Genomic DNA, 101,614 nt, shown 5'->3' with positions numbered 1-101,614 from the left:
CAAGATGTGCTCTCCAAGGATTTTTCCTATTATTCCTTACGTGGATGAGTGAGGCAAAACAGATTGGATATAATCAAATAAACAAATCCAGACAGTGTGACTATGTGCCACTGAAAGCTAGAAGACACTGTAACAGCTCTGTGATTTCAGATGAAACAACTCCAGAGCTTAAAAGACTATTTTCCATTTGTATTAGTTTTGAAATAAAAAGAATATTATCAGCTCAGGAGTTACTGGCTTGTAGGGTCTGGAGATGGTCACTGGAGGTTATAGAATCATAAAACCATTTAATCATTAAGGTGGAGAAGACCTCAAGATCCCCAAGCTCAATACCAACCCACCCACTGACCATGCCCACTGACCATGTCCCCATGTGGCACATCTCCACGGCTCTGGAGCACCTCCAGGGATGGTGAGTCCACCACCTCCAAGGGCAACCTGTGCCACTGCATCACTGCTCTCTTGGAGAATAAATTTTTGATGGCCGCTTACACAGTATGTTGTCTTGCAGGGATAGTGGCAGCCCTGTGCAACTGAGTGGAAAATAAATCCCTGGCAGTGGTTGATTTTCATGTGCATCATCATGCAAAGAACCACCCTGATCAGTTTTCCAAATGGTCTGATACTGAAATCCATCACTGCTGCACAACTGTTTCAAAATGTTCTCATGAGAAACAAAGCTTTCAAGAGATTTATTAAAGGGGTGATTGAGAAGACACTTCTGAAATTAAAATAAAACAAAACAAAACCACACGTTTGCAATACAGACCACTTCATGAAACACCTGCCTGGGAACTCAAAAATTCAACCTAAATCCTTTTTGGATTTCAGAAAAGAAATGCATAGTCCATATTTATCATCTCGTACCACTTGTCCACAGAAACACCCAAGCAGAAAAGCATCAGGGAGACAAATATTTTTGTTTTCTGAGCAATAAAGAATGCAAAATATTAGCAAAATGATCAGTTTTCCTCAATGCCTCAATAATTCTCAGTGGAAATAACATGCTCAGGAACATAGATATTCCCAAGATCAACTTCCACGGCCCAAAAGGCAGGGATGTCTCTGCTGGATCCACAGCGCTGGAGCTGAAATATTTGCTCAATATTTTCTACATCAGGGTGTCAATATGGTCCCAAAAGAAACGATTAATTCAGTAGCTCTCAGGTGTGGAAAAACACCATCAAGGGCTGTTTCTTTGCCATGGAAGCTTTGACATTGACATCCTCGTCAGCAGGGCACCTTCTGTACCTGGAATCATGCCCATGGCAGCAGTTACAGGATGCGTGATTCCAGAGGAGGTTTAGGTTGGATATTAGGAATAATTTCTTCTCCCAAGAGTGGTGCTGCACTGACACAGGTTGCCCAAGGGGTGGTGGAGTTCACATCCCCTGTAGGTGTTCAGGAACCATGGAGATGTGGCACTTGGGGACATGGTCAGTGGGCATGGTGGGGTTGGTTGTTGGGCTTGGGGATCTTGGAGGTCTTCTCCAACCTTTGTGATTCTCTCATTCCACGATTTTCCCTCTCTGTGATGGACAATAGCTCCTTTGTGGATTTAAATGTTTTGTTCCCCCGCCCAGCCCATGTGAATGACTTGGAGATGGCCAAAGCCTTAGGGAAGGAGAACAAATAAGTGAAATCCCAACTGCCTTCACTTCATCACCCAAGAATAGATCCTCTGGAGCTGGTGGGCAAAACCAAACAAAAGCTTAAATAAAGGTTCATGCAAAGGTTATATTTCAGGAGGCAATGCTGGCAGGGGAAGAAGGGAGATCAGGATCTAGCAAGTCCCACACCATGGAGACAAGCAGCAGTTCCCAAAGTCCATAGGACTCATTTATCACCCGAGCACAGAGCTAAAGTCTGACACTCGGCACCACGCAGTTATTAACAAGGCCAGAAATAAAAACTGGCAACTGCAGTTGGAGAGAATGCCAGCAGAAGGGCCGCTTATTATTTTTCCTTCTTTCTTCTGCTCTTTCCCCAAGAACCTGCTGGTGGGCACTGTCAGATGCAGGCTGTGGTGAACCATCTCCCTAATTCTCTGTGTTCTTCTGCTTATCCCTTTTCAGAAGAAAGGCTGCAAATGCCACTAAGGAACATGACGGATGCTGCGATCTCAAGGAAATGAACCACTCCTTGATTGCTTCCTTAGCTGAGCAATTTGCAAAATGATAGACAGCAATGACACCACACAGTGTCAATTTGTCTCTTCATTTTTCCCTCTCTACGTTTCCTCTTCTTGATTGAATAATCACTGACAATAATCACAAGCAGCTGTGGGAAGGAAGTGCATCCATCAGCCTTAATGTCAGCAGGAACAAGAACAGATTCCTCCGTATTCACCACAACTCTGCATCTTCCGAGTAATTTACATTTACCTTAGAACAGTGCCAATATTCTATTTCCATTACCCACTCCTATTCCAGTTTATAATCTGAAAAAACAGGTAGTCAGAGGAAAACACACAATTAAAAAAAAAAAAAACCCACAAAGAAAAAAAAAAAAGGTTGTTCTATCTGTATGAATAATTGTGAAATTATGTTTTAATTCTCCTGATACTGTTTAAACTGAAAGAAGTTAAGGCTACAGAAGATCAGCCCCAGGAGGAGGGTTTACTCATCATGTAAAGGTGAGGACAGAGCAGTCAGGAAGGTGTTAAGCAGGTGAATCCTATGGATTGCAGAGGCTTTTCAGTACCTGTCTGTGTACAGCTTGCTACTTCTAGTAATAACTTATCTGTGTCCATGTGTATTGTTAAGATACCAAAATACTAAATTACATCTCTAATAGCATTTATATCATACGACCCTGCACATGCTTTTGTATGTCTGTAGATACACATGATGCTAGGACTGTAGTCTGCAGGGCTAATTGCCAGTTATGTGAACTGATTTCTCCCAGCTGAGCTTCCATCCCACTCTGTTCAGAGACACAGAACAGCAAAACACGAGCCTGAAGGCACAAAAAGTGGCTCAGACTTTCCCATAAAACTGTTAAAGTGGTTTATTCAATAGAATCAAATCATCTTTCAAACACAGTGATACAGACAAAAGAAAGTACCCTGATTACTGCTTTAGTTATGGCTTACATCAATTGATAGGCTTCCTATTACAACCATATTACAGCTACAGAAAGAAGCAAAAATTACAGGGTGGCAGAGGAAAAAAAAGAAAGGTGAGTCAATGGGCACAATGGCATTAACATCAGCATGAAATTACCACTGCTCCACTGGGGTTTGTCCAGTTTGTCATCACCGTACAGAAATGACAATTATGGAACAAGCTTTGTTTTTCCATGAGCCTGAGCTCCCTTAGCATGAAGATGCCATTTTTGATCCAGCATTTCTGGGCAACAGTGAGCATCTCCATAAGCTGTAGGGAGCACGGAGTGTCCTGGTCCATCTTAACACGTACAGTTTTAGGTAGAATGCTTCGAGAACCAGCCAACGCTTCGATTTTGTTGGCTTATTTTGTTGCCATTTTACATGCTAACACATTGTACGGTGGTTAGTACAGTTAAAAACACGCAGCAACTCACCCAAAGGTCAAACACCGAGAACATTTATGGCTTCTAAAGGGAAAGTCATAGAATCATAGAATCTTTATAATTCAAAAAGACCTCTAAGATCATCTAATCCAACGGTAAGTCGGACATATCAGCAACATATTTACAGCTTTCAATCCTTGAAATGCTGAGGCATATTAATCTTTCTTTAGGCTTCCCACTATGGCCTAGACCCACACTGCTGATGTTTCTCGTGCTCAGGCTTTAGGGAACATGAGAGATGCTCAAGCCTGGGATTCAGGCTCCCTCACTCCAAGGCGTACGTTTGGATTTTCCTTAAGATTCATTACAAAAGCACTCGTGTACAATTGCCTACGATTTGGGATACCATGCAAATAACACAGCAGCCTCACCCACATTAGATGGGATGACAGCAAGACATAAAACTGTAATAGCGCATGGGGGCAGGTTGGAGGTGAGGGCTGTGGGCTTGACTGACAAGCATTGGACCCATTGTTTTCCTGCTGAAGCCAAATGCACACTTTGTACTGGCCTCACTGGGAATCCTGCCTCCAATATGTCTGTATTACTGGAGAATGACATGCTGGCATTTCAAAGAAAGCAGAACAACCCCCCTTCTCTCACGGCATGTGATACGCATACACACAGCAGGGTGCAGGGGCTCACTGTGGTTTGGTGCATTTACACAACCGTGATGAAATGTTTTGCATAGATGAACTGGAAAGGATGGAAAGTGCAGGAATCTGGAAGGACGAGTGACATTCATGGCACTTCAGCTTCCAGACTGAGTTTGTTCTTTACACAAACCATTAAAAACACAGTGTTGCTACTGCGCTGTATCTACAATACATTAAAAACGTATTTGAAAACAAGTGAGTAAGAAACAAGGGCTGCTCCTCCTGCCCACAGCCTGCAGGCTGGCTCTGATGTACTCCAAATTTCCCATGAATTTCACTGGATTTTGGAAAAGACCCTCAGCATAAGTCCTGACTCTTTTATTCCTTGGCTCACTTCAGAATTTCCCAGGGACTTCGGCCTTTAGAGACTGCTGAATTTTGACAGGATTTCCTGTATGTGTGAAAGCTCCAAAGCTCACTGCATGCTTGGGTACAAACCAGACAGGAAGATCCCTTCCAAACTCACTTCTCACTGTCCAACCTTCTGCTCTGTAAAATTACAGCTTTGCTGACCAACAACCAGGGCCCAAAAGATTTAAAAGGATGGATTCTCTGTCATTTCACATCTCGGTGCTTTATCACCAATCTGAGACTGCTCTCTCCTGCTACACCAAAATGCAGAGGCCGCCTGCCCACGGAGCTCCATCACCACAAAAATTTCTGCATTCAGCAACATCTCCATTGCCCCGCAGAAAATAATTATATTCTCGGAAAAGTATCTCTTTTCTTAGAGTTATTTGTCCCCATCCAACCATCTGGAGTTGTGGTTGCAATCTCCCAGATTCCTTCTCTAAGGCTTTTCCTGGTGACAATGGACCTGCTGGAGCCAAAGAAGCCACCATGCCATGGCTCCCCACTCACAACACATGAGCTGGCTTTGAGCATTTTGTCTCTACCACAGGAGATATGCTAAAACATTGTAATAAATCTATCACTATTTCATCCATTCTGTCCACAAATCGAGAGCGAGCAGGTAAAGTATTTTGATTAAGTCTTTTTTTCACTTGATGACGGCACTGGTGGCCCATAAGCTCCTCTGTTGACCTGTCAAAGAGGAGCAGGCCTAGCCACGTTTTTCTGACTGAATTTGCATTGCCAATGTATGAAGATCTCAGGAACGTTTTAAGAGATTCCCATAAATAATACTAGAAGTTGGTGATTAATCCCCAGTATTGTAATTTTCTCTCTCCCTGCCTCAGAACTTCATATTCTCAGCAAGACAGCTGGGCTTACCATCTGAGCTCAGGATGAGAGCTGACAGCTTTTATTCATGGACCTCTGCATGGCTGAGACCTCCAGGCACCATCCCCATCCTCAGACCTCACTCCTGCAGGACAGCAGCAGGGATGTGGTTTTCCAGTGCCCAATGCAAAGTAAGGAAGCCAAGAACAATCTGAAAGCTTCCAAATTTCTGACAAAAATGCTATCACTTTTCAATTATTTTTTGAGCAACACCTGAAAAACAGATCAGAAAGCAAACGTTGCAGTATGCACTTCCTCTCAAGGACTTTTATATATACATTTCTTTAAGAATCTTTCTAGCTTGCGAATCACTCCCTGAATCTCATCTAATAAAGAATCATAGAATCACAAAGACCTTCAAGATCATCTAGACCAACATCCACCTACTACCAATACCACCAACATTTCCACACTAGACCATGTACTTTAGTACCACATCCAAACAACTTCAGGGACAGTGACTCCATCACCTCCCTGGGCAGCCTATTCCAGAACGTGACAACTCTTAAGGAGAGGAAATTTTTCTTAATATCCAAACCTGAACATCTCTTAGCACAACTGGAGGCCATTCCCTCTAGTCCTACCACTAAACATTGCCAGTATATACCTATGTACATCTCCACACAGACTGCTGAGATTGTTTCTGCAGTACGTATACAAATAAAATACCTATCAGCTGGAATGGGAGTTCTTTGCAGATGAAAGTTGCAGGACTGGGCCTTTGGTGCATATGTGCAAGTACCCTGCACGTGCATTTTAAAGTCATTAAAAAAATATAGTAGTTACAGATCTATAATCCATCAAAATCTAAACACAGTAAAACTGCACTTATACAGTGTAGCCTCGGTGAATTTACATTGCTAATTTATATGAAGCAAACAAAGGGAAGAAAATGTCTGTGTCCCTGCAATTAGAGGTTACTGTAATTACAGCTTCATTTATCCTTTTGCCTGACCAAAAAGTCCAGAAGAAATTTTGCAACCAAACAGGGGGATTTGCTCCATTTCTTTCCAAAACGTACCTCTTGCAATAGATCAGACTCCTTTTGTTCACTTCAATCAATATAGTGAAGAAAAACTCTTACCAAAGAGCGTATCCCCAGCCAAGCAGCAGCAGCAAAGCAAACCAAGTCACCACCAGACTCTCACTCAGGCAGAAGTGAGGTCCACAGGTGATGGCTTCATTATGATAAAGCTCAATAAACAGCAAGATGCCCAGCCCATGGGTCATGTTGCTCTCTACATAGCACTTCTGTTACAGCATTTCATTATCAAAGCCCTTTGCACATTAATTTACAAAACACAGCCAGGACAAAAATCTCTTTTGCTTATTAAATCAAGGAAACCATTTCACCTGCAGGTTCATTCTGGGTGCATTGTGACACAGTTCACCAACACACAGCTCTAGGACCAAAAGCACAAGACAAACACACAAAGCTGAAGCACAGGTCCTTTGCCTACCCCTGGCAGGTATTTACCAAGTTCTGACAATTAACAGAGTGCAAAAGAAATTCAGATTCCTGCACACCGTCCCGTGTCACTGCTGTATGGTCAGCAGGGACTTCTGGAATGGCAACTGCTGTGCTTCACTTCCTTTACACCGTTTCAAATGTAATGCGAGCAACTTTCAGAGCTGTCAGCACAGCACAGAGGCTTTAAAATAGCTTTGTGTGCTCATGCATTACAAAATCAAAATCCAATTCTGATTTGAACACAACCCTCAGAGAGGACAGGCAGTTCAAATTCCAAGTCTCTACAACCTGAAAAAGGACAAGACAAGAAAACAAGGAAAAGCACTGCACAACAGACCAAGTGCTTCACACTAATAACATACTTGAGGAAACTCTGTTCATCTTAACCATGCCGGCACAGCTGGACTGCAAACCTCACCCTCCTGTGCATGCAATCATACAGTAAGAGAGGGCATACATCTGCACCACGGTTCAGCAGTCAAAATAAATTCTGGCAGCACGTGGCATCTGTCCTCCACCAGGATTTTGCCAAGGTATCTGCATCAGGTGGAAAACCAAGCTTGGCATGACTAAGTTACACTGGTAACATTTCAAAGAATAAATCAGCCCTTTTATTTCTTCTAGTAACATTCTCAACACAAACAAATGCCACATTCAGACATCGTACTTCAAACCATTAATATCTTCACTATCTTTTAACTTCATTTCCTGCAAGTATTTATCACAGACATCTGAAAATATTTAAATCAACCTGTACAATAGTGGATCAGCACTCGATTACTCCTACAAAAGTCTTTTTTAAACTGAGAAGAATTTTTTTCCATCTAATGTTGCAATAATTGAATCAAAAATGAACTCAGAAAATCTAACTAGGCTAGCCTTCTCAATATTGAGTCCATGGAAAGCTTAAACAAGTGGGAAGGTCTCCAATCTGAAGCTGAGATGGTCACTGTAGAAGAAAGCACAGACGCTGCACATGTGTTAGCAAAAACGGAAAGAGTGTAGTGGGATAGAAACTGTTAACAGAGAAGGCCAGGCATGATATGAAGGAAGAAGAAAGAAGCTCTAGAGCAACCATACAACATGGCTGACACAGTGACCTGTATCTGCAAATGGCAGTTGAACATTCTCTTCTATCCCAGCTGAAAGGTTTCATAAGGTGACATTGTTTATTCCTATCACACCTATCTGCTATTTTTCACCAATACTTTGTGACGTTACAGAACAATGACTTCAAGTTGTACAGTTGCCCTTAAAACTACAATGCAAAGAGTATTTTCAAAAACTTAAATGCCAGAGAAGAGTGCTTTCAGTAAAACCTGACAGTGCCCCGCAGCACTCAACTCAGAAGCCTATGTAAAGTCGTGCAGTCTATGCTGAGATTCTCCATCCCCAATTCTCCTTAAAAGCTTGGTGATCTACTCCATGGTGAAATTACAGTTATATTTACGCGCTCTGTATATCTCTAAATCTATTGGAGATATGCTTCTCATCCAACCTGCTTCCCAAGGCAGTGCACATCCCAGGACAGAGGAGTTTTGCTTCACCCACACTGCTATGGACCCGACTCTGCTAGCAGGAAGGATGCTGGTCACATAGATCCTATGGGATGAATGCCTCAAGGAAATTTATATCAACTATTGCATAATCTCAGGGTGTACACAGGCCTCGAGTTCCTGGTGCACTTTTGGGAAGAAGGGAAGAAATGCCCTTGTCAACAGCAGCCGCAGGTTCCCGTGTGAACCCGCAGGATCCCCTTGCTGTGCATGTGCAGAAAGTTGAAGATTTCCGAGGGCATCGCATGAAAACCAGGGCGAGGCTTCACGTTGTCATAGTAGTGGTGAGTTATAAAAATCCCTGAGGGGTTCATGGGGAAGGCCCAGAAGCCAAAGAGGTGGACCTCTTCGCAGAGCTCCAGGGCAGCAGTCACCAGGATGAGTCCTGTGCTGATCCGCTTGGCCCGCACCCCTTGGCCCAGCCAGTAGCGCGAGACATTGATGAGATACTGGGGGTGAAAGTAGTACACAGCTTGCTGAGACTCAAAGTCATCCAGGACATACTTGACCCTGATGGAGACATCCGTGTTGCGTGTGTTATAGAAGGCCGGCAGCAGCACGGAGGCATTCTCATAAACCTGGAGCACGTCATAGAAAGGCTTCCTCCACTTCTCCAGCTTGTGAAACCTAAAGGGAAAAGGATGCAAGTGATATTCAGATCAGTACAGATCAGTTTGGACACATCAGGCTTTTATGAAAAAAATTCTGACGCAGAGGTAACTGAGATATGGCTCAATTAATGAGGAGGATATATTTAGATCTGTAGTCAAATCGTCAGTATGGAATGTAGGGCAAAGACATGGGGGACATTAAAAAAACACATTCTCCCCTCCTTTTCACAATGCATTTTGACAATGCTGTCATTGAACAATGCACGGACTTTGTTAATGTCTCACGTCTCCTCTTGTGAGTAATTTTTTCAGCTGTGTAACTCAATATGCAGAACAGGACATTACAGAAAAATGGCAAATGCCACAGAATCACAGAATGGCCAGGGCTGGAAGGGACCTCGAGGATCACAAATCTCCAAGCCCCTGCCACAGGCAGGACCTCCAACCTCCACATTCAATACCAGCCCAGGCTGCCCAAGGCCCCATCCAACCTGGCCTTGAACACCTCCAGGGATGGACGGGGCATCCACAGCCTCTCTGGGCAGCTGTTCCAGCGCCTCACCACTCTCTCTGTAAAGAACTTCCCCCTGACATCCAACCTTAATCTTCCCTCCTTCAACTTCAAACCGTTTCTCCTTGTCCTCCCCCTACCAAAGCAGAGCAAAAACATTTCCAGAATGCCTAACTGTGATATTTGAAAGAAAACCCCAAGGCAAGAATATGGTTTTATGTTGCTCAATAAATGAAACACATGTGCAAGGAAGGACAACAGAAATCAGTCCCATGGTCCCAAACCTGTCAGCAAGGTGGTACTAAACTATTAACAAATTAAGAATTGAAATCACTTGGTCAAACCTCGTATTTAAATGTTTTTGGTTTCGTTTTTGTTTTTTAAATATGGTGATGTGTATTACTTTACTTAAGCACTCAGGGTGGAATCCAGTCACTTCCAACCTAATGAGCCCCACCTGGGGCTTGCAGCACAATGTGGGATGGCTCTACTGTTATGTTTAGCCTTCAGCTTCCCACTCCCAACTATCAGTGTACAGGTTTAAATGTTCAGCACATTTCTTTAAGTTATTACTGTTTCCATGTACTGAATCATTTAAATTCAGAATGAAACCGAGGTTTTCAAGAACTGTGGAGATGTATCACCGGGGGCACGATGAAGATGGGTTGATGGTTGGACTCAATGATTTTAGTGGCCTTTTTGAAACTTAATGATTCTGTGATTCAGTAAGTTTCATAGTCTCAGTTCCAAGTAATACAGGGATAAAAATTCCCTTTAATAGTTGGGACTTAGTGAAAGATAGATTTGAAAACTGATAGGAGATGGAAACACGAAGAGCAGAGATGACCTCTCAGTAATGATGCTAGGATTGACAGTCACGACGTCCGTCTTCACCCCAACATCCGTTAAGTACTTCTCAGATATGGGAGGCAAATTGCATCTGTAAGGGAAAGAAATCAGTAAGAAATTCAAAAAAATTCCTTCTACCTCTTCAGCACTAGAAAGTAGACTTTATTCAGGTTCTTCCTCTAGTCTGCTGCAGCTGTCTCTTTTTCACAGAGGTAGCCAATGCTCATCCATTTTCATCTCTAACAGCAGTTTGGCTATTTACTTTGGCAATTAAGGAGCAGAACTGGGGCAAAGCCCCCAAGACAATCACCCTCTACAACCACAGATTTCTTCAGTAACAGCTGTGTTGTATTCCATAATTAATATAGATTTATTTTATACCCTAGAGAATTTAGGGGAAATGTTCCACAAGAAAGACATTGGGCCAATTTCTAATTAACCCAAAACAACCTGCTTCCCTCCCTTTTCCCTTTCACGTAGCTTCCAGCACTGTTTAAGAGCAGCAATTCTGTCTGTACAGATTTGACAAAGGACGTAAAAGCTATTAGGAGATGCGGCATGTGGGGACAGGGTTAGTGGGCATGGTGGGAATGGGCCACAATTGGACTTGGTGATCTTAGAGATCTTTTCCAACCTTAATGATTCTGTGATTCTAAGATCTGAAGACCTTCACCCTGTTCAGCCTCCACACATTCTGGCCTTGACCCAGATTCATCATCTTGCAAAATTTAGAGCATCCCTCAAGAGATGCTGAAGTTATAAAGCACACTCACACAAGCTCCACTTCCATTGGAAACTCCACTTAAAAAATAAAACAAACACCATCATGCTTTATCAGCGACAACATACTCATTCTTTCAGCTGTCTTACACTCAATTACATTCAATACCTCTGACAGTCTGGACTGAATAGCAGGAAACCATGAAAGAATTCAGCAGAAGCAATCTTAAGAATTTTCACAACATTACAGTGCAGTTGCCAGCTCTAAAAACATATTTTCTTCTTCACTTGCTAGCAGAGAAATGGACAAAAATCCTTCAAAGTCCTTCTCATATTCAGGAAACTCACATCTACTTCTCAGAGAGTCCTCCTTTATCAGGTCAGGCAGCTTTTTACACCACCTTCTCATGGGAGATGTTATTTCCAGCAGTTTTCTCTAAGAAGTCATACAACACCCTTCTGGAGCCCTCTGCCATCCTCAGCTCCACCCAGTACTGTACTCATTAGATTATATTTGAAAAACATTTTAAATATTCAGCTCCAATATTTTTAAACAGTCAACTCAAAGCAGGATTAAGAAAGTTCAGTTTTTTGACAGTGATAATTCCTTACAAAAGCTATACAGTGGGCTGTGGTTGGATCTGGGGATCTTGGAGGTCTTCTTAGCTTAATGCTTAGCTTCTTAGCTTAATGATTCTCTGATATTATATTTTGTAAAACTTCATCTTGCCCAACTCATCTTACAAAATTCAGAGCATCCCTCAAGACATGCTGAAGTTACTGAAACACACTCACACCAGCTTCACTTCCATAGGAAACTCTACTTAAAAAATAAATTCTACAACTCCAAAAACTCACCCCTGCAAAGGGAACAGTCACATCCCAGCACGCACTCAGAATCACTCCACTTGTTATCAGAGATCTCTGCTCTTGCCAGTAGATGGAGACAGACCATAACAACTGGTGAATGCAACTGCTGTGCATGCATTTTGTGCATTCCACTGCACTGTAGCTCACTGCTGTCAAAATCCATTCTGAAGAAAAATATTGGTTGCATCCCACTGACCACAAGGTCCTTGACAGTACAATGACTTTCCCAGGTGTCTTGGAGGTTCTGTGAAATGCTAGCAGTGCTCCATAGGCAGTTTTTGACATTTTGCTAGTGACAAAGACGGTGATTCCTAGCAGTCTCGTAAACTGGTGCAAGATTGATCTGTTCACACTTCTCTATAAACATAATTTTATTTTAAAATCGATGTCAGCAGACCGTAAGCTCCTTAATATGGCTTTAAGTGTAATTCTGGTCACAGATATTTTCAAGATGGCAAACCAGTTGGGGTTTTTTGCATAAGTAGCGATATGCTTACTCTTATATACTTCATTTCTACTCAAGTCTCTATTTAACAAATACCAAACACCAAAAGAAATCCAATTCCAACTCCTACGCTGTGCACTGCTGTGTTCTTTTTGTGTGGGTGTGATCCAGGAAAGAGTCACAGTGGTAAGAAGGGACCTCCACTGAAAGTTCTTGTGCACAAGGGATGACATTTGCTGCCCACATTTCCACTTCCATTCAACAGTTTGTCACTTTTAGGCATAACATGTACCTTCAAATCAATCATATGGCGATACAACACAGAAGAAAGAAACCTGCTATACTTATTCAATGTATGCACTGTACAAGAGTCCTTTAAACTGAAGGAAATTATGTGAAGCCTAGATTATTTCACAGATTAAAATTAGGACAACAGATTAATGTAGAGTGGGCACAAGACATAAGGGTCTGAAAATAATGGATAGTGAATGTAGGACTTCTACATCGTCACTTTTCATTTGATGTCAAGTTTAGAATGCAATGACTTGCATTTAAACTAATTTTTGATGGTATAAAGCTGGAGAAATTCATTGATTTAAGAACACTTATTTTAAGCTTAGAAAAATGTACCTGAAGTCAGAAAATGGGCCAAGAGAAGTCAAATGATATTCTTTTCTATAAAGCAGGTCATGGATCTGTGAACTAGCTGTCATGTGCCACGACCCAGACAGAGAGCTTAGCAGGATGCAGAGAAGGATTAGACGTGCTTAAGAATAATAAAAGTAACTCTCCTTCATATTAAGGATGATGAAAATACACAAGACTTTGTGCCTGGGCAAATGTCTGTGCAAGGATAAATCTACAACTTGGGTAAGGGGGCAAGAGGAACAAGAACATCAAATGCTGTCAATAAGTCAGTTAGTGTCCACATGGAGTTAGAAAGAAATAACACCTTGAATCTTAAGTTTAAAACAAATATTATACAGGGAAGTTTTTCTTTGAAATATCATCATGTTGTGCAAGAAGCAGACTTGACTTGGTCAGTTTGTAAACGCAGAGTTTCCACTTGAGAGGGAATAGCTCTGCAGTCCTTCATATGCTAGTAGAACAGGAACCAAATGAACAAACACACAAAGTCTGTACCGAAACACGAAGTCTGCACTGTCAATCTCTCGGCCACATCTGCTGTTCTTCAGGATCCCCCCATTCCCAACCACTGCACATTTCTTGAACTGGGAGCGGTGGTATGGCATATCCTGCAACATTAGAGAATGTAGGTTAATCACCTCCTGAAGCACAGAGCAAGAAGACTTTCTATTATTCCTCTTTTTTTTCCTTTTTCTCTTTAGTTTCTCTTTTTTGTTGTTGTTTTTTTGTTGTTGTTTTGGTTTGGTTTTTTTGGGTGCAGCCGCATCTTGATGCAAATGCACTCATCATAGGAAGCTGACAACATTCCCTTGGTGCACATAAACAGATGGAAACGTTATCTGTGCAATTAGAAGTGCTGTGAGAAACTAACTCTGAATGAAACACACAAAACTCTCTTTGCTCAGACTTAATAACGGAAGAAGTCATTTTAGCAACACACTTTCCCTTCCGATTTACACACAGGGGCATGAACCATAAACCTACAGCACACAAGATGCTGATGCCCTTTGGAGAAGTCTGCAGATCCCAGAGCAGATGGTGAAGCCCAGGAGGTCTCTCTAAACCTGCACATTACAGCTATTTATCAAAACTGAGCCTAAATGTTAGTGCTTGCTGCCACTAACTGTACCAACAGCATTAATTAATAATAATTAGCTTTTTTACCACTGCTGCTGCCAGAAGCCAGAATGAGTGACAACCCCATCTCAGAAAGCAGAACAGGGCCATTAGGGTACTGCACCCAACAAGTATGTACAGACGTGTTTATGTAAGCACAAGAGTGCTCTTTTTTGTACATACATATTTTATCAGTAATTTCATGCTGCAAACTACGGAGAGATGTGATAATGGCATAACATTTCTAGGTGATTATCTCCAGGATTTTTCCATACCATTCAGTGCGCTACCTTAGGCAGTATTCAGAAAACCAACACACTAAAAGTGGTTAGACCTTCAAAGTCAACATTAGTAACAGAATCGTATGTACTTAAATTCAGTATTTTCCTCCCTTTCTGAAAGGGACAAATTGCAGTTATCCCTTCCAAATATCCCACGTTAAATTCAGGATCAATCAGTAGTCACATAAGATGACTTCTGCACATCAGTACAAGTGCAGAGGGACTGCCCACCAGTTACGTTTGCACTTTGGCCCTCAGCTCATGGGTTATTTGTTAGAAAGGTTTTGAATAATCTTTATGATGAATATGTTTAAAAATATTACAACCTACTGACAGATAAGCTACAACAGGGATAAAAAATAGTCATTGTGAATCTGAGTTATAAAGTAAACAAGCCCATTAAAAAGCAAACCGATGGCAAATGCTGGATTTATTACATGTGAATATTGTACTTTAAAAGTAAGTTGGGTTTATGTTCTGAAGGAAAATGCTTATACATTGCATGCTAGCCCAGATGAAAACAGGATAATCAATTGAAATGTTGTATCACAAATAAACAAAGTATTGAAAAGTATAAGCAATGATGTCTGGACAAATGCTAAGCAGCTATTTGCTTAGACTGGATATAAGGAAGAAGTTTTTTGGATAAGGGTGATGATTCAACAGAACTGACTGCTCCTGGAGATGCTGGACAGGGGCTTTGAGCACCTGATAGAGCTGTGGGTGTTCCTGTTCACTGCATGGAGTTGGACCTGATGGCCCTTAAGGGCTCCTTCCAACTCAAACGATTCTGTGATTCTAAATGTGTCCTCAGCATAATATGCAATTAAGCAAGCAGAGTGAAGTTAGTTTAGTAGATGAACAGAGGCACCTTTGGAAACATTTTGAAGATTTCTTGGTTGATGTGGAAGATCCCACTGGTATCCACTTCGTACTTCAGCTTAGTTCCCAACGGAGTGTTTTTCTGAGTGGTGAACAAGAAGGCAGGGGCATTGCAACACCTCGACAGTGAAGATCTGGAACATGAAAAAGAGAGAAATGAGATCTAGGAGGCGATAGTGTGTTTTAAGATTTGCAGTTACTATTATTGCTAACAAGGCATTTTTTGAGGAAAAAAAACACCTCCTTTTAACAATATGGGGGATAAAATGGTGGTTTTTCCTTTAGAAAATCAAAGGTTCAGAGAAATCCACAAGTGATCTGATCTGCTCTACATCCCCAAGCTGAGCTTATGCCACCTATATCCCATGGAAAACATCTTCATTAATTAGCCCCTTTCTGTGTCAGAGGGCTACCATCTTTTGCAAATTATTCACTCATCACTGAACAGGAAATACAGGGGTTCAAGTCTTCATCTGGGGATGAATCTCAGACAAATGTCCAATATTTTCTTTGTCACTGGTACAAAAGAGCAGATATTCCAAAGTAAACAAAAACAGCTTTGAAATCTCAAAAATGGGATTCATGTCATGGGAGAAAACCCAAGTTTAATATACGAAATATACATAGGAAAAGCAGTTGTCCAAATAAGGTTCCATTCCCTGATGCTCTTCTCTTTTTCCTTGGAACTGAAAGCCCTGACTGGATAATCTCACTCCAGTGCCAGTTTGTTTCAGTCGATGCACCTTGTCCTTTTAATGAAAAATACATGTTATGGTCCACACATAAACATGAACTCAAGGCCAAATGCCCACATTAGGTACCTTGCCTCCAGGGTATGTGACCTCAGTAGGAGCTGAAAGGCAAAGTCATTTTGCTCTGTGGGTTTTATTATAAGAATTGGAAAAGAAACACAGAATAATGCAAACATTTCAGTGATGTTCAGTTACTGTTATATACTTGGCTGAAGCAGAATAACATCATATGACAATCAGAACAAGGCAGCAACTGAGACTGTATGAATCAGTGAGTAATTCCAAATAATGAAATCACTAAGTAAATGCAGGTAGTCATATTAAACTGTGATATCTGAGATATGAAAATGTTCTTCATTAGTTCTGCATTTCTTAAGGTCAATGTCTGACAGCTGACTGAGAATGACCATCCAGAAATTGCTTTCTTCAGTCTAGATTTTCATGCTTTCCCCTTTTGAACTGCTAAGTATCTCCAAGGGATCTGTGAGATAAAAGGCTCTAATTGTGCTTAGCTCTTTTCTTGGTCATAATGGGCTTCGAGAACTGCCTATCAGATATTTTATAGAAAAAATATACATTAAAAACATGTATGTGGAGCTCACATCAGAAAAAAATGCTAGAAGTCTGTGGCTAACAATTAGTTATTTTAAAAGATGTTAGTGACCTACTCAGCACATTCTCTCACTAATTCATATCAGCTTTTTCCTGTAATCATGAAAGAGAATTTGGGAGAAATCTGCAGGTCCTCATTCTAAATAAGAGCTTTGAACCACACCAGTGACTTACAGAACTCTAGTCTATATTCTGCTTCGAAATCATAGAATCATAGAATCATAGAATCATAGAATGGCTGTGGTCAAAAGGGACTCCAAGGATCAAGTTCCAACCCCCTGCCACAGGTAGGGCCACCAGCCTCAAGATCTGGTACTAGACCTGGTTGTACAGGGCCCCATCCAACCTGGCACTGAACACCTCCAGTGATGGGGCATCCACAGCCTCTGTGGGCAGCTGTTCCAGCACCTCACTACTCTTACTGTGAAGAAGTTCCCTCTGACATCTAACCTAAACCTTGCCGCCTTGAACTAAATCATGTGTTTCTCTAGATGCACTCAAACACAGCCCTTGAACATTCAAGTGTTTTGGGGCTTAATTCTACTGCTGCCTTCACGAGATCAGTTTCACAAACTGTGTCTTGAAATGCAATCCATATTGAATGTCTGGCATCTCCATAGGAAGCTAAATTCAGACTGAAGTAAATCTTGCACAGCCCCATCACTGTGGAGCATTCTTACTTGAATATGTTGGCTTCTGTGACATTCATCTCCCATTTGCACATCTGTAGGCTCTTCCACCTGTCAAATAATTCGGTTTGTTTCACCCTAAAAGATAAAAAGAAAGAAAAACAGAATTCACTTTATGACATGGAATTCGCTTCCTTCAATAGGGCAAACAAGTCAGTCTATTCAGTACAAAACTTATCTTTTAAATTATCTTTTCCTCCTTAGACATAGCAACACTAAGCCTTGTATATACAGGTATTGGTGGAGCACACCAGAGGTCTGAGAATTCTTCAAGGCTCATAGGCCTTAATGAGTTCTCTTCAGGTTTGAGGGCTTTGAATGTTCTAATAAAATGAAGGCTTTTAAGATAATTATATATTTAAAATGAGTAGCACTTAGGATTTCCCAGGCTGTGGAAGCTACAGGAAGGAACTAGGTCATATTGTACTTTCCATAGCCCCCCAGAGCATATTAACTTGGAAATCTTCCATTACCATATGGGCTGACTTAGGAAGCACCGCAGAAAGAAACACATCAGAAGAACTGAGCATAACGAAAGAGGTCAGTGTCAAATGGCTGTCACAGAGTAAGGCTAACTTGATCCCACTGAGCAGGAGTCCGCTATCTTTTGTGTACCATTGGAAAAGATGAAAAGTCTCTGTGCCATCTGATAAGTATGCAGAAAAGCGATTCAAAACTCACCATCTTCAGCAGAACACTGGCAGAAGTATCACATTCTCACCCCTTCCATTTATTTTTAAGCACTGCATGTCAGCAGGCAGTGCAAAGTTGCTACCCTTGTATCCTTCATCCAGTACCAAATGCAGAAGACAAGGACATAACCTACATTCTCTTGAGGACGAAGTCAGTGAGGGAGTCATGCTCAAAATTCATACAGTCCTGGAGCAGGAATCCAGTTCTGCAGCCTCGACTGCTTAGAGCTCTGCATTTGTACAGCTGCACTTTCAGCTGAGACTATCAGTTCACAGAATTAATAAGCCTTGTGGATTGTAGATGACTACAGCATGATTTTAGATATAGGAAGGGACTAGGCATAATGTGAGTATCTAAAGTCACTGACAGCTGAAAATGCAGAGGGTCAATACAGAAACATTCCATTTTGCTTTGTGCAATCAGCTCCATGGGCAACCTGTATGTTTTGACTGACTCTATCTGGTTCCATGGGTACGTCCCAGTCAACTCATTAGTTTCCTGGAATTTATGTAGGACCACAGAAGACAAAATGCAGCTGAATGTATATATATATATATATTTTATCTCTCAGAACACACATTTCCATAATTTTTACTTTGTTACTACTGAAACTCACTGCTGAAAGAAATTAGGGTAGTCAAAAGGACAAATGGGCTCAGTAAAGATCTAAACAAATTATCAGGAAGGTTTACTGCCCTCTCTGACTGCTAGACACCACCTACCACTTAGAGTCACTATACCAGAATTTGTTATCTGGTAGGGCTAATTTTTTTTCCGTGTTCCTTAGCATTCACTTCTAGCCACTGCCAACGATGGAGCATGAGGCTCGACACACTCCCATTACTTTGTCTATTCTCACTCTTCGCTTACCTTTAGTAAACAAACTGGATAGAAATAGTATTGTAACACTGTGTTTGATTCCAAATTATGATACCAGGCCTGACTAAAATGTCTCAGTGTACTTAAAAGCCTTGTTTTTTTTCTCAAATGGACATCAAACAGCATTCAAATGTCATTACTTACACATGAACACATAAGAGAATCTCAGGTGAGATCCCTAGTGATAGGATCTCCTGCACCTTACATCCTTGACAACTTTATTGCAAGTTGCCATTTTCATCCTGTCTGGAAAGCAATCTCCTTAGCAAACATTCACACTTACATAGACAAAACCTTCACCGCAATGATGTCCTGTCGCAATTCCAGGCATTTGGTGGAGTTGTATTCCAGTGGCCCTTCATAAAACTCGAAATACCTGAAGAAGAACAAAAACAAAGACTATTTATAAGCCTGAGACTAGGTTACTTATCTTACACGTCAACAGAAATGTGCTTTAAGTTCTCATTTGTGATCTCTAACCGATGTGAGACCACAACAACTGGCTCAAAGGCAGTTATTACTTCCAGCAAAACACAGATGTCATTGCTGACTGTAGAACAGCCACCCATCCTCAGCCCTTTAGAGATTCAAATGCTAATTTGAGATGTTCAAGAAGGAGCACTCAGCAGTTTCCATTAAGCTAACTCAAACTAAATGGATAGCTTTTCAAACAGCATCCAATACAACTTGCTATGATGCCAGATCAGTTCATGTCTCCAGTAGGCACCATCAAGGGCCAGATGCATTTTTCAATGCGTAGCACATGACTGATGCCACTGAAGGTCAAGCAAAAAGTGCTGATCACTTATGGAACACTATTCCCATCTTTTGTCTAAACGTTCTGAAAATTAAAAATAAACAGCTCCTTAAATTCTTAGCAAAGTGCTGAAGGTTTCGCCTTGTCTGTGTAGAGTGTTGCATAGCTCAATGCAGCTGAGCTTTTCCTCAAGTTTTACTTAATCAGTATATTCAGAGGAGAAGGGGAGCCAGGACTTTCTTCTCAAAAAGTTTGAGATGTTTTTGAGAACAACAGAATTAGGATGTTCGGACATATCAGATCTGACAATTCTAATCCTAATTAAAATCTGACAAAAATATTCACTTTTTTGGTCACGTTCCTCCACTTCAACCATCAGACTGAAAAAAAGGAGAGAAAAAAGACAATGGCAGGAACTCAGTTATATGAGTCAGAGAAAGTCTAGGCTGGCCACTGAATTCTTTGAGACCGTACCAAAATTACAAAAATAATTTAGGGTTTAAGCCAAGCTCTGTGTCTCTTTCACTCCATCACTGTAAGTCTGTGCTAAAACTCAAGAACTGCTCGTATCCATAAGACAATATGATGAAGAAGTACAACTGAATGACCTGGGGAAGCAGTATTACAACAGAAGCCAGATGAAGCGATTCTGATGAATCCTTCAAAATCTCAAATTCAAAACCCTCTAACTTCAATGTGTCCTCTGAATTTTCAATAAGAAGAGTACTAGATTCCTGTAAGAACTTTATTTAAGCCATCGTTGGTAATGTAATATTTTGGTGTGGCAACATTTGAAAATTAAATCAAAGATCATGTTTGATCTGAACTTCTGTTCAGTTTCCAATATAAAACACTTTAAGATATTCAAGGGGGAATACAGAAGTAAGAAAACCTTAGTGGTTCATGTTTCTGGTTAGCAGCAAAATCTTGAGGGACCCAAATGTTGACCTCTTCTTGAGAAGAGTGCTAAGTACTGACACAGTGGAACTGCTGGAAGACAGCACGCCCGAAAAATATCTCCAGGAATCTCCATGAGGTCCTCCTAATGCCAGAACTACCCCAAGGCATTCTGAATTTTTCCTTTTAAGTAAATCCAGAAATTGACGTGATAAAGCTAGGAAGAGAGAAAAACACAAAAGGGAGAAAGGGACTATGGTCTGTGACTGGAAAAAGCCCAAAGCTTTCCACAGAAACCTGCCACCAACTGTGGACATCTCTAACTAGTCAAAAACTGCTTGAAGTTTGTCCTTCAACACAGGATTTCATCACTTCGACTTTGCCCAGTCCCAACCACTGTGATTCTGTGAAGGACAGAATCCTTGAGACCAAGAAGAAGGATCCCATGCTGAGAAATGGCAGGAGTAGAACACCAAAAATTCTTAATAAGGAAGTAAATTGATTACTGTCAAGAACTGTAGAATCATAGAATCACCAAGGTTAGAAAAGACCTCCAAGATCATCTAGTCCAACTGTCCACATACCACCAACATTTCTCCACCAAATCAAGTCCCTTAGTACCACTTCTACACGTTTCTTGAACCCTTCCAGGGAAAATTTACAGGTGAAAGAAGCCCAACAATCTTTTAAAAATGTGACTATGCTAAAGAATGCTCTTCAAGGCAAGAAACACATTTTTATGAGTTCTGCAGAGGAAATAACGAATTTGAAGTGTTGCGTAACTACTGATTAACCTGGGAAAAGACTTCTTCAGCTCCCAGAAGGAGGATGGAAGTCATCAACATGACTGGTCTCCCACCAAAGCCCCTGGGCTCTCTTTCTGACTCAATTATCCACCTGGACATTCAGCCTTTATTGAAGACCAGATGAAATCCATTGCACTGTTACATATCCCGTGTGCTTGTGGAGCTGGAGCTGAGCAACTTGTCTATTATGAAAGTTGCTCCAGCTGAAACTGGTTGAAGAGCTCATCTGGTTGAGCAAGATCAGAGCTTGATGTACTCAAGATAAATTCCCAAAGCTGCCTTCACAGGACTTCCGCTCAGATGTCAAACAGCAAGTAATCACATGGGAAAGCTGGCTGCAACCCACAGCATAGCAGACAAAGATATCCTTTTATGAAAAAGATGAAATTTCCTGCATTCTAGAAACTTTATTTGGTTACTTCTTGTTTACCTTGTCCACGAACAAAAAAAAGAGAAAAGAAGGATGTGCTACTGAGAGACAGAAGAACAAAGAGGAAAGGACTGCACAAAAAATAAACCATTTCTGGCTCTTCCAGGAAACTCATGAAGCAGCAATCCATTTGTAATAGTTGTAACAATATAACTACAGGCTGGTGAGCCTCACCTCTGTGCCTGGGAAGATCATGGAGCAGATCCTCCTAGAAGCTATGTTAAGGCACATACTAGATAAAGAGGTGATTCGAGACAGCCAACATGGCTTCACCAAGGGCAGATCGTGCCTGACCAATCTGGTGGCCTTTTATGATGGAGTGACAGCTTCGGTGAATGGGGGAAGGGCAATGGATGTCATCTACCTGGATTTCTGCAAAGTCTTTGACATGGTTCCTCACAATGGAGAGGTGTGGATTTGAAGGATGGACTGTTTGATGGATTAGAAATTGGTTGGCTGGACGCAGCCAAAGGGTTGTGATCAATGGTTCTGTGTCAGGGTGCAGGCTGGTCAAAAGCCATGTCCCTCAGGGGTCGGTCTTGGGACCGGTGCTCTTCAACATCTTCATCAACGACACAGACGATGGCATCGAGTGCACCCTCAGCAAGTTTGCAGATGATACCAAGCTGAGTGATGCAGTTGATACATTGGAGGGAAGGGAAGCCATCCAGAGAGACCTGGACAGCCTGGAGAAATGGGCCCATGTGAACCCAGTGAGGTTCAATAAGGCCAAGTGCAGGGTGCTGCACTCGGGTTGGGGCAATCCCAGGTATTAATACAGACTGGGGGAAGATCTCCTTGAGAGCAGCCCTGTGGAGAAGGGCTTGGGGATCCTGGTGGATGCAAAGCTGGACATGAGCCAGCAGTGGGTGCTTGCAGCCTGGAAGGCCAGCTGTGTTCTGGACTGCATTAAAAAAGGGGTGGCCAGCAGGGAGAGGGAGGTGATCGTCCCCCTCTACGTGGCTTTTGTGAGGCCCCATCTGCAGCACTGCGTCCAGGTCTGGGGCCCCCAGCACAGGAAGGACGTGGAGCTCTTGGAGCGGGTCCAGAGGAAGGCACTAAGATGATCAGAGGGCTGGAGCACCTCTCCTATGAGGAAAGGTTGAGGGAACTGGGCTTGTTTGGCTTGGAGAAGAGAAGGCTCCGGGGAGGCCTCACTGTGGCCTTCCAGTACTTGAAGTATTAACAGGAGGGAAAATGGCTGTTTGTGAGGATGGATTGTGATAGGACAAGGGGAATGGTCTTAAACTGAGATAGGGGAGGTTTAGGTTGGATATTAGGAGGAAGTTTTTCACACAGAGGGTGGTGAGGCACTGGAACAGGTTGCCCAAGGAGGCTGTGGATGCCCCATCCCTGCAGGCATTCAAGGCCAGGTTGGATGTGGCTCAGGGCAGCCTGCTCTGGTGGTTGGTGACCCTGCACATAGCAGAGATTGGAACTGGATGAGCATTGTGGTCCTTTTCAACCCAGGCCATTCTATGGTTCTATGATTCTGTGATCTCATCAGCCTACAGCTCAGAAAAGCACAGGGCTGTCCTGTAACTCACTTCTCCCAGTACTTCACCTTTTCTGGTTTCCAGCAGTCACTGGGAGTGTCAAATTCGTGGTTTGAAACTCAGGTTGCAAATGCTAACGATGCTACAAAATAATTCTTTCAAGGATCAAATCCTGTTTCTTAGCACCAAAAGCACTGGGAGAGAACTCTTTCTAAGCCCCTTGATATCGAATGCCCAGAAACGAGATGCTGCTTGCTCTGACATTCTCCCACTTTGCCTAAACAAGGCTTTCTTCTTTCCTAAACTTCATGTCTCTCACTGCCACCTCACTTACAGCTGAGCAGCTCAGTGAGCTGGCAAGTGAGAGGCAGATGTGACTCCCAAGTACATCAGCTCACGTTTGGGTCTTTGGTCATCTGCAGCTAGGTTGCTCTAGCTTTGATTGGAAGTCAGCTTTGTTTGATCGTGTTGCATGAATTAAGCCTGAGATGTGTCTTGAAGTGACACTTGGATCAAGGCATGGATTCTTCTGATAAATTGCACAAAGATTTTAAAATATAATTGAATGTCACTGTCGAGCATGTTTTAAACAAGATCATTTTCTCCTGCAAAAACCTCTGTCCCATTTTGCTTGTTCCTGCAGGGATGGTTCTGCAAGAGAACAGAGCAACATGTGAAAGTTTGGACCTGTCTGTTCAGGAAAAACAAAGATCCTTCCAAAAATACATGTTGTTCAGAGACTAAGAAATGAGAGCAAATACATGAAGCTCTGTAGGTTTCTGTTAAACACTTATTAAGAGAAATGTCCAATCTGCAGTGTCTGCACTGATCAGTATGGGCAGATCTATATTTAACTCAAGTCTAGACTCACCTTGCCCATTCGAGAATCTTACAAGCTAGACAGAGCATAACTCTAAAAGCACATGGGGACTTGCACCCATTCAGCTGGGCTAGCACAGATCCTCAAACTGTTCTAGCAAAACTCTGGATCAGATGGAGTGCACCATAACTACAGGGGCTCTGGGAAAATCCACACAGAGCAAAGTAGGTGCTGACTTTAACAGAGAATTTATTGCGAGTGAGGGACCAAACCTTGCCAGACTTTACCTCCATTACTATTTCCATGTGACTCACCCAGTTCTGCAACAGCTGTGGGTGGAGCAACTGTATAATGTGTCACCTTCAGTACAATTTATTGGAGAGTATGTCGAATTGGAATTTTGGAGGAAACTTCATTGTTTCTTTCCTTTCTTTATCACCATATCAAAACAATGTCAGCACCTGACAAGCAGCAATTGGATATGCCAGGGAGTCCTTTTTAGCAATGCCAGTTCTGAACTCTCCAATTTTTTAATAAGCTGCTGTTAGGCTGTTTTAATCAATCCCATTCCTATCACTTTGATTGAAACAAGCCACTAATGCTGTTAGCCATAGGGCCATCTGGGAGGCATAACAAAACACAAGACAACACTTATACATCAAAAACATCTCAAAAACTCATTTTAGGTTATGGTTTTAAGCAATGTATTTTTTTCCCCCTTTCTGATTCTCAAGATTCTAGTATCTTTGAGTTCAGCACTGTGAATTAAGGGATCTCCTGAATTGCTCTCCTGGTCCATGAGGTCTCACGGCTCACACTCATCTTGTAAGATGTGTATTTGATGAATTCAGCTGACTGCACTTTCTGTTTTGTAGCCACCAAAGACAAAGTTTCATATTTGCCAAACTGGAAAATTCAGTGTATAAACTACTGGGCCCAAAAGCATACAGCTCACCTTTGCATTGACCACATCTTCAGCTCAGATGGACTGAAGGTGGCAGAGATCACATAATGCATCCAGTGGGTCAGATGTACCATCAGACCATTAAGGCAGCTTGATCTTAGCAACAAGTGCTTTAAGTTTGAAGGTTCACAGTACCATTAAGTTGAACAACATATTCAGGTTGGAATTTAGGAATAGTTTCTTCCCAGAAAGAATGGTGATGCATCAGCATGATCTGCCTAGTGAAGTGGTGGAGTCTCCATCACTGGAGGTGTTCAGGAACCGTGGAGTTGCAGCACTTGGGGACATGGTCTGTGGGCATGGTGGGGTTGGTCTTGGGCTTGGGGATCTTAGCAGTCTTTTCCAACCTTAAGGATTCTGTGATTCTATGCGTTCTTCTAGATCTGCAGCAATGTCATATGCATGGAAACGAACCTTCTGGTGCTCAGAAAGTCCCAGCAAACACGTAACTCTGTGAGAAATCTACACACAGCAATATCAGCTAGCACAAAAGGATTCACATTCACTGCACCACACCCTAACCCAAATTCAGGGCATCATTTTTTAGCTCCTGGGAATGGTTCTATGCAGCCCAAAGAAGTGTCTAAATCCTCTGGGATGAAAAGCCTCGTTGATTAGCTCGGTTACTGTGGGACAGTAGAGCTGTCAGCAACTGAAGTAGTGCCCATTTTGAATTCCAACTGCAAGCTACACTTAACTTCGTACTTTAGTTAATGTCTGAATCAGATCCTACTCAAGTCAGACAGCATGATGTTCTTCACTTGTATGCTATTTGACCCTTCGTGAGCAATCAGTCTTCACTATTCATTGGTTTTGGCATGGCCCCCACTCTTATGAAGTCTGTCTGTCTTGAAATTCTTGAAAAAGTAAAATTATTTGCTCAGTATGCCTTTTGCTTTGGAATTTCTTCATTTGCAATTAATAAATCCCTTGCAGAATGAGTGATGAGTTACTAATGTCTCACCACTATACATTACATTACATCACTAAAAGACAAAGAGTAGTTAGAAAACCCACATGGATCAATACCAGGCATGTATGAATAAACGTGTACATGCATGTTTATGTACATGCATAAACATGTATATGCATGAAATACATGAAAGACAGAAGCCAGTATCTATTTCAATTACTACCTTTAAACACTAAGGAAGGAGGGAACAACACACAGTGAAGCGCAGAGCCATGCAATGAAAGGTATTTACTGTGAGCATGCTGACACGTAATTAGTTTTGTACTCTTTAGACATCTCTCTGGAGATGCATAAATACATACAAGTAAAATCAGGCTGGGAAAATTCATTCTGCAAGTTTTCTTTCTGATAGAAAGAATTATTCATTAGAGGAAGGCTTGCTTTCAGATGATACCAACGGTTTGATGTTGGGTGTTATATAGGCCTCTCAGGAGACGTCTAGTGGTAACTCAGTAAGAAAGGTGATCAAAGGTAAACATCAAACAGCTGATGACACAACTCTGCAGTTATTCACCACGCAGCCTCACCTCCACATCTACATAGCTCTATTCTACTTTTCTGTATGCTTCGCTCTCAGACAGTAGACAAATGGGTAATGTCTGTAATGCATTTATGAGCAATGCATGTCACAGCCAGACCTATCCCAAACCTGAAATCCCAATTTTCATCTCCACACTTATTAACATACTGACTTTGAAATTTGCTTATATCTATCAACATTCACTGCATAAAGAATCATAGAATCATAGAACCATTTGAGTTGGAAAAGACCTTTAAAAGCCACCTTGTCCAACTCCCCTGCAATGCACAGGGAAATTTATACCTAGCTTATGCAATTAGATCCTGTTTGTATTAAAAAACACTCTCCTCCTTGTTGAAGGGGCTAAACAGATTGAGAATGGCACTGTTGTTCAGCGTCATCCAATATCATATGCATTTTGCAGTCAAAGGTTTCTCCATCCCGCAGGCAGTGATGGTTCAATAGTCTCTGCCAAGGGCACTTACAGGAAGAAATCTATATTAAATCTATTCTATCTCCACAAAGACATCTGTCTTTGTGCCACATTCAGTTTTCTTTTATGCCAAGTGCCCTGATCAAAGACTTTGAACATACAGACTGTTGATGCACTCACTAAAAATGCAAAAAAAGTATAGACAGGCAGATGAATCCATACATAAATCACAGAATCACAGAATCACAGAATCACAGAATTGTAGGGGTTGGAAGGGACCTCTAGAGATCATCGAGACCAACCCCCCTGCCAAAGCAGGTTCCCTACACCAGGTCGCACAGGTAGGCGTCCAGGCGAGACTTGAATATCTCCAGAGAAGGAGACTCCACAACCTCCCTGGGCAGCCTGTTCCAGTGCTCCGTCACCCTCACCGTGAAGAAGTTCTTACGCACATTCGTGCGAAACTTCCTATGCTGCAGCTTATGTCCGTTTCCCCTCGTCCTGTCTCCACGTACCACTGAAAAGAGACTGGCCTCACCACTATGGCCGCCACACCTCAGATATTTATAAACCTGGATCAGGTCCCCTCTCAGTCTTCTTTTCTCAAGGCTAAACAGACCCAGTTTACTTAGCCTTTCTTCATAGGGGAGATGCTCCAGGCCCTTCACCATCTTTGTGGCCCTCCGCTGGACTCTTTCCAAGAGATCCCTGTCTTTTTTGTACTGGGGAGCCCAGAACTGGACACAGTACTCCAGATGAGGCCTTACCAGGGCAGAGTAGAGGGGGAGGATCACCTCCCTCGACCTGCTGGACACGCTCTTTTTAATGCACCCCAGAATGCCATTGGCCTTTTTGGCCACGAGGGCACACTGCTGGCTCATGGCCAATCTGTCGTCCACCAGGACGCCCAGGTCCCTCTCTGCAGAGCTCCTCTCCAGCAGCTCATCCCCCAGCCTGTATTGGTGCATGCAATTCTTCCTCCCTAGGTGTAAGACCCTACACTTGCTTGTGTTGAACCTCATCCGGTTTCTTACTGCCCAGCTCTCCAGCCTGTCCAGGTCTCGCTGAATGGCAGCACAGCCTTCAGGCGTGTCAGCCAATCCTCCCAACTTCGTATCATCAGCAAACTTGCTGAGGGTGGCCACTATCCCCTCATCAAGGTCACTGATGAAGATGTTGAACAAGACCGGACCCAGCACAGACAGAATGAAAATATATAAAATAAATATAAAATATATAAAATAAATACAGAAAGAATGAACCATTCTTCTCTGGTTCTGAGCTAAATGCTGCTGAGAGGCTGTTTCTTTCCACAACGCTTCCTTAATGAGTGGCAGCAGCAAGGATACAGATCCCATTACACGAAAGAGCCATACAGGAACTGCAGCACTGCTGTGATTTGGTGAGATGGGTGATTTTTGGCAGCTCAGGCACTGTACTTCCTCTGGCTGTTGAAATGCTATCAGCTGCACAGCTGCAGTGGTGAGTGGTTACCAAAATATACTGCGATGGCATTTCACACACACAGCACCTAATTTAGGCAGGGAGAGCTTTATTAATGCAAGCTTCTTCTAGTTTTTTTTTTTTTTCTTTAACTGACAGTGTTTCTAAAGTTTCCCTGCTATTTATTCAACTCAATACTACACAAAATTCAGGTTATTTAACTTCCTTCAAGTCCACAGGAACTGGGACGACTATGCAGTGAAAGGTCCTTTTTAAACCACCCACAGCAAGGTTTCACCACAGTGAACCCATCCTCAGCTCAGATGGACTCCAGATAGCAGAGGGCATCATAACCCAACCAGTGGGCCCGATGTATCATCATACATTTGCTATTAAATACATGACTGTAAATGTACATTGTGCACTGAACATACAGAGCTTTGCTCCTAGAGGTAATAGTGCTGGAGTTTGTCCTGTACAAAAGGAGAAAACCAGACAGCCTTCCTTTACAGGAAAGGGCCCTTTCCTACGACTGATATTCTAGGAACACATCCCACATATCAGCCCCATACCTGCACCAAATTTTGCAGACAGTGATAGCCATAGAGCTCCCTGTGACAACTGCAGTTTCTTACCAATGCACATGGCCTTTCATGGCTTTTTACATACATGTCAGTCTGAAGAATCCTTCTATAAATTAATAAAAGTGCAACAGCGAACAGTGCATCAGCACTTGTTAAATCATCTTCAGAACAGTAAATATAAAGGAAATATTCTGGTCTTGCCTCAACAGACCATTTTTCCACTATGAGGCACTGGACAGATTTCAAGTTAAACTGTGTTTCTTAGAATGAGCATGCTACTATGAAGAAAAGCCATTAGCCAGATTTACTATTAGTGTTGGGACATTCCCCTTCCCAATAAAGTACACTTTCCCATACTTCCCTGTATATTAATAAATGGCCATGGTGGAGAAATGGGAAAAGGAGAGGCCAGGACATAAATGTCACCATCCTGCACATCTTAAGAGTGTTTATGGCATATTCTAAATGGCCCCAAAACCTGGGTGGGCCAGCACAGCATCCCCAGAATCTTCTGTGATGTGTGAACAGCATCCGGCAGACAAATCAAACTGTAAATCTGTTCACATAGCCTGTGCTCACACTTGTTCATACACAGAGCAAGAGATGTCTGCAGTCATCCCCTCCGGTGCCAGTACCTGGTGCCTGTGTCACTGCCACTCTTCACTGCTCCGTCATCCGTGAAATTAAAGGTGCCGGTCCAATTGGCCAATTCCTCTCCATTCTGCCAGCTAAACTGCAGCCCTCTAGCAAGAAAACGAGGCAGTTGGTATTCGATACCATTCATTAGGTTACGTCTATCAGCACAAGTTCTCACGTCCTTTTTCTTAAGACAGAAATGTGACTAAGACACAAACATTGTCAGAAACAATAAAAAGATATCGAGAGCCACAATTCATTATCTTAGTAGTGCAAACCATTAATTTTCACTTCCAACAGACTCTACAAGCCCTTTTCTGAAAACACCACCAGTCACCCCCAACCAAGCAAACTGGAGGGCCAGTGCTCAGGAACACACACGGATGCACGAAGCATAATGGAAATTTCAGTCCCCGAGTACAAAAAGCTGCAGACTGACGTGGAAAACTCCAGGGTCAAAGAAATAAATCGTCCAAACTTCAATTTCACATCTACTGTAGCTGTTAAATGCGGTGGGTGTTGGGTTCCTCCTCTAACCTCCTCTAGCCACGCCACCAGAGGATATATGATTGTTTGCAGTATTTGATTACTTCTCTACGTCACACCATATTGCTTCTTCCCCCTTTTTGGGAAGATGATATGTTTTAAGCAAATGCAAATCATCACAACCATCACAATTCCCTGTTTTCCAAACTTTCACAAATTCACTGCAAATCCCAGGATGCCTGCATTCCTCAGATTTCAGCAGGAGTTGGAACTGGATGGGCTTTAAGATTACTCCCAACCTAACCATTCTGGGATTCTGTGACTGAGAATAATCTATTTTGTAATCCTGGGAACTCCACCTAAAATAGAAATCTAATGGATATTTTAAAAAATTGGATCTGAAGAAACATCTAATAACACTAGTCAAATCCTTCCGATTGCTCAGAAGACAACGAATTGTTATTTTAAACTTCTCCATTTTAAGACAACTTCATGATTTCAGAGGGCTGGCAGCTGCACTATGAACATTTGGTGCTGCCAGTACTGCAAGGTAACTGCCTGGCAGGGCTGTGCAGGAAGCAATCTGCCAGCCTGCTTTGCCCAAAAGAAAGGGCATCCAGGACCCCACTGGACCCGTTGGTCCACAGGTAGTCACAAGGACTCTCAGATCAATCCATCCTCCAGCCTGACTGGCAGCAGTTATCAGCCATGGAAGATACAGACAGACAAGGGGCATTAAAAAAGGAATTCTGAAGGAGGTAGGGAGTAGTCTGAACTGAAGACAGAGATGGCATCCTGAACTCTCCCTACACTTGTAAAAGCACATCCAATGGTGGGTGGGTTATACCATAATGCCAACAGGTAATGCAGTGCTATCGCTCATCAGAGAGTCCTACGCCTCTGACATTGCTCTTAGTTTTTAAAAACCAGCTGAGGTTGCCCCAGGAGATGATTTCTACAAAAAGGATGGTGTGAAGAAAAAAAAAAATCCATGAGAAAATTCTCACTTTTACTAAGACGCCTTCACTTCAGGCTTGTTGAAATAACACTCATGATGCACCACAGTCTAACACATTATGACATTCGTGACTCCTTTGGAAAAGTGTTTCATTTCAATGTAAATGTCCTTAAAAAAGACAATTTAAGTCCTTAGAAATAGGTGGGGATCTGCCCCTAAAGCAAAATAAATGATATCACCCTCCAATCCCTTCTCTCATTGGGACTTTTTGGAACCACTGTGTCTTGCAGCTGAGGAAGTTTACAGGAGGACACGTGTATTTTGAGCAAGATCCAGCAGGAGATCAGGAAGATTAACAGTGAGAAATGGTAGATATGTCTTGCGAAGAGCAGCTTAAAATACTTAGCTTTGAAATGGTAGAACGGAATCTAACTGAAGCACAGAAATATCCAATGAGGCCAGAGGGTCTGAGTATGACGTTTCTTCCTCTAGATGGTAAGGACACAACCCGAGGTGGTGAGCTGAAACTGGGATCAAGAGCAAGCCAAGTTTCTGACCTTGAGCAATGGACTACACAGTGCTTTTCTCTAACAGGTTCTATACAGTTTGACACCATAAGAGCTTACCTATACAAAAACCACACAGCTCATAGAACTGTCTCACTGCAAGCCTTAGATTAAAGTATGGCATTTTCTGGAGTGATGATAAACCTATTCCTTCTAGTAAGAAAAGCTTTCACAAGCAATGACTTGGAGTATTAAGACTGAGCACGATGAGATATTTAATAACACTGACCTGAATTAATTCTGTTCCTAACAAGCTTACTGCAAGTTTTACCATTGATTTCAATCAATCAGCCTTGAGCCAGGAGATTGCAATTTTGAAAGCGTATTATTTTCTGATCCTCTTGTTTGCGAATTTTAAGGGCTCATCAACTCTGTCCAGATCTGCAAACAGACTGAAAAAACAGATCAGAGTGATGGACTGCTCAACAGTATATTCTGTTAGCATATTATGTAGCTAAATTCACTCTCAAAACTAGCTACACTTCAACAGGTAGATAAAGAAGGGGTAAGCTAAACTTTTTTGAGTCAGAATTCCAATAGGAAAGCACATGCAGGATGAAAACATAGAAAAGGCAGATAAAAAATAAGCAGGACAAGAAAAGAGGGTAAAAGAAGATTAAAAGAAAGAGAGGAAAGCAGAGGAAATTATGTGGAGGTTTCCTTTGTAATTTAAAAGTTTATGTCAAAAAAGAGCCAGGGATAATTCCTAATGATTACCAATGGTGGAGCTACCCTCTGTTCAATGTGTCCTCATGTTATTTCCTTCTAAAACTAGCACATTTCCCCAGTAGGTGAGGCTGATGATGACAAGAGAAGACCTTATAAATGATGTAATGACCAGAAATACTGATAGTGTTCTGCACACAAATTTCTTATCAAGGAAGTTCTGCAGTGGCCAGATTGAGTGCTAGCTGATAGCCATCATTAACCACACAACATGCCCCTAAGATATGTGAGAATGAACAAATCCAAGTTGGACATCTTGGCATCACAGACCTTGAATTTCAGGTAAATGTCGAAGCAACACTTTGATCCTAATTGTTAACTGCAAATGTTGAATCAGTATGTGGTCAAATAAATGCTGCTGTAATGAACAGAGGGAGAGGGCGAAAAAGAGCAGGAAAATTAACGGAGCAGTGGTAACTGTGAAGGGCTGTCAAGACCAGCTGTGGAAGCAGCAGGGAGCAAAGCACAAACCCACTGCCATCATCCAAACAAGAAACAGCTCCTGCACAGCAGATGTTTGGAGATTAGAGCCATGGTTTCCCCATAATCCTTGTGCCCTTGAGAGGAGGAATTGAAGACTGTAGTGTTAAATGATCATGCTGCTCTCTTTGAAAATGGAAAGTGATCCCCCCAGACTACTAACAGGGATGTCAGAGGGGTATAGCAGAGTCAGATGGTTAATCACGTTGAGATCCAGTCCTTCCTTTCCTGCAAAATAGGGAAAATGTGACTCACAATGTCCACAGGGTGGACGGAAAATAAAACCAGTGGTATGCACAAACAACCTGCAGATTAGGGTGATTGAAAACAGTGACTGAAATGAATCAGACCTAGATTTGGTCACTGAAGACAATTACATTAGATGACAGCAAGTGAAAGGCAAAGTCTTATTTCAGTGGTTTATTAAAACTCACATCTGCATTCAGTGAAAATAGATTTGAATCTGACTTGTCAAGCTTAGAGAATTTCTTATTTCTCCAGTAAAATCAGGGAAAATACTCATATTTATTCTCACTGTGTTAGCAGAGAGCAATATGAAATAATATGAATAATGTTAAATAATAGAGACCCCGTGATCCCATATCCATTTGGTTACATCACAGTGGCCCATACTGTGCTGTGTGAAGGATAAGCCTGGCTTTACATGTTGGAAGCACTAGTTATAGAGTGGTGGAGGAGTATATTTTGACTAGCACAAAGAGCAAAATTGGAAACATAGGTGGGAAGCTTCTGGATTATAACCACTATTATACAGGGAAAAAAAAGGTTTTGTTTCATATAGCACATATCACTTCTTGGATAAATTTTACACCAGATATTCACATGCGACTTCTCAAAAGTCTGATTGAAAATTACTTCCCAAGAAAAATGAAAGAAGTTAAACATTCCTTTTCTATGGCTGGAAGATACGTATCCAAAGAGCAATAGAAAATAAGTGCTTTGTTTTAATGTTCAAAATTAAAATATCATTTGTAATGATTAGGGGAAGCACAACACCATTCACAGAATGAGTTGACAGTGATGCAGTGAATTTATCAAGAGAAAAGACTGATCAAGTCCCAAGCTCAGAATGCAACATGAAATCGCAAATACTGTAAGATGGCAACAAATTATGACATTGGAAGCTAGAGCTCAATGCAAAGATACCTGACACAGCATGGGTGCCAAGAGAAATCTCACCACAGTGTGAGACATCTGACTGAGCTAATTACTATGCATCTCGTGTTTCCAAGGCTAATATATTTAGTACCAGGTCAAGTGTTCCTACACGGTGCTACATTCTCCAGTGTAAACATACCCCCAGAGCCCAACTGTACTGAAGATGTGGGTGGAACATGACAAGCAACACGACTGTTAAAGTCAGTGTTTGTATTGTGCCAGCCTCATTAGTAGGCAATACTCTTCCTGTGTGTACAAGCAGCAGGACTCATCCTACAGAATCACAAACATTGGATAAGTCTTCCAACACCCCCAAGATCAACCCTAACCCACCCCCACCATGCCCAGTGACCATGTCCCCAGTTGCCACTTCTACAAGTTTCTTAAGCAACTCCATGGATGAGGATTTCCCCACTTCCCATTTGTGCAAGCCTTCCTTGCTGTTGACTGGCCATAATTTTCATCTGGCTGAGCTCTCATTTTTCCTATGGGAAGTGCCAAAAAACTACTAACGATGGAGCTTGCTTCATCATCACAAGAACTAAAGCATAAAACTAACTAGTTGAAGAGGACATGCAAAGACAGTGACTACCTGCAAGGCTGATGGGAATGCAAAATGGATGCGAGCAGTGGAGGGCAAAGATACCTCAAGGAAATGAGAGGTTAAGTCAACAATTTGCCTGAGGGAGGCATGGACTGCTGAGCAATGAATACACTTGAATTAAAAAAACAAGGAATAAAATGAAAAAGCAATCAAAGTAAGAATGACACACAGCGGAAGTCAGAAAACACAAAGCTTTGAGCAGCAATTTCATCTGAGCATAACGCAGCAAGCATAAGAACAAACAGGAAACCCTAATCAGGTCAAAAATTAAAGACCAAGTGGCCATGACATCTTTAATAGTGGCCACAGAGGTGAGCAGCTGCCATGATGCCACTGCTGACAGGGTCATGAAGGTCACTTTTCAGCTGGTAATGGGTCATGTGCAATCCACCACTTCAGGGCACAAAGCTTCTGCAGAGCTCCCAACACAGTTCAAATGTTATGCAAAATCTATGCAGCTGATTTGTGGGAAACAGGGATCACCCAGTGGCTACTGGGAAAGGAGAAAGCATCTGTGTGTCACTGCAGTGCTTCACAGCACTCATGTTGAGTTCAGGAAGGAGCACAGTTTAACACATAGGCGATAATGCAATTTGAACGTGCAAAATATTGGAATAACTCACTCCCATTGCTTTAAATTACTGTCATCTGAGAAATGGACAAGGTTTGGCAATTGAGGGACTCGCTTTTCTTACCACTTGAAGGCGCAACACAACGAGGCTAGCAACAGAGCAAGTCTACAGGAAGCAGGGATTAAATTCCTGCCTAATTTCTGCATTAGAGATCACTTCCAGGGAATCCAAGAGAGGAAGCAACATGCCTCCATGCTCTGGTACTAAAACTTCAGCCACCTGACGGTAAGATGGGGATACCTGCTTCCCAAGATGTGGGTGCCAGCTCCATGATCCCCATCACACCTTGAAATGCTCTTGAGAAGTCTCCGCTTCTCTGATCTGCTGAGCTACATCCAGTCATCTTCAGAAGACAGCCATGTCCTGTGTGTGTTTTCCATGCATACCCATATTTGTCTATATATCTGCAAGATTTTCACATCTCCTGAAGTTTCCAGCACTCTTTTCCTCTGAAGAAAACCAACACAACCAAGAGCTGCTCCACAAGCCTATCAAGGATTCAGCCAGATGACTCATGGGTCGCATGTCATTCCACTGGGATAATATTTCTGGTTAGAAACAGTGGAGGCACAGAGATAATTAGATAAATGTGCGTTAGATAAATGAATCATGGGGTCACCTTCAGCTTGTCTCCTGGGAGAAATATTTAAATGGAAAGAAATTTGGCCCTGATATAAGGGAGATCTGATCTTGCGTTACAGCACTCTGCAAACCACATGACTCCTTCAAGATGCAGTCCATGTTTATTCACTGTCCTCTATTTGCTCATGCTGTGCTTACGTTATCTTTCTTAAGAGGGTAAATAAAGGGTTAAATACATCTGGGAGCTCATCTGCTAAGCTACTTCAAAAATACCAAAATGGTGGTATAAAGCTATGAGAGTCTGGTATTAATTATGAGGTACACAGACATACAATAGAATGCTTTGTTGTTTATTTTTTATCTCACTTAAAAGACATAAAGCTTTCAAACAAGGCATTCTGCTGCACGGGAAGGTTTGCTCTTCCTTGCTGAGTAATTCTTTTGTGTTTTCATACATGACAGACTCTACAGTAATCACTGCTTAAAGTCTTCAGTATCTTTGCAAAAGTGCTCTCACACTACTCAAAAATGTTTTTAAATGGGCAGATTCACTTCTTCAGCAGGCTCTCACTCTGTGCAGAAGTCAGAAAACCAATATTTAGTGAAAATCCTGTCAACAGAACATAGATATCTAGCAAAGTAATATTCAGGTATTACTCTATTGATTTATCCCACGCTACAGGTTGGAAGAGGAGAACAGGGACCATTACAGCAGTTTATACAGTGCTGGCAGTTTCCGGATGTAATCCAGGCCTATTCCCTGCTGGCCAAACAAGGGCTCACAAAAAGAAGGCCAGCCCTCAGCTGAGCATCTGATTCAAAGGAAAATTCAGCCAAAAGCTGAGCACTGGAGAGATAAGTTAATACAACAGCAAGCAGAGGCTCTGGGTTTAAGCAGAAGTTCACAGCATTTAACCTACTTTAACAGATCAATCCAGTGGGCTTTTAATCATCCCATTAATCCTAAAATAAAAACAATTACCCCAGAGATCCGTATTAAAGTCCCTTAATTATATCTCATTTCATCATCCTTTTTACTCGGGATAAGGAGCACCAGAGTGGTGGAGCTTAACTCTCATTCAGACTTCTACAGCTGCTACAGGGATGAGGCACTGCCTTTCCTGAGAGCACTGTGAGGAATTGGAAAAAAGGAAAAAGAGTGAAAAAAAAGGTGGGCAGGACTCTGCTTTCCAGTGGCACATTACAAAGCAGCAGCCAAAGTAAATGAACAACATTTATATGGTAAGTGAAAAATGCGTGAAAACCTGGAAACCTGGGAAAGAGAGGACTTCACCAAGTCTGGAACCCTTCTTGAATTTCTCTCAGTGTTGTTCCTCTCCTGGAGATTCAATCTTGTCTGCAGCCCTACTGTCCCCGTGGGCTTGGAGCACGGCCATGGGTGGATGGAGGGCCCCAGTGTCCATGGGAGCTTGAGGAGTGTTGATGGCAATGCAACCAGCCTGTTCTCTACTTCTTTAGGGCACAGTGCAGAGCTCACAGCCATACAGCTCATTTTTCCATCTGGCTCCCCACAGTGTGTTTTCCACTCCCAACAAACACCACTTCGTCCACACCCCTTATGGGGACCAGTCCCCAGTAATAGAATGGAGCTGATGCAGCCCCAACATTCTGTCCAAGCTGCCTGTTTTAGCTGCTTGGTTTCAGTCTCCCTGGACATTAGCCATTTCCACCATCTCCTTGCAGAGGAACAAGCCAGCCTTGTGTTATATCTAGGCTTAAAAGCATTGCACATTTACTGGAAGAGTATTTCAGGGCAGTTTTCAGCTTTGCCTAAATACACGACGGAATTTCTTCCTGCTGCCTTGGGAGAAGGCCCAGAGGGCTGTTACTGTTGCAGAAGTTGGGATGATATCAAGCAAATGCTGTCATAAACCAAGCAGCATGTTGGATCCCAGCATGTAAATGGCTTTGGGTTTAGGCAGCATCCCCAGGCTCCAGCTTGGCAAGAGGCTCCAAAGCTATAAATATCTCACTTCTCTGCAAAGATGCTCTCCGAAACCACCACAGAGACCTGAAGGTGCGAGATATAATGTACCCAAGGAGCCTCACAGCTCCTAGCAGGGATTTGTGAAAGAGGAGACTGGTCACAAGTTACAGCCACTGGCAAGAAACCCAACATCAGTTACTGTAATGCACCTCAGGGAAAGAAGTATCTTCATAATGATGTTATGGTAAGGACATAGGCTGATATGTAAATGATTTTTTCTGTCCTTAATAACTGGCAGCCTTAGACTGCCACATTCTGAATTGTTATTTCTGCAGCCAACAGAACTAGCACTGCCCAGCAGAAAGGACTCTGAGTGTTTTTTTCCATTAAGTGAGGGAGAAACTCACCTGGAGATATTTGCGTGAGAAAAAGAAGGAAAAATGACAACTCATTACAAGCTGGATTAAAAAGAAACAAAAATCAGCAGTGTGTTGCAGTCAAAGTGACAAAATGAATGCATGATTCTTTTCCTGAGCTCTTTGGATGGCTCTGCTCAAAACCAAACCTTTTCCTAGCAAATCTAGGAATTGAACATCGCTCATTTTGCATTCCCTGCTGGCTGTCCATAGCAGGAGAGGCTCCCAGGGCATGTGGCAGGACACAGACTAACCCCAAAAGAAAGTCTTCAGTTGTATTTTCTCACTATTTTATTTTCACTTGCCATTTCTCATTTCCATCTCTATGTGGGATCTATTTGTCAGCACTAATCCTCTTGCAATCACTTGCACTTAGGCAAACCAGTTACTGGCTGCAAGGCCTACAGGAAAAATTGGAAAAGTAAGGCAAAATGAAACCTCACCTGGGTATCAGGTTATCCCTGTGGCACCAAGAGCATCCTGGTCTATCTATCAGGCGGGTTCCTGCAGTACCCAAGGATGGAGATTTTATACCTCCTTAGGTAGCCTTATGCTTTAGAAGTTTTCCTTTATTGTGAAACAAATCTTTTATGTTATAATTAAAACATGTGACTTCTTGTCACCCCCATGTCACAGAAATGTGCTCGTTACCAAATGCTGGGTATTTCAGGATTGTTATCATAACTCCCCTCAATTTTTTCCAAGGTAAACAAGCAATTTTCTGCAGTGCCTTCCGCAACTCTGCTCATTCTTGCTCTACTCCTTTGGATCCTTCCAAACTAGTCGCATCTTTCTGTAAGTGAGCTGCCCAAACCATCATCCCTCACCACTGAGCAGGACACACAAACTGCTCATGGCTAACTCACAACACTTCTGTTCATACATATTAACACTACTCTATTTCCCCCCTTGGCAAGAAATGTTTGCTGATTTGTCAGTATTTTGCTTGCTCTTGGCACTGCAAATCAGGAATCAAACCACTGATCTCTTTTGGCGAATTACAGCTCAGTTCCCATAAAAAATTCCCCAGCAGCTGCCTATTTACCTCAGAGCCTGCAAGACAAACATTCCCCGTTATAAAATCATATAAGCTATAACTCTTCAAACTAGATTTAAGCAAAATAAACTCTGCATGGGTCGAGTTTAAGCACTTGGAGATCCCCACTGGTTTTGCTGTAACATGAGCAGCACTGTTTCAGATCAAAGCCCGATGTGCTCTACAACACAGCAGCTTCAGCAGCAAATTCTGAAGAATACAGCAGGGAAAAAAACAAGCGCTTTCTCTGCTGTTTGAAATACTAGCATTGTTATGTTGATTTTAGGAATTGCCTTGGCACATTTGTTTCTAACAATGCCAAAGTTTAAGCAGTGACTGTGCTGCCTTAATTCAACCTCTGAAAGCATTTCAGCTTCAACTTACGTGGAGTGAAAAGCCTGGATGGAAAGGTCTGATCAAAATAAAAATTCAGGTGGCACAGTTACAGCCTAAGTGAGACCTAGTCTTTAATAACATCTGAGAATTAAGAAACACCACGGTAAAGATATCCTAAAAGCATAAGTCAATATATGCCAATAACACAAGTCAGTACAAAATGCCTCGTGCTGTTATTAATAATCAAACAGACACTGCAGATGCCAGGTACACTCTCCCATACCGACAAGAGGTTTGTACTGCCAGCACAATGCCTGGGGGTGGTTCAGACCAGCAGAACTGACTGGAGAAGGCAACTTTTCCACTCAGTCTCACCCCTTACCTTTTGAGATAGTTCCTCCCGTAGAGGATCTGCTGCAGCAGGGTAACCACAGCGAAGGCGCAGATGAAGATGAAGAACAAAGTTCTGTTTCCCAGCAAATCCCTGCCCGACGAGGGGTCTGTGTATCCCATCCTTAACAGCTGTGGGATCTCCGTTGGGTGTGATTCAGTCCATGGTCACCTTCACGCTTGTTTTGCAGGGCAGTCAAGGGGAGCTCTGGGTGTCTGCTCTTGGAGCAACCCAAGGACAGGGCATCCCATTGTCTGTCCCCTCCGTGCCTCTTTGGCTGACAGCTCTAGGATTGTGCGCAGTGCTCCCACGGTAAAGTTTCCCAGAGATTCAGACGTGGCTAACATCTAAAATCAGAGCTCTTTCAGCGCAGGCAGTGCTGTGCAAGAGGCATCCCGCTCCAACCAAGCCTCTCTCAAAAACCTGCTGCTAGCAATTACCTACTCCAATCCAATTTTCATATTCCAGATGGGGGAAGCTGCAAATAAACCAGAAAACCGCAGCCAATGGCAAACACAGGGCTCTGGCAGCCCGCGCTGGAAACGCATCACCATCAGCTCCTTGCTGCTTCTGCTCAGCAATCCCAGCGCAATGTGCTCACACGGAGACGTGACCAGGGTGTGCTATTAAGGAACGAGTGCAGAGCGGTCATGAGAGTTTCCTTCAGTCCCCTGCAAAAACAACAACAGCAATCTGGTCAGCCTGGCAGGGAAGCAGTGTGCCAATGGTATTGCAGCGTTTGCTTGCCAAATGTGATGCTGTATTCACACACCAGTCACTGTTCGGGCTCCTACATTTCCCCTAGTTATTCCTACAGAGCAAGCAAGGACGCTGAGCATCCCTTCAAGGACATGCTCTCAGTTCCTGCATGCTGATGTATAGGAGGCACGGAGCAGCCCTGCAGTCGCAGCGCGCAGCCTGCCTCTCAGATTCACTTAAAGAGACAAATATTCTGATTGCTCTCTGCGGGGTGCAGTGCTTTTTGCAAAAGGCAAAGAACACGACCTTGCCCACAAGTATCAGAGCTGCCTGAAATCTCCCTGTCATCAGGAGGGCTCCATGCTCCTCGAAGGGAAATAATGGCACTTTTGTTGCTGATGTGAGAGCAAAGCCTACTACTTCCAGCTCTTCTTTAACAAGTTGTAATGAAAGCTTTGTAAACATCACAGCTAGGGGTTTGTTTTGCCCCAATGGCAGACAGGGAATAGGGATTTTGACAACAAAACATAGTGAAATAAACTCTTGTCTAAGGTAACAGGAAAATCTTCGTGTGGATAAATTTTCCAACAGGTAAATTGGTGTGTGCAAAACATGCCATTAGCCAACAGTGCAAAGCAGCAAGCAGCTGCTTTTGTTGTAACCAACAGAGGTAATAGAAGTGTTTGAGGTATGAACCTGAACCTTGAGCTCCTGCAGGAGACCTGGGAGTAATTCCACCCCTTCAGACTCTCTTGACTTTCACAGAATGATTGGGTTGGAAGGGATCCTACCATGGGCTGGCTGTCCCCTACCAGTCCTTTCAAAGCTTCACACCTGCATTTATGAGCCCAGCAAAAGGCTTTAGTCATCACTTGTCCACGTAAGAACTGCGGTCATCCTGGGGCTAGGCAAAGATCAGCAGCCCAGTGCCCTGTCCCAGGAACAGATAGCCACAGGAAAAAGCAAGGACAGGGCAATGCTTCCTTGGAAATACATTCTGATTTGGGGTCAGAAAAAAAAAACAATAATCCGGATGGAGAAATAACTGTTTTGGAAGTGCTCACTTCTGTTATACTGGGAATATCATACATATGGGAGACTGTAAAATAAACAGCAGCAGTGGCTGGATTCCCTCTCACCAAAGTCTCCGGTTGCAAGGCCAGATATGTTTCTTTTAATAATCAGTACATGTCAGCTCATAGAACATGAGAATATTTCCATACAGGAACAATACCATTTACATGCACCTTAATCCCCAGCAACAGGAAGAACAGTGTGACTGCTATGAAAATGCTGTGAAAGTGGATTTGCACTGGGAAGCTGAGAAATAAAGGCAGCTGTGAACGTGTCAACGGCACTCAGTGCTTTGATTTGTCAGATTTTTATGGGTACCTTTGAAAATCATCCCTGAAAAATCTGTCTCAGTTGAAGAATCAGTGAGCAAATTTTGGCTACTTAGGACCTTCTGTTCGTGTGATACCACTTTTGCAGATAGTAATATCAGCTAGGTTTTAGTGAAAACTTTCTGCCTTCCTTCCTCTATTCCTCTCCATTTTAAGTGATTTGTTACTGGGGCAGTGCCCCAAACTCATCAAGCTATTCATCTTGAGCTAAGCAAGGCCCAGGATGGCCACATGCGGTCATGCAGCCTTTGATTTGTGTCCTCTTACCCTTCTGCACTGCATCAGAAGGTACAGCACTGAGACACCTCTGCGCAGAACCACTGCAAACCTAATGCAAGGAGCAGAGCACACAGACACATACATGGAGAGGGTTTTCTGTGCCACATCTTGCAGAGATTTCATTCCTGATGTCTTCAGTGCTTCTTCTGTGCAAGCATCAAGCATACTTTTGCTGAAGGGACAACGTATAGTCCTTATTTCTGAGTTGCAGTTTATTTTGAACTTAAATAAAACAGAGAAATTCACTACTGATGGGCAGGCCTGGCTGGGAATTTCACTAAGTATCTCTCCCTAAACCAGTCATCTGATTCAGCATTTGACTGATTGTGCACTCTCATTTCAGCTGGAAGCAAGGGCGTTCGTGTGTCGGAGAGCAGGATCAGTCTTGTTGGTTATTTAAATCACAGTACACATCACTGAATGAATATATGAAGCTCACAGGACCGTACAGGTTCAGAGTAAAGCACAATAAACTCAACATTCCCCTACAGGAATATTTCTCTCCTTGCCTGCTCAGCCACTCTCCACCCTTCTTTGTTACGCACGTTAAAGAACTTCACAGAGCAGATTATTAAAAGCTGTGTAAGGCTGTAGATCTTTCAGATCTCACTCTCCTACCTTCCTTTTCCTCTAAATGAAAGTTTCTACAATACTCATGCCAGCTGCCAGACCAATGATTTAGCTGAGCACTGGCTCACATGCATGTGCCTGTAAGGCTCAACTAAATGTGAAACCCATAAACATGTGTTTATCAATATTAACTCTTTTGCAATATCAAACATCCATTTATCAGCACGACCTATTGCTTAACACAACATCTTGTCCCACTACCACCATGAATCTGTATGCCTACACTTGGGGTATTAAAGAAGCTGAAAGGATTCAGCTGAATTGTAAATGTTTATTTAGCTGGGTTGAGGCATGAGGGGGTGACGAAAGCCATGTTGGCACCAGAGCTACCTGTGGAGGATGTGTCCTGGAGATAACATATGCTCTACACACTGGATATCCATTACATCACCACCACTTTCCTTCCAACCATGTTCTCATAGACAGTAGGGGAGATCAAACCCAGAGGGCTGCGATGCTGCCAGAGCCATAAAGGAGCTCATGGGTGGCACTTACCTATCCCAGTCAAGTCAAAACTCCCAAGGGGTTCACCAAAACCAAACTTAAACCTTCTGGTGAATGCCTGTGAAGCACTGGAGCTAGTGCTACCCATGTTAAAAGTGACAGATGAAAGTTTTGATATTTCTTTTTTCAGAAAATATCCTAGCTGTTAATGCAGTGAAATATTTCCTATGGCCAGAAGAACAACCACACACTGTCTAACAGTGACAACATCATCTACTGGTGACAAGCTCAATCTGTGTTGATTCCACTATTTTAGGAACAAAATTTTACACTAAAATGTTAATCTGAGATATTAATAAATCCTAAAATATGGAATACAATGTTGGATGCAGTTCACAGAAGCAATGACTTTGATGTCGGAATGCATTCTGCTGTGTCAGTGAACAGCACTGATCAGAACAGTAGAGTTGGACCAGATGACCTTTAAGGGTCCCTTCCAACTTAACAACCCCATAATTCTACGTAGTAAAGATTTCTCTGAGCAATAAGCTAACTGATTCCTTCAAAAATTTTATACTACACAATCAAGACAAAGAGATCTATTTTAGGATATGATTTGGGCTTCCTTTGTCTTTTTATCACAGTTCTGTGCTGATTTTCCATTCAAAGTAGTAGAATATACACCGCTTGATTGAACCACCAGCTTCAGTACTCATCAACTTCCTATTTATGTGATTCCATGATTCCATGTGGTGCAGACACTGAGCCTCACCTCATTCTTCATTGAAGAGCCTCCATTTTCTGACCTCACTAACATCCTCTATAATCCTCCTGCTTCCAGTGCACCCTTCTCTTCAATCAGGCATTGGCACAGGCTGCCTAGTGAAGTGCTGGAATTCTCATCCCTGGAGGTGTTCCAGAACCATGGAGATGTGGCACATGAGGACATGGGCAGTGGGCATGGTGAGAATGGGTTGGGTTTGGGCTTGGGGATCTTAGAGGTGTTTTCCAATCTCAGTGATTCTGTGATTCTCCCCAGCAATGTGCTCTTTTCCACGTGCCCAAAATTCTACACATCTACCAGCAGCTTAGTTGGTGGTGTTGACCGTTCTCTAGGGAGCCAGGCTATGTATTGAAATAACCAAGAGTGTAGCCACTTAGTTGTGCTAGCTCTTTAAAAACCCAAAACTGGGAATACAGAGTGGGAGTTCATCCACAACCCATTATCAATCCCCAACGAAGGGGTTACGACAGCATCTGGCCTACGGGATGCAGTGCCCTACAAGCTAAGATGAATGAAATGCCTTTGACAGGGAGAGACGTCCCCAGGAGATCTCTCCTCCAAGCGGAGGGAAGCTCAGCGTGGCATTTAGTGACTTACAGAACATTCCCATCATCTTTATTTAAACTTCACTCTCAATCAGCATTTTTGCTTTCCTCCAGGTGTACCCAGCAGCTCCACTGGAGCTACAAGGGCTGTGGGTGGTTTCTTTGCCGGCAGCGTGGGCAGGGAGGTATGTGTGAACAGCAATGCAGTCACTTTAGAACATATGAATTGAAGCTTGAAAGGAAAAATAATAATAAACCGAACAGATTGTCAGGCTCGCTGCAATTCCCAATCAATTAAAGCTTATTTTAGCAACAGGGCAGTTTAGTTCTGAAAAGTTCTCCTCGCACTTTCATGCTTTCGTGATCCTGTGCAGCTAAAAAGGTCTCACTGGGAACAAATTACTTCTGGTACAGCATCCTCTGTACTGCATTTTTCATTTCTATTAAATGACAGTAAGAAGGATCCATATGAGCAAACAGCAGCATGTGAGTAAGGCTTTGGCCCTGGGTGAAGAAGAATGATGAGGCTTGGACATGTGTCTGCTGGGCTCACAGTCTACAAGAATATCCTTTGATGAATCTAAATGTAAGTTATGAGTCAGTATTTGTTATATTAAACCAAAGAAAGTATTCTGCATCAAGCAATTGATATTTTTTAGCATGTTTTTACATTATGTCTGTCTTTTGGATCTTTTGATTTGTGACATTATTGGATGGCATTTCACAGTGGATGTGAAATCTGCCAAATCAGAATTCTTTTTTTTGCACTTGAAAAGATGAAGCAGTGTGAGATTCACACGGAAAGGTTCATGGGTTCAAAAGTCAATTAATTTATGAGGAAAGACCTTCCCTGATAATAAAAATAATATGCAATGGTTTGGAGTTCCTTACAGTTTATGAGAGTAGCTGGCAAACAAGAACAATGCTGAGAGTTCTTGTCTGTCAGAATCATAAGTGTCTGCTTAATTAAGTGGGCAAGTGTTACTTGAAATTTTCACTTTTTTTTTCTGATGTGTCAAAGTCAAAGAGGTTATGGAGGATGTGCCTTACAGTTACAAATTGCTGTTATAAACTGACTGAACGTATGGTCTGAGCTTTAACAGAGAAATTGAAAGTGGAAAGGGTGTCTAACAACTAAACCCCTGTCTAGTTTTCTTGTTACCCCACTGTAATGTCCTACAGCAGGCTACAAGCTAAGCCATCCTTATCCTCATCCCATGGGATAACAGTCCTCACCATCATTTGCTACTTGGGAAGAGGTCTGTGCTCATCTCTACGTTCCTCCACAATTTCAGGCAGAGCCACACTGTAGTGCTGACATCCCCAAGATGCCTTAGGAAGCCAAGCAGCAGTGTGCGATAGCAGCTTAGGTACTTTCAGCACTGGAATTGTGACTTCAGCTTCATGGTGTGGTAGTCATCTGCCATGTAATCCCCTCACCTTACAATCCATGTGCTGTGCAAATGAGCATCTCTGTATTCCTCAGCATCTTCTCCCTCAAGAATGAGCTGGCAATTGCAGCATTCCTTGGCCTAGCATGTTTATTCCAAAACAACGAGGAAAAACATTGGAAGCTTTCCACTTATGACTTAAAGCAAAAATCACAGAATCCTAGAATGTCTTGAGTTGGAAGAGACCCCAGAGCCCATCTAGGTCCAGGGCCCCATTCAACCTGACTTTGGGCACCTCCAGGGACAGCGCATCCGCAGCTTTCATCCATTCAAAAGTGCCTGTATTGATTCCAGCAAAACTGGCACAGGGACTCACCTTTGCTACACCCAACTGCTACTGCAAGGTGACAAAGCTGCAGAATTTCATCAAGATTTCCAGAAATGTTCTGGTCCTCTTTTTTTTTCTCTCTTACAGCTACTGAAGATGATCATCAGCAAATGAATAAAACATACTTTCATGCGAATGAAACAACATGTGCCAGCTTTGCTGCCGGCATTCTGTCCACATGACTCTCTCCCTCTACTCACCCTTCTCAGCATTTCTGTGTTAACCCTGCTTTCACAGCCCAAAGGCAGCATGGCAGATCTGGGAGCTGGAATATTCCTTCCCTCCCCATAATATTCTAAAATGGTTTGGGGGTAGGAGAGGAGGGGAGGTACATTTCCAGACAAGTACAACAGTGGAAAGAAAATTGGATACTTTAAAATAGCATTTCTCCTAGAACTGAAAGAATCCTGAGTAGTGTGGGTGCCTTTCACTGATAGTGCCGAAGGCCAAGGATGGGCCTCTGGCCAGCTTGAGCTGATGGGGGAAAACCAGCTCAAGGCAGGCTTGGAATTGAGAAGGCCCTAAGGTCCTTCCAACCCAGCTATTCTATGGTTTTTTGGTCCCTAAGATCCCTTTCAATCCAACCATTCTGTGATTCTAGGATTCCTCTGATGGCCTATGCAAAGGCTTAGAGCATCATATAGCTTCACAGCTTGCAGACTAACAGTCCGAAAACATTCTCTGAGCCCCCCCCAGATTGCCTCAGCTAGACTTCTGTAATCATTTACAAAGAAGTGGAAGATAAGAACAGCCTGTCTTACCTGAAGCTCTAATTATCCAACATCTTCTTATTTCCATGCCCTTCACTACTGCCTGACCTCCAGGTCCCTCCATGGGAATGGCAGAGAACAACAACAGGAATTATAAAATGGAAAGATACTCATGCGTGAATCATTTGACCCACGGTTGAAATCAGAGAGGGCAATCAGGGAAGCTAAGGATCCTGAAGAGCACCTGCCGTTTTTCAGTTTACATCTCATCCTTTCGTCATCTCATTTGTCTGTGAACCAAACACCACTCTGCTGTGGCAGTAATAATGCAGCTTGCTGGGGACACAGCTCCTGGTACACTGCTTTGTTTTGCAGCCCACAAAAGACATCTCTGCTTGCTGCACCATTTGAAGGTTAGTGGAAAAAGCTTAGAACAACAAGCAATTAATGACGAGGTGAATGCCAGATTTCATGATTTGTGCCACAGGGTGTACTTGGCCCAGTATTTTCTATTTGTACATTCCCCCATAAGGTTGAATCATCAGGCAAACTCTGGATTACTGCTTAATCAGAAGCAAAACCAGTACATGCTTAACATAATGGCAGGCAAACTTGATTTTCAAGGGCGGAAGCAGAATCTAAATCACTGCATTAACAATATGGATTGTTTTTCTTCTGTTGGCGTTGCTGTGGAATTTAACCCCCGAAGTGGCTGTACCCTGCACAGAAACCTTCAATCCAGAAACTGAGCAAGAGCTCTCCAGCTCCCAGAGATATCTTGGAACAGTGCTGGCAAGTATCAGAAAGGACTAATGTTTAGAAGAGTAATTTCAAGCTTTATTTATTTATTTATTTTCATTTGCAATCACGCCAGATAAAAAAGGCATTAACTAATTATTTTAATTGAACTTCTTTGTGCTGTTTCCCATGGGAGCTGCACTGCAGCTGCCTCAGCTCCATCCCAGCTGGCTGGGGGATGGGAAATCATTACAAAATGTTGTTTTCCCCAGAGCAAGTCTTACTGCTACAGCTGCCTCTCTAGAGATGGGGAACTATTGGAAACAGGTGCACTGTACATAATATCACCTGCTTTGAACCTAAGGAACTCAAGGAGGACAACTTACATCAAATCCAAGGAAAGAAAACCATCCCAATCCATTTTTTTTTTTTTTTAATTGCAGAGGGGAACACACATTGATTGCCTTTAAAACAAACAAATACCTATGTAGGGCTGATGGTTTAAAAATGCATGTAAAGATTTCCAGTGAGAAATCTATGAATTTCTGAAGGCAATATATTCCAACTTTCGGAGCAGTTCTGATCTTGCAGGCAATGAATCATCTCCAACAAGACTGAGATCACTGATGGAAAAATATGCGCTAGGAATGGAGTGGGGGAAAGCACCCAATTAATCAAGGAGAACTGGCAGCAAGTATAGAAGAGGGATATTTCTCCTCAGGAGACTTTTAGTTCAGAGTTTGAGTTTTTGCTTGGCTCCAAGGGATGCAGCTATGTCTTCCCTGCTCCCATCCCTGCTCCTGACCTTCTCAAACAGACTGCTGATATCTCTAACCCCACAAGTTCTGACTTTATTTGGGCTCCGTCTTTTACAGAAGCTTGGTGACAAGTGAGAGGGGAGTAATTGGGATCTACTGTTGCTAAAAATCTGTTTTTTTTCCTGCTGACAACCCCATGTGAAAGCTGAGCTGTGCTGGTACCATGGGCACGGAGCTGGGATCACGATATTCCCAAAGCTGGCCAGACTGCTCCTCAGAGCATCCCTGGTAACCCCACAAAGGCACTACTGGGGATATGCTGGGAGACAGAATCTTTCCCTTCACACTTAAAAATTGATAGCTGAAAAGTGGATTTCACTCCTTCTCCATGCCTGACAATAGGGAGTTAATTTTTCTCCTGTGTTATTTTAGCTCTGTTTCTGAACGTACAACAGATGTGCCCAGAGCTCAGCAAAGAAGCTTTGGGAAATGTTTCTGTTTTTTCACTAAACAAATTCTGACAAGTCGAACATCCCAAGTACAACAGCTCTCTTCTCCTCTCTGCCCTCTGCCTCACAGCCCGGGGATGCTGTCATGGGCTTATTCTCCTCCCTGCACATTTTCTGCAGTCACAGCCTGGTCCATGCACTGTTACTGCCACACATCACCCCAGGGCAACACAGCATCCACGTCTCTAGAAGAGACTAAATTATACCATTTTGAGTATGGAAAGAGTTTGGGGCTTTTTTTGCTTTTTTTCTCTCTTTTTTTTTTTTTCTCCTACATCTGTACAGTTGTCTAATGCAGGCATAGCGCCTGGTCAAAGAAGACCTAATTAAATAAGAAAATATCACATTTTCAAAAGTCTGTAACAAGGTGTTTCAGGTTAGAATATTTGATGGAAATGTTCACCATCTGCTAGAACAAAAAGGTTTTAATGTCTGAAGACAGTATGTAGCTGGAGCACTCCAAGCACTTCAACCTGCTGCTAACAGCAGAAAAAGCAAACTTGTCATGCTCCCAGCCACCTGCCTATGCTGCTGCAAAGCTCCTGGACTTCAGGGCATTAGCTTTTGCACAGATGTGTGGTCCGTACCAGAGAGGTAATCCAGCTTAGAATAAACCCAGCAGAAAAAAAAATGTAAAGGTTAGTTTTCACGTGGATCATCTTCCTTGCTCAGACACACCGCACCCACAGCTGCTTCCAGAAACTGAGAGAGGGGACACTTGGCAGGAAAGAGGGAAAAGCGGGGGTGAGAAGTACAAATTCTTGGCAGCCAAGAGCCTATTCACCTTACCTGGAAAGCTGTGGAGAGGGATGAGCATAATGACATAGCTGAGCTGGGCTCTGCTGGATATGGTGTGGCTGCTCTTGAACAGTGATGTGCAAAAATGCAACAGCAATACTACAAAGCCCCAGGCATCTCTCCCAGATTTTGCTGGCCGCTAGTCCCACAAAAGGCTGCTAATGGCATCTGACTGCTTTCTTTTTTGCTCCTACCATGCAAGGTCATCCTGAAGGGCACACATTCCTCTATAGCTTACAGAGTGAGATTTAGACAAAATAACAACCTTCGGTTCTCAAAATGATAGTAAGCTACCAAGGTGTGTATTTTACTTACTAAAGCATAGAGCCATGGACTGAAATGGAACAAATCTTTGCAAAGCAAGGATCTCTGAGCACTTAGAGTTATCACAGGTTATTAAGATTTATTCCTTTCTCAGCAGAGATAACAGACACATTCATTGATTGATTTGAAAGGACCTCACACAGCAGCCAGAGCCACTGACTAACCACTGCCCAGGTCTCATATCAGAAGGTAACAGATCTGAGTCAGGAAAGTTTGCTATTCTGTGCAAGAAGAACAAAAATTGGACTAAGCCAGAAAGAGAAAAGCAAAAGTCTACCTATCTTGATGTTTCACTGCCTGCTGTCCTGCAGGAGAAGCCCCTCCTGATGCCTCCTGCTTTGCAGAAGGAAAGCTGAGGGAGCCAGGAGGGTGATGTGGAAGTCAGAGGCACAAGAACACAGAACCACACATCCTATGGATTGGCTCCAATGCAGGGCTGGGATAGGAACAGTGACTCAGCTCTGCCCAAATCTCCTAAGAACACAATGAAAACACATTTTAAAACACTTAAAAATTCACTTTCTTATTAAAGGCTAGTGAATGTCCAGAGGGAAAACCAAACAGCTTGCAGCAAGTCTCACTTTTTAAGTCAAATACAGTTTTTCATAAGGCCTGCAGTCAGGAGAAGATCCGAATCACAGACTGAATCCAATTCTTACTGATACATAGGAAGGCAACGTGGTTGGGAGCCAAATTTGATATGAAAAAAAAACAGAATTGAACTGAGCATTTCATTCCTGATTAATTACAGATGACGACTGTAGGACAGTAGATCTGAGGATTAAAGTATTATCCAGGCTGAAAACACAAGAAGACATTCCTAATATCACTCTGTGTCATTTAATATTCTGTATGCTCTTAAGATCTCTTGTTAGGTCTTCATTCACTAGTGGAAACCTCCACCTCGGATCTGGTTAATGCAAAGGTTTACTCACTTTTCTGTAAGATTCTGCCTGCAGCTCTGCTTGAATATATTTTCTCATTTGTACTCTTCAAATGCTGCCTTAATCGTTTCCCTGGGAACAAACGAACATCCCACACATAGAACAAGGGTAATACCATCCCTGCTTCTTCTTTATATGGATAATTCTTAACACAGAATAGTAACACAGCGTCCATTCACTCAACTACCTTAAGTGCAAATAACAATCCACAGTATCAAATAGCTTTATGAATAAAAAATGCATACAAATGTGGGTATTTCCTAAAGTTCATGATTCAAATAACCACTTTTTCAATAAGGCTTGATGCCCTCAGCAGAGTTTCACGTGGAGAAAGCTCCGTCCCCAGGCTACAGCATCCAGAAACAGTGCCTTGATCAAGACCCCATAAAGTAGTCTTGGCCCAGCAACTTACACAACACCTAACAGGGATCAAAACCAAAGTGTAGATGATGGCATCGTCCATCCAAATGCCTGCCTTCCTTCCTGTTCTGTTTTCATTTCATTCAGCTTTCAAAACACATTCTAGCTATTACTGGTAGGGAAAGGAAAAAGTAAAATAGGATCCTTTCGTTTTATTATCGGTGTTTAAAACTTCACTGTCTACTGCAGGAAAGGAGAGGTATCAAGCTGAAGAAGAGTAATGGAATTAATGCTGAGCACAGAGGAACAAACCAGGAGCACCAATACTGGCCAATACTCCTTGAGTACATAATGGAAACTAGGATCAAAGTGATACATCTACTCAGCTTCAACTAGGTGATTCCTCAGCTAAGCTGGGATTGAGGTTGTATGAATGTTTCAAGAAGTTCACATATAGATATGTAGCCTGAAACACAAAACTTTAGTAATGTGTCTCACAGTGGATTTTCTTCCCTGTCTTATCTACCTGCAGCGCTGCCAAAAATAAATCAATATTAAAAAAAAAGATAACATAAGAAATAAGTAAAGTGTCCCAGAAAACTTAATGAATCTTAAGGTTTAAAATACCAGCAATTTGCTTTCATTCCCAACTCAAACCATTTTCCTCCTTGCAAAATGAAGCACTGCATATGGGATTAATTTATCTAATTATTTCTCATTCTGTTCTAACTTTAAAGAAATATGACCATGTTAGAAGCAGCACTGCTAAGAGCTTTGCAGAGCTCAAAGTGTTTTGCAAAAAACAGTATTTCTGCTTTTGTAAGTAATTTTAATTCCAAAGCACAGGACAATGAAGTTTGTGGATTTACTGACACAGACAATATAGCAAGACTCTCTGTGTCAAAGCATAAACACTTCCTGCAGAACAGGCTGTGGAGGAAATTGATGTCTACAGTATAGAGGGAATAGATGTGTAAAACTGGGAATAGATGCTGACAGGAATTTGAGCCTGCTTTCTGATACTGGTATTTTTATTAGCTGTGAACTGGAAAGTATATTCATTTCAGTTGCAGGGTTAGGAAGTACCTCATGCTAAAAAATATCTATTAGCTATAGTCACATTTCCAGAAGTTACATATCCATTGCACTGGAGGTTCTTTATGTGCATGTGGTTGTCTTTAAGCAAGTAAATATAAACAATGACATCCACTAGAACTGAAGAGTACTTGCTTTTCTTCTTAGAACAGACTGTTGCAGCCTAGAAATGTAAAAAAATGCATGACTCAAGCAAGAATTGAATACTGATAGACAGAAGTTAATTACTAGAATACTGAAATATACATTTGAATTCAAATATTAAAAGTAATAAAAGACCAAAATTAATTACAAAGTAAGTTTGATTGAAAAATAAGTAACAGCTCTAAAAAAAAAAAAAAGAGTGATAACAGCTGATAGTTAAGGAATAACAAAATGCTGAAAGCATGCCAAGATCACAAGGAAGACACAATGAACCAACAAGGATCATTATACGTAATTTTTCCATGTGTAATCACTCACAGGGTATTGACAAAATCAGCAGCCGAAGAGAACTGCTAACAGCACTGAACCTACATGCCAAAAAGAGACCCGCAGCTATTTCCTGCTCAAATCTTGAGTCAGGATATATATAATTGAGTTCACAAGTCAGGACTGATGATTTACCCAGTGCTTAGTCCAAAAAGAGGCATTTTGTTAGAATGACATAAGCAGCTAAGAACGCAGAAGTGCTGCATTAAAGCATAAAGACAGCAGGGTCAGACTGCACTTCAGTTCTTGGAAAGGAGTACTCAGAACTCCGCAGTGGGTCCACGTTCTTCCTGCATGACCCAGGAAATTACAAATTGGTTTTTTAAGTAAAAGCTGGCATGAAAAGGTGCTAGAGGTAACATTAGCAAGATTCTGAGTAAAATTCCCAGAATTCAATAGGAAGGGGCTGTTCTGAGTAAATTCTATAGCAGTACTATCTCAGGAACCAATGCTATACACCAAATCTCAGGGCAGCTGGACTGCAGCTCCAAAAGCTGGTAGATTTACAACAGTTTGTCCCTTCATTCATATATGGCTCCCAGCATCTTCTGGAGTAAATCTTTCCCTATGGGGTAAAGAGCAAAGACAAATTCTGATTCCTCCAGTTTTCTCACTTCCCCTGATAGGAAAACACTGGTTTTTTTAGTATCTTGGAAGCATACTCCTGTGCCTAAGGTACGAACCAGGCTTCTAAGGGTAAGTTAACATTACAGTAAGCAGACAAAAATAAGAGCCAAGAATAAAACCACACTGCAAAAGCAGATGTTCTCTTTGCACACCTTGTAACAGTTTAAGTCTGGAGGAAGACAACAATGATGGTCAAAAACACCCATAGCCCTTAAACACCTGAGGTCTTTCAAAAGCTGCAGTCATACAGTGCTCTAAATGAAGCTGCAGTGGGACACTGATGATGCATTATCCCTCTGTAGAACAATTAACTGTAACTCCTGGAGCTGCGTATGTGGCTTCTGTGCTCCAACAGGAACACCTCACTATTCTTTTTTTGCTCATGAAACAAGTGCAAAGACAAACATTTCATTTGTTGAGGTTTAGCTGGGAAGTCCAGGCCCATCATTTCTTTAAATCCTGGCATCCACTTTCTTCTCTTCCCTATGGCTTTTCACCAGTTTTTAATACTGTGCCTGCAATAACAGCAAGCAATGTCAGAGAGCCAGAAGCCTCCTGGATGTGGCAGAAAGATTCATTACTGTAATCTCTCAGCTAGCTGATACTAGATCCTAAATAACAGATTTGCATGGAAACAGGAAATAAGACCTCAAATTTCTTTCTGCAAGGGCAGAGTAGGGATTACTTTTATAAGGTCACGCTGCTAAAATACAGCTTCATCTCTTCTCCCATTCCCTCCCACACACTGGAGCATTTGCGCTACTTATTGTAATGGGGTCCTGTATGACCTGCAGCCCCAGCACTGCCCCGATTGCTCATCCGTGAAACTCATGCTCAGAGAACAACTGATTGGATTAACTTGGCATCATCTGCAAAGTGCTCCTGTGCTATCGAGCACAAAAACACCCTGCAGCCCTCCAGGAGTCAAGTTGAGACAAATCACACCTGAGTCAGATTCAGTAGGACTTAATTTGACTTCTATCTGTGCACATTTCTTCGCATAGCCCTCCCATTAGATCTCTCTTTATTTCCTACTTCTATAATTCCACACCATTCTCCTAGCACATGAAACTATTATTAGTCAGATACTCAAAAACTTTTGGCTAGTGTCTTCAGTGCAGATGTTAGCAGCTCAGAGTACATCCAAAGGACGAAATTGAATGTACAAGAAGCTCAGCATCCAACTGCCAGTCATTTTTGCTCTTCCATAGCATGCATGCATCTCCCTCACCTCTGAATTCTTTTCTAGCATAGAAACGTATTTTACTTCCAAAAAAACCCACAAAACCCACCATATGAAAACTAATTTTTTTGTTTGAAGTTGACTTTTTTTTTTTTTTTTTTTTAAACAAAGCCCCTAGCACAGTTCACCACATATATAGGTTTGCTCTAAAGTTTTGCGCAAACAAATCAGAACTGCGCTGTAGCCAAACAGCAAACACAAGCAGCAATAAATCCAGGACAGCAGCAGCAGCCAAACGCTCTCCAATCCAACTTCCCCTTATTTATACTGTGACTATTTATTTACCTGCTGCATGTGTTGTGGCTGCCCTCCTGTTATGCCAGTCTTCCTTTTCTCTCTGTTTCTCTCCTGTTAATCGTGGACTCCTTCTTCTCAGCTTTGAGCCGCTGCTGTTCCCCTCTCCCACCTCCTCTGAGCACCATCCTAGATCCAGCCCTCACCTCTGCATCACAGTAGCTTCCACCAATGCTAGGTTTCAGCCTCCTGATGTCAAGTTTCAGCCCAGCCCAGCCCAGGGAACCCACCCCCTGCCTCATCTCGAGCATTCTGGTTTTTTTATTCACTCTGTGCTCTATACCCAATTTCTTTTGCAGCTTTTATGTCTGATGTGACAAAAAAAAAATCAGCTTTTTGTGTTGGGGGAAGCCTCTTCCTTGCACTAACTCTTTGTCTTTGTTGGAAAAAGCTCCTCTGGTTGCTCTAATGGATTGGAAATCCCCCAGAGACCATTTCCGAGGAGAAATTTTAATATTAAGCTAAAAGTAAGAAGATTTAATCTGTCTTTGAAAAGGCATATTTGTCATGAAATGCAACCAAAATTCTAACTCTACAGTTCTCAAAAAATGCAATTTTTATAGGTAGGGAAAAAAGAAAGGAAAAAAAGGGAAGAAAGGGGAGGGGGGGATGAGGGAAAGGTAGAACAGCTCCTTCCTGCATAATTTTGAGTTCAATACTTAATCTAACAATTGATCCTGCAAACTTTCTCACAAGTAACTTGACTCAAGCACTGACCTAATCTGGAGCCATTCTCATGAGTACAACCATAACAAAGCACGTTGAATCTCTGCGTTGCAGAATTTGGACTGCTGAATTAATAGTTAATTGAGGGCAGCACTGCCTGCTCCTGTTTGTCTAACACAGCACAACACAGCTTTCTGCTCCTGCTAAAAGCCTCCAGGTAGATCTGCAGTAAGGCTGAAAAACAACAGACTGTTGGTGACATTTGAAGCACTGTCCCTGCCTCATCAATGCTCCATCACATTTCACACCTCAAATCATCTCTGAAGTTCTAAAGCTGGATAAATGCACAAGCCTTGAATATAAGACAATGGGTGAAAAGATCCATTGCAGGACTTCCCCATCCCTATTATGATTTGCAGCCCCTAAAATTCTGTCAGAGCTTATCTATCAGCTTATCTGACATTCCCACTTCACAAGTACATTCCCCACTCACACTGCCACCAAATATGGGTTCTCAGAAAAATTAATTACCTCTACCATACTCCAACATTTCTACCAATAGATTGAATTTTTCACACCAGATATGTTTATAGGAATCCCACAGAGAAAAGGAAATTGAAGGGATAAAAACACTTCCTTGCTGCCCCAGAATGCATTTGATGAAGAGCAGTGAGTGGGTTTAAGGAGCTTCCAGTGTCCTGGGCCCCACAATAAACTCATCTGAGAATTCTACAGTTTATGGGAATGTTTCTCAAAATACATATCATGGAAGAATTGGTTTTTTTTTGGGGGGGGGGGGGGGCAGAACCATAAAGTTTGCTACCTACATTTCACCTTTTTTTTCCCTTCTTATTGTGTCTACACTTTAAGAAATATGACTTTATCCTTCCATCTCCACCGTCACCAGGTAACAGAGGAGCAGCAGGAGATGGGTAGAAGGGATCATATAATCCCTAAGAGGACATTTATGATTTTTCCAGAATTCTGTGTTCCCTCTCAAAGAATGTTTGTTTTCATCAGGTAGAGGGTCAAGAAGAAACAAGAAGTTCAGACTTAATATCTCAAGAATGGTTATTCACAGAGAGCTAGCTCACAGAGAAGTAAAGAAATTTAAAAGATATCAATGTTGAGAATACTGTAGAAGTGCTTTATGGGCTACTAAGGAGATGTGGTGCATGTATACATGGACAATATGAGATCCTACTACTTCCAAGGGACACTGTTGTCACTATAATAGTGTTGCTGTTAGAAAACCATGATGATAATGCCTTCTTTTGTTCTGGTTGTGGGGCAGTACTCTGACCACAGATAAAAAATAAAAAGACAAAATTCAACAGAATTACACACTCAGTTCATGTTAATAGAGTGTGTTCCTGCAAGGAAAACAAGGTGAAGCAGCTATTTTACAATTAATTAATGTCACAAACGACATTCCTATAAAAGTGGTCAACTTTGCTCTGCTCAACATCTGTGAAGTAAGAAGTATTTTGTGCATCATAAGATCACAACAATGATAATAATGATATGTTTTAGCAGACATAAGGCCCCCTCCAGCTTTAGAACAGAAGCAGTCATTGAGCAGCTCATAATTACAGATCAATTTCCCTGCATGGTCCTCTTGATTCAAAACTACCAAGCACCACAGATTTATGTATTTTTCCTCAGAAGCCACAAATTCTATAATTCTATGAAATGAGGGCCTGAGAAATGTGAAGCTCTCTGTGTTGTCCCAAACATGCATGACCAAACACAACAGAGCAGGTAGAACTTGGGTTTTGTTAACACTCCTACAGCACAATGCCCTGAAAAACATACTGAGAAAGCTAAATAATATATTCTGAATGTGGTATTTTCCATGCAGTTCCCTCCAGAGATCAGAAGAGAGCCCTGATACCAAACCAACTGCAGCTTAGCATTATTACGAGGGCACAAGAACTGGCTGAGAACCAGCATGACTTTTCTTCAGAGCAGCTACCACTTTGAGATAGAGAGAGATTTCTTCTTCTGGAAGTGCAGTATCCTAAAGCGTCCAGTAACCCAAGCCTTTGCAACCTCTTCTAATGATAAAGGTGGATCAGACAGTTATTTAAGAAGTATTTCATACCTGTACTGTGTTTCTTCCAAGGTTCTCTCTGAGGTAGGTCCTGATTCAGAAGGCAGTTCTGGTGATGAAGAAGCACTCTGTCCCTAAGCACAGACAGAAAATTGGAGCATACATTAGAAGAGAACACAAGAAGAAAAATTCACAGTCAAGAGCTGGAACACTGCTGTACCATATGCCTTCCAGGAGCCACACACAACAGGGTTCCCCTTACAATCCCTGCCTTGCTGTGCTCTGTTGTACTTCCACCTGGAAAGACACATGGAAGTGCCAACAAGAAAAATCCTTCCTTTTTCTTTTTTCTCATCTTAATGCAATTTCCCAGCTTCAAAGGATTGTTCAGTTGCAAAAAGATATAGGACAAGTATTAAAAATAAATAAGGAAATAAAAAGTGCCTAACTGTTCCCACTAATGATAAAAACAAGTCCATGGACCTGTCAGCATTACAACCAAATAAAAACATGACAGAATGGCTGGGATTCTACTTTTTTGCCTTATGCAACACTGACAAATTTGTCTGATCTGCAGAAATTTGGTGTCTCACAGTTACATCAGAGACACTAGAAAGAGTTCACATTTTACTTTTCAGTTCTCAGTGGAAGGAAGGTGTTATAAAATCTATCATTCTGCTTGTAAAATGAAAAATACTGACCACAGACTAGCATTCAGCTCCACAACAGACATTTTTTTTCCTGTGACTATAGTGATTTCTTTTAACATTTCTCACATTTGTCATTACTACATAAGCTGCTTATGACTGCTGCCTGGTGAGGTCAGAAATGTTGGGAGTTCCTGGAAGAGTGAACAACTACACAGAACTCTTATAACCATCCTATTGTCACTTACATATACAGAAGTTCTTAACAGTGTTGTTTTTGTGGATGTGATGTTTTTTGCCTCCTCAAGTAGCGTGAATCATTTCTGCCTTTAGCAAAGCAGGAAGCTGGCTGCAACGTCTGGCTCAATTAGAGCATTCAGTCTTCATCCTGCTCTCTTCCTGAGTAATAAAGATGGAGAGATACTTCAGAGACTTCAAGCCTTTTAAGCAAAGGTTCACCAAAATTGCTTTCCTGGTAAGCTTCTTCAAACTGTGTTTATTTCCACGCTGGCTCTGCTCAGGGCAAATCTACTGCATCGCCCCTTGGCCTATGCCATTTTTTCCAATCAATTACAAAACATAAGTCTGCTTCCAGAGAAACAGATGTGACCTTCTCAGTGCATCTGACAGATGTCCCCAGTGCAGAAAAGTTACCAAAGCACTGACTCTTTGTTTGCCCTCAGTTACTTCACTGTAGAAATTCTGCCTGTGTTCTTCCTGAAGCAGATAAACATCTCATTCATTGCACCCACCCTTCCCTTTTCATTGATTTACAGAGTAGAATGAACACAACTAAATTTTCTTGATTATTTGATAAAACGTATCAGTGATAAAACTTCTACATTTGTATCACTATATTTAATAATAGAGTTTAATATTGTCCAGAGGTGGATGCCCTGTCCCTGGTGATCCCAAGGTCAGGCTGGATGGGCTCTGAGCACTGCTGGAGCTGTGGGTGTCCCTGTGCACCGCAGGGGGTGGGACCTGATGGCCTTTAAGGGTCCCTTCCAACTCAAACCATTCTATGATATAGTATCATCACTATAAATACGATACTAAATTGTAAGAAGTATTAACTGTAATTGTATAATTGTAAGAATTGATAACAAAAGGGTATAATCATTAATTTCTTTCACAAGCACGGACAGAGATGATGTAATCTTACAAAGCCTTTCACTCATTTCCCAAACCACGTTGGGTGCCTCATTTAAGAGACCAACCCTCAATTCTAAACAAGTTGACCCAGTTCACTGGGCGTGTGTAGACAAGCCAGTGTGTTTTACTAGCACAGTCCCAGCTCATTTCAAATTTACAAATATCAGTCTTTTCAAAATTTTCATTTTTATCCCTTGTGTTTTCAAAAACAGCCATTTGGGCCCAAACAATTTCAAACCAAGCACAGCAGAAAACTCACCAATTCAAGGTGGAAAGAATAAATTCAATGCAGAGACAGCAGTCTTGAAAATATTTTGAGCTGCTTTTCCACATTAGTATCAGAGCCAGATATTCTTGCAAACCATCTAGTGAAGTAGAAGAGATGATACCATGTGGCATATTCTACTGTCATTCAGTCACAACCAATCACAGGCAAATAACAGGGTGAAATGCTTTCCAGAAGTGCCTGTCTCTGCACTGCTAAGCAAGGTCTTCAGTGTAGATATCTGCTAGATGTCTGATGTTTAGTGAAATGGATTCCAGCCTTTCTGAAGAGCAGGCAAAATCTGAAGGATTACTTGACTACCAATGTGTAATTTTATAAAATACCAAATGAAACTCCTCAGCTTTCTGATGAAGAGTTTTAAAACTTCTATTAAGTAAGAGCCTATGAGGAAAACAAAAGTCAGTTGCAACTTATATATACCATTATGCCCCGATTGCCTGGATTTCAGTGTGAAATTAAGTTTTGTGGGACAGTCAAGGCTCCAGAAACATAGACTGCAGAGATCAGAAGGAACAAAGTACAAAAAGTGACGGCAACAAATTAATCAAACCTTTTAACAGCAGTGATAGCCTAGAAAATCCCAAGAGTTAGTAGTGAATTTGAACTGTTCCAGGAACAAGAGCATGTGTATATATATGCAGGTGAAGGCAGACTTGAGTACCTCAGACACGCCTGGAACTCTCAAGATCCATGCCAACAAAGGAGTGGAAGCTATTCAGTGATGGTAATGAAGTCCCAGCCCTGAGCTAATACCCTCCCTGAGAAAAGAGACTCACCATTAACCCAAAACCAGAACAGGCTGCCTAACTTCTGAGCTGCCTTGTGCGTGGCCAGAGCAAGTCCTGCAAACACACCAGTCTTTGAACCAACAGCCTTTGATAACCCCATCCTCCACACCACCAAATGTTGTCAAAATTGATTTGTGTACATCATGAGACCACTTGGCTCTGTTACACTCACAGAAACTCCAGCAGTTCTGTGCACTACAAAACAGGCCACATCTATTTGAATGGAACAGAAAGCAGAACCTAGACCAAAGTGCCAGAAGGCAAGCAAAAAAAATGTTGATTCACTCATGTGAATGGCACACAGCCCTCGTGCTGTGCTATGTCTATAGGCTTGACTTTTTATTCTTCATGTGCAATTTAACAGACCCAACTGATTAATTTTAGTGATATTATAACCAGGAAAGAATTAGTACAACATTGACCACAGCTAAGAGTGGAACTGTAGAGGAGAGAATGAAGAGAGTCATTGCTCCAAAGGTATGAAAGAAGGTTGTGCTCCTGGTTTAGATAGGCAGACAGACAGACAGATAGATAAATAAAAGCAGGAACAGGAGCCAATGAGCACCTGTAAAAATAATCTTGCAGGAAGCACAAAGGGTGAAAGATGCATTGTTTAAGAGCTGTATTTTCTAAATGGAGTGGAGGTCTTGTAGAGTACAAGAAGCTCACAGCAAGCACCAACGGTTTCTGTTGTTGTTTTTTTTTTTTTACCAGGGAGTCTGTTGATCTGGAAAGTATCCAACATTTACAAAAGATTTGTTTTCCTGCACAGACTGGCATAAATTCAAATGCGGGGAAAAAAAAAAAAAAAGAGTAAATTACATTGATAGGATCGTGGGTGTGCACCAGCCATGCAAAATAGTTCTAAAATCACATATGTGAGTGTTGGAAATAACTAAATAATTTTCCAGGACAATATCTCTGATAAAGCAAATTTTATTCGCAATTGCAATGGTGGGCCTCCTGCAAGCAGGAGCACGCACAGAAAACAGTGCTATATCTTTTATCCCCTATTACCCAATGTTTATTCTTTCTCCCCTGGTTCCTCACTGGCTGAGTACTGCAGGTTCACACTCTTCTGCGACGCTTCACTAATCATACAAATACCAAGTAAACACAAATCCTTGCCACCCAAACACAAATATCTTAATTGGTTAATTGCCTTCTAACTATTGCTTTCTTAACAAACATCTGGTCATAACTTTCAGATTACTGCTTTACAACATAAACACAAACCTGACCTCTTAATTGTTTAATTACCCTCCTTTACCCTCCTTAATTACCCTTTGCGTTTGTGCACTTTACCCTCGGTCACTGTTCTGGTCATCGTCTGTCCTTGCATAGAGATAAGCTTGGAAGGAGAATAGAGAGGAGTATCTTGGGGCTTGCCTATGGCACCCTAATATTCACATAGAGTGGGACAGTTCTGCTTTGTGTAAAGGCCCAGGCTCCTTGAAAGCTTGTTAAATGTATTTCACTTTCTCTGGCCTAAGAAACAATCTTGGAATACGTTTTCTAGTTCAGAATACTATACTTACACTGTTTAAAATATTTAAAATCTATCGCAACTTTGTGAGAAAGAATTTGTCTCATAGCTCAGTAATGATGTTTCTAAAATATGTTACTAATATGTATATGGTGTTTCTACTTTTCACATCAGCTACTCCTAAGGACAAGTTACAGCATACAAACACATTATGTTCTGCTTCTTTAGATCAATAGTCCTCCTCAATATCCAATGCAGAAACAATTTTTCATTCCCACGTGTGTATGCAAGCACAAGAAAAGCCTGTTTTGTAACCAGCAGATCTTCAGATAGCAGAGAAATGCACGAAGAGCAGAATCTGTCTGCCTAAGGCATTCCATACCAGCATTCCCCAGTTCTGCAGAGCAAGGTAACAGTTTCTCTCACTGCTGTTTCACAGTGAGGTGGGGGTAAGGGATCTGTTCCGTGTCAGCTTCACAGCTCACGCAAGGTTAGGGGCACAAAGGTGATAAAGGGCCTGGAACATCTCCCCTGTGAGAAAAGGCTGGGTGAGCTGGCTCTGTTTAGCCTTGAGAAAGTTTTCCCTTGCTACAGCATCACTCTGAGTAATACGGGACAACTAATCACTGAACCACAGAACGGTTTGAATGGGAAGGGACCCTTAAAGGCCATCAGGTCCCACTCCCTGCAGTGCACAGGGACACCCACAGCTCCAGCAGTGCTCAGAGCCCATCCAGCCTGACCTCGGCTATCTGCAGGGATGGGGCACCACCTCTCTGTGCAGCCTGTGCCAGGGCCTCAACGCCCTCTGGGTAAAGAATTTCTTCCTGATATCTGACCTAAATTTCCCCCTTTTTGGTTTAAAGCCACTCCCCCTGGCCCGATCGCTATCGGCTGTGCGAGCGCAGGGCTCCACCTAACGGCCCGCCGGAGCTGTGAGAGGACGAGCGAGCGGGTCGGCTGGAACGGCACAGAGCGCTCCGCAGCTCGCAGCCACGGGCCTATTGGTTAAACCGGACGCATTCAGCCCCGCCCCGCGCCCCGCGGGACCGCCGTCGCCTCAGACACAGCGAGCAGAAGGGACCGTGCTCGCGTCCGTGCCCATGCCCGCCGCCATGGTGCGTTTCTGCTTCCCGACCCCCCCACACCTACCGCAGCGCTGAGGCGGCGCGGTCCTTCCCGCGCTCGAGCTGAGGGCGGGGGAGCGGCCGCCATCTTGGAAGCGGCATGGCGTTGTCCGAGCCTCCGTTCTCCCGCAGCGCCGGGGCTGGGCGAGCAGCTGGAGGCGGTGCTGAGTGGAAACGGCGGGCTCGGGAAGCTCTGAGAGGATTTTGTTTTATCCTCTGAGCTGTGCTGTTATAACCGAGGTGCGTGGTTGCTGGGAGGGGGGTGCTGCTGTGTTCAGCACTTCCTGTGGGGAAATCAGTCCGTTGGAAAAAGGTGTGTTTCTGTTATTTTTCCCCTGGCTCTTAGAAGCTGCCCATCATAATCATAAACACAGGAGCAAAATGCATTGCTTAGAGGGCTGGGAGAAGGCTGCATGTGTGTGTGAATCATAGAATCTTTGAGTTGAATGGGACCTCTGACGGCCTTCTAGTCCAGCTGCCCTGCAGTGCACAGGGACACCACAGCTCCTTCAGGTTGCCCAGAGCCTGATCCAGCCTGGCCTTGAAAGTCTCCAGGAATGGGGCATCAACCACATCACTGGGCAACCTGTGCCAGTGCCTCACCACCCTCACTGTAAAATATTTGTCCTTATATCCAACCTAATCTCTTTAAGCTTTCCTCGTGGAAATTCTCTGTTTCTGGAAGGGAAGATAGTATACTTCCTTACTGAAACATCAGTAATTCAGATGCTTAGTGCTCTCTTATGTGCAAGTATCCTTCCACTATGACTAGAAGTAAAATTTCCTGCTTTCCCAAGAACAGCCTGCCCGAATGAGCAGGTTACAAACCGATGTTGGTAAATCTGGTTCAGTTTCTTACTGCAGTCACACACCCTGATTAGTTTGGCTTTGGAGGAGACAGAGGATAAAAGAGTTGTTAAGGTGTCTGTCTAGTAGTAGAATGCTGTTGTGAAAGAAATGTTTCTAAGTATGATGAAAGAAGCAGTGCCATCACTGATATTAGAATAAACAACCCCAGAACAATGCAGATCTCAGAATGGAGATGTGTGCATCTTTTGTTACAACTCAGTCGTAAAAGACAGAATGAATGAGCCCGTGAGTTACATGGAATGCAAAACGTGTCCTACAAGACACTGCAGACCGATCCTTGTGAATAACAAACCTCAATTTCTCTGTGCAAGTGTGAAATCATATCACTGATTTTTGTTGTGACCTCGTTACGTGTTCACAACTGTATGTGTGCTGGCTGTATTTCTCAGTGTAAGAGCTGGTGCGTTAGAGATTCTGAAATAAGGTTGATGGTTGGGCTGGAAGATCTTTTTCCAATCTTAATGATTCTCTGATTTTCTGCTTTAAAAGAAAATAAGTGTTCCTGTCTGATCTTTACAATAAATTTTGGAAATACCACTAAGGTCCAATGTGGAACACTGTGAGAAAGTGGCAGTGAAGCGTTGAGGGGCATTGCTGAGTGATAGGGCTCAGTCAGGTCAGTGGCTGGACTTGGTGATCTTGAAGGTGTTTTTCAACTTCACTGATCCTATGATTTTGTATATGTGTTTGTTATTTTTTCTTCTAGCAAGCCTGTCCTATTATTTTAATAGCAGCCATTGTAGTGACATGTTTCACCTGCTCTGAATGTCTTTTTTTATTCCAGTGAATCCGAATTTACCAGCTTGTTCCTGTGATAAGCAGATACACGTACATCTTTGTATTTCTTGATGATTAATTAATGCTTTTGGAACCTCTCTCTTTTTATTCTTTTGAGCATTTGATAACGTTCTGCTGAAACAGTGCAGTTACCTCTGTTAGCTTCAGTGCATATTTTGTTTTTCTTTGCATATAGAAAATGTATTTCTGAGCTGAAGCTGCATCATGTGTCATTACTGTGAACTGCTGTAAGAAGCGCCCTGCAAAGAGGAAGCCCGGAGATGTTAGTGAGCACCAGGGATGAGCTGCAGTGTGGGTTATGCAGATTGCTGCAGCCAGCATGGGAAGGGCTGTTGTCTGTCTGTGATGGCAAAAGCGATGTTCTGCTTGAAGCAAAACAGTGATGTTTCTCTCGGCTGTACATAATGCTTCCTTCTCCTTCATTTTCGCTCCCCATTGTTGACAGAAGCTCCTCATGCGGTAGTCATAGAAAGATAATTTCAATATGGTTGCTCTATAGTGAAAAGATACAAAGCCCTGTCCCAGCTCTGTAATGAAAAAGTCTTAAATTAAAATGATTATTGATTTTTAATCTGGCTTTGTGTTTTTAGTTGTCTTTGCAACAAAAGTTGGTGTGATGCCAGTGTCTCTTTCCATTGCAGAGCAGTGTAAATAGTAAATTCTGCTTTGGCATTTGGATAAATGAAGTGGTAAATAAAATGTTTGGAAATGGGTTGTGCTTATTTACTAGAACACATTCCTGGAGTTTCTCTGGAAAGGCCTAGCAAGAAATGAATATTAATGCTGGAATTGAGTACTTCATCTTTTGTAATATAATTTATTTTATTAACAAGTTAATTAGAAGAAAGAATGGATTACCTAGCTGTATTAGCAAGAGCAACTTGCTGTGATAGGGCAAAGTGAATGCAAAGTCAGCCAGCAGTGTTATGCTCTTAAATATACTAACTGTAACAAAGGTGTGTGGGCTGTCAGCATTATCTTCATCTAAACTATTGATGTTACTAACGACCACTTAGGGACAGTATTGCTAATTATTTTCCTCTTTTTTTTTTTTTTTGGAAAATAAATGTTGCAGCAGGAGTTGAGAAGGCAAAAGTGCATTGTCCTGAAGTTCATTCTAGAAGCGAACACAGTTATATTTATCTAGGACATAGTGAGTAAAGCAATGAAGAATGGTGGCATAATCCCAATAAAACTGAGTGACATATCATGATGGCAGTAGGAAATTAATCTCATAAAATATTTTTCAATGTCTTTCAGTAAGAACCTCACTCAGTAAAGACATCTGGGTCAGATTCTGTTTCTATCTCACTGATTCAGACAATCCTGGCTCCTTGTTAGCGTTTGCTTTACTGAGAATGGCCTATGAGTGCCTTCTAAATTCAAAGCATTAATCGCAGATGAATTAATCAGGTAAAGAAAATGATCAGTTGGAACAAGTTTGTGGTGTTGTATTGCTATTTAATGATTTCATCAATGACCTAGGAAAAAAAAAAAAAGTATAACTCCTAGTAAAACTTGTAGATTTTTTTCAAGAGAATTTGATACTGACTTTAATAATAATTAATCTCTGCAGTCCTAATTAGTTGGTAAATTAAATGGTTATCCAAATCAGTTTGCAGCCAAATGCACTGAAAGTAAGAATCCAACTTGGACCTTAATTCTTCAGTGTGTGGAAGCTGCTGGGAAGGAAAGGTCTGGTATTTGCCAGAGCAAGGTGAGTGATTTTGCACAGTTCTTTGCAATGAAGCTTCGTCCATGCTGAAAACTTCACAGTTGTAATGGCCTTGCTTGATTCCTGGTTAACATCCCTGATCCTAGTGCCAGGGATGCAGCAAAGATATATGTGCAGAGGGTATGGTCTGGAGATGGAGCTTTAGTCTCCAGCTCCGGGTGTTCAGATCAATCGTTCAGACCCAAACTCTGTTGGAAACATCTGCTGGTGCAGTGATAGAAATGCATGTTTCTTTCTTTCTTTGTTAGCTGCAACTTAAGCACAAATGTGCAACGTTTTTTTAACTGTTCTGGTGTTTTTCTCCATTCGAGCAAGTGATGTGGTCTGTGATTTTGGTGTGTGTTTAATATTCCCCATCATTTTTCCTCCCACTTCTGCTCTTTTCTTGCACTGAAAGGATTTGCAGAAATAACCACCTGGACTGCTTTCCTGTGACCTTAAACTCAGATTGGCCACTGCAGTAAAAGACAATAAAAAGTCCTTTTATAAATATATCAATGGCAAAAGAAGAACCAAGGATATTTCTCATCCTATACTTGATGCAGCAGGGAATGTGGCCACTGAGGACAAGGAGAAGGCTGAGGTCCTCAATGCCTTCTTTACAACTGCCTTTAATGGCCAGACCAGTCATCCACTGGGCATTTTATGCCCTGACATGGAAGTCTGGGACCCTACTCAGAATATACCCCCGGCGATTCAGGTGGAGACAGTCAGAGCTTCTCCTCCATCCGGACTGTCACAAATGTATGGGACCAGATGGGCTTCATCCTAGGGTATTGAGGGAGCTGGCGGGGGTGATTGCTGAGCCCCTCTTGGCCATCTATCAGCGCTTCTGGTTAGCTGGAGAGGTCCTAGAGGATTGGAGGCTTTCTGATGTGACTCCCATCTTCAAGAAGGGCCGTAAGGAGGATCCAAGGAACTATAGGCGTGTTAGCCTGACCTCGATTCTGGGGAAATGGAGCAAATCGTTTCGGGTGAGATCGCACGGCACATGCGTGATGTCCAGGGCATCAGGCCCAGCCAGCACGGGTTCATGAAGGGCAGGTCGTGCTTGACCAACCTCATCTCCTTCTATGACTGGGTGACTAGTCTGGTAGATGAGGGAAAGGCTGTTAATGTGGTCTACCTAGACTTCAGCAAAGCCTTTGACACGGTCTCTCACAGGCTTCTGCTGGGGAAACTGGCTGCCCGTGGTCTGGACAGGTATACACTTCTTTGGATAAGGAACTGGCTAGAGGGCCGTGCCCAACGGGTAGTGGTTAATGGAGTTAAGTCCAGCTGGTGACCTGTTACAAGTGGTGTCCCCCAGGGTTTGGTACTGGGACTAATCTTGTTCAATATATTTATTGACGACCTAGATGAGGGGATGGAGTGCACCTTCAGTAACTTTGCAGATGACACCAAGTTGGGAGGTGGTATCGACCTGTCTGAGGGCAGGGAGGCCCTACAGAGGGATCTACATAAACTGGATTGCTGGGCTGAGATGAATGGGATGAGGTTCAACAAGGCCAAGTGTCGGGTCCTGCACTTTGGCCACAACAACCCCAAGCAGCGTTATAGGCTTGGGGATGAGTGGCTGGATGATTGTGAAGAAGAAAGAGACCTGGGAGTGCTGGCTGATGCTTGGCTGAATATGAGCCAGCAGTGTGCCCGGGTGGCCAAGAGGGCCAACGGCATCCTGGCCTGCATTAGAAATAGTGTGGCCAGCAGGAGCAGGGAGGTGATCATCCCCCTCTACTCAGCTCTGGTGAGGCTGCACCTTGAGTACAGTGTTCAGTTTTGGACCCCTCACTACAAAAAGGACATTGAGGCCCTGGAGCGTGTCCAGAGAAGGGCAATGAAACTGGTGAGGGGTCTGGAGCACAAGTCTTATGAGGAGCGGCTGAGGAAGCTGGGATTGTTTAGTCTGGAGAAGAGGAGGCTGCTTCTCCCAGGCAACGGACAGGACCTGGGGAAATGGCCACAAGTCGTATCAGCGGAGGTTTAGGTTAGACATGAAGAAAAACTTTTTCTCTCAGAGAGTGGTCAGGCACTGGAATGACTGCCCAGAGAGGTCATGGAGTCGCCGTTCCTGGCAGTGTTCAAGAGGCGTCTGGACGAGGAGCTGCGAGATACGGCTTAGTGCTTGTGGTAGCAGTGGTAGTGAGAAGACGGTTGGACTGGATGATCTTATAGGTCTTTTCCAACCTTGTGATTCTATGATATTTTGCAGTAGTACATGCTAACCCCTCTGTAACACTTAGCAGAGGTGAGCTGTTCTGCCTCCCAAGGTGAATTCTCCACTTTTGTGCAGTTTTTGTTTTGTAGTACTAAACCTGAGTCCTACCTCTCCTCTTTATCCTTAGAAAATCATGTCAAAAAAAAAAAATGAACAACTGTTAACATTACTAAGCTTAACATTGTGAACAACTTCATTTCTTCTTTAGACTGAATATAAAATCAAATGTTCTAAGTTTAAATGTCACAGACTTACTGTAAAAGGAATCTAGGGTATTGTTTTTCCTCCCCATCAGGCAAATTTCACAGTAGACCACATCTGAGCGATCACAGTCAAGAAGTCCAGCATTAGAACAAGAAAGATATATCACAATCAAGTCTATGTAAGCTTGCTTGCCTCTTTCATGTGTTATTTTCCTCTGTTTTTTAATATTACCTGTCTATGGTATGTGTAGCTGCAAAGCTGATGAGTTGTAAAGTCATTTGAAGCATGATTCTTCATGTCTGACAGTGACATCATGCTGTGACATTGAAATCTTACCATGTTTTTGTCTTCCAAGTACATCAAGGAACGTTGGCACTGTAGCAGAGCAACTATAGATGCCTAATCACTGCAAATTTTAAAATAATGAAATTATTGAAAGTAGCAAATTATTCAAGTGAATTATCTTCCCTTACAGGATAATTTCTTTGTGTATGAACTCTGACTTAGCCTTCACCAAACAGTATAGAGAAGGCTTGAGGTTTCTGATTAGCCTGACTGAATCCCCCATTAGTCTTGGTTTCTCCTTTGAAGGTCCAGCAGCTTTCCGTGTCACTGATGGTGCCCCTGTTGTGGTTGACTGTGTTTCAGGTAAGCAAGACCTTCTAATTACAAAAACCACAGTGTATTTTATTTTCTTCCTCTTTTTGGGGAAAAAAAAAGGTAATGGAAGTTTTGTGTAAGTTGTAGTGTCTCACTGAATGCAGGAAGTTCAGTTGACTACTCTGAATTCCCCATGAAGTTTCAATGTTAATTAAATAGCTCATACTTTACATCATTTCCTGCTTGGTTTCACTGTGGCACGTGTGCCGTGTTTTGGATGAGGAGATTGAGTGTGAAGCACTCCTGGAAGCTATAAAGAGATGATAGTTATTTACGTTTTTGAATATTTGGGGTTGAGCAGTTTGGGGATCTGACGTTTTCTGCTTTAGTCTGTATGTTTGTGTTAATACTAATGAATTCTTAAAATATTTGCATATTAATATCTCTTCTTCTAGTGTATTATTGAAAAGTCTGGTGGACATATGATTACTGGAGCTGGCAAGAAGTTTGTCTTAAGGATCTGGAAGAAGATCATGCTTTACTCTAATTAAGGTATTCAGCAATTTTTGAGGACTGCAGTATATGGAATATGACTAGATATTAACCTTTGAAAATATAAAATCTGTTGTTGCTGGTTTCCTTAAAGCAACTTCCTTAAAACAATTTGAAACTTTTCAAAAGAGGACAACTGTGTAAGTAGTGACAGGAATTTTTTATTATATTAATGAAAGAACTTAGAATTAGGATGTAGATTTGAAGATGCAGCCAACAGTAAAACTAACTAGAAACAATGATGGCAACCACAGATGTGCTGCTGGAAAAGTTGTTTCTCTTGGAGTTAGTAGAATATGTCTATGCAACCAAAAACACATGGAGAGGAGACCATGAAAGATAACACTTTTTTTGTTACTGACATACAATCCAAAAAAAAGACCACAGTGGGATAAAAGGGACTTAAGAATTCTGATTTTATCAGCTCAAAGTTTTTCCCCCTTGTCTCTTCCCATCTTCAGATCACTGTTTGAAGTTGACTTTTTCTGGCCCTCAACTCATTGGCCTTTCCTGCCAGCAGAGGGTGCCAAAAGAACGTGTGGCATCTGCAAATTAAGACTCCAGTGTTGAACTGCCTCTGTACCCATCATTTTGAATCAAGGTCTTCCTCTGAAGCAAGTTGGATAAAAGCCGTAACTTTTCTACTACTGAGCCATCCCCTTCTTTTCTCTTTCCTTTCCCATTATGTTTTACCACTGACTTGAGATCTGGCACTGGTGGCCAGGCTTTTTCCACAGTGAATCTCTGATCACTGCAGATTTTGCCTGAAGGTCCTTATGGTACAAATTTTTACCCATGGCTGAAAGACGTAAGTGCACAGGCTTGAAGGAGGGCATCCCACCTCCAGATAGCTTTGTGGATTAGCTGTAGTCACGTATTTCATGTGGGGGGACATGATGGAATTGCTCTGGGACCCCAAGTCTCCACCCACCACTCTTACAGGGCTTTTTACATCATGTTTTCATCCCTTCAGACAGTTCAGCAATCTCACACCTCACCTCATGATTAAGACCAGAAACAGCACCATCAGTAAGTTTTAAGCAGTTTATTCACAAGGGCTCTTGAGCCTCCCCCCACTCCTAGCTCATTTACTGTGCAATTGTGATGCAGAGAGCACCGACCAGCTGCAAGCCATTAAAAAACACTTCATGAGCAGCGTGGCTTTATTAGAAACAAATCATGCTAAAAACTGATCCTTAACAGATACAAAAAATTAACAGGTAAGGAAAGGAGAAGAAAACGGATGTAATATTAAGACCAGTGGGTATTGAGGATTGGTGTGAAAGATGATACAAAAGAGGCAATGAAAAACAGCAGTGCGGCATTAAAGATGAGAGTACAGAGCAGACAAGAGGTACAGTACATCCTGCTTCAACATTTCTTATCCATATGCTTAGTTCAAATACTGTAACAGTACCGGAAGGCAAAAAAGCACCAGACATTTGATGAAAGAAAGCATGAAACAAAATTAGGGAAAAATAAATGCTGGAAGTAGGGAAAGAGTAATCTCAAATACAGTTACTCAACAGAGAAACAACACTTGGAAAAGTTCCTATGTCAACATATACAGACAATACCATTATTCCAGCAGTACGGAAATGATTTTCCTGGTCTGTAACCTCTTCCACATGCAGCACTGCCTGCGTTATCCCCAGAAACGTGCAGGGCTATGCCCCACACGCTGAACAAGGCAGCACAGCAGAAGAGGAGGTTATTTCCATCTGATAACGTGGCCTTCTGGTCATGGCAGTTCTATGGTGGGACAAAGCATCATTCAGCCGTGAATTTATGACAGCTGCTCCAAAAGCAATGCCTCCCATTTCACGCTGTCAGCCCATGAAGTCAGAGGCAGATGATGGTATGGCAAGTAGACGCTGAACTTTCCCACCAATATTCCATTTTGTCACCATGTGACAGATGGCGGCGAAGGGGCAGTCCAACAGAATGGCATCTGACATGGAAATGTTTATGAAGCAAAGGTGTGGAACTGAATTCTTACATGTTAAAAAAAAAGAAGACACTCACTGATGTTCATTTATGAGCAACGGCATACAGGCACTCATTCATCACTGGTGAAAATACAGAGCTAACTAACAGTAGTGACTGCTGAAAAAGTGTTTTGTAGCTGAGACCATGCTCTATTCAAATTGCGTTACTGTGTCTTCATATCTGTTATCATTTCCATGGAAATAAATAGGAAGCATTGCTTTCAGAGCGACCTCTGTAGTTCAAGTCAAGAGGGAGCAGTATGCAGCTACAGCTGTTTTGCTCCAAGAAAAAATGCTTACACCATGGCAAGCCAGACTGCAGTATGCCCAAGCAGAATGCGGCTAATGCCAAAGTGGCAAAGGTGTGGATATGGCATCCCATAAAACAATTCTGCACTGGAGAAATGAGCAATGTGCTCTCTCCTTAAAAGTGTCATAGGAAACGGGCACCTCACTGGCGCATTAAGGGCAGAACTGGTGATGGCAAAGAAAGACACCAGGTGCTTTAAAGCAAGGAAGAACTTTGTCATCTCTTACAGTTATCAAATCAGAAACTCAGCTATGTCCCAACTGTGCATAGTTTGGGGTTTTGGTGGTGGGAGAAGCATCCCACTCTAATATGGCAGCACAGAGAGGTTGTACAATGCAAAGTTTGCATAGATAGCTTGCCCATCCCCAGCTCAAAAAACATTAAGAAGTCACAGTTAGGAGTGTTAAGTTTGTGAAGAATGTGAAATCTAAAAAAAAAAAACTCCACTTAGAGCCCCTTCCCATCCATCCCAGGCAAGGGGAAAGTGGGGATCACAAAACATAAAAGTGAAGTCATGGCTATTTCACAAAGCTTCATTGTCTTAAGTTTATTACCGGCCCCAGTGAAAATATTAAAAATTCACCATCTACCTTTGCACCATTTTCTAGGTTGTTGTTTTTTTAGAGTGGTTAAGTGCCTTTTTTATTAAAAAAAAAAAAAGTTTGTTTTTACATTATTGCTGTTTTACAACAAATCATAGAATCACAGGGGTTGGAAGGGACCTTGAGATCAGTTACTCCAACCCCCTGCTAAATCAGTTCCCTACAGAAGGTCAAGCAGGAAAGTATCCAGGCAGGCCTTGAGTATCTCTAGAGAAGGAGACTCCACCACCTCTCTGGGCTGCCTGTGCTCTGTCATCCTCAAAATTAAACATTTGTTGTATCCATCCAACAACAACATGTCAGTTTCCCCAGAACAATGCAGAAGCATAAAATGCATGTTCTGAAGGGGCCTCTCCTATACCAATTATTTAATAAGCAAGAAAAAAAAGTTCTATCACTTCTGTCCCTAACATAAATGAATTAACTTCACTTTCCAGAAGGCAGATCCTTTCAATAAATATCAGAGTAACTTCGGAGATGCTGAAGTTCCAGAGATACAAGTAGCTGCTGTGTGCAATTTCTCCTGGAGTTCCAATGCTGCCTCTTGTTTCAGTCCAGTGAGATGATGTCAGGAGCGCTGCCGCTGCTGCTGGTTATAACTCCTGTCTCACTCCTGTTGGAAGAGCTAACGTGTGTGCTGCTCTCGTGGTGACTGGTCGATGTGATGATGCTGCCAGGCGTGCTGCTTGTTAAGGTTGAGGTGAGACTATCCAAAAACATAGGAGGACAGTACTGCTTGAAACAAACAATGAAAAATGAAGAGACTAACTGCACAAGGGAAATGTATGCTCTAAAGATACATCTTCCCTACAACAAGCACAACACAAGTGACTAGCAGGACCTCACTAGTGCATGCAGAGCAAGAACGAGAGTTCTTCCTTCCTCCCCCTAACCAGTCTGTGCCTCTACTGGCACATTAGGAAACACTATCATGACCACTATCAGGACCTCCCAGCACAGTGTCCAAATGGAAACCTGTAATGAACAGTGTCCCTCAAGGGTCCACACTGGAATTGGTACTACTGGGATCAGTACTACTTGTACCTTAATGACAAAGATAATGGCACCAAGCTGAGTGGTGCAGGTGACGCAGCCAAAGGAGAGGATACCATCCAGAGGGACCTAAACAGGCTGTGAACTGAATCAGGTTCAGCAAGGCCAAGTGCAGTGCGTTGCTCCCCAATTACAGAAATTCTGAGCACAAAATACAAGGTACAGGTAGAGAATGGATTGAGAGCAACCCTGCAGAGAAGGGCTTGGAGCACTGTCAGATGAAAAGCAGTGTGCACCTGCAGCCCAGAAAAGCCAATCATCCTGGACTGCAACAAAAGGAGGCCAGCAGGTCAAGGGAGATGATTGTCATTTTCTACTCTGCTCTCCTGAGAACTCCAGGTTGAGTACTACCTTAGTTAGGGAGACAGTGTTTCCCTCTTGAAGGCTATCAACTGTCTGTGTAAGAATCTAATTATAATCCAGAGATTTATATAACAAAAGTAGAAGCACCAGCTAGTTACTTTCGACCTGCAAAACTTCCACGTATAGCAAGGCCAATGGATTTCATGTGTTACACTGAAGGACTTGTAAAAACGTTCAATAAATGTGCCTAAACCAGTGACAATTTAGTCTTTACAACTCAATCTACAATTGTTATCAAAACCACTCGCATTGAAATCTTTACAGATACACAGTATAAACTAAAAGCATGAAAGACATAACAGCTGTATTCATGTCAGCACTGTGCAAGTACCTGGTATAGTAAGGCAAAGCAAGCTACCAATAATTTGCTGTGCATAGATTTAGAAATTTAGATAGATTTAAATTAATTTAGAAATTAAACAGAATCCTCTTTTAATACATTTTTTCCTCATTGCCACCTGTTGGTAAAATGTGTTTTCCTGGTCTGTGGTTAGATCTAAGCAAGTGGACTGCAAATATGATGTGAATGACAACATCCTGACCGTTACTGAAGCAGTGTTTCATAGAAAACACACTTGGAAGTTAAGCCCTTGGCAGTTAAGAAACATACCTGTGATTCAACTGGAATTAGTGAAAGGAAATCCAAACCTAGAAAGAAAAGAGGGATAATAAACTGACGTGTCTTCCTTCTCTTCATACACAACAAGTTTAAGGAATTTCTGCTGTTGTCGTAGAACAGATTTTTGCAATTGCTATACAGTTTCTAAATGAAGTATACCACTGTGACACCACTCTCAACGACTTCAGGCAGCAGCAAAACACGTTTTCTAGTACAAGTGGCTCTTTTAAGAATGAGGATGACAATGATGTATTATTCACTGGATATTGCAGGGTGGTTCAATGTGGTTGCTTAGATGGAGGTTGCCATTTGGAGCTGTTGTTCATAACACAAGTTTCACTGCATATTGTACCTGACTTGGCCAAACTGGGACATGAAGAGTGTCATCACATTAAGGATGCTGGAATGAAGTAAAGTCACAACATGCACAAGTCCAAAAACAAGCAGCAGGTCTCTTCCTCCACCCATAGGCAGCCAATAAGGAAACATTTCTAATATCATCCCCGTTTTGCGTCTAGACAAATAAAAGGAACGAAGAAGAGGAAACTACAAGTAGTTCAAGGTAATCCTCTACGAGCAGTGACAACCAGCGCCCATCCTTTGCCATTAGCACGTAAGCATTTAGGGCAAGATGTTTAAAAAACACAAAATCAATGAGAAATCGCAGCCATTTCTATTTCAAAATCTTGGCCTTGTGTTTGCTATGCCAACAGAAAGAAATGGTAAGCTTTCTCCCTCCCTCTCTTGTTACAGTACAGATCTGTTTCAGCCAGTGGCTTCTCTACTCTTCTCCATTACAGAAAATTAAAGAAGAATTTTAAAGGAGATGTAAGATCAGCTGCTTTTACAGAATTCACAACTTTTGTTCATACACATGCTAGAACTTCAGGTAGCAGACATGAACAAAGTTCTAGACTTCCATTCTCTCAGCTTAGTCTTCTAACCAATTTGGAAAGAAAATGAATTTCTTAACAAGGGAGAAGTGGAGGGAGGGAGCAGTGAGGCAACCAAAACGGACAGAGAAACAAGAGGAATGATATCCATCCCAGTGCCAAACTGAAAGAAGGTGAAAAAAACCCAGAGATGCGGCAGGGGAGAAATGGAGACAGGCAATGGAGCGGGGCAGGGGAAGGACAGGAGGCCCACGTGACACCTGCTGTCACAATCACCATTTCCTGGGCTCTAGGTTCACTACAGCCGACAGAGAACCCCCAGAGTCCCTACACACAGCGTTCTTTTCAAGGAGCCAGGATAGAAAACAATCAGTATCCCCACCTTTTGTCTGATATTTAGCAGCAGTGTTGAAGAATACATCATAGGCATTTAGGGTTTGTCTAGGTAAAGAAAGTCAATAGAGGTCAGCTTACATATTGTAGCTCACCTTAACCTTTTTCATACAGTCTAGACAGAGCACCACTAGAATTAGCTAGCAGAAATCTCTACATTTAGGGCTGGGATGAGTCAGTGCCATTACATATCTCAATCTTAAATAAGCAGCTACTCTCCCTCACATCTACAACAAGTAACAATCAGGTGTTTACACACAGTCTAATTGGATATATCAAGAAGTGCTTCTGGCTGCCATTCCAGAGTGCCAATTTGAGGATGTACCCCAGAAGCAAGGTTTTTCACATCACTGTTGGAAGTGCAATCTGAAACTGAAAGACAGCTTGTACTAGACTCATCTAGGCATCATATCAGGGCAATGCTATATACAATCCTGTCCCATCTAAAGAAGTTAATTTCCGACTTTCACCCACCCCGCATATTAACATTCTCTCAGAACACGCATTAAAAATAATCACCACCTACCTGGCAAGTCTGAGGAAATGCTGGACATTGGTGGGTGGTGGAATGGCACAGGGTAGTCTGTTAATGACGGAGGAATAGCAGCAGTATCAACCGTTGTCACACTGGGCACTCTGACAGAGGATGGCTGATACATGAGAACCCTGTTTTAAAGGCACAGCATGTTACAACCAACCTTGCCATAAATTACAGAAGAGACATTATGCACTCTCATTCACAGTCACCACATTACAACACAGCTACAGCATGGCTACTCACTACACAGTATTCCACTCTAATTTCCTTTCATAACAGTCTTCATAATAACATCATATCTTGGCTCTCAATAGCAGCTGTGACATAAGAGCAAGTTGAGATTAAAATAAAGTACAGTGCTGGAGTCACTCAGAACAATCCAAGTGGACATGTATCTGCAGAGTACCCTGTGGGACAGGTGGCCTGAGCCAGGAGCAGAGCATTCCAAGTCCTTCTGCTACTCCTCAGCTGTAGCATTAAGGATGCAGCATGACCATGATTCATGACCCCTACAGCAGAAACTTCCAAGCCTGGAGTTCAGTCTCAAACTTATCCTGACCAACAGCCAAACCTTAGCTACGTTCAGCTCTCCAAGCACACAGCCTGTCACAAAACCCTTCTGTATCTAACCTTCTGCATACTTTGCAGCACTGTTAAAGACCATGTAAGAGGCAATGTGGCACCCCACCACCTGCACCAAGCGTTTCATATGCTTCCTGTCAGGTAACAACAGCAGTCCCACTTGCAGTTGTCCTGTATTCCTCTTTTCAACTCACCAGCAATGAGTTGCCATCCAATCTTCCCCCATAAACTACTGTGCAGTTACACTACTGGTTTCAGACACTTGGATTTCAGACCCTCAAGCACCTCCTGAACATCAGCTCTCTGCTGTTGCTGCCAAAAGGCCACCTCACAATAGCACCAAACCTGGTATTCGAGCAACATTCTTCACAGAAGGCAAGCTGTTCTCCAAAAGCCTGGGCCTAAACCACGATTTCAAGAAGGAAAACATGCTACTTCCATACCCAAACACTGAGGAAAATGAACTGGTTAGATAAACAAGAGCATTCAGTCCTACAGTTACAACTGCAGGCAGTCACCTTGGACAAACCCAGGAATTTAGGAAGAATCTTAACATCTTCTGGAACTTCATTAAGAGATGTGTTTGTAGCTATTTTTTTATATCAAAATAAGAAAGTCTCTTGGGGTAGAACCTCTTCACAGCATTTACAACAAGCAACAGTGTTCCACCACCACTACTGGAGGTAGCTGATTAACTATTGCTTGCCAAAGACTACACATTGCTGTTGAGTACAGACAGCACAGCACAGCTGCTCATCACTTCAAAAGGCAGCAAAACAGAAAGGTTTGTTTTTATTACTGCTGTTTTTAGAAAAAGAGAAGCCACCAGGCTGAGAGAGACACACCTTGTGCATGCAGTTGGACTAACCAGAAGGCCAACATAAAGCCAATACTTCAAGGTGCCACATGGAGCAGTGCCTTCTGGAGAACCCAACCAATGCCCTCTTCTCCCTGCTTTGCTGGTTGTGCACTCTCAGCTCTCATGTCCTGCGGCCTAAGAGCAAGAACAGCGTGGAAACCACAAAGACTGGCTATAGTCAAACTGCACAGATCATGGCAAACAGAAGGCAGAACAGTAAAGCAGTCAGTTAACTCTGCATGATTCAGGGCAAGGAATTGAGACAACAAGAGAAGCCCTTGGCTGTGTTAACCAAGGCACAGAGCTGACTGACAACCAAGGCCAGCAACCATGAGCAAGACGTTTCAGATTCTAACAGCGAGACAGAAGAAATAAATTACTGTCTTGATTCAAAACAAGGAAGTGCCTTCCTCCCCTTCCAAGTTTGAGAGGATGGAGAAAACATGCAACACAGCTCTGTTTCCTGGGCACCAGAGCACATGATAAAGGGTAAAAGGCAGTGAGAAAAGTCTTTAAGATGACAGTAGCTCAACAAGAATGCATGAAGCTCCTGAAATTGGGATAATCTAAGAGAGTTCTGTACAGTAGCTTAATTGGTTTCCTTTTCTACAGATAAACATCCCTGCAAACACAGCTTCAGCATGTCTTCTGAGAGATGCAAACCTATGCAATAGAGGTTTGCCTGCACAGAGGTACAGTAGCAATATAACCTTCTGAAAAGAGAGGCCTAGAAGTTCTCCAAAAGTTCAGAGCTGGATCCCAATGAGAGTGCTGAGTCGGTATGTCTACACATCAGTTTATCTGACACACAACAGAATACCAACTAACTTCAAAATTGACAAACCCTTTGGTTGGGCTTCCTTGCGTCTCAGACATGAATATGCACTTCCTTTTGGCTGGAGGATCTTCCTCTTCATCAGAAGAGCTTTCTATAGTCAAGTCAATAACATCAACTTTCTTCTTGTTTACCTCACTGGCCACTGTCACAGAACATGGTTTGCTAACAACACTGGAACCTAAACCAGAAAAACAAAATATTAATTTTTGTATTTTTTTTTTTAAAGCTGCTGACATCAGCAGTTCCAATTTGCGATAGAGCCATTATCTCAAATCCTGTATTAGCTCATCTTTAAGACCACTACGGAGGCCACTACGACCCAGGAATAGTTTTATTAGTGGTATTCTGTGTTACATTAAAGCTTATGTTCAATTTTCTCAATTTCCACTTAACAGTTTTAGGCTATAACAAGAGCAACAGAAGTGTTGTTATAAAGAACAAAAATAAAACTTACACTTGCAGAGACATAGCCTTTTCTTTTTACATTAAATGAAAAAGTGAGAAGAATTAAGCACACCCTCCATGAAACAAATATCGATGTCCACATCCATCATCCCAGCTACAAACACCAAGCCTCCAATGCATCAAGCCTTTTAGTTGATTTACGACCAATATCCATGATGTACTCACTTTCTATTTTGGTGCACTGTGGACTTGACACTTTAACAGCATCTTTTTTAGGCCTCATAGGGCACCAGGAACCATCTTCCTGGAATTTAATCTCATCCACATCTGAACATTCATTAAGGATTTCCATAAAGAGTCTGAAAAAAATGAAGTGGTTTTAACATTTGGTTCCAGACTTTGGCTAAGTGAAAAGGAAAGAGCTGAGAAACTATGATCAACATCAACCCACAGTTGAACTCCCTGGTTTATCTTACCTGATGACCTGCAGTTGTAGCCTTCCCCAGCAAGCATACATGAAAATCCAGAGTATTCCAACCCACCCATTTTTTACTCCAACATTACTGCAATTCAGAGATTTTCACAAAGTAGGAACCATCATCCTTCAAATCAATTTTAAACTTTTTAACTCAAATTGTGTCAAAGTTAATAGCTTCAGAGATAGGCTCATGTAAAAGGAAGACAGCCTGAGATGTCACATTTGGATTTCTCTACAGGAGATATGCTGAGGCTCAAAAGTTGGATGACTCCATTAGGAGATTAGTTTACATAGTTTGTTACAAAGGAAGAGAAGCTAAAGGATTCTAATGGTTCCTCCCAGTTTAATTTATTTTGAAAAAAAAAAAAAAAGCTAAATTATCTATCAAGTACATTATGAAAAGTTGGAAATAGTTCTGCAGTCTGCAAGCCCATTCTCTTACCCATCTAGTATCAGGCTCTCATAAGCTGCCTTTTTGTCACAGACAGGACAGATCCAGGTCGGCTTCTTTTCATTCATTTGGAGATAAAGAGCAGCATCAAAACACTGCAGGTGTGTGCAAGTGACAGCCCGGCATGGGATTGTCAGTCTCATTTTCCCCAGCTGCAAAGATGCATTTAAAGAGTGTCAGAGAGAAGAGAATGAAGCAGACTTGTATGGCTAACAATGAAATGAGACAACCAGCAAGGAACCATCCTTTCTCACTACAAACTCAACACCAAGGTCACTGCATGCAAAATCCACTCCATCAAATCACATACATTGTACCTGAAGGAACAATAAAGCAGTCCTCAAAGTCTTTCCCGATTTGAAAACGATCAGGTTTTTTAATCTACAACATTACCTCCAGGATTTTGATTTTTATTAGAGAGACTACTAAAGTACCTATTTTGTCACTTCAAGGTTTTGTGAGCTGCAGTCACGTTAGAATGGCATTATACCCCTGTCAGTTAAGACTTAACTGACAAGTCACAACAACACCAGTTTCTGCCTGGAAGAGAAAACCATTTAGCTGTGACTTTGTTACAACATGATCAGGTTATTTTCCAGTTTTAATAGTGGGCAGTAAAAGCAAAACCCCAAAGAGCAGATGATCCAAAGTGCTGTTTCTCACTGTGCCCTTTATTTACTCCAACACCCTGCCCAACCAGACGATGCCTCAATACACAAGATCATTTCATCTAAAGGTCTCAACATATATACACATAAGTAGCAGTGTGATTCTGACAGCATTGCAGCTGGGGCATTCACAAGTTCAAACCTGTTGGTGGAACACTGCTACAACCAGCGGCTTACAGATGCACCCTTCTCCCTGTTACATCTTAATGAAGCAGTATGTAATGAAATCCCATTGCACTTCCATATCAGGTCTCTTAAGAGCAACCCAACTCTGCACTACAGATGAAAACACAAATCTGTACATGGCAGCTCCCAGCCTTACTTACAGGGCACATCAGAGACACCCGCAGACTGGTGGTGGCAATCTCACTGTCAGGATCTGCTGTTAGTTTTTCTTTAACTATAAAAACAAGTTAAGAAGTTATAGACAGACACCACTGTTTACAGCCCTAATGTTCATTCAACAGCACATACATGGTGTTTCTAGCTATCTAAAACAACTGAGTATCTAAGAAGCTAGTTCGTAGCTAATACCAGTAGGAATAGCTTCACTGTTCATAGGTAATGGATAAACAGCACATCATGAGATTTTTTTTTATGTGTAGCAGATGCACTGCTAGCCATAGGTTAGCAGGGTAGACTCTACCTAACACATAAGAAGAAAAAATAATGATCAAGGAGTGAGGTACGCAAACAAGACAATCAGCAACACATGCAAGTGAAGAGAATGCATATTTAAGACACGTATCTGCACCTCACTGCCCACGACAGTAGAAAGTGCTCACAGCATTCCGGTAGCATTTCAGTCTCTAAGTACTCCTCCCTATGGGTTAGGGACTTGTGCTGAACCATTAACAGCTACCTCAGCAACAACAAAAGGAACCATTGATATTCTAGTCATGGGCTTTCTTTTCTAAATGCTGCAATTCTCCTAAGTATTATCAGTTCTGGTTTTAAAAGAGCCATTAACCACTTCTAAGGAAAAATTAATGGGAAAATTACTTTTACTTACTTAGTGCTCTGGAATGATCAGGGTTTCTGATACCTTTCATTTTTAACCTCTGCAAAAGCATAGCTGAAGTGAGCTGACGAACGAGATACACAGACATGGAGTAACTCTACAAAAAGAGTAAGTAAGGATGAGATATTGATTTAATACAGCAATTCTCCAACAGATCACTTACACTGTTCTAAGTAAGACTAAAAACATGCTGATTTTTTTCCTTGGTATTATGAAGGTATTTTGAAAAAGCACTGACAGATGCCTTCATTGCTGTGAAAAAGTCCACACTTTGCCTTAATTCTTCTAACCAAGTCAAATATGCAAGTTGCAATTTAACTGCAAAAAAGCCTTATCCTTCACAACTAAGACACAAGGTAGGCTTCTTCTTGAGAAGTTAAATGGAAGATTAAACATGCAATCTATAAGAGATTCTCATTCACACTCCTAAACATCTCTCTTTTTGTGCTGTCATTAATGCAGAGCTCAAAGACAAACTTGCTATAAAGTAAAGATGAACATTCTTTCAGGTGCAAACTCCACCTTCAGAGGGCACACAGCTGCACAAGTTGACAGCTGGACTTGGTAACCTTTGTGGTCTCTTCCAACTTTAATGATTCTGTGCACTAATTTCTTTGCACCTGTACTCTGGGTTGCCATTCCCAGGCCAAGTCTCATTTCAGCCAGTCTAGAGGAGCAGTACGGTGCATTTCTCAGCAAATACTGTTGTTCCTTCACTCATGCCTCTTGCCAGCTTCCCTTGTTCAAGATTTCTGCTCTTCTGGGTCACCAATGAAGAGAAGAATCTGCAAGTCCCACAACTGCAGAATGATAATGGTTTCATCCGCAGGACACACAACCTACAATGCTTTATTTTCACACCCTGCAGTCGCCTTCTTATGCTTCCTGTACTAATGTTTAAGTGCATCTACCAACCTGCTCCTGCTTTACCAGCAATATCAAGAACAGCCCTCACTTCAATGAGCAGATAAAGTGATCAAAATACACAGGAAGATGCTGAGACAAATGCCTTGCTTGTCCTCCCAAGAACGACCACATATTGTCCTGTCTATTGCCTACAGCATCTCCCTCATAACGAAAGGCTGAGACCTTCATTCTTTTGCTGAACATAAACTTCCCACTTTCGCTTTAAAATTTTATTTAATTTATGTAGGTTTATACTGGAGCCTTACTTCAAGGATACGGTGCCTCCAGACCTGATTTTGATGTTAAAGAAATCATAGAATGGCTTGGGTTGGAAGGGACCTCAAGAATCATGAAGCTCCAACCTTCCCCAGCCGCAGGCAGAGCCACCAACCTCCACATTTAATACAAGACCTGGCTGCCCAGGGCTCCATTCAGCCTCGCCTTGAAGAGATAAGCTACACTGATAAGAGAGTCCAGGAGGACTTCCAGAAGAACAAGGGATCTTCTATTTACTTCAAGGGGTACTTCCCCTTCTTTCTTTAGTAAACTCACAGGTAGATTTCTAAGCAGTCACCTGCCCATTTAGAAGACTAACTCCTTTAAACTCTAATGACTTCACATTCCTAAATGAGGAGTTCAACTACAGGCACCAGAAAGCAACACATGACATTAAAGCAACACATGACATTTCAGTCACCACTTACTCTACCTCCTGCCGTTTGAAGTCCAGCATGCTTTTCTGCCACCTCTCCATGAAGTCTACATGTGCACTCTGAAGACATTTCAGTCATCTTTCTCCTACCCTGCTGTCCATTCTTGCCTGTATCTGCACTTCTTCCTCAAGCTGCCCAAGCTACCAGGAAAATGCTTCATTGTTAACAACAGGCACGTCGTACAGATATCCTGTATTACAAACACCCCGTGGTTCAACTGAGCACTTCTAAGACACACCAAGCCCAGAAGCAACTGACACCAGTAGCCTGACTCCTCCCAGGAATGTACCACCTAAAAGCTTTCTGAACAGGAAATTGTACTTGTGTTTAACTCATAAGTGCAGTTTTAACTCAAGAAGTCATTTTCATGTAAAACATTAATCTCAAAAGAATAAAGAAGGAAATAACCGCTAAGCAGTTCTTCCTATGAAATAAAAATTGCCTTTGTAGAACGATTTGAAATTTACTCTGATTGAAAATATAAAAACCTGAGAAACAAGTATACCCCATCATGACGCCTTGGCACATCTGCTCATTTTACAAAGAACTCTCCATTGAGCAGTTGCAGAAGATATTGAGAAAAAAGCTTTTGAAGACATGGCTACGTAACCTCATGTTCATAGTACTACATAATCAGGCTACAAAAAAGCACGGAGATTCCCTTTTCATTGTGTCTGAACTGTTTTATATTTACATCACAGAAAGATATGAGTGTTTTTGACATATCTCAGGCAACTTCTAATAGCAAAGCTGACAGAAAAGCTCTCAAAGAAAGCCACACAACTCTTGGAATTCCATACGGAACTCTGTAATCCACACGCAAGTTTTTCATGTTACTACAAGCTACCATGCTTCTGGAGCTAGCTTTGTTTCCTAGCACTGATGGTAAGTTTAGCCACTGGTCATACTATACCTTGCCAGCAGTATCAAGCAGTGGATTAGAAGCAACACTAGACGAGGTTATTTAATCTACTGCCCACGTCCTACAAAACAGACAGCTTACCTTTCCAATTTCAGAAGCCCAGGAAATGGAAATCTGGTTTGGCACTGCTGATGACAACCTAACTAGAGAGGTTATATTCAAGGGGCGCCCAGGTCGCTTCTGTTCGATCCCATTTTTCGGTGGTGGAGCATATCCCTATGAGGGAAAAAAACAACAAACCAGTGAAAGCATTACCCCAACAACCTGTTAGCTTTGAACTGATCTTCTCCTACACTGATCTGTGGGAAACAGAAAAGCCTTGAGATTTTCCAGACTGGAGACTGAAGTCAAAATTTGTGAGAAATATCAGTTGACAGTTCTTACTACACATCAACAATTTTCAAGCAATTTTAAAGGAGTGCTGAAAAGATAAGAATTTTGATCCAGGCAGGTTTACTGGACATGTAAAAATCAGTGTTGATGCTTTATCAAAAATAGAAAAAATGTTATATTGATGCTCCCCCCACACACCCAGCTTTGCCTTGCACCACAGAGAGCTTCATTAGCAGCAGGTTGTCATCTGTACACTCAGTGAACATGAGTTGTGCATAGCATATCTGGTACATGAGAGAGCTAAAAGGCTTAGCTGCTATCAGAAATTGCTGCTATCAGAAGCAAATTTAAATACTTTTAAATTTTTCAAAACTGAAGGAAACCTGGACAGCTTCTCTCTGCAGTTTTATTTCATGGTTTATTTCATTTCTCCAGTGGGATGAAGTTCAACAAGTGCGAAGTTCCACACTTTGGTCACAACTGCCTCACACGTCACTGCAGGCTTGGGACAGAACAGCTGGAAGGCCGAAGGGAAGAAATGGAGTGTGTTCAGAGAAGGGCAACAGAGCTCTGAGGGGTCTTGAGCAGAATTGTTATGGGAAGCGGCTGGGAAACTGGGATTATTCAGTCTGAAGAAGGTGAGGCTCAGGGGAGACGACATAGCCTTGTACAACTGCCTGAAGGGAGGCTGTGGCAGGGTGCGGGTCAGACTCTTCTTCTAAGCAACTGTAACAGGACATGAGGCAACGGCCTCAGGTTGCACCAGGGGAGATTCAGGTCGGAATTTAGGAACAATTTCTTCTCATAAAGAGTGGCTAGGTGTTGGCACAGACTGCTCCGGGAATGGTGGAGTTATCAGCCCTGGAGGTGTTTAAGGAAAGGGTAGGGGTAGTACTTAGGGACATGGTTTAGTGGGCAATACTGGTGGAAGGTGGGTGATCAGACTAGATGACCTTGAAGGTCTTTTTCAACCTTAAAGATTCTATCCTGTGATTTCCTATATGTCACTGATTAACTCACTGGAGCCCTTTTGCTTCCTGACAAGCACGTGCTTCCAAGCAGAGAACACTTGTGCTTTGTGAAGCAGCACGTGGCCTAACTGCAGCTCATCCTGCAACAGTCACCACAAAAGCAAGCCAGTCCATAAGAGGAACTCAGAGTCTGTTTTGAGTTCAGACAACCTGCAGTCCACTCATCTCAAAATCTCATCTTGCATCAGAAAAACGCCAACCAGAGACCTGCATCTTGCACAGAACTGACTGTCACATTTCATTGAGTTCAAGTGTTGTCCTACACTAGAAACTATCCAGGACCAACATGCTGAAAAGCACGTGCTTAAAACAGTTAACACGAACATTCACAGCTTAACACTTCAAAACAAGAGTGAAGGAACCAAATTCTGAAAGTATTATCTAGAGTAACATCCAGAATTGCTGACTTTAGCAATCACCAGAAATGGTCCAAGAGAGCACACAAAACATGCTCCCCTGTTCATCTAATGATACAGGAAAGCAATCTGGAAAACTCTTTTTAGTTTTTAGTTTAGCTAGCAGTTTATACACAACAGTAAGCCTTCCACGGGAACCTGATTAGCAGTCTCTCTGCAGAGTGTTCCCTGTCACATCCAACAGCACCACACAGCAAAGGTTCCTAAGACACCTCTTCCAGTGACAGCACAGAAACATAGGGCTTCAACTGCCAGGCCAGAGCTGCAGGCAATAACTGCTGATCAACTCTTTTAAAGAACCTTTTGCTGCTCCAGAAGATGAGTGACAGGAGCTACTAGGAGTCATGCCATGCGTGCTTTATCACAGAACATGGAGGCAGCAGATGTACAAGGACTGCTAGCTTCACATTTAAAAGAAGGAATGATTTGTCATTTCTTCAAATCAGATGTGACAACTGTAGTCATTTGTAGGATTTAAATCCCATCATTTCACAGTAGCAAGCTGGACCTTTTAGTGAGTTCATAAGGACAAACACAGCATCATTTTAAGGGGGATTATACTGTACCAAACACAATGACAAGTTCCTTCCTGTTCAGCTCTAAGATAAAGTGAGGCTGCATTACTTCCAAGGGATCAAGAATGCAAGTTTCACTTTTTTTATTATTTTTTTCTTACTCTTTATTATTTTAGTCTTACTCACATATGCTTCATTTCAGTTAAGCTTTGTGGTTTTCTTCCACAAAGCAAAGACTTTCAGGATTCAATCTTGTACTCCTAAAACACATTTAAGCCCTTCCCAGCTTTCTGTGACTTTAATACAGGAGCTTGCCTACCATAATCAGCATGGTCTAACACTGCTCAGTTTGGTGGCCAATTCCAGTGGCTACCATTTGCCAAAATTATTTGTTTCTAAGTCTTCCACGCTTCTTGCAAGAACCATATCAGTAAAAACATGCTGGACTCTGCTGTAACCAGAAAATGTATCAGAAGAGCAACCATGCAAGAACAGAACCTGGCATCACTCACTAGTTCCCTACGACTACTGAGTTGGACAACAGTGATCCCTGAGGCAAAGAAGCTCCTACATTTTCTGAATCACCAGTGGGATGCAGACAGTTACCAAATAAACAGGTTAGAGGGAAAGAAAACTTGGCCAGAGCGCTCAGGCTGAGACTGTTAATCATTCAGCTTACACTGAAGAAATAAGGAAGTTGCCAAGATGAGTTATTTATTCACTTTCTCATTTCATGTTTCTTTTGAACAGTTTGAAGAACTATGTGCAAAAAGAAACTACGGCATTTAGACCTAAAGCAAAGTGAGAATTCAAGATTATAGAATTTTTGCTATGACACGAGATGGATAGCATAACACAGCGTCACCTGCTCTGAGCTATATTAGCAGTACTGAGAATCATCAGAGCTTGATATCTCCAGGATAATATCACTCAATTCATCAGGGTTCCTTGAAGAAAGACATCTTCTGAAGAAAGGAAGTCCTCCTATGTTCCTCACAGAACATAGTTTGCGTTTGACAAGAGAATACCTCAAAGAAACTTTTATAAACTGAAGACAGAAGAGTAGTGATGCGCTAGTTAAAGAAACAGATGGAAAAGGTGAGGAGAGTCCCTTCAGCCAAGCAGAGGTAAGGAAACAGTCACAGTTACATATGAAAGAGGGGACAGTTGCAGAGCGAAAATAGGACATGTTAAACATACCTGACAATCTGATATGCCAAGAAAGTAGCATGCGTTCTGAGATAAAAACGTTTCACGCCTTCACTCCCCATCCAGTATTTTACAGTCACACTGCTGAAAAACCCTTTCTGCTACTTTATCCATCTTACAGAACTTCTAGAACCATGTCAGAATGGGCAGGGGTATGGGTTTAACCCCTGTTCTATTTATCAAATTACCCATTTCAGTGATTATTTTTTTTTCCCCAAAAAATGAAGAGTGCTTCTTTTTGAAATATTCTAGCCTTGCAGTGCCCCTGTACACATAGCAACTTTTAAAGCATAAGACACCAGCAAAGAGCACAACTGCTAACAGGACCAGTAACTGCTGGTACCCTAGAATCTGCTGCACTTCATCCCTGTGATGAACGCAGCTCTAACCAGAGAGATGCAGAGCTGCACGCAAACATACACAAAAGGTGACACTGTTTCCTTGTAACAAGAAGGAACTCAGGCCAACAAACAAATAGATACCCAGCACAGTGAGGGATATCGCCAATCCAACCCAAACTCAGTTCTAAATAAGGGAGACTCCTCATGCACACACTGGTTTGTTTCTGAATTTTTTTCAGTGTTAACTGCAGAGATGAGGTTTGCTACAAGTGGCTAAAGCATAATTAAGCTGTGCAGTGGCTTTAACATAATTAATAGCAGCAATGGCTACCTTACCCAGGCACGGTTTGCGCGTTTGCTAGCATTAATGCCTAGGGAAACTGTAATGATAGCAATAAAGTGCTTGATTGTTTTAGCAAACTAGCATTACAGAAACAACAGACAAGTCAAAGAAACAACAAATACATGCAAACAAGCTTACCGGCAATGGAAACAGCTTCCCATTTACTTTAATGCACAAACTATTAGGGTAATTATCTTCTTGAGGACAGCTGGTCTCTGCTAGGCATAACCTATAGTCCCAAAAAGAGAAAACACTTTCAGCTGACACTACATTTATGTGTCTCCACAAACATTAAGATTTACAACTTCTTAACTAGCTAAGAAGCAGAAGAGAACACCATGAAAAAGATACCTTAGCTGAACTTGGACTGTGTAATCTCTCCTGCCCCCTGGCAAGAAGTCCCTACAACAAAGAGAAAGGAAAAGTACCTGTTTAGACAGCAGTCATACATACAAGTGGTACACCTAAGTCAACACTAAGTTTTGCTTTTATTTTATTAAGCTATGAACAAATCTTACAAGTGACACCTCTGTTAAGCTCCTTTAAGTTAAGCATGTCTTTAGGATCACCATCTTCTGTCAAGACTTTATTGCTACTACAAAATATGATGTTGCCAGAGAGGGATGAAAAGCTAATTATTTTGGCTCACACCACAGTTCTTGCAAGAACATGAATCCCAGGACAAAAGATAAAAGCAGCCTTCCATTTCTGCAGCCAGGAAACACATATAGGATAAAAGCTTACCATCTTTCTAAGTAGTCACAATCATCTGAAACAATAATTTTTAACTCCTTAGAAGCATCAGATTCACCCCACCCACACTTAAGAACTGTGCACAATAACCATAATAAACAACTATAATAACTATAATAAACAAACTATAATAACTATAACAAATACAACAGCTGAATCCGTCTTAAATTCTGTGAGGATTATCATTCCATGCTTGCACAGTTGTGGGATGCATCAAAAAAGTAACAAAAAAAAAAATTCTCTTCCCACATTTTTGCAACACTTGCTTCTTACCTGGAAATACAGATTTCTCTGACCTGCTGAGGTGTCAAAGCAAAGATAAAAAATTTTTCTTGGAATCGTTGAATACTGCTCTGTACTAGAAAGAGAAAGAGACAGAAGAGGTTTAACCATGCTGCCTAAAGTCAATGATTAGAAGAGGTTCTGCAATTGAGTTTTTCCTCAAACAAGGCACAAGGCACTTATGTTCATAATCAAATTGCTGTTGAACAACAAGTAACTGTCAAGAGGAAGGCAAAAGAACAAATCATTCATTCAGCCATATTCAGAAGGCTTAATATCACTTTACACTTCAGAACTAAAGCAGCTTGGCAAGCTGCACTGTAATCCTTGAGGGAAGAAAGGTACCAACAACAAAATATAACACTGAATACTTGGAGAAAGAAATACCAGAGAGATGTTTACAACTGTTTTATCCTACAACAGTAGGAGAATGCACACCATGTGTTTTTAATGAGCAGCTGGAAAATTATTCCATACAGAAACAGCTATGGTAGTCAAGCACAAGACATGTGTACACTGCAACATTTGAAACCTCAGCCCAGACCTCACACAAAAAGAATGTAAGTCCAGGTGGAACAAATACAAGCACCAAATCATAAGCATGACATACTGTGTGTATATTTGCACATGTTTAAAATGGAAATGATTTTGCTATTGAACCAAGTGTGGATCAGAGCTAAGCCCCACCTGTGCAACACAACCAAAAGCCAATTTTTCAAGGGAAAGATGAACTCTCACGCAGCTTATTTGAATCAGCTCTTTTCTTCAGCTTTGGAAATGCTTATGAGGAGCAAATGTTTCACTAAGGGAGTCTCCACGTTACAGTTAATTTCTGCTATTCTGTTGGAAAAAGCGACCACAAGGCTGGCAATAAATCTAGTTTACTGTGAGCCAATAGTTGCCACACTATCATCTTCCTGAATTCTGGCCCCCAGCACAAGAAAGACATGGAGCTGTTAGAGAGGGCCCAGAGGAGGCTGTGAGGACGATCAGAGGGCTGCAGCCCCTCTGGTACAAAGCAGTACAGCTCACTTAGGTACAAGTCACTACCTACAGTACTTAATTAAATACTGAAGCAGGGGGATGCAAACAGCTTGCAAAATGTTAAAAGCGTTTCTAAACTGTACTATTAAATCCTTATGGAATATTTTCTACCCCTTAAGGTAGGACACTGAATTTATCTTGAATTTCAAGACAACCAACTGATTTTCAAATAAATATACTCAAGAATGAGGTGCTTGAATAAACTGAGATTGCAGGTTGTTGGGAAGAATGTTTTCTGCTGGCCCTGACAGAGGTGTTCTTCACTTGCGTCAAACAAATACCTCAGATCCACATTCTTCAGACCAAAAAACTCAAAAAAAGGAAATTCCCCCAGCTGCAAAAAGCAATTTAAACCCAGGCTTAGTACTGTCATAAGCAACAACTACTCCACACATTAAGCAGCTTAGGATGCAATTAAACACTTACCTAGACTTGTAGGCTTTATGAGTACATCAAGCACATCATAAAAAGGCAAGCTCTTCAGCTGGACGTCGGGATGGACAGGCGGAATGGGAGGTGATGGCTGCTGCATCTCAAAGTGAGCCTTAGTGTCCTGAAGGAGTACGGAGCTGACGGGTGAGGAAGGAGACTGAGGTGTGACCGAAGTAGAAGGGAGTGGATGAATGCCAGCAACAGCCAGGTCAGGCTCCACGGGAGAGGAACTGCTATCCAGATTGAAAACTGCAGGTTTTATAGCCGATAAGTCTGAAAGTCCTTCAATCGTCCTTGGGTACCGACGCCTATAGAGTTCTCGGATTTTTATCTGCACTGCTGGGCTGCAGCCACTCTTCAGTAAGTGCAGAGCCCTCATTAGGAGGTCATGTTTCCGTCCACTTTTATTACGCCCAGCAAAGCCCAACAACACTTGAAGTTCAGAAACACGAAAACTTGATACCATATTCTGGAAAGAAGAATCAACATACACATCAGTGAGCCAACGGTACACAACAGTTGGATTAAATGATCATAGCACTCTTTTCCAACCTTAATGACTCTACAATTCTAAAAGTTCCTTTCTGAGAAGCACAGTGAAGCATATCAACCTCCATCATTCTAGTTCCACCTCTGCTGCCTCGGATACTACCCACACACTCACCTACTGAGAGAGTATGATCTGCTTAAGGCAAGGAAATCACATATCCGGGAAGGTTGAGTTCAGTTAGAAGACTGAAGCTGAAGACTATTCACTTCGTTATCCAAGTTCCACGTGGAAGAGTGAACCATGAAGTTCACAAACAGAACAATTCTCATACAAAAATAAAAAGAAAAAATAACACTACCCAAGAGAAAGCACTCCTCTCCCTGGATTAGTAAAAATCAGTAGGTTGGCACAGACATATCACTCCCATTTTTGAAAGGGAGCTCTATTTCCAGAGGAAAAAAAAAAAAAATTGAGAATTCTCCTTTGCCTCCTCTGAAGAGCACAGAACATCTGGCTTTAATACTGCTGTACTGTACCAATTCTGCACTCAAGGACTGACAGATGAAGGACAGGACATTGGGTATCAAGCAGGACACATCTGCAATCATGAGTAGATGTAAGTCCTGTTTAGCAGAGCCCTTTTAGCTATTAATTATGGTCCAGCACACAATACTTAGAGTTTGAGGCACTGATTTTAGGAGATGTGTAAGTCCTGAAGTGCAGTACTTTGTGTTTATCTTCCTTAATTGCTACAGCACAGTTTATAACCATGTACTCCAACGTGAGTCCGATCTTAACTAAAGACTGAACACCTGCTACAGCCGTGCCTCCACCACCAACACAAGCTGCAACTCGCTATGTGCCCAGTTGCTTGCTCTTCATTTTCACCTTAACATCACTGCTGGTAAAGCAGCGTCACATCCAGCGTCAAGTGGCTTATCCCAGCTTTGAAGGAATGGAGATATTGAAGAATTTACTGAGAACTTCACACTGACTGCATAAATAGATGCACGAGTTCAACAGCACCATCACCTCCTTCCCTCAGATGGAGACAGTAAGCGAGACTCCGGATTCCCTCATCAGAATGCAAATGAACAAAATAATCCTTTACACTGAGATTAAGGAAATGGCCTGTCTTGCAAAATACTTATCATTACCCTGACTGCTGCGTTCTGTGTGTTCCTGTGTGTTCCACCATTAATCAAGGTGAAACGTGCAGTCAATCATGCCTTAGAACAGCTAGCATTCTATGGGGAAGTTCCACAAAGCAGCATTTTGTTGAGTTGGATTTCATTTCATTGGAAGACACAGGCTGGCTTCAGTATCAGTCAGCAAGATTTTAAATTGACACCTCCATTAAAGTGCTTGGGAGTATAAAAATTACATAGTTTTATCCATCAGCGTTGAAATCTTAAGCGTGCATTTGAAAGGAGACTTTTACAAAAGTGACTTTCACTGGAAATAACCAAACAATGGCTTTAACAAATGTTTCCCTGTAAAACTGATGCTACATTACCTCTAGGGCAACAGTAACTACAAGCATAAAGACACAACTAATCTCATCCACATTGTTTAGCTTTTTCCCCTTTGCAGATAAATCAAAGCAGCGCTTGTTATAATCAACATGGTTTTACAAAGCAAAACATGTGTTTAGGAGCACTTCTAATCACGGTGCAGGGCAGATACGCAGCAAACACTCCCAGATTATTTTCTTGTGGGGTTCCAGCACTGTTGCAGAAGCCGGCAGCCTAGCCAGTAACACTTTTCACATCACTGCATTAAGATGAGACACCCAAGCTGCGCCGTGTACAAGCTATCAATTTGCTCTTAAGAGAAGTTCTTTACAGCTGCACAGCCCAATAAAAAGCTTTTTTGACACACAAGACCACAGCCGCTTTATTTTAATGGTTCTTCAAGAACACAAAGTAGTTTGACAGAACTCATAAGAAACAAAAACCCCATTTTGCTTCTTTTTAAACTTTTTTTGACCACTCATTAACAAAGAAGCGCACTTGTGACACCCTTTCAATTAAGTCTGCTGATCTGTGCTGGGCTAGAAATGAGTAGCACTGCTAAGAAAGAGCAACTCGTGTCTTGGGATGGTTGAGGATATCTGTAAGGACCCTAAACAGGGACAGTTACACTGGAAGCTGATGTATCCTCTGTATTATGGGGAATTTTGCTTTGGAGCAGCTTTAGCCCGGTTCCTACATCACACATCAGAGTCCTCCAAAGCTGGATGCACCCCATGCGACAGTGAGTGGAAGTATTTTCTTTGGAGGTTTTTAATGTGCTCAGGTCCCTGAAAACAAAGCTTGACTCGTTCCATTGCAACTCCATTTTTTAAGCACTGTAAATTACTTGGCCTCATTCTTCTCCCCAGTCACTATATCTCAGCATGATCATTAGTTGTTAATTATTCTGCACAAGAGAAACTTCAATTACCACAATAAGCCTCACTGGTCTTAAGTAACTTCACATATACAAAGCACAGAAAAAGTGAAATACAGATACAAGATAACCTCTGATAAAATACTGTTAATAGTTTCATAATATATACTGTTGGTTAATACACTGAATGCTAACTGTAATCTTCTTCTCTCAATAAGTCGTAAGACCACGTTTCCATCTCTTCTGAACAGCCATGAAGCTGATCACGAGTGTCTCACAAATTGCTTCTGGCAGAGGCTTATTCATCTGCCTATAAAGAGGTTTTGTTTTCCTTAAGATGAAGCAAACATTACTTCCAAATACAATCAAATAGCAGCTTCAGTCAGATTCTAGTTTCTCCTAGAGCAGGGTCCAGCAGGAGCTAAAGGTGAGCTAAAGTTCCTACTTCCAGGCCAATGCTGTTAAAGAAAAAAGTCCTCTGTGGTCTCCACAGCACAGATCCACACCCACCTCTGCCCATGGAATCTCTTCAATATGTATCAGGCTGCCCGTGAATGAAAATTGTGGAAAAAGGTAAGTTAAAAACTCATCCATGAAAAGCAAGCCCAGAAGTTATCTCTGTGACCAGAAGGAAAGCTTCGCCTACTACATCAACTCAGCAAATCCTTCATATTTCAGAAAGCCGTCACTACGCTACTCAACAAATTACTAAATCACCTACTTCAACTACTAATTAACAGGGAGTTCAGTCGAAATAACTCTTCTCCCCAGATCTAAGGGTGAGCCTTGCACCAGAGATTTTCACCAAGATCTTGGAAAAAAAGGGTCTGCGGTTCCAGCTATTTCTGAATCCTTGACAAATGCACAAATTTCCTGAAGGTCTGAAGTAACAGCAAGTTCCTCTGTATCTGCTATCTTTCCCTACAGCTTCACAGTTAGGAACCTCTGCATCACAGCTCCCCTGAAGTTATATTCAGAGAAAACAGAGGACGACAGGCGTGGCACTAATTGATACTGCAGTGAGAATAGGGAAATGCATGTTTCATTCTCTTTAGAAAAAAAAAAAAAAAAGAGATAGATTTAAGAAAGAACTGTGACCCCCTGACTTTAGTAAGATCTTAAAAACCAACTGGAGTAAATCCAACTCTCCAAATTGCCCTACTGGGCCTTCCTAAGGCAGGCAGCGATCACAAACTGTAGGAAACCGCCATCAGCACGACAGAAGTAAACAATACTGCCATTAAAAGGCCCCACGTGCATATCCATAAAGCAGCACCTTCAGATTGCTCCTAAAGGTGGGGAACAATTCCCACTCCGAAAAAAAGAATAAAGAGGAAGCAGCGTTTGGATGAAAGAAAGAAAGCTACAAAACTAGCGCCCGCTGCCCACACAAGCAGCCACACACATCCCGTCTCCAAAAGAAAAGGGACTTCACAGCAGCAAAGGCCTCAAAGAGACGGAAAAAAAAAAAAAACCAAAAACCACACAACCAACCGTTCCGCATCTGTGCGACAAACAAGTCCGTGTTTCTCCATAGGGCAGCGCGCTGCTGAGCTCCGACAAAGCAGCCGGCGCTCCGTGCCCGCTGCCAGCGGTCAGGGCGGAAGGGGCCCTTCGGGACAGCGTTTCCTGCGAGGAAATACTGGGATGCGATTTTTTTTTTTTTTTTTTTTTTTCCTTCTCTCCTCCATTTGAAGGAGATCAGCTGAACGCCACCAAGCCAAAGCCTTTTTCGAGGCGTTACGACGGGGCGCAGCCACAAAGCGCTGTCATCCTGAACAGCCACGCAGCGCCCAAGCCTTTAAGACGTCGGGAATAGAAAAATAACAATAATAATAATAATAATGAGAATAAAAAAGAAAAACGAAAGGAAATAAAAGCAGAAGGCCGCGTCTCCCCGCGGGCCCAGCCCTCAGCCTCCGCCCCCCACGCGGCACCGTGCCTTGCCGCCCTTCTGCTCTCCCCCCCCTCCTCACCCGCAGCTCCTCGAAATCCGCCATTTTCTACGCGCTGCCGCCCGCTCCGCCGCCGCCGCCGCCGCCACAGCCACAGCCGGGCCGCGCCGCCACCATCGTGCGCCGCCGCGCGCTCTCGTCACGTGACCCGGGGGAACGGGAGGGGGGTGGCGGAGGCGGGAACTGAGAGCTGCTTCACGCAGCTCCGCGCTTCAGGGACGGGAGGGAAAAGGTGCCGGGGAGGAAGCGCGGATCGCTTTCTAATTGAAAGCAGACTTTTCGTTTGTGTTACGCTGATGGTGGGATGCGTTTTTCGGAGTAGAAAATACAGAAAAACAGATACTTGTGGAGAAATAAGCACTGAAGTGCAACTGAGAATACTGTTTTCAGAAGCACGCTGAGACCGTTAGCGAGTCACAACAATCACTGTCACAGTGCTCAGTGCCCTTGGAATCCAGACCACTAAACAAAACGCATTTTTTGCCATGAGAATCAAAAAAAATCACAGAACCATTACAGTTGGAGGAGACCTCTCTGATCCTCACCCCAGCACACCCACTGACTGCAACCAAAGGATCATTAGGACTGGAAAACACCTCCAGGACTCCCAGCCCACAGAATCACAGAATGGCCGGGGTTGGAAGGGACCTCGGTGATCATGAATCTCCAACCCCCTGCCACATCCAGGGCCACCAACCTCCCATATTTAAGACCAGCCCAGGCTGCCCAGGGCCCCATCCAACCTGGCCTTGAACACCTCCAGGGATGGACGGGGCATCCACAGCCTCTCTGGGCAGCTGTTCCAGCACCTCACCACTCTCTCTGTAAAGAACTTCCCCCTGACATCCAACCTCAATCTTCCCTCCCTCAACTTCAAACCATTTCCCTTGTCCTGCAGTTATCTCCCCTTTCAAAAAGTTGACTCCCCTCCTTGTAGGCTCCCTTTAGGTACTGAAGGCTGCAATGAGGTCACCCCGCCGCCTTCTTTTCTCCAGGCTGAACAAGCCCAGCTCCCTCAGCCTGTCTTTGTAGGGGAGGTGCTCCAGTCCCCTGATCATCTTTATGGCTCTCCTCTGGACCCTCTCCAACAGCTCTCTCTCTTTCTTGCACTGGGGGCTCCAGACCTGGACACAGTACTGCAGATGGGGCCTCACAAGAGCAGAGTAGAGAGGGACAATCACCTCCCTGTCCCTGCTGGCCACCCCTCTGCTGATGGAGCCCAGGATACCATTTGCTTTCCAAGCTTTTAGAGCACACTGCTGGCTCATGTTAAGCTTTTCATCTATCAAGACCCCCAGGTCCTTCTCTTCAGGGCTGCTCTGAAGGACCGCTCCTTCCAGTCTGTATGGATGCCTGGGATTCCTCTGGCCCAAGTGCAAAACCTTACACTTTGCCGTGTTGAACCTCATCAGGTTCACCCAGGCCCACCTCTCAAGTCTGTTGAGGTCCCTCTGAATGGCATCCCTTCCTTCCACCATGTCAACCACACCCCTCAGCTTGGTGCCGTCAGCAAACTTGCTGAGGGTGCACTCAATTCTGCCATCGATGTCATTGATAAAGACGTCAAAGAGCACCGGTCCCAAGACAGACCCCTGAGGGACGCCGCTTGTTACCAGCCTCCACCTGGACACAGAGCCATTGATGACCACCCTCTTTCTGCAGCCTTTCAACCAGTTTCTTATCCATCGAGTGGGCCACCCATCAAATCCACATCCCTCCAATTTGGAGCTAAGGATGTGGTGGGGGACCATGTCAAACGCCTTGCTCAAGTCCAGGTAAATGACATCGGTCGCCTTTCCTTCGTCCACTGATGCTGTCACTCCATCATAGAAGGCCACCAGATTGGTCAAGCATGACTTTCCCCTGGTGAAGCCGTGCTGGCTGTCTCGGATCACACGCTCATTCGTCGTGTGATCAAGCATGATGATCTGTTCCATAATCTTCCCAGGCACAGAGGTGAGGCTCACCAGCCTGTAGTTCCCCAGGTCCTCCTTGCTCCCTTTCTTGTGAATGGGAGTGACGTGACCCTTCCTGCAATCACTCAGGACCTCACCTGACAGCCACGACTTTTACAAATGTGATGGAGAGCGGCTCAGCAACCACCTCAGCCAGCTCCTTCAGAACCCTGGGATGCACGCCATCCGGCTCCATAGACTTGTACACATTCAGTCTCAGGAGGCGGTCTTGGACTTGCTCTGCCCTTACAGTGGGGGGGGATTCACCACCCCCACAATACCCCTAAATTCTACACCCCCACAGTTCATAACACCTCTGCAGCTGGGAACTCCACAACAAAATGGTGAGTTTATCCTACATGATGTTTTATCCATTATATATATATATTTTTTTTACTCACAGCATTGGTTCTTACACATCACAGGAGCCACCATGCCCATACATATTCTCCCCACCCCAAATCCAGACCAAGTTCCTCTCAGATCTCCCTTTTGTATATTTCCCACTAATTGGAACCAATCCCACTGCTTAGAAGAGCAGCTGCTCTTCCAATTAGCTCTCACCACAGTAAGAAGGGCACCTCATTGCCCTACCCTTGAAGTAGTTAGGTTTGATAAGAAAGCACAGAACTAGGCTTTGTGCTGCTAGCCTTAGGCTTTTCTGTTCTTTTTCCTATCCCATGGGCGTTTTCTTTTTAAATTAGCACTACAAAAGTGGGTAGGTGGTTGTTAGAGAGGTGCTCAGACCTGTGCCTTTCCTTCACTCCGTTCATACCTGTGGATGGGCTTTGGCAGCAAGATGCTTAGAGCTGGTTACTTATCACTGCTACTGGAAAGAAATACTTCTGCACTGCTCAGTCTGTGCTTTTAGTCCCAGCAGATGAAAAAACAGAGCTTAGGTGAGGCGTAACAAACTGTATCAAGGCACAGACTGAAGTTATATATTAGAGTTATGTATCACTGCATTTGCATTACTTAATGGAGGAAGGGTGTATTATGTGAATGACAGTGCCCCATGTCTGTGTTTCAATGTCTAACCTCCCACGCTGTGTGCTTCTGTCTTCTGATGGGTGAATGTACAGCACAGCCATGCGAGAAAGAGCTGATCTGCTATTAAATATCTTGATGACTCTGCTTATTTGTTTCAGTTTCTGCAACAACAAAGTCCTGTATGATTTCCAAACACATTTAGCAATCTCTTGCTAAAATGATTTTTAAATAGTTTGTGGATTTGATGACAGAGGTTAAAAATACCATATACTTACTAATGTCACTTTTCTCCCAGAAGTCACAACTCATATACATGTACAATTCGCTCTTAAGAGAAAATCTTTACAGCTGCACAGCCCAATAAAAAGCTTTTTTGACACACAAGACCACAGCCACTTTATTTTTATGATCTCTTCATGAACACAAAGTAGTTTGACAGAACTCTGAGAAACAGGACTGGATAATTCCAGCACTTATGTGCTCCAGAAATAAATTTTTCCTCAAAAATTCATACTCGGAGATCATAAGAAACAAAAACCCCATTTTGCTTTGTGGGGAAGTCTCTGGACTCTCAGGACGCGCTAGAGACATAACAGCACACCAGTGTGGTTAAAAGCTATTAGTCTGCTTTATTGTTAAGCACTACTCTATACATGTTAACAGAGCTTCTGCAAAACGCTTCAACCATTCACACAGGAGCTTAACCAATCAGAGCCATGAGTTCTTTCTTCTTCTAAAGCTGTTCTTGGTTCTCATGCCGCTTATATTGCTCCACAGCTGCTGCTTTGAACAGTTTTTTTCCTTACATTCCCACATTTCCCCCTTTTTTTGGTTTATTTGCAAACTTCTACCATACTATAAAATAATAACACCGATTATATTAATAATACAATCATTATAACTCAATCAAGGCCTCAATTAATAGTCGGGCAATTTTTGCATGCCAAATAGAACTAGGGGCATTATTACTTACTGACCCTCAAGAACCAACAATCTGCAGAAGAAAAGAGAGAAAAAACATGGTGATGGTGAATGCGGTAGGCATTGCCAGCAGGGCGTCCCCTGCTTCAAGGTGCACTTTTCCTCTCTCACCCACCCCAGATTCTCTCTTGCTTTTATTCTTCTCAGGGTCCGAAGGGTACTTTCCATTTGTACACTGCATCCGCATGGCCAGTGCGTGATACAGAGGCCAAATGGAACACCTGCTTGCGGAATAAACTATCAAGGTTAACTCTCTTAGCGTGCACCTTTGTCTCAGGTGCTGCATGATCATACTTTAAATTCCTGATTAGTGGGATGAAAGAGAGTTAATCATTCTATAATATAGGGTCATCCCTTTGCCTGGGATTCCTTTCCAGGTTTTGTCTTAGCGCTACTAATACATTAAAATAGCTATTTCCATAGATTCCAGCATTGGTAACATTAAATCCTGTTAATTCACATTCAATCTATTATTAAAATAAAAATTAAAAAAACCACACACAACAAGCATTATTACTGTTGCTATTTGCAATACAACAAGTTACAAAGCAATACCAAACAATAAGAAGCACGCAATCCCAATCATTATGAGTTCATGGTCGTTTCAAACTTGGTTTCAGACTTCCTCATTGTTTCACATCTTTTGCCTTCCTTTTTTTTTTTTCTTTATTCTGAGTAAGCATTTTACAATACCGATAGGTATACTATACTAATAGTTATAATACCTATTCCCAGCACCATCCCCTTGTATAAGGACAACTAAAGCTACCCGTGTGTTTGGAGTGGATGTCACGCATG

At 42.4% G+C, this 101,614-nt stretch overlaps 2 protein-coding genes and 1 long non-coding RNA gene across 25 annotated transcripts; 1 reads left to right on the top strand and 2 right to left on the bottom strand.

The window, feature by feature from the left end:
* Positions 1-2,991: 2,991 nt before the first annotated feature.
* Positions 2,992-63,940, bottom strand: ST8SIA5 (ST8 alpha-N-acetyl-neuraminide alpha-2,8-sialyltransferase 5). Of its 4 annotated transcripts, XM_085212688.1 has the most exons (11): positions 63,802-63,940; positions 59,183-59,333; positions 58,339-58,421; positions 40,126-40,805; positions 29,794-29,901; positions 19,319-19,411; positions 17,455-17,541; positions 15,400-15,544; positions 13,627-13,739; positions 10,447-10,539; positions 2,992-9,104 (listed from the first exon to the last, which is right to left on the bottom strand). In XM_085212688.1, the coding sequence occupies exons 4-11, from the start codon at positions 40,254-40,256 to the stop codon at positions 8,636-8,638; spliced, it is 1,239 nt and encodes a 412-aa protein (XP_085068814.1). In that variant the 5' UTR covers positions 40,257-40,805; positions 58,339-58,421; positions 59,183-59,333; positions 63,802-63,940; the 3' UTR covers positions 2,992-8,635. The 4 variants fall into 4 exon arrangements, with proteins under 4 accessions (XP_085068814.1, XP_085068816.1, XP_085068815.1 ...); XM_085212690.1 differs by lacking the exon at positions 29,794-29,901 and having other exon boundaries at positions 63,802-63,938; XM_085212689.1 differs by lacking the exons at positions 58,339-58,421; positions 59,183-59,333; positions 63,802-63,940 and adding exons at positions 51,470-51,550; positions 55,560-55,760.
* LOC104914746 (uncharacterized) lies at positions 63,495-75,271 on the top strand. 16 transcript variants are annotated; one of them, XR_014880302.1, is made up of 6 exons: positions 63,539-63,767; positions 67,060-67,161; positions 69,693-69,779; positions 70,077-70,249; positions 70,657-70,753; positions 71,215-75,271. It is a non-coding gene; the product is annotated as an uncharacterized LOC104914746 (long non-coding RNA). The 16 variants fall into 16 exon arrangements; XR_014880307.1 differs by lacking the exon at positions 63,539-63,767 and adding an exon at positions 63,881-64,016 and having other exon boundaries at positions 70,193-70,249; XR_014880299.1 differs by lacking the exon at positions 63,539-63,767 and adding an exon at positions 63,881-64,016.
* PIAS2 (protein inhibitor of activated STAT 2) lies at positions 71,784-97,069 on the bottom strand. Of its 5 annotated transcripts, none has more exons than XR_014880294.1 (15): positions 96,912-97,069; positions 92,049-92,523; positions 90,570-90,654; positions 89,895-89,945; positions 89,682-89,772; positions 85,437-85,571; positions 82,806-82,911; positions 82,120-82,193; positions 81,117-81,277; positions 80,422-80,555; positions 79,798-79,969; positions 77,501-77,640; positions 76,964-77,022; positions 75,680-75,717; positions 74,266-74,359 (listed from the first exon to the last, which is right to left on the bottom strand). XR_014880294.1 is itself a non-coding variant. In XM_085212685.1 (14 exons), exons 1-14 carry the CDS (start codon positions 96,933-96,935, stop codon positions 74,203-74,205), a joined length of 1,872 nt encoding a protein of 623 aa, XP_085068811.1. In that variant the 5' UTR covers positions 96,936-97,069; the 3' UTR covers positions 71,784-74,202. The 5 variants fall into 5 exon arrangements, 3 of the variants coding, with proteins under 3 accessions (XP_085068811.1, XP_085068812.1, XP_085068813.1); XR_014880293.1 differs by having other exon boundaries at positions 74,283-74,385; XM_085212685.1 differs by lacking the exon at positions 76,964-77,022 and having other exon boundaries at positions 71,784-74,388.
* Between the last annotated feature and the right edge of the window lie 4,545 nt (positions 97,070-101,614).

Source organism: Meleagris gallopavo, chromosome Z (assembly GCF_905368555.1).
Source record: "Meleagris gallopavo chromosome Z, MGAL_WU_HG_1.1, whole genome shotgun sequence".
NCBI lineage: Eukaryota > Metazoa > Chordata > Aves > Galliformes > Phasianidae > Meleagris > Meleagris gallopavo.
This window is presented reverse-complemented; position numbering and strand designations above follow the sequence as displayed.

Coding starts and splice junctions, on each gene's coding strand:
- ST8SIA5 (XM_085212688.1), bottom strand. CDS start 40,256: ATGGGATACACAGACCCCTCGTCGGGCAGGGATTTGCTGGGAAACAGA. Junction 19,412..29,793: donor GGCAGTGACACAGGCACCAG/GTACTGGCACCG, acceptor GTTCTTCTTCAG/GTATTTCGAGTTTTATGAAG. Junction 9,105..10,446: donor CCTAGCATCATTACTGAGAG/GTCATCTCTGCT, acceptor TTTTCCCTTTAG/GTTTCACAAGCTGGAGAAGT.
- PIAS2 (XM_085212685.1), bottom strand. CDS start 96,935: ATGGCGGATTTCGAGGAGCTGCGG. Junction 82,912..85,436: donor GGGCTTCTGAAATTGGAAAG/GTAAGCTGTCTG, acceptor CTCTTTTTGTAG/AGTTACTCCATGTCTGTGTA. Junction 81,278..82,119: donor GGGTGTCTCTGATGTGCCCT/GTAAGTAAGGCT, acceptor GCATCTTTGCAG/CTGGGGAAAATGAGACTGAC.